Source organism: Triticum dicoccoides, chromosome 6B (assembly GCF_002162155.2).
Source record: "Triticum dicoccoides isolate Atlit2015 ecotype Zavitan chromosome 6B, WEW_v2.0, whole genome shotgun sequence".
In the NCBI taxonomy this organism is placed as follows: domain Eukaryota; kingdom Viridiplantae; phylum Streptophyta; class Magnoliopsida; order Poales; family Poaceae; genus Triticum; species Triticum dicoccoides.
This window is the reverse complement of record NC_041391.1, coordinates 168,093,538-168,237,716: the sequence shown is the minus strand read 5'-3', so window position 1 is coordinate 168,237,716 and position 144,179 is coordinate 168,093,538.

Below are 144,179 nucleotides of genomic sequence, written 5' to 3'. Positions count from 1 at the left end.
GCTTCCTCCATCCATAAGGACTCTAGTGAGGTGTTATTCATCGATAATTGGATCGAGAACCAAAGTGGCCGAACCCCCATGACGAATACTAGTTGGGTGGTCCCTGCGGTCAAAAGTGATCGAACAGGATGACCATGGGTTAAACTTGGGGGCGACAAGCTCTATGGCATAGACGTCCCGTAATGCGCGTTTGTGCTCCCTTTTGGGGATGTGAGTGACATGTATCATGTTCACTGTCTTCACCTCGGGAGAAATTGTTTCTGACCCCAGGTGTTTGGCTAACGGGGCTCATCATCGTCTTCGCTTGGGGACCCTTTTCCCTTATGTTCAGTATTTATCTTACCGGCCTATTTGAAAACCCAACAGTTCCCATTGGTGTGATTTGCAGGCTTATCTGGTGTGCCATGAATCTGGCAGGGCCTCTCGAGAATTTTGTCTAAGCTGGATGGCTCATCCTTGTTGCCTTTGAAAGGTTTCTTCTACTGACCGGACTTAGGACCGCTGAATCCGGCATTGACTGACGTATCGTCTGCATCATCGTTGTTGTTATTTTGATGTTTGTTTTTATTGCGGCGGGGTTTACCGTTGCCGTCCCGTACCTCTGAGGTGCCGGGGTCACCTGAATTGTTGCTTCTATGAGCCTGTCAGTGTAAAAACCGGCAAATCTCGGGTAGGGGGTCCCGAACTATGCGTTTAAGGATCAAAGGTAACAGGAGGCAGGGGACATGATGTTTACCCAGCTTCGGGCCCTCTTAATGGAGGTAATACCCTACTTCCTTCTTGATTGACTTTGATGAGTATAGGGGTTACAAGAGTTGATCTACCACGAGATCGTAATGGCTAAACCCTAGATGTATAGCCTGTATGATTATGATCGCCCCTATGGACTAAACCCTACAGTTTATATAGACACTGGAGGGATCTAGGGTTGTACAAAGTCGGTTACAGAGAAAGGAAGGTGCATGATCCGAGCGCCAAGCTTGCCATCCACACAAAGGATAGTCCCATCCGGACACGGGGGAGGTCCTTCTATCTCGTATCTTCATGGCCCATCAGTCCAGCCCATGCCACATAGGACGGCTCCCCGAGGACCCCATAGTCCAGGACTCCCTCTGTAGCCCCGGAACCGGGCTTCAATGACGATGTATTCGACGCACAGATTGTCTTTGGCATTGCAAGGCAGGTTCCTTCTCCGAATACTCCAACGCAATCCTCCACGCAAAATAGCTCTATCCGGCTTTATTAAACAATCACAACCTTAAGCTGTAAGGGCAAAAATATTTGAAACAAAATAAGTCACGTCCATAGGCGATTTTTCTGGTGAGGCGTTATGTCCTGGCCTTGTTAGCATTCTGAACCGTTTTACAGCCCTATTTCGCATTTTGAGGCACGACCATTGACCCGTCTTGTCAAAGCAGAGATCATGTCCCCTTATCACGGGATTCTCATTAACAAGGGTTTGGGTAATCCAACTGTGTCATTCACATGTCCCCTTGGGAATAGGCGAGATTTAAGGCTCCAGAGGGGACGCTTGATATCCACTGCCTCTATAAGAAGACAAAGATCCTTCTTTTTACCCCATGCCTTCTTCCTCCTGAGCCTATTCGACATTCGAGCTCCAGCGCCCAAGTCTCAACCCTTTCTATCGCCACCAAACACTCCTAGCCATGTCCGGATCTGGAGCACGGGGCAAGTGGATGGCTTCCTCTGTTACAGAGGAGAACATCAAGGAGCTCCGCGAAGCTGGGTATCTGGCCACGGACATAGTCCACCGGCTCCCTGCCGAAAAGTAGATCATTCCCACTCTGGAGCCTAATGAAAGGGTAGTGTCCATCCCCCATTTCCTTCGCGGACTAGGGCTTCCCCTTCATCCTTTCATCTGCGGCCTCATGTTTTACTATGGGTTAGATTTTCATGATCTAGCCCCAAATTCTTTCCTCAACCTTTCGGCGTTTATCATCGTGTGCGAGGCATTCCTTCGCTTCCCTTCCCACTTCAGCATATGACTCAAGGTCTTTAATGTGAAGCCGAAGGTGGTCGAAGGCCAACACGTAGAGTGAGGCGGCGCCATGGTGAGCAAACTTCCCAACGTCACCTGGCCAAAAGGGACCTTTGTGGAATCCGTCAAGGGATGGCAGCAAGGGTGGTTCTATATCATAGAACCCTGCTATACCACATGGGCCGCCGCTCCTGAGTTCAAGTCTGGGCCCCCGATGCGGCTTACATCCTGGATCAATAAGGTTCTAGATCGGGAGTCGCCTAACGAGGTGATGACGCTGGAGAGCCGAGTCAAGGCATGATAAACAAGAACACCAACCTTGCCAACGTGATCAGAGTGATGCTTTTTCGCTGGATTCTTCCTTGTCAACACCGGACTCAATATATGTGGGAATTCGACACGGCTGGTCCTCAGACCCTGCATCGGTTCTTCGGCACGACTGTCGGTGTCAAAACCGGCGGATCTCGGGTAGGGGGTCCCGAACTATGTGTCTAAGGTCGATGGTAACAGGAGGCGGGGGACACGATGTTTACCCAGGTTCGGGCCCTCTCTATGGAGGTAATACCCTACTTCTTGCTTGATTGATCTGGATGAATATGAGTATTACAAGAGTTGATCTACCTCGAGATCATAATGGCTAAAACCCTAGAAGTATAGCCTGTATGATTATAATTGCCTCTACGGACTAAGCCCTCCAGTTTATATAGACACAGGAGGGGAGTAGGGTTGTACAAAGTCGATTATAGAGAAAGGAATCTTCATATCCAGGCGCCAAGCTTGCCTTCCACGCCAAGGAGAGTCCCATCCGGACACGGGAGAGAGTCTTCTATGTTGTATCTTCATAGCCCAATAGTCCAGCCAACCTTACATAGTCCGGCTGTCCGAGGACCCATTAATCCAGGACTCCCTCAGTAGCCCCTGAACCAGGCTTCAATGACGAGGTGTCCGGCGCGCAGATTGTCTTCAGCATTGCAAGGCGGGTTCCTCCTCCGAATACTCCAAAGCACCCTTCAAATAAAGAAAACATGTTTGGCTCTGGAAAACAAGTACCACACACAACCATAGAGAGTATAGTATTTCATGAGTGCAATCCGCTGACAACTTTTTGTAGCGTGACATCACGTCGCCGCCCGGCCATTATTCGAACCATTTTTTAGCCTGCCGCTCTATATTTCGAGATGTGGTTTCATTGGCACGCCTTGTAAAAGCAGATATCGTGTCCCCTTATTGCGGGATTCTCATCAATACGGGCGTGGGGAACCCAACCATGCCGTCCACACGGCCCTTGGGGAACATGCAAGTTTTAAGGCGAGTGGGGAGGTGCTTGATATTCACTGCCTTTAAAAAGAGATAAGGATTTACCCCTTTCACACACGCCTTCTCTCTCTCTCTGTGTGTGTGTGTGTGTGTGTGTCTTCCCCATCCTTGAGCTCCAGCGCCCAAGTTCTAGTCTTTTCCACCCCAAGAAAGCACTCCAACCATATCCAGATCCGGAGCACAGGGCAAGTGGATGGTCTCCTCCGTCAAGGAGAAGGACATTACACCGCTTCAGGAGGCTGGATATTTGGCCAAGGAAATCGCCCACCGCTTCCAGCCAAGGGACAGATCGTCCCCACCCCCGAGCCCCTTAAGAGGGTGGTGTTCATCCCCCACTTCGTTCGCGGGCTGGGATTTCCTCTCCACCCATTCGTTCGCGGACTCATGTTCTACTACGGGCTAGATTTCCATGATCTAGCCCCAAATTCTTTCCTAAACATCTCGGCATTCATTGTCGTGTGCGAGGCTTTCCTCCGCATCCCACGCCACTTCGGATTGTGGTTAAAGATCTTCAATGTGAAGCTGAAGGTGATGAGTGGAAAACACGCAGAGTGCGGAGGCGCCATGGTGAGCAAGATGCCCAACGTCACATGGCCCGAAGGCTCCTTCGTGGAGACTGTCAAAGGGTGGCAGAAATCGCGGTTCTATATCATAGAGCTGCGCGGCACCACCTGGGCCGCGGCTCCCGAATTCCGGTTCAGAGCCCCGATGCGGCTCACCTCCTGGCCAAAGAAGGGCCTGGACTGGTCTTCGTCAGACGAGCTGACAATGCTTCAGACGTGCATCACGAGCATGGTAGACAAGAATATCAAGCTCGTCAATGTGATCCAGGTGATGCTTATTCATCAGATCCTTCCATGCCAACACCGGACGTGCCATTTGTGGGAGTACGATCCGGCCAAGCACCAGACCTTGCTGCAGTTCTTCGGCACTACGCACAATGACATCTAGAAGGTGCTTTTCAAGTCCAGCGAGACATGGCCGGACATTGCTGAGGACCGTGGGCATGACTTGGCCCATCCCGCTAGTCCGGTAAGTTTTTTCATGTTTTCAAGTTGTATCCTTTACTTGCATATTTGAGGAAGACGCCTAAGCCTCCCTACTGATTCTGTCAGGGCAGGACAAAGAAGGCGGAGCGGATTCACTGTCCGACCCCGCTGCCCGAAGACCCATCAATTCCACTTCTGACGAAGATGCTAGTTTTGATGCCCTATCAAGCACCGGAGAAGAAGGCCAAGGGGACCAGAGGTGGCCTCCGTCGCAAGGGTGCTTCAGACGTGACATTCAAAGACACCGAGACTCACTCCTCTGCCGCCGAGGACGAAGAGGAGGAGGAAAGCAACTCTCCCCCTGAGGAGGGAAGGAAGAAGAGGGCAACCTCCATGAATTTGGAGGCAGAGGCTTCCAAGAGGGGGAAGGGTTCTCCGCGTGGGACGTCGACGACAGCCCAGAGCGGCATTCCCAAGACAAGCCCCTAGCCAAATCGTGAGTACTCAAAAACTTGGACACATTCATATATCCAGCCTCTCTACTTCATAGTCTTAACATGTTGAACCATGCATTTGCAGTCCGGCTCGATCCAACCTCGAGCGGTCCTCATCTTCGGGAGATTTGCTGAACCCAGAGGCAATGGACAGTGGGTCCCTTCTAGCGACCTCCTCTCCCAAGGCCACAGATGGCACCGAGGCGTTGTCCCAAAGGATCTCAGGCCAGGGAGAGACTCAGGAGGCCGTCAGGGCGTCGCCGGAGGGTGGAACCTCAGCCACCGGACATGGGGGAGCAAATCCCCATGGAGACTAGCGATGGGGGCCAATCTCAGTTCGGCCCCCAGCCGAATACGGTCCTGGAGACCTCTGCAGCTCTGGAACCCGGCAAACAGCCTCCTTCAAAAGAAGGAGGTGTGCCAATTCCGCCGGTGACCTCTGTCCAGCCAGAGGTGTCGGATACTTTGATGGAAGCGCTGCGAAATGCTTCCATTGTTGAGGAGCACCGTACCCTTATGCGTACGGTGGTTGAGAGTGTTCAGTCCGCGAAGAGCAGACTGACCGAAGCCTGCACAAGCCTTCTAACAGGCTTTGAGGTAAGCAACACAATTTATGTAAAAAGAATGTCACAGTATAGACAGTAACCCCTGAGACACTGTCCGGTGTTCGAAAAGAGAAGATGGACAGAGGATCAAACAAGTTTCATAGGAGACTAACCAGATGAGTCAATGTGAACAAGCAGGCGTCGTTACTGGCTGCGACCTCTCATACTGTTGAGGTTTCCGGACTAGAGCAGAGTCTGGAGCGGGCCGAGGAAGAGCTCGGCCGCGTGAAAAAGCAGCTAGAGGAGAAAGAAGGTATGCAATGACCTTATGTATATTCGGGAAGGATGTATGATTTGTGCTGACTAAAGTGCCATGATATTTATTAGGAGCGACGACCGAGGTGGAGACCCTCAAGAGGGCGTTGGCCGAGGCCGAGGAGAGAGCGACCAAGGAATAAGCCGCCCGTGAAAAGCATGAGGCCAGGGTCAGTGAGGTTCAGCAGGAGCTCTAGGATGCCATGAAGAAATGCGTGTCCTTGGAGCGCAACATTGTGGATCAAGAGTCCAAACTTGCCAAAGCCCGCCAAAGCGCACACGATGCCCGGGTTTAAGCCCAGGGCGCCCTCCAGGATGTCCAGGAGGCTAAAAAAATCACGGCGGGTAAGGCCTTTATTATGCAGAGCAAATATGTGAAGAAAAGGTTCCTCTTACTGATCCGGATTTGGAGTTCTCCAGGGGCGTTTGTGGATCTGCAGCACAACATTTCAGATGCTGCGGAATTCTTCCTGGCCAAAGAGGGGAGCTCCACGGAGAAGCTATTTTGGTCGCAATACCTTGCGCCAGAACATCCGGTGCCCTTTAGCGATCAACTTAAACAGCTGGTCGAACTGCATAGGGTGGACGAACTAGCCATGAAGGATTTAATAATTCGGCTATGGCCCGCCGAAGCCATACCCAGCAGGTACATCGAGCTCGTGAAGCGGCTGGTCAAGGCCTGCCCTCGGCTTGATGCCATCAAGCGGTCAGTCTACATCGAAGGCGCGTGAATGGCCTTCGCCCGAGTCAAGATGCATTGGGTGAAGATGAACGCCGTGAAGCTTGTGACTGAGGGACCGCCTGCGGGCAAGGAGCACCGCATGCCCGAGCTGTATTTTGACAATGTCTTGGAGCGATCCCGCATTGTGGCGGGCAATGTTCAAAAGACGTTATCTTTGAATGAAGTCATTCATATTGTCCCTTCCTGTATTATGAAATAGAGTCGTTATGTAATATAATGCCTATTATTTAAAATTTTGCCTCCTGCGCGGCTGTTTTTATTAAATCTGAGAGTTGGCCAGTAGTCGGCTTCAGCCCCCACGTAGGAAGTATGGGGGTGTTTGGGATGCATCTAAACACTCTTTATCCATAGGTTTGGTCCTTGAAGGAGGTGTTTAGCGCAACGAACCAGGCAATCGGACCATGTGGCTTTATCACCCTCAGTTAGCCATAGGAGTTTGACAATAGAAATTTAGGCGCAGCCCCTAGTATTCGTAAGTCCGAACTTGGGGTATTGTAAACACCTGATCGGATAAAAACCGATCCATCGCATAATGCGGGAAAAATTGCAAAAGATTTGTAACCACTCGAACAGCTGACCGGCTCACGCCGCATCATAATATTCTGTTTTCGACTTTCTCTACTGAGGTGCTCATCCGGATGAACCGGGACACAATCACAGTAGTTCTCCACTTACTACCCTGCCGATATAGCGGAACGTAAGGTAGCAAGCACAGGAGCTGGGCAACCCAACTATTGACCAAAGACATGATTCAGAGCCGATGCGTATAATGTTATTGTTCGGGGTGCCGAACTATACTATAAAAAAGTGTTCGGACTTTGTTGCCGTATTATGGGGCGTAATGAAGCCCCTGGCGAATTAAGGCGTACCAGAGTGTACGGGTGCAATTGATAAGAATATAAAAAAAGCAAAATGAAGTAATAGGCTAGTGCCACAGAAATTGGGCCGCAAACTATTTTCCATTATAATTTGATTAATACGTCAAAGCGTATTTGTACAAGTAGTGCGATAAGCAACATGGCTATTTTAAAATGCCACGACCAAGGGAGAGCTACGTGCGGGTTCTTAAAATAGGCGTAACGATCATTTAAAGAGACCACCTGGAAATTCCCTTATACATCAATGCTTCTTGCCGTCTTGGTGTATCTGTACCTTGATAGATCCGACAATCAGGTCACCAGAAAAGGCCTGGGAAAAGGGAACCTGAAAAGAAAAAAGAAAAAGTGAAAGTATGCTGGTCCAGGGGAGGTTGAGCCGTATTATGGACCACGATCAAGCTGGCGTCCGTCTATGCCCATGGTATTTTGAGTGCATAGTTATGTATGCGCGGTACGAGTGCTGCCGTTTGGTTGGGGCTGGGATGGAGGCCGAATTGCTAGTCGAGCTCTTGATGAGCTGGACTGTCCTGCTGCAGAGTACTTCAGACTCGTTTGACAGTGTCCGGGAGCTTGGCCGCCGAATTAAGGTTCTGCCTGAAAAGGCCGCTCTATGCTTCTGCTGCGAGGGCAGCGGTGTGCTCCTCAGTACGGAGGGAGAGTTCCGTGTTTCCATTTACTGTTATGACACCGCGTGGTCTGGGCATCTTAAGCTTGAGATAAGTGTAGTGTGACACCGCATTGAATCGAGCAAATGTGGTTCGTCCGAGCAGTGTGTGATAGCCACTACGGAAGGGGACGACATCGAAGATCAAATCTTCGCTTCGGAAGTTGTCCAGGGATCCGAAGACCACCTCCAGTGTGATTGAGCCCATACACCGGGCCTCTACAACTAGTATGACACCTTTAAAAGTGGTTTTTGCGGGCTTGATCCTTGAGGGATCAATACCCATTTTGCAAACTGTATCCCGATAGAGCAGGTTTAGGCTGCTGCTGCCGTCCATGAGGACTCACGTAAGGTGGAATCCATCAATGATTGGGTTGAGGACCAATGCGGCTGAACCGCCATGACGGTTACTGGTTGGATGGTCCCTACGATCGAATGTGATCGGGCAGGACGACCATGGGTTGAACTTTGGGGCGACTGGCTCTATCGCGTAGACGTCCCTGAGCACGCGCTTGCGCTCCCTCTTGGGGATATGGGTAGCGTATATCATGTTCACCATTTTAACTTGGGGGGGGGGCGGACTTCTTCTGTCCCCCTGTGTTCGGTAGCCGGGGCTCCTCGTCATCGTCCTTGCTTTGCGACCCCTTCTCCTTGTTCTCGGCATTTAACTTGCTGGCCTGTTTAAAAACCTAACATTCTCTGTTGGTATGACTGGCTCGTTTATCAGAAGTGGCGTGGATTTGACATGGACGATCGAGTATGCGGTCCAAGCTGGAAGAACCCAGATTATTTCTTTTATATGGCTTCTTCCGCTGACCAGACTTAGAGTTGCTGAATCCGGCGTTGACCGCCGTGTCCTCAGTGTTGTCACCGTTGTTTTGACCCTTGTGTCTATTGCGTCGGGGCTTCCCGTTGCTATTTCTGGCTTCAGAAGTGCCAGGTTCGCTTGTAGTGTTATTGCTATGGGCTAGCTAGCTATCCTCGCCCGCGCAGAAGTGGGTCATAAGCGTTGTGAGGGCTGCCATGGACTTCGACTTGTTTTGGCTGAGGTGTCGGGCAAGCCATTCATCACGGATGCTGTGTTTAAAGGCCGCTAGGGCTTTGGCATCTGGACAGTCGACGATCTGTTTCTTTTTAGTTCAGAACCTAGTCCAAAATTTCCTGGCTGACTCTCCGGGCTGTTGCACTATGTGACTTAAGTCGTCGGCATCCGGAGGTCGGACATATGTGCCCTGGAAGTTATCGTGGAAGGCGTCTTCCAAGTCTTCCCAGCTACCAATTGAGTTTTTGGGCAAACTGTTCAACCAGTGCCGAGCAGGTCCCTTGAGTTTTAGCGGGAGGTATTTGATGGCGTGAAGATCATCACGGTGAGCCATATGAATATGGAGGAGAAAATCCTCAATCCATACTGTGGTCTGTTGTCCCATCATATGATTCGATGTTCACGGGTTTAAACCCTTCTGGGAATTCATGTTCCATTACTTCATCAGCGAAGCAAAGGGGGTGTGCGGCGCCTCTATATTGGGTCAAGTCGCGACTTGGCTCGGATGGAGTTCATCTGCGGTTTTCGGCCCGGGCGTGGTTATGTTCATCACGTCCGGCCGGATGGCCATCTCGTGCCCCGAGGCACGTCCCCGTGATCTGTAGATCGATCTGGTCTGACCTGCTCTATTTTCCAGGTCATGCCGTAGGTCATATGTGTATCCCCGAGCTGTTGTGTCTCTATTTTTACGGTGATGTAGTGCGGGCTGGTGTTCGGCTAGAGTTGCCCCTTTGTTCCGGCCGCGTGGTGGTCGGTCAGCCGCATTACACGCTGGTAGTACGGGCTCCAGCGCCTCATCATTGAATTGGGGTAACAACTTGCGTTTCGGGTAACTCTTGGTGGGGCGCTCGAGGCCGTATTCTTCGGCTGCTAGGACATCAGTCCATCTATCGTTGAGCAGATCTTGTTCAGCTTGAAGCTGCTGCTGCTTCTTTTTCAGGCTCCTTGCAGTGGCTTTTAGCTGGCGCTTAAAGCACTCTTGCTCGGGAGGTTCCTCAGGCACGATAAAATCCTTGTTGCCGAGGCTCACCTCGTCCTTGGAGAGCAGAAAGTAGTTACTATCCTCCGAGTCTTCGTTCATGGCCTGTTCATCAGGGCTAACTCGCCCATCTTCCCGTTCGTCCTGTTCGAAGGTTGGCTTAACGGGGTCTTCATTGTCTTCGGCATCATCGAGAGTATTGTTTTTTGTGTGTGCCAGTATTGCTGTCTTTTCTACGGCGTGTCTTAGAGCGGCGCCGCTGACGTTGGTGGTTTGGCTGTATCTCAGGAGGCTTATCCTCAACTGGATCCTTTGCATTGTCGTCGTTGTTCTCTTTGGGTGTATCCACCATGTATATGTCATACGAGGAGGCTGTCCAGCGACCTATAAGCGGTGGTTTTTGTGCCCGCTCCTCTCCGGCATCGTCGTCCATACCGTCGATGTCTTCGGAGTCGTAATCGAGCATGTTGGTTAGGTCTTTGACAATGGCTATGAAGTGGGTGGTGGGTGGGAAGCGGAATTCTCCGTCATCAGCCTTCAATCCATACCAAATATAGTTCAGCTGAGAGTCCCCTGATAAGGAGAGGGCATTTAGTGAGTTTAGCACATCGCCTAAAGGCGAGTGCCGGAAGACGTCTGCGGAACTGAATTCAACGATCGGCGCCCGATCAGGTTTGATGGGCGAGGATGCACGCGGTTTGGAACCTTTGGACGGAGATGAGTCCGAGGTTCGGGTGACACATGCACCGCTCGAGGTTGGATCTGTGTGCGGCTCTAATGCCGCTGTACTGCGGCCTCCGCACGGGGTTAAGCTTCCCGTCCTCAGACGATGCGATCTTCTCCGGATCTAGGGCCAGAGCAGTTACAGGCGCTATCTCCTGGGCACGGTCCGATGACAGATTTAAGTCATGTTCATCGTGGTGGTAGGGAGCGGCTGCCATGGGCTCGAATCCATCAAAGATCAAGTCTCCGTGGATAACGGCAACACAATTCAAGCTTCCAAACCTGACCTGATGGCCAGGGGCGTAGCTGTCGATCTGCTCTAGATGGCCAAGCGAGTTGGCCCACAGTGGGAAGCCGCCGAATACGAAGATCTGTCCGGGGAGGAAAACCTCCCCTGGATTGCATTGTTGTATATGATTGATGGAGCCATCAAACCTTTTGGTGACAACACAGTGAAACTCTCAATGAAAGCACCAATGTCGGTGTCAAAACCAGTAGATCTCGTGTAGGGGGTCCCGAACTGTGCGTCTAAGGTCGATGGTAACAGGAGGCGGGGGACACGATGTTTATCCAGGTTTGGGCCCTCTCTATGGAGGTAATACCCTACTTCCTGCTTGATTGATCTTGATGAATATGAGTATTACAAGAGTTGATCTACCTCGGATCGTAATGTCTAAAACCCTAGAAGTCTAGCCTGTATGATTATGATTGCCTCTACGGACTAAGTCCTCCGGTTTATATAGACACCAGAGGGGACTATGGTTGTACAAAGTCAGTTACAGAGAAAGGAATCTTCATATCCAGAGGCCAAGCTTGCCTTCCACTCCAAGGAGAGTCCCATCCGGACACGGGAGAGAGTCTTCTATCTTTTATCTTCATAGCCCAACAGTCCGGCCCACGTTACATAGTCCGACTATCCGAGCACCCCTTAATCCAGGACTCCCTCAACGATGCACGAAGATACATGGAAGCTGCTCTTCAAGGCTCAAAAGTCATGGCCAGAGACAACCGAAGACCGCAACCTTCACTGCGCACGTTCGACCACTCCCATAAGTTCTATGATAACTTTTATCTGCAAATTCAAGGAGTATATTGAACTTTCTTACTCCCTCAGGGCTGGACAAAGAAGGCAGAGCAGCTCAAATGTCTAGCTCCGCTGCCCGAGAACCAGGCCACCCCCTTGCTGACAAAGATGCTAGTTCCGGTGCCGTATCAGGCGCCGGAGAAAAAGGCCAAGAAGAAGGACAAGGAGGCCAGAAGTGGCCTTTGCCATAAGGGTGCTTCGGACGTCGTGTCCGAAGACACCGAGTCCTCCTCCTCTCATGACGAAGATGTAGAGGAGGAGGAGAGCAACTCTCCCCTTAAGGGGAAAAGAAGAAAAAGGCGGCTTCCACGGATCTAGAGGCGGAAGCGTCCAAGAAGGGGAAACCCTCCCTTTTGGATGACTCAAATGGATGCCGAAGTCATCTCCGAGTGGCACCCCAGGCCTAAGCCCCTGGCCGCATCGTAAGTATCCAAAGACACCATTCATATATCCGATTTCATGCCTTGTAGTTCTAATATATTGATTTTACGCGTTGCAGCCCGGTCCGTGATCTCCCTCAACGATCATCATCAACTGGGAACTCGCTAGGGCCGAAAGCGATGGAGAGTGAATCTCCTTCGCAGGTTTCTCCCCCCACCGCTACGGAAAACACCAAATTGTTGTTCCGAAGAACCTCTCCAGGTCACGGGGAGGTGCAGGAGGCCGTGAAGGTGGCAATGGAGGGTAATATCTCTGTTGCCGAAGAGAGGGGGAAATCAACCCCCATGGAGACCGGCAACGGGGGCCATGCTCAATTCGGCCCCCAACCGAATATTATTCCGGAGACCCATACGACTCCGGAATCGGACCAACATCCTTCTTCGAGGGAAGGGGGTGTGCCATCTCCGCCGTTGTCCTCTATCAATTCGGAGGCGCCGGACAATCTGGTGGAAGCACTTCAAAGTGCTTCCATTGTGGAGGAACACCGTACCCTTATGGGTATGGTGGTTGAAAAGGTTCGGTCCGCTAAGAGCGGATTGAACCAAGCCTATACCAGCCTTCTAACAGGCTTTGAGATATGTGAAGAAATATATTTTTGGTTATTTGCAAAAGGAATACCTGTATATAGATAGTAGCCACTGAGACTCTGTTCGGTGTTTGTGAAGGAAGGCCGAACAGGGGATCGAATAATGCTTTGCAGGAGCTAACATATATGTTAATTTCATGCACATGCTTTGATGCAAGCGACAACCTCGCATGCCGCCGATCTGTCCGAAGTAAAGCGGAAGTTGGAGGAAAAGCAAGGTATGCGATGCCAAAATGTATCTTGAAATGATACGAGTTCCAATTTGTTATCTAACCGAACTTTATGATTATGCTCATAGTTGATACGGTTGAGGTCGAAGCCCTCAAGAGCATGCTGGCCAAGGCCAAGAAGGAGGCGGATGACGAATGAACCGCCCGCCAAAAACATGAAGCGAGGTTGGAGGAAGTCCAACAAGAGCTCACTGATGCTATAAACAAATGTGAGTCCTTGGAGGACAAGGAGTCGGATCGAGAGTTCGAACTTTGTACGGCGCTCCAAAGTGCATAGGAGGCCCGGATGGAAGCCCAAGGCGCCTACCGGGAGATCCGAGAGGCCAAGCAGATCGCGGTGGGTAAGGCCTTTAACATGCAAAGCAAAATTGTGAGGAGAAAATACACCTTAGTGACACACATTTGGAGTTCCCCTGGAGCGTTGGCAGATCTTCCCTGAAGTATTGCTGATGTTGTAGATTTCTTCTAAGCCGAAGAGGGGAGCTCAACAGAGAAGTTGTTCTGGTCGCAGTACCTGGCGCCAGAGCATCTTGTGCCCCTTAGTGATCAGCTGAAAGAGCTGACCGAGCTACATAGGGTGGCCGAACTGGCCATGAAGGATGTCATAGTCCGTCTTTGGCCAACCGAATCCATACCCAGTAGCTACTTTGGGCTTGTGAAGCGGCTAGTCAATGCCTACCCACAGCTTGATACTATAAAGCTGTCAGTCTATATCGAAGGTGCCTGGATGGCCTTTGCCCGTGTGAAGGTGCAGTGGGTGAAGATGAGTGCCACCAGTCTTGCAACCGAGGGACCGCCGCAGGCAAGGAGCATCGTACGCCTGAGCGATACTTCAACGACGTCCGTGAAGGATCCCATATTATAGAGGGCCTGTGTTCGAAGGACATCATGTTTGAATGAATGTATCTGTGCCGCCTAAACTTTGTATAATGAAAACAAGGTGTTGATATCACTTTAGTCTTATTTCATCTGAAACTATTTATCCTTCGTTACGGCCGTTTATTAAATCTGAGAGTTGGCCAGTCGTCGGCTTCAGCCCCTCACGTACATACTACGGGGGTGTTCAGAATAGCAAAAAACACACTTAACCCAACGACTTCGTCCTTGAAGGAGGTGCTGGTGCGAAGAACCACGCAATCAGACTATGCGGCTTTATCACTCTCACTTAGCCATAGGAGTTTGACAATAAGATTGTAGGCGTAGCCCCTGGTATTTTTCGGTGATCCGAACTTAGGTGATGTAAACACCTGACTAGATAGAAACCAGTCCTTCGTGTGACACGGAGAAAATTGCAAGAAATTTATACTAAGTTGCCGAATAGCTGACCAGCTCTTGCCGCATCATGATAGTCCGTTTTCGGCTTTCTCTACTGAGGTGTTTATCCGGCTACCAGAAACACAATCGCAGTAGTTCTCCCATTTACTTCCTTAGCCGAACAATCAGAACGTAAGGTAGTAACCACGGGAGTCGGGCAACCCAACTATTGACCCAAGAAATGATTCGGAGCCGATGCATATAATGCGAGATTCGGGACGCCGAGTTGTACTGTAAAAGTGTTCGGACTTATGGTATATATAAGAAATGTACGCCGCTGAATGGAGCCCCTGGAGATTTATGTCGTGCCAAGGTGTACATGACAATCAGACGGAAGAAAAGAAGGAATACAAATTAGGAAATAAGCTAATACCAAATAGTTTGGGCAAAAAACTGTTTCCATTATAGTCGGATTGATACGTCAAAACCTATTTATACAGATAATGCTATAAGCATCGAGGCTATTTTACATGCCGAGCACAAGGGAAATTGTGTACAAATGCCAAAAATGGGAAGGGGGATCTTTGAAGATCCTTGAGGTACTCTACCGTGCATCTGCGCTACCTTTCGCCTTGGTGAGTGGTCCTTTGAGAGGATCAATGAACAAGTTTCATAATGGGCCGGCAACAAGGGCCCTTCACACCATTAAAAGGTGATGTGGGTTGTAAGGAACCTGAAAAGGAAAAATGAAATGAAGAAAAAGATAGATGGGGGCTAGGTACGGTTGAGCCGAATTGTGGACTTTATCCTTCATGTGCCTCTGTCGTCGCCCATGGTATCTTTAGTGCATTGTTATGTGCATGTGGTACGTATGCCGATGTTCGGTTGGGGCTAAGACAGAGGTTGGATTGCTAATTGAGCTCCTGACAAGCTGGAGTATCATTCTGCGGGGTAGTCCAGACTCGTTTTACAGGGTCCGAGGGCTTGAATGTCGATGTGGAGTTTGGCTTGATAAGGCCTACTTGCACTTCCACTGCGAGCGCCGGATGTGTTCCTCGGTACGGAGGGAGCGATCCATGTTTCCATGGACCGTTATAACACCACGTGGTCCTGTCATTTTGATTTTTAGATAAGCATAGTGCGGGAACACATTGAAGTGGGAGAACGCAGTTCATCCGAGCAGTGCATGATAGCCACTACAGAAAGGGACAATGTCGAAGGTCAAGTCTTCACTTCAGAAGTTGTCTGCGAACCGAAGACGACTTCCAATGTGATTGAGCCCGTGCAGCGGGCCTCAACGCCAGGTATTACTCCTTTAAAGGTAGTTTTGATGGGCTTGATTCTTGATGAGTCAATACCCATTTTCCGGAATATGTCCTGATAGAGCAGGTTAAGATTGCTGCCGCCGTCCATGAGGACTCTCGTGAGGTGGAATCCATCGATAATTGGGTCGTGGACCAATGCGGCTGAACCTCCATGACGGATACTGGTCGGATGGTCCCTACGATCAAAAGTGATCGGGCATGTTGACCATGGGTTGAATTTTGGGGCGACTGGCTCTATCGCATAGAAGTCCCTTAACGTGCGCTTGCACTCCCTTTTGGGGATGTGAGTAGCGTATATCATGTTCACCGTCTTGACTTCGGGGGGAAATTTCTTATGTCCCCCTGTGTTCGATGGGCGAGGCTCCTCATCGTCATCCTCGTCGGGCGACCCTTTCCTCATGTGCTCGGTGTTTAACTTACCGGCCTGTTTAAAGACCCAACAACTTCTGTTGGTATGGTTGGCAGGCTTGTCATGGGTGCCATGAATCTGGCAAGGTCGATCGAGTATTCGGTCCAAGCTAGATGAACCGTCTTTGTTTCTTTTGAATGGCCTCTTCCGCTGACCAGGCTTGGAGCCACTGAATTCGGCGTTGACCGTTGTGTCTTCGGCATTGTCAATGTTGCTCTGACGCTTGTTTTTGTTGCGTCGGGGCCTGCCGTTTCTGTTCCTTGCTTTGGAAGTGCTAGGATCGCTGGTACTATTGCTGCTACGGGCAAGCCAGCTATCTTCGCCTGCCCAAAAGTGGGTCTTGAGTGATGTGAGGGCTGCCATGGACTTCGGCTTTTCTTGGCCGAGGTGTTGGGCAAGCCGTTCGTCGCGGATGCTGTGTTTAAAGGCTGCTAGAGCCTCGGTGTCCGGACAATCAACAATTTGGTTCTTTTTTATTAGGAACTGGGTCCAGAATTTTCTCACTAACTCTCCGGGCTGCTAGACTATGTGACTGAGGTCATCGGCGTCCGGAGGTCGGATATAAGTGCCCTAGAAGTTGTCTCTAAAGGCGTCCTCGAGGTCTTCCTATCTTCCAATAGATTTTTCTGGGAGGCTATTTAACCAGTGCTGAGCTGGTCCCTTAAGTTTGAGAGGGAGGTATTTGATGGCATGTAGATTGTCACCGCGAGCCATGTGAATGTGGAGAAGAAAATCTTCAATCCATATTGCGGGATCTGTTGTGCCGTCGTATGATTTCATGTTCACGGGTTTTAACCCTTCTGGGAACTGGTGCTCCATGACCTCATCAGTGAAGCATAGGGGCTGTGCGGCGCTTCTATATCGGGCAACGTCACGACGAAGTTCAGATGGAGTCCGTATGCGGTTTTCTGTCTGGGTGAAGTTGTGCTTGTTGCGCCAGGCTTGATGGTCGTCTTCTCGTGCTAGGGCACGCCCTTTTGATCCATATATTGATCTGGTCTGATTGGCTCTATTAGCCAGGTCCTGTCGTAGGTCGTAAGTGTATCCTGCAGCTACTGTCTCTATGCCTTTATGGCGGGGTGGTGCAGGCTGGTGTTCGTCTTGAGTTGCCGCTCTGTCCGGCCATGTGGCGGTCGGTCAGCTCCGTCCGAAGCGCTACGCGTGGGCGGTCTGGGCTCTGGGGCCTCCTCGTCGAATTGGGGTAGCAGCTTGCGCTTCGGGTAACTCTTGGTTGGGCGTTCGAGGTCGTATTCCTCGGCTGCCAGGACATCAATCCATCTGTCATTGAGCAGATCCTGATCAGCTTGAAGCTATTGTTGCTTCTTTTTCAGGCTTCTTGTAGTGGCTATTAGCGGGCGCTTAAAGCACTCTTGTTCGAAGGTTTCCTATGGCACGATGAATTCTTCATCGCCGAGGCTCTCGTCCTCTTCGGAGATCGGTACATAATTACTATCCTCTGAGCCCTCGTTCCCGATGGGATCGTCGGGGTTGACTTGCCCATCCCCCCAATCATCATGCTCGGATGTTGGTTCGATAGGGGCTTCTTGGTCTTCGGCGTTATCCGGAGTATTGTTGTCTCCGGTGCCCGTATTGTTGTCTTTTCTGCGATGCGATTTAGAGCGGCGTCGCTGACGATGATGCTTTGGTGGTGCCATGGGAGGATTGTCCTCAACTGGGTCCTTCCCACCTTCACCGTAATCCTCTTTGGGTGTGTCCACCATGTACATGTCATCTGTGGAAGTAGCCGTCCAGCATCCGGTAAGCGGCGGGGTTCTGGCTTTGCTCTTCTCCGGCATCGTCGTCCATGCCGTCGATGTCTTCAGAAGCATAATCGAGCATGTCGGTTAAGTCCGCGATAGTGGCTATGAAGTGGGTGGTGGGTGGGACGCAAAATTCCCCACTCTCCCCTAGTGTGGGCTGGGCGTAGTTCGGCAGCGATCCTTCTATAATGGCGAGAGATTGCAATTAGGTCCAGGGCCTCGTTTAAGAGTGAGGTTTGGACAGGGAAGCGAGTGTCCGTGGAGTAGGGCAGGATAGGAGTTCCCCGGCCGAGCTCGTGTAACACGGACCTCAAGAGTTCAGATCTGGTGCTCGGGGATGGATCTGGCTTTGTGTTGACAAAGGGGGTTTGGTATGACTCCGGTCCTACTAATGGAACAATCCCCTCCATATCTCTGGTGCTGAGCTCCATGGCTGCGGAGAGTCCGGCGGGCTCTGAACTCTCGTCTTCGGAATCGGCGACGTGTTCCAGATCTAAGGCCGAAGCTGCGGTTGAGGACGCGAACCGTTGGAAGATCAAGTCTCCTCGGATATCAGCGACGTAGTTTAGGTTTCCGAAACTGATCTGATGACCAGGGGCGTAGCTGTCGATCTGCTCCTGATGGCCAATCGAATTGGCACGCAGTGCGAAGCCGCCGAATACAAAGATTTGCTCGGTGAGAAAAGTCTTCCTCAGGGCGGTATTGTGGTGGATGATTGGTGGAGCCATCGAGCCTTCTGGTGACGACACGGTGGAACTCTCAATGAAAGCACCAATGTCGGTGTCAAAACCGGCAGATCTTGGGTAGGGGGTCCCGAACTGTGCGTCTAAGGATCGAAGGTAACAGGAGACAGCGGACACGATGTTTACCCTGGTTTGGGCCCTCTTATTGGAGGCAATATCCTACTTCCTGCTTGGTTGACTTTGAGGAGCATAGGGGTTACAAGAGTTGATCTACCACGAGTTCATAATGGCTAAATCCTAGATGTCTAGCCTGTATGATTGTGATCGCCCCTATGGACTAAACCCTCTGGTTTATATAGACACCCGAGGGATCTAGGGTTGTACAGCGTCGGTTACAGAGAAAGGAAGGTGCATGATCCGAATGCCAAGCTTGCCATCCATGCAAAGGAGAGTCCCATCCGGACATGGGGAGGTCCTTCTATCTCGTATCTTCATGGCCCATCAGTCCGACCCATGTCACATAGGCCGGCTCCCCGAGGACCCCATAGTCCAGGACTCCCTCAGAGCCAACCAGCTGTCATCGCCCGCGCAGAAGCGGGTCATGAGTGCCGTTAAGGCTGCCATGGTCTTCGGCTTGTCCTGCCCGAGGTGTTGGGCGAGCCATTCGTCTCGGACACTGTGCTTAAAGGCTGCTAAGGCTTCAGTGTCCGAACAATCTACAATTTGCTTATTTTTAGTTAGGAACCGATTCCAAAGCTTGCGGGCTGATTCGCCTGGCTGCTGGATTGTATGATGCAAGTCATCAGCATCCGGAGGCCGGACATAAGTGCCCTGGAAGTTAGCCCTAAAGACATCTTCCAAGTCTTCCCAGGTTCCAATGGAGTTTTCTGGGAGGCTGTTTGGCCAGTGCCGTGCTGGTCCCTTCAGTTCTAGAGGGAGATATTTGATGGCGTGGAGATCATCTCCATGAGCCATGTGAATATGGAGAAGAAAATCCTCAATCCAGACGGCCGGATCCATCGTACCATCGTACGGTTCGATATTTATGGGTTTAAATCCTTCCGGAAACTAATGTTCCATCACCTCATTAGTGAAGCATAGGGGATGTGCGGCCCCTCTGTATCTCGCAATGTCACGGCGAAGATCGGCTGACCTCTGGGTTCGGTACTGATCCCAAACATAGTAACGGTCATCACGCCGGGCTTTGTGGTCATTATCTCGCGTTGGGTCACGACCCCTTGATCCGTAGATTGATCTGGTCTGACCAGCTTTATTGGCTAGGTCGCGCTGCAAGTCATATGTATATCCCGCGGCTGCAGTCTTCCTGCCTCTTCGGCGAGGGCGAGTAGGTTGGTGTCCAGCTTGATATGCTGCTTTATCCCGTCCACCTGGTGGTTGGTTTGGTTGGTCTGCCTGATTGTATTTCGAGGGTATTGGTTCAAGGTCTTCGTCGTCGAATTGAGGCAGCAGCTTGCGCCTAGGGTAACTTTTGACAGGTCGCTCTTGCCGTATTCCTCAGCGGCCAGGACCTTAGTCCACCTTTCGTTCAGCGTGTCTTGCTCTTCTCTGCGCTGCTGTTGCTTCCTCTTCAAGCTCCAAGCTGTAGCAATAAGCTGTTGTTTGAAGCGTTCTTGGCCGAGGGGTTCCTCTAGGATAATGAAGTGCTCGTCACCAAGGCTGACCTCCTCTTTGGATTCTGGCATATAATTGATGTCCTCCTCATCTTCATTGTCAGCACGTTCGGGACTGTGCTCACCTTCTTCCCGCTCGTCCTGTTCGGATGTGGGCTCGATAAGGTGTTCGGTGTCTTCGGCGCCATCCGGAGTCTTGTTGTCTCCGGTGACGGTATTACTATCCTTCGCCCGACGCGATCGTGAGCCACACCGCTGAAGTCGGCGCTTTGGTGGTTTGTCGACGGGTCTGTCCTCATCTAGGCTTGGGTTCTCCTCGTCGTTCTTCGGAGTGTCCGCCATGTACACATGTTGGTTGAGGTGGCTGTCCAACGCCCCGTGATGGGTGGGACTTGGCTTGGTTCAGCGTCGGCATCGTCGTCCATGTTGTCCATGTCTTCAGATGCATAATCTAGCATGTCGGTTAAGTCCTCGACAGTGGCTATCAAGTGGGTGGTGGGTGGGGCATAAAATTCTCCTCCCTCAGCCCCTAGTCCAAGATAGGTGCAGTTCAGAGGTAAAGCCTACGTGATGGCGAGAGACGGCATCTTACCCAACGCTTCATCTAAGAGCGGGCGTGGGACCGGAAGCCATGGGTCTGCCGCACTGTGTTCAGCATGGAGCGCCTGATCGGACCCGCTAAGCATAGATCTCGGCAGTTCGGAACGGTTTCCCAGAGCCAGGTTTAAGCCTACGTCTGGGTCTTCGGTAGGAAATTTGATAAAGGGAAGAAGTCCGGCGGGGCTTATGCTCCCGTCTTCGGACGATGAGGCCTGCCCCAGATCTAAGGCCGAGGTGGGCATTGACCCCTAGATGGGATCTTATAGGGGATCCGAAGATTCTTCTTGGATGGGACATAGAGTGGCGGCGAAGATCGCAAACCCATCGAAGACAAGATCTCCTCGGATGTCAGCAACGTAATTCATGTTTCCAAACCTGATTTGGTGGCTGGGGGCATAATTGTTGACCTGCTCAAGGTGGCCGATCGAGTTGGCTCGAAGCACAAAGCCACTGAACACAAAAACCTACCCAGGAAGAAAAATCTCCATGGACGCAGCATCACTGTTGACGAAGAGGTGAGCCATTGATCCTTCTGTTGACGATACAACAGAGCTCTCAATGAAAGCACCAATGTTGGTGTCAAAACCGGCAGATCTCAAGTAGGGGGCCCAAGCTGTGTGTTTGAGGATCAATAGTAACAATGGTGAAGGGACACCGTGTTTACCCAGGTTCGAGCCCTCTTAATGGAGGTAAAACCCTACTCCTACTTGATTATATTCGAGGGTATAGTGGTTACAAGAGTTGACCTACCACGAGATAGATTCAGCTAACCCTAGATAGCTAGCCTAGTAATGTTATGATCCCACCTCCGATCTAACCCTCCGGTTTATATAGACACCGTAGGGGTTTAGGGTTTGTATAAAGTCGGTTTTACAAAAAGGAACAATGCATTCGGACACCTATACTTACCATCCACACATGTGAGAGTCCCAACTGGACACGAGAGATGATCTTCTGTCTTCTATCTTGAAGGCCCATCAGTCCGGCCCACATCAGTAGTCTGGACGCCCGAGGACCCCATAATCCATGACTCCCACACATGAACCGCATAAAGCGGATATCCTGGATTCTTCAAGGCGAGAAGGGTTTTCTCAGTCGACAACACATGGTCGTGCAGTCTCCTAAGATCCCCTGATAATCCCTCGAGCGGTTCTGGTGGTATGATCTGTTCGCCCGCGACATGGTACATCGCCACACCTTTGACCTGTACACGGTCTGCAAAATCAGTCGGCTGGTTGCTAGAAGCTTTGCCAGCTTGGGCGGCAGCAGAGCCTTTCTTCGGTGGTCTCTTCCTCTCCTTTTTCTTAGGCTGGCCTTCCAGACCCTTTCTTAACCCCACCAGTGTTGTCAGGCTAAGCACTGTACGACCCTTGGCTAGTTGACACTGCATTGAGGCGTCATCTCGAGGTGAGTCCTGTGAGGATTGCATGAAGAGAGACTTCTTGCAATCAACCCTAGGACATTCCTGCCCGAGCACATCACTCATCTCCTCACCAACATGCTGATAGCCCGAGTCATATGGCTGACTCATCATTTCTACGTCGTTGAAGAGAGACTTCTTGCAATCAACCCTAGGACGTTCCTGCCCGGGCACATCATTCATCTCTTCATCAGCATGCTGATAGCCCGAGTCATATGGCTGACTCATCATTTCTTCGTCATTTTCATAGGCACATGTATTAAGGAATCAAAGATGGTCATTCTCATCCATCTCATCATCCATTCTTTGTTCTACGGGGGCAATTACATCATCCACTATTGGACCCCCTTCCTCACATCGTCTGTCGCTCTCACCTGGCACTACAGATGCTGGTAATTGCGTATGCGAGGTGGTGGTGTTCATACCTACTTGTTGATGTGTGGTTATTTGTGTGCTCTCGGCCGCGTTCGGACGAAGAATATTCTTTGGCCACAGCAACACCCAACCCTTGCAGTCTCCAAGCTGCATCGGGGTCTCGTCCTCCTCTCTCCCATGCCGCACTGGAGGAGGAAAATCCTCGTCCCCTGATTTCACACATGACAAATTAACCCTGAAGTTGCCAACGGGAATTGGCTGGCAGTGGAACATGAGCTCCAAGGGCTTTGTTATCACCGCCTTTCCCACGTCCACCTTCTAGCCTTTGATCACATCGAGTACGGTGCACAGGGTTTCGTTGGCCTGCAAAGACATGTTTGCGGCAAAAAGATCCGAAAGGCAACGAAACGAAAGATTGTAGAACGGTTAAAAAAGAAAAAAATCTCAAAGAAGTTTACTTGTTTTTATATGTAGTTCACGGGCTCAAAGAAACCCATTCTTTTCACCCCCACGGGTCACTTACGTCACAGCAGAAAACATCCCCAGAGCGGTTTGCTTTGCCCTGTCGAGCTATCCAAAAAGATGTGTTACATGAAAAAAAACTAGGAAAACAAAAAAAAGTAATATGGTTCAATATCATTTGTAGCTCACTTTTCGATAGTTTGTGGTTAACTTGCCCTCGTCTTTGTGGTCCACTTTCGTTCGGAAAAAAAAGTATAAAAGAAATCATGAAGTTCAGTTGCCGTCTCATGCAGTGCGGTTTTCAGTTTGAATCAGTGTGTTCTTCTCTCTGATGTAGTACACACGTTGATTTTGGTGTCACGAAAAATAGAGTGTCCGCATTTCGGTAATTTTAAAACTGTTGTCAAACCGTAAAGAATTAGAGAGAGTGTTCAACATGAAAAAGTTGTGTCTCGTCGATATCTTTCCAACGGAGTATCACTTGAATCGTTTCCACAACCGGTCTGTAAAAATTCGTGAAAAAATGGCGCTGCCACTCATCATCTGCCGCAATATTTTCAAAAATAATTCAAAACCGTAAGGAATCTTAAAAACATTTGTACATATGAAAGTTGTGCGTCGTCCGTAGCTTCCCAACAGCGTATCACACGCCTCGTTTCGACAAGCGGCTAAAAAACTGGATCGAAAACAATACCAAAAATTGTAACTTTTTTGAAAAACACAATTCCATGATTTATTAAATTTAAAAGTACACTTAAATCGTAACGAATTAGAGAAAGTAATCTATATGAGAAAGTTGTGCCTTAATGATATCTTTCCAATAGTGTATCATTTGCTTCATTCCGACGAGCGGTTTAAAAAAACGTGAAAAAACGCTCCCTGCCATTCGTCGTGCACCGCACCGTTTTCAAAACTGCTCTTAAACCATGATGAATATCAAAAGAAAATCTACATGGAAAAGTTGCGCCTAATTCATAGCTTTCTGATGGTATATTACACGCATCGTTCCGACAAACGGTTTAAAAACTAGAGCGAAAACAATACCGAAAAAATTGCGCGCAGTTTTCTGCGACGGGAAGTGCACTCGCGTCAGCACTGCAGTGCTCTTGCTTCAACAATGACGTGTACTTTTGTTGAGCATGCAGTTCAGAAGTGCACTTGCTTCAACAATGGCGTGCACTTGCATTGAGCGTGCAGTTCAGAAGTGTTAACAGAATAACTATTCTGCTAATATTAGCAGAATAGACCGGCTGTATATACCGTGAGGGCGTCGAGGACAGCGATAGATGAAGGCCCGCCTAGCATATGGCAGAGACAGTGGGCGGGCTACTATGAGCGGGTGCGGGTGCTGGTGCGGGAGCACGTACGATTGCGAGAGTAGGTGATGGTGCGGTTGTGATGTTCACCGAGTTTCTCCTGACGAAGCTGGGCATGGGAAAATCATGTGCCATCTTGTCTGCATTTTCCTTCGTCCAGTTGATGACAGCCGGAATCAAGTTAGTAGAGAAATCATTTCTGCAGGCAGCTACAGCTGCATCGACTGCCTACTTGAGTAACTCATTTCTGGCCTCAGCTGTTTTTTTCTCTTCCTCAACTGTTTTTTTCTCGAGCGCAACCTGCACCCACTGGTACAACGAGGTGCTATACTAACGGTTTTTAACCCCTTTCCGTGAGTGTGTTCGGAACCGTCGCCAAGTGAGTGTCTGCGATAGTGGGGTCCTTCCCACACGACCCAGAAACCATCAGGGACAGGGAGCCTCGATGCATATACAGTACCCCCTACTTGTTTGTGCTTGCATTGCCATCGCAGTCGGTATTCCGTGGTTCCACGTTTATGATGCGCGACCCATCACAAACATTTCACTATTATAGAACGTGTATGATAAGAAGACAATCACACACATTCTCTTTTCACAAACCATATGCGATAACTAATTAAGAAGCTAATCATCGTACGAGTGTCAGACAGGATTATGAAACGTCGGACCGTCGTAACATTGTCGTACACGACAACTATTGCACACGCTATTCAAGATTATGGAAGTAGACAATCAACACATTTACTTTTCCTCGACTGTGTGCAATTCGATGTAAGAGCGCACAACGCTGTAAAACTGTGTGCGAAGCTTGAATACATCCCTCACGATTCATCCATCGTACCTGCATCAGATAATCGACCTATCGCACACGTTCTTCTATGGCCAAACGTTTGCGATGCGCACAACATCACAAACAGTCCATAATTGCGAAGCGTGTGTGATAAGGTGACTATCGCAAACATTTAATAATGTGCGATGCTGTTGTTAATCGCACACGTTTTTTCTTGGCTAGTCGTGTGTGCAGTAGAGATTGATCGCACACGTAGTGGATCCTAGAAATGTGTCTGATCTCCACATCTATTACAGACGTTTCGCTTTCACAATCCGTGTGCATTGTAATCCCTAATTTAAGAATCACATGTTTTGAATTTGAAAGTAGGCAATCACTAATTTCATATCCAACCATGTTTATTACAAATATAGGTTATACCATGAATGCATAATTCGATGCAGAGGTACATATGCTGAAGAACTATAGAAGCACCAAGTAAAGAATGATGAACCACAATTGTTCTTGAAGGAAATATGCCCTAGAGGCAATAATAAAGTTATTATGTATTTCCAAATAGCATGATAAATGTTTATTATTCATGTATTACCCGGAAACATAATACATGTGTGAATACATAGAAAAACATAGTGCCACTAGTATGCCTCTACTTGACTAGCTCGTGAATCAAAGATGGTTAAGTTTCCTAACCATAGACATGAGTTGTCATTTGATTAATGGGATCACATAATTAGTAGAATGATGTGATTGAGTTGACCCATTCCGTTAGCTTAGCACTTGATCATTTAGTATGTTTCTATTGCTTTTTTCATGACTTATACATGTTCCTATGACTATGAGATTATGTAACTCTCTCTACGGTGGTATATAAAATGTTATCTTGCAGAGCCGGACACGGTCCTTGTGTTCAGAATTTATCTTGGAGTATTCGGAGATGGAACCCGCCTCGCAATGCCGAAGACAATCTACGTGTCGGATTCGTCGTCATTGAAGCCTGGTTCAGGGGCTACTGAGGGAGTCCTCGATAAGGGGGTATCCGGACAGCCAGACTATATACTTTGGCCGGACTATTGGACTATGAAGATACAAGATTGAAGACTTTATCCCGTGTCCGAATGGGACTCTCCTTGGCATGGAAGGCAAGCTTGGCGATTCGGATGTAGATCTCCTTCTCTGTAAACCGACTCTGTGTAACCCTAGCCCTCGCTGGTGTCTATATAAACCAGAGGGTTTAGTCCGTAGGACTCATTATCATCAACAACAATCATACCATATGCTAGCTTCTAGGGTTTAGCCTCTCTGATCTCATGGTAGATCAACTCTTGTAATACGCATATCATCAAGATCAATCAAGCAGGAAGTATGGTATTACCTCCATCGAGAGGGCCCGAACCTGGGTAAACATCATGTCCCCAGCCTCCTGTTACCATCAGCCTTGGACGCACAATTCGGGACCCCCTACTCGAGATCCGCCGGTTTTTACACCGACATTGGTGCTTTCATTGAGAGTTCCTCTATGATCGCTGCAAGGCTAGATGGCTTCTGCAACCTTCAACCACGCTGTCCTGGGTGAGACTCTTCTCCCCGGACAGATCTTCATGTTCGGCGGCTTCGCACTGCAGGCCAATTCACTTGGCCATCTGGAGAAGATTGATAGCTACGCCCCTGGCCGTCAGGTCAGGTTCGGAAACCTAAACTACACCGCCGACATCCGCGGAGACTTGATCTTCAACGGATTTGGGCCCGTGTCAGGAGCGCCGAACAATCACGACGTGCCTGACCTAGATCGGCAGTCGGACAGTATTCGGAACATCGCACCTGCTACAGTTCCGGACTTAGTTCCAGAGCAGGTCGTGCCTTCCAAGGACGGGTGGATGGACCCCGCCCCGGAGGCCGCACACTCCTTGGCGTTGGAGCCGAACGCAGACTCCTCTCCTAAAGGGATCCGTGTCTCCGGACCCCAGGACTCATCTCCGGCTGTGTGTTCCGGACCGCGCGCATCCGTGCCCATTAAATCTAACTGGGCTCTAGTCATGGAGTTCACCGTCGCGGATATCTTTCAGCACTCACCCTTCAGAATCGTGCTAGATTCTTTAAGGTCTCTCTCTATGTCAGGAGACTCCTGGCCGAACTATGTCCGGCTCGAGTGGGAAGCTGGCGACGAAGAATTTCGTTTCCCACCCACCACCCACTTAATAGCCACGGTCGACGACTTGACCGACGTGCTTAACTTCGAATCCGAAGACATCGACGGTATAGAAGACGATGCAGGAGAAACCAAAGAAACCAATGGTGGATACATGGTGGATACTCCCAAAGAAACCAATGCCGATGAGGCAACGGAAGATAACCCCTCGGGGAAGAAAGCAAAACACGGGCGTCATCGGCACCGCTCCAAGCCTCGCCACAACAATATCGGCACTAGAGAAGAAAATCCAGATGGTGCCGAAGAGGAATACGATCCTGATCAACCCACCTTCGAGCAAGCCGAACAGGAACACAGATAGGCTAGCCAAGACAAACAGGAGGCGACAGAGGGATACTTGCGGGACGATAACTATATGCCTCCCTCCGAAGTCGAGGTGAGCCTCGGTAACGACAATTTCGGCGTACCAGAGGATCCAATAAAGCAGGAACGCTTTAAGCGCCGACTTATAACCACCGCAAGAAGCCTGAAAAAGAAACATCAGCAGCCTCAAGCTGATGAAAATCTGCCCCCAGACAGACGGACTAAGGCCCGGGCAGCCGTAGAATACGGACTCAAGCGCTGAACAAAATACTACCTAAAGCGCAGGCTACTACCTCAATTCGAGGAGGCGGCACTAAAAATCAAACGCAGGCCTACACCTCGGCGACAGCACACTGCGGCAAGGGGCTGCGCACAAGACCAACATTACACACCAAACAGCAACATAGCGAGCATCCCGGACGCATCAGTGGACAAAAACAGAGTCTACAAACCTTGGTGCCACAAATACAAGCGTCCCAAGGCAAAAAATGGCGCCCAGGGAACGGCGATCAGCACAGGAGCCCGTAATCCTCAACCCGTGGAGTGGGAGAAGAGACTTCAACATTTTAACCCGGGCCCCTCCAGCTTGAACCGCATACTTGACCTCCCATGTCAAATTCATGGCACTCCAGGAGCAGCAGCCAATCATACCAATAGAGAATGTTGGGTCTTTAAACAAATCGGCAGGCCGGCGTTGGAAGGAGCATGAAGAAGCCCAGATTATCAAATCTAGGGACCGATCACTCAAGGATCAGACCCACCAGCAAAACTCATTTTAGAGTGTCACAAATAGGCGTGAAGGCCACCTTGGCCCCGCCACCCTGGAGATGGTCTTCGGAAGCCAAAAATGACATACCAACTTTTGGTCTTATACCTCTAGGCAGTAGCTATTCAGCACCGCCAGGATACACTGCAATTAAACGCATTATCACCCCAGTCCCATGTGACGACGTCACAATTGTGGTCAAGATCGAGCTTCACCTCGGTGCCGAAGAATATTCGGCTGCTTTATTCACTGAAGCAGCGAGTCACGGTTTTTTCAATCGAACCTAAATTCGACAGCCGAACTCTCGGACACCGATAAGGGAGTCCGAACTACTTCATGATACCCCAACCTAGTCATAGCTCATACAGATCCTTCAGCATAAGCCGGACGGATCACATCCATGGCTCAGCCACTGCTCACACACGCCTCTTAAGCATTATTGGCAGGTTCGCCCTCGCGCACAACTGACCGGCAATTTGGAATCAGCTCGGACGCACACAGGGGGGATGTCCACCCCACCCGAATACAATCCGGATATTCCTCCGGACTCGCGCATAGCCAACCACCGCCCGGCCCCAACAGGTTCTGCCGTCATGCCTCTCTTTTATAACATGCAACGTACTCATACGCATAGACATATTACTTAAATACAACATGTAGAGTCATTTGACGCTTATCTGCTATTTCTCAACGACATTTTTGTCATAATGGCATCCGAATATCGTGTTATGCCTTGGAACACCAGGGGCTTCCTTGCACCCGTACTACGGCGACTAAAGTCCAAACACCTTCTCGGTCGTTCGGCACCCCGAACTTATAGCATTATATGCATCAGCTCTGAATCATGTCTTGGGTCATTGGTTGGGTTTGCCTGGCTCCCATGTTTTGGTACCTTATGTTCCGCAATATCGGCTAAGGTAGCGCTAGGAGAACTACTGCGATTGTGTCCCGGTTCTGCCGGACGAACGCCTTAGTAGAGAAAGCCGAAAACCGACTGTCATGATAAGGCGAGAGCTGGTCAGCTGTTCGAGAGGTTGTAAAATCTTTAAGGATTTATTCCGCATAATGCCATAATAAAATGCAGCGTGCGAAGGATCGGTTCACCGATTAGGCGCTATTAGAGCCCCCAGTGCGGTCTTCCGAACACCAGGGGCTGCGCCTCCCATACTCGAATTCCTATGGCTAAGTGAGAGTAATAAAGCCTTATAGTCTGATTGCCTGGTTCGCTGTGCTGAACACCTCCTTCATGGACCCAAGAATGGGATAAAGAATGCTCAGGTGTATCTCAAACACCCCCATAGTCCCTACATGGGGGCAGAAGCCGACGACTGGCCAACTCTCAAGAACTAACATATTAAACGGCCGCGTAGGAACAAAATTTACACATAACAGACACATACATATAAGTGACTCTGTTTTGCCTTACAAAGGATAGCACAACTACTTTCAGGCAAAAATAATGTCTTTCGTACATTCCTCGGGCACGAGGCGGGCGCCTTTCAGGACGCCATCATAATATAGTTCAGGCTTGCGGTGCTCCTTCCCCTCCGGCGGCCCCTCGGTCATCAGCTTCTCAGCATCAAGCTTCCCCCAGTGCACTTTTGCACGGGCAAATGCCATTTGTTCCCCTTCTATGCAAACTGACCGCTTAATGACGTCTAGCCAAGGGCAGGCCCTCCCAATCCGCTTCACGAGCCAGAAGAAACTACTCGGTATGGGCTCGGCGGGCCACAGCCGGATAACCAAATCCTTCATGGCTAGTTCGGCCACCTGATGCAGCTCGATCAGCTGTTTGAGCTGGTCGACAAACGGCACCGGGTAGTTCGGCGCCAAATACTGCGACCAGAAGAGCTTCTCCACAGTTTCCTTCTTCTCAGCTCGGCAGAATTGGGCAGCATCAGATATGCTGCGCGGCAAATCTGCAAATGCTCCTGAAAAAAATTCGGATTCAATGGGTCACCATGAATCTTCCCTGCGAAAGCGTAAGGCACCTTGAAAAAAAACCCCTTACCAGCCGCAATCTTCCGCGCCTCCTGAATATCCTTCAGCGCGGCCTGGGCTTCCTCCCGAGCCTCATTCGCGGTCCGGAGAGCTTGGGCGAGTTCGGATTCTTTCAATGATAGACTCTGCTCCAAGCTCTCATTGCTCCCTACGGCCTCCTGAAGCTCTTTCTCAGCTTCCACGACCCTCGCGTCGTGTTTCTCACAGAGAGTCCGCTCCGCGACCGCATTCTTTTTGGCCAAGGTAACAGCCTTCTTGAGCGCCTCAATTTCGGCATTCGCCCAGGGAGCGTGCAATATATGTACTTTCAGATAGTCACAACTACTTACTTGTGTCAAAACTTACCAATAGTTTTTTAAAGCATACCTTGTTTATCCTCCAGCTGCTTCTTCACTCGGCCGAGTTCCTCTTCGGCCCGCACCAGACTGTGCTTGAGTCAGGACACTTCCGCAGTATTAGAGGAGGCGGTCACTGTAGACATCTGATTCACAAAATATATATATGTCATTAGCTAAGTCTCCTGTGGACGAGAAGTTGATCCCCTGTCCGGTTCATGTCCTCCGAACAGTGTATCAGGGGCTACTATCTATACTATGACATTCTTCTACACATACCTCCAACCTTTTAAAAGCTGATGCAGGATTCATTCAGTCTGCTCTCGGCGGCCTGAATCTTTTCTATCACCACGCCCATAAGGGCGCGGTGTTCATCAATGATGCACGAACTCTTCAGTGCTGTCGATAGGCCGCCTGACGCCTTTGGTTGGACGGAGGTCGCAGGAGGAGTAGGATCGCCCCCTCCAGTCAAGAGTGGTTGCTTGCCTGATCTCGGAGCCGTCAGGGTCTTCGGGACTGTGTCCGGCTGCGGGCCGGATCCACGATCGCCCCCGTCGTCGATATTCATGGGAACCGCCGCTCCCGCGCGCCCGGCCCCTAAGGTGCGCCCCCCTGGCTTATGTCCTTTTTCGATGACACCTCGGTGTCATAGACAGGCTTTGGGGAAGGGGCCCTAGGAGGGGTCTCACTCTGTAAAGCATCGGAACTCAACGAGTCCTCTGATGAGGCCTGTTGGGCCGGAGACCTCGTCGGACTGTAAAAAGTACGATGCAAATCAAAATACCGCATTCTAGTAATTTCCGGATGCATATGATATGTCCGGATTTCGTGCACTTACGATTTTACCAGGGGCTGGGCCCTGGGATCCCACTCCGGGCTGCTGTCGGTAGCCATGGTGGACGCCCCGGGGACGGATGTTCTTCCCCTTTTAGGCAAATCTTCCTTTAAGGATGAGGAGGCTGCCCTTTTCTTCCTCCTCCTCGTAGGGGACTCGGGCTCTTCTTCCTCCTCTTCCTCATCCTCATCCTCTTCCTCCTCTTCATTCTCTCCGGAGGAAGGAGGGTCGCTGGAATCTTTGGACTTCGTGTCCGAAGCACCCCGACGACGGAGACCGCTCCTGGTCTCCTTGGCCTTTTTGTTGGCCTCTTTCTTCGGCGCCTTGTAAGGCGTCGGGACCAGCATCTTCGTCAGAAGAGGTCCCGTGGGTTCTTCTGGCAGCGGGGCCGGACAATGAATCCGCTCCGCCACCTTCGTCCATTCCTGGGAAAACCGTGGAAATACGCATTAAAAAACATCTCCTTCGAGACATATCAATGACACATGCGAATAGCCGAAATTTGATGACGACTTACCGGTCTGGCGGGGTGGGACAACTGATACCCGCGGTCTGCGGCAGAGTCCGTCCATGGTTTGCCAGACTTAAAGAGCACCTTCCAGATGTCCTTGTGCGTGGAACCGAAAAGCTCCCCCAGGGTCTGGTGCTCGGCCGGGTCATACTCCCACAAATCATAGCCTCTGTGCTGGCAAGGAAGGATCAGGCGGACCAACATCACCTGGACCATGTCAACAAGCCTGATGGCCTTGTCCTCCATACCTTTGGCACGCGCCTGGATCACTGACAGTTCGTCGGACGACGACCAGTTCACGCCCTTCTTGGGCCAGGACGTGAGCCGTAAAGGGGCTCTAGATCGAAACTCAGGAGCAGCGGCCCACTGTTTTGCCGCGTGGCTCAGTAATATAGAACCACTGTTGCTGCCACTCCTTGTACCCGTCGGCCATGTGACCTTGGGCATCCTGCTCACCATGGTGCCTCCGCACTCGGCATGTTCGCCACTCACCACTTTGGGCTTCACGTTGAAGATCTTGAGCGATAGCCCGAAGTGTGGCAAGATACGGAGAAAGGCCTCGCACATGACAATAAATGTCGAGATGTTGAGGAAGGAATTGGGGGATAGATCGTGAAAATCAATCCCGTAGTAATACATGATGCCGCGAACAAAAGGGTGGAGAGGAAACCCGAGCCCGCGGACGAAATGAGGGAGGAAAACAACTCTCTCATGGGGCTCCGGAGTAGGGACAATCTGTCCCGCCGTTGGAAGACGGTGGCCGATTTTCTTGGCCAGATATCCGGTCGCCCGCAGCTTTTTTATATCCTTCTCCTGGATGGAGGAGGCCATCTAGTTGCCTCCTGCTCCAGATCCGGACATTTTCGGAGGACCTTTTTTGGTGGGGAGGATGAATGCTTGGGTGCTAGGGTTCGGGCGAAAGGAAAGGGGCGAGCAGAAGTAGAAGAAGGCGTGGGTAAAAATGAGAGGGATTTTTCCCTTTATAAAGGCGATAAAACTTTACGCCTCCTCGCTTGCCTAATGGAGCCTGCTCGTCCCCACTTACCGTAATTGATGGTGCGGTTGGGTTACCCACGCCCGTATTGAAGAGGGTCCCATGATAAGGGGACACGATCTCTGCTTTGACAAGACGTGCCAAAGAAACTGCCCCGCGATGAGTGCGGAAGCAGTTTGTGGAAAACGGTTCGAATAAAAACTGGATTGTGGTGTGGTGTCACTTTTCGAAGAATTGTCAGCAGATTAGATTCGTGGATTATTATTACTCTCTCTATGGTGGTATATGGAATGTTATCTTGCAGAGCCGGACACGGTCCTTGTGTTTGGAATTTATCTTGGAGTATTCGGAGATGGAACCCGCCTCGCAATGCCAAAGACAATCTACGGCCGGATTCATCGTCATTGAAGCCTGGTTCAGGGGCTACTGAGGGAGTCCTGGATAAGGGGGTATCCGAACAGCCGGACTATATACTTTGGCCGGCCTATTGGACTATGAAGATACAAGATTGAAGACATCGTCCCGTGTCCGTATGGGACTCTCCTTGGCGTGGAAGGCAAGCTTGGCGATTCGGATGTAGATCTCCTTCTATGTAAACCGACTCTGTGTAACCCTAGCCCTCTCCGGTGTCTATATAAACCAGAGGGTTTAGTCCATAGGACTCATTATCATCAACAACAATCATACCATAGGCTAGCTTCTAGGGTTTAGCCTCTCTGATCTCGTGGTAGATCAACTCTTATAATACTCATATCATCAAGATCAATCAAGCAGGAAGTAGGGTATTACCTCCATCGAGAGGGCCTGAACCTGGGTAAACATCGTGTCCCCAGCCTCCTGTTACCATTAGCCTTAGACGCACAGTTTGGGACCCCCTACCCGAGATCCGCCAGTTTTGACACTGACATCCACCTCCTCCTTCCCCCTTCTCCTACTTGGAATAGGAAGGGAGGCAAACCTACTTGGAGTAGGATTGACCCCCTTGGGCGCTCCTCTCCCCTTGGCCGGCCCTCTCCTCCTTCCCCTTTATATACGGAGGAGGTGGGCACCCCATAGAAACAACAATTGATCATTGATCTCTTAGCCGTGTGCGGTGCCCCCCTCCACCATAGTCATCCTCGATAATATTGTAGTGGTGCTTAGGCGAAGCCCTGCATTGGTAGAACATCATCACCGTCACCACGCCGTCGTGCTGACAAAACTCTCCCTCGACACTCGGCTGGATCGGAGTTCGTGGGACGTTATCGAGCTGAACGTGTGCAAGAACTCGGAGGTGCTGTGCTTTCTGTGCTTGATTGGTCGGGTTGTGAAGACGTACGACTACATCAAATGTGTTATGCTAACGCTTCCGCTTTCGGTCTAAGAGGGTACGTGGACAACACTCTCCCCTCTCGTTGCTATGCATCACCATGATCTTGCGTGTGCGTAGGAATTTTTTGAAATTACTACGTTCCCCAACAGTGGCATCCGAGCCAGGTTTTATGCATTGATGTTATATGCACGAGTAGAACACAAGTGAGTTGTGGGTGATACAAGTCATACTGCTTACCAGCGTGTCATACTTTGGTTCGGCGGTATTGTTGGATGAAGCGGCCCGGACCGACATTAGGCCGCTTACGCGAGACTGGTTCTACCGATGTGCTTTGCACATAGGTGGTTGGTGGGTGTCAGTTTCTCCAACTTTTGTTGAACCGAGTGTGGCTATGCCCGGTCCTTGAGAAGGTTAAAACACCACTAACTTGACAAACTATCGTTGTGGTTTTGATGCGTAGGTAAGAACGGTTCTTGCTCAGCTCGTAGCAGCCACGTAAAACTTGCAACAACAAAGTAGAGGACGTCTAACTTGTTTTTGCAGGGCATGTTGTGATGTGATATGGTCAAGACATGATGCTATATTTTATTGTATGAGATGATCATGTTTTGTAACCGAGTTATCGGCAACTGGCAGGAGCCATATGGTTGTCGCTTTATTGTATGCAATGCAATCGCCCTGTAATTGCTTTACTTTATCACTAAGCGGTAGCGATAGTCGTAGAAGCAATAGTTGGCGAGACGACAACGATGCTATGATGGAGATCAAGGTGTCGCGCCGGTGACGATGGTGATCATGATGGTGCTTCGGAGATGGAGATCACAAGCACAAGATGATGATGGCCATATCATATCACTTATATTGATTGTGTGTGATGTTTATCTTTTATGCATCTTATCTTGCTTTGATTGACGGTAGCATTATAAGATGATCTCTCACTAAATTTCAAGATAAAAGTGTTCTCCCTGAGTATGCACCGTTGCCAAAGTTCATCGTGCCCAAACACCACGTGATGATCGGGTGTGATAAGCTCTACGTCCATCTACAACGGGTGCAAGCCAGTTTTGCACACGCAGAATACTCAGGTTAAACTTGACGAGCCTAGCATACGCAGATATGGCCTCGGAACACTGAGACCGAAAGGTCGAGCGTGAATCATATAGTAGATATGATCAACATAGTGATGTTGACCATTGAAAACTACTCCATTTCACGTGATGATCGGTTATGGTTTAGTTGATTTGGATCACGTGATCACTTAGATGATTAGAGGGATGTCTATCTAAGTGGGAGTTCTTAAGTAATATGATTAATTGAACTTAAATTTATCATGAACTTAGTACCTGATAGTATTTTGCTTGTCTATGTTTGTTGTAGATAGATGGCCCGTGCTGTTGTTCCGTTGAATTTTAATGTGTTCCTTGAGAATGCAAAGTTGAAAGATGATGGTAGCAATTGCACGGACTGGGTCTGTAACTTGAGGATTATTCTCATTACTGCACAGAAGAATTACATCCTGGAAGCACCGCTAGGTGCCAAACCTGCTGCAGGAGCAACACCAGATGTTATGAACATCTGGCAGAGCAAAGCTGATGACTACTCGATAGTTCAGTGTGCCATGCGTTACGGCTTAGAACCGGGACTTCCACGATGTTTTGAACGTCATGGAGCATATGAGATGTTCCAGGAGTTGAAGTTAATATTTCAAGAAAATGCCCGGATTGAGAGATATGAAGTCTCCAATAAGTTCTACAGCTGCAAGATGGAGGAGAATAGTTCTGTCAGTGAGCATATACTCAGAATGTCTGGGTATAACAATCACTTGATTCAACTGGGAGTTAATCTTCCGGATGATAGCGTCATTGAGAGAATTCTTCAATCACTGCCACCAAGCTACAAGAGCTTCGTGATGAACTATAATATGCAAGGGATAGATAGGACAATTCCCGAGCTCTTCGCAATGCTAAAGGCTGCAGAGGTAGAAATCAAGTAGGAGCATCAAGTGTTGATGGTCAATAAGACCACCAGTTTCAAGAAAAAGGGCAAAGGAAAAAAGAAGGGGAACTTCATGAAGAACAGCAAACAAGTTGCTGCTCAAGAGAAGAAACCCAAGTCTGGACCTAAGCCTGAGACTGAGTGCTTCTACTGCAAGCAGACTGGTCACTGGAAGCGGAACTGCCCCAAGTATTTGGCGGATAAGAAGGATGGCAAGGTGAACAAAGGTATATATGATATACATGTTATTGATGTGTACCTTACCAGAGCTCGCAATAGCACCTGGGTATTTGATACTGGTTCTGTTGCTAATATTTGCAACTCGAAAGAGGGACTACAGATTAAGCGGACACTGGCTAAGGACGAGGTGAAGATGCGCGTGGGAAATGGTTCCAAAGTCGATGTGATCGCCGTCGGCACGCTACCTCTACATCTACCTTCAAGATTACTTTTAGACCTAAATAATTGTTATTTGGTGCCAGCGTTGAGCATGAACATTATATCTGGATCTTGTTTGATGCAAGACGGTTATTCATTTAAATCTGAGAATAATGGTTGTTCTATTTATATGAGTAATATCTTTTATGGTCATGCACCCTTAAAGAGTGGTCTATTTTTGACGAATCTCGATAGTAGTGATACACATATTCATAATGTTGAAGCCAAAAGATGCAGAGTTGATAATGATAGTGCAACTTATTTGTGGCACTGCCGTTTAGGTCATATTGGTGTAAAGCGCATAAAGAAACTCCATACTGATGGACTGTTGGAATCACTTAATTATGAATCACTTGGTACTTGCGAACCATGCCTCATGGGCAAGATGACTAAAACGCCGTTCTCCAGAACTATGCAGCGAGCAACTGATTTGTTGGAAATCATACATACTGATGTATGTGGTCCAATGAATGTTGAGGCTCGCGGCGGGTGAGGGAGTTCCGGACTAGGGGGTGTCCGGATAGCCGAACTATCATCATCGGCCGGACTCCAAGACTATGAAGATACAAGATTGAAGACTTCGTCCCGTGTCCGGATGGGACTCTCCTTGGCGTGGAAGGCAAGCTTGGCGATACGGATATGTAGATGTCCTACCATTGTAACCGACTCTGTGTAACCCTAGCCCTCTCCGGTGTCTATATAAACCGGATGGCTTTAGTCCATAGGACGAACAACAATCATACCATAGGCTAGCTTCTAGGGTTTAGCCTCCTTGATCTTGTGGTAGATCTACTCTTGTAACCCACATCATCAATATTAATCAAGCAGGACGTAGGGTTTTACCTCCATCAAGAGGGCCCGAACCTGGGTAAAAACATCGTGTCCCTCGTCTCCTGTTACCATCCACCTAGACGCACAGTTCGGGACCCCCTACCCGAGATCCGCCGGTTTTGAGACCGACATTGGTGCTTTCATTGAGAGTTCCTCTGTGTCGTCACCGATAGGCCCGATGGCTTCTTCGATAATCAACGACGATGCAGTCCAGGGTGAGACCTTCCTCCCCGGACAGATCTTCGTATTCGGCGGCCTCGCACTACGGGCCAATTTGCTTGGCCAGCTGGAGCAGATCGAAGGCTACGCCCCTGTCCGTCAGGTCAGATTTGGAAGTTTGAACTTCACGGCTGACATCCACGGGGACTTGATCCTCGACGGATTCGAGCTACAGCCGAGCGTGCCGTACTGTCATGATGGGCATGATTTAGCTCTGCAGCCGGACAGTACCCTGGAGGCCGCACTCGAACCCGCTCCGATCTTCGACTCGGAGCCGGCTGCGCAGACCAAGGATGGACGGCTAGACACCACCTCGGGGGCTGCAACCTCTACGGCGATAGAGCCGAACACCGATCTTGTCCCCCATGAAGCTCGTGACTCCGAGGTGCCGGACTCCTTGCCGGACTCCGGACCTCCCGCGCCCCCTCCAGTCGAATCCGATTGGGCGCCGATCATGGAGTTCACCATGGCGGACATCTTTCAACACTCACCTTTTGGCGACATCTTGAGTTCGCTAAAGTACCTCTCATTATCAGGAGAGGCCTGGCCGGACTGCGGCCAGGACGGTTGGGATGCGGACGACGAAGAAATTCAGAGCCCACCCACCACCCACTTGGTAGCCACTGTTGACGATCTAACCGACATGCTAGATTACGACTCTGAGGACATCGACGGTATGGACGACGATGCCGGAGACGACCAAGAACCAGCGCCCACCGGGCACTGGAAAGCCACCTCTTCATATGACATATACATGGTGGATATCCCAAAGGATGGGAACGGCGAAGGAATAACAGAGGATGACCCCTCCAAGAAACAACCCAAGCGTCGGCGTCAGCGGCGCCGCTCTAAATCCCGCCATAGCAAGAACGAGGATTCCGGCACCGGAGACGATAATATACCGGATAGCGCCAAAGACAACCCACTCCAGCAAGATCCAGCACAGGAGGAGGGGGACGCCAGCCCTCATGAGAGAGCGGCCGAAGAAGAGGTAGAAGACTATATGCCTCCCTCCGGAGACGAGGCAAGCCTCGACGACGACGAATTCGTCGTGCCTGAGGATCCCGTCGAACAGGAGCGTTTCAAACGCAGGCTTATGGCCACGGCAAACAGTCTCAAGAAAAAGCAGCAGCAGCTTAGAGCTGATCAAGATCTGCTAGCCGACAGATGGACCGAAGTCCTCGTGGCCGAAGAGCATGAACTCGAACGCCCCTCCAAAAGCTACCCCAAATGTAAGCTGCTCCCCTGATTAGAGGTGGAGGCATATGATCCCGCTTCACCAGGAGACAATACGGCTGATCGACCACCCCGTGGTCGCGACAGAGAGGCCTCAAGGCCCTTCACTAGACCCGTACCCCGGCATCGCTCGAAAAGCACAAGGCCACAGGGGAACACTCCGGACCTGCGAGACATATTGGAGGATAAGGCAAGACAATCAAGATCGATCTATGGATCACGTGGGCGCCCCACGATACGTGACGATCACCGTCACCCCGGACACAGTAAGTCCGGCCGGGCCGAACACAACAAACAAAGCTCTTTTGAGCTCCGTCGCGATATTTCCCAATACAGAGGCGCCGCACACCCACTGTGCTTCACAGATGAGGTAATGGATCATCAAATCCTAGAAGGGTTTAAACCCATCAATATTGAATCTTATGATGGCACAACAGACCCCACGGTCTGGATCGAGGACTATCTCCTCCACATCCACATGGCCCGCGGAGACGATCTCCACGCCATCAAATATCTCCCACTCAAGCTTAAAGGACCAGCCCGGCACTGGCTTAACAGTTTGCCAGCAGAGTCAGTCGGGAGTTGGGAGGACCTGGAAGCCGCATTCCTCGATAACTTCCAAGGCACGTACGTGCGACCACCAGATGTAGATGACCTAAGCCACATAATTCAGCAGCCAGACGAATCGGCCAGACAATTCTGGACACGGTTCTTAACCAAGAAAAACCAAATCATCGACTGTCCGGATGCCGAGGCCCTCGCGGCCTTCAAGCATAACATCCGCGACGAGTGGCTTGCCCGGCACCTGGGACAGGAAAAGCCAGAATCCATGGCAGCCCTTACATCACTCATGACCCGCTTCTGTGCGGGTGAGGACAGCTGGCTAGCACGCAGCAACAACCTCAACAAAAATTCTGGCAGTCCGGATATCAAGGACCGTAGTGGCAGGTCGCGTTGCTACCAAAACAAACGGCGCATTAACGGCGATAAGAGTGAGGATACGGCAGTCAATGCCGGATTCAGAGGCTCTAAACCTGGTCAATGGAAAAAAGCCATTCAAAAGAACAACTCAGGGTCCGTCCAATTTGGACCGAATTCTCGACCGCTCGTGCCAGATACATGGCACCCCTGAAAAGCCAGCTAACCACACCAATAGGGACTGTTGGGTGTTCAAGCAGGCAGGCAAGTTAATTGCCGAAAACAGTGACAAGGGGCTACCTAGCGACTACGAGGAAGAGACCCGACCACCGAACAATAGAGGACAGAAGGGTTTCCCCCCACAGGTGCGGACGGTGAACATGATATATGCCACACACATACCCAAAAGGGAGCGGAAGCGTGCACTCAGGGATGTATACGCGATGGAGCCAGTTGCCCCGAAGTTCAATCCATGGTCCTCTTGCCCGATCACCTTTGACCGAAGGGACCACCCCACCAGCATTCGCCATGGTGGGTTCGCCGCATTGGTTCTAGACCCAATCATCGATGGATTTCATCTCACCAGAGTCCTGATGGACGGCGGCAGCAGCCTAAACCTGCTTTATCAGGACACGGTGCGCAAAATGGGCATAGACCCCTCAAGGATTAAACCTACCAAAACGACCTTTAAAGGCGTCATACCAGGTGTAGAAGCCAATTGTACAGGCTTAGTTACACTGGAAGTGGTCTTCGGATCCCCGGATAACCTCCGAAGCGAGGAGTTAATCTTTGACATAGTCCCATTCCGCAGCGGCTATCATGCCTTGCTCGGACGTACCGTGTTCGCAAAGTTCAACGGCGGTGCTGCACTACGCATACCTCAAGCTCAAAATGCCAGGCTCTAGAGGAGTCATCACGGTCAACGGAAACACTGAACGCTCCCTCCGAACGGAGGAACATACAGCGGCTCTCACGGCAGAAGTACAAAGCAGCCTTTTAAGGCAATTCTCGAGTCCGGATGCTAAGCGGACGGACACAGCTAAGCGTGCCCGGAGTAACCTACAACACGACCACCTGGCACGTTTCGAGCACGCGTAGCAGGCGGCCCCAGCCCCAGCCCCTGTAAAACATTAAGACAGACCCTTCGCGTACTCCATTACGCTCGGAAGATACCATGGGCATGGGGCAAGGGGCTCGACCACGATAAGCCCAAATTGCGGCTCAACCGCACCAGGGGCTCTTAAGTGCATCATTTCTTTTTCTTTTTCTTTTATTTTTTACCCATAGGACTCCGTTCGTGAGATGCCCTGTCCGGCAGCAGACATGCCGAACCCACGATACAACAGCCAGGGAAGGAGAAAGGCTACAACAAAAATCCAGGTGGTCTCCATTATGAGCATTAAATCTGTTTTATGCATTATTCCGTAGCCTACCCCTGGAGGGGGACATGTTAAACAGTCCCATCCCTTGCTTACCGCACCACTTGTATCGTCCTGCACTTACAGCAGTTTTTATTTGAATAAAGCAATGCAACACATTTTTGCTTCTAATTGCATTTCTTTCTTACACATATGTTCATCTATGACATGTTGCATCCGTACATTTTGGTACGGCTAAATACACCAGGGGCTTATGTTTCCCGCGTTATGGTGTGATAAGTCCGAACACTTTCACAAGTGCGGCACCCCGAACTTATAGCATTATATGCATCGGCTCCAAATCATGTTCTTGGGTCAATAGTTGGGTTTGCCCGGCTCCCATGTTTTGGTACCTTACGTTCCGTTTTATCGGCTAAGGTAGCACTAGGAGAACCACTGCGATTGCGCCCCAGTTGAGCTGGGTTAACGCCTTAGTGGAGAAAGCTAAAACTGACCGTCATGATGAGGCGAGAGTTGGTCGCTGTTCGAGAGGTTCTTTGCGAGTACCTAAAGACTTATGCCACTTCGAGCGAGGAGCCGGATTCTGTCCAGTCAAGGCGTGGATAGCGGCCCAAATTCGGCCTTCCGAAAACTAGGGGCTTCGCCGAAATTTAAAATTATAGAATTCTATGGCTAAGTGAGAGTGTTCAAGCATTATAAGTCTGGTTGCCTTGTTTGTTGTGTTGAGCGCCTCCCTAGATGGACCCAAAAATGGGAACAAGAGCGCTCAAGTTTATCCCGAACACCCCAGCACTCGTGGCATGGGGGCTGAAGCCGATGACTTGCCATCTCTCAGATTTGATAAACAGCCGCACAGAAGGTAATATTTTAAATTAACATGCGTTGCTTAGCGCATATGAACCAAGTTTTCAGCGCACAGGATAACAAAATGCGAGTCTACTCAAATATTACTTCTTTGGAGCACTCACCCGCAATAGTGCGGGCGCCCTTCAGCACACTCCTATAATACATCTCGGGCGTGCGATGCTCCTTGCCCTCTGGTGGGGGGTCCGTCACAAGCTTCTGGGCATCCATCTTGCCCCAGTGCACCTTTGCGCGGGCAAGGGCCCGACGCGCACCCTCGATACAGGCGGAGTGCTTGATAACTTCAACCCACGGCCACGCATCCACCAGCTGCCACACCAGGCCGAAGTAGCTCCCAGGCATAGCCTCCTTAGGCCACAGCCGAACTATGAGGCCCTTCATGGCCTGTTCGGCCGCCTTGTGGAGCTCGACCAGCTGCTTCAGCTGGTCGCTAAGGGGCACCGGATGTCCGGCCTCAGCATACTGAGACCAGAAGACCTTCTCCATTGAGCTCCCCTCCTCGGCCCGGTAGAATGCGGCAGCATCGGACACGCTGTGGGGAAGGTCTGCGAACGCTCCTGGAGAGCTCCGAATTCGGGTAAGCAACAGGTAGTTAACACTCACATGCTTACTTTGCATGAAAAATGCCTTACCCGCTGCTATTTTCTTCACCGCCTCTATCTCCTCGAGGGCCTTGTAGGCTTCGGCCTTATCGGCTTTGGCACTCTCAAGAGCCGTTGCAAGCTCAGACTCTCGAGTCTTCGAGTCACGCTCCAGGCTCTCGTGTTTCTTCACGAGATCCTGGAGCTCTTGCTGTACCTCTGCCACCCGCGCCTCCTGTTTCTCTCGCTCGGTGCGCTCCGCAGCCGCATTGTGTTTGGTCGCGGCCACCGCCTCCTTCTGGGTCGCCACCTCGTTAGTGGCCCCTGCAATACCCCAGTTATCCTTGTCATTTTTCTTGCAACCAAATCCTTTTCTGTAAGGTACAATTTTCATATGGTATTACTCACCTTCGTTTTCCTCGAGCTGCTTCTTGGCATGGCCAAGCTTGTTCTCGGACCGCTCGAGGTTTTCCTTCAAAGTTTTGACCTCCGCAGTCAGTACGGCAGAGGTCAGCAGCACAGCCTGCAATCCCATATTGACATATTTTCATGACTCCTGCGTTTATCTTTCTAAAGATCCTCAGTCCGGCTTTTCTTGCGAACACCGAACCGAGCATCAGGGGCTACTGTCTATGCGGTACCATTTTACATATATTAAAATTCTTACCTCAAAGCCTGTTAGAAGGCTGCTGCAGGCTTCGGTCAGCCCGCTCTTGGCGAGCTGAACCTTTTGAATCACCGCACTCATAACTGTGTGGTGTTCCTCTTCGTTGGAGGCGCCGTTGAGCGCCTCCAGCAAATTATCCGGCACCTCCGGTTGGACGGAGGCAGCCGGCGTCACGGTCTTGCCCTTCTTCCGAAGGGGTCGCCCACCGGACTCCAGAGCCACTATGGGTTCCGGGGCTGAGTCCGGTGCAAAGTCCGGGAGGGTGTCCTGCGACACCTCCGGGGCCCTCTCCTCCTGGTGGGTCCCTTCCTGGGATCCCACCTTGGCATCGTCCGCATCACGGGGGGTGGAGGCAGTCGGAAGAGAATCCATATCCGACGCCCCTAAGGACCCGCTCGACGAAGTGGGAGATCATCCTTAGGCGGACTGCAGGGTTGTATGCGGCATTAGAAAGACATAATGTGGCGGAAAACGAAAACCTTGAAGTTATTCGGGAGTCCGGATACTTAGGATCTCGCCAGAGGCTTGGCCCTTGGAGGCCAGTCCTCGTCGTCGTCACTGGCGTTGGCGGCACAGTCCGGGGGAAGAGTTTTTCCCCTCTTGGACCCTTCGGCCTCCCTTGTTGGGGAGGCCTTCCATTTCTTCCCTCCCCATGCTGGGGGAGAGGCTTTCTTCTTCTCCTCCTCGCCTTGGTGGGAGGAGTCGGCCTCGGATTCATCATCTGATAGCACCTGAAAACGGGAACTCTTCCGAGTCCCCGTGGCCTTCTTCTTGGCCTTCTTCTCCGGCACCGCGTGGGGTGCCGGAGCCAGCAGCCCCGTTAGGCGGGCGTCAGCTGGGTCCTCTGGCAATGGGGCCGGACAGATAGCCTGTGCGGCCTTCTTCAGCCAGTCCTGTCAAAGGAAAGGGAGTTTAGATCCCGCATAGAGTCAAACTATGAATAACAAGCGTCCCGTAAAGGACAATATCACTTACCTCGTCAGCTGGACGCTGCAAGCTGAATCTGCGATCTTCGGTAGCGGATGCGGGAGCCTCGGCGCCCTTGAACAGCACCTTCCAGACCTCTTCGTACGTAGTGTCGAAGAGCCCATTCAAAGTCTGGTGCTGCGCCAGATCGAACTCCCACATATTGAAGCCCCGTCGTTGGCACGGGAGAATCTGGCGGATGAGCATGACCTGGACTACATTGACAAGCTTGAGCTTCTTGTCCACCAGCTTTTGGACGCAGGCTTGGAGTCTGGTCAGCTCCTCGGAATCGCCCCAAATCCGGCCGCTCTCTTTCCAGGAGGTGAGCCGTGTGGGGATGCCGGATCTGAATTCGGGGGCCGCTACCCATTCGGGATCACGCGGCTCGGTGATGTAGAACCACCCCGATTGCCACCCCTTGATGGTTTCCACAAAGGTGCCCTCTAGCCACGTAACGTGGGACATCCTGCCCACCATGGCGCCTCCGCACTCCGCTTGGCTGCCCTTCACAACCTTCGCATTGACACTGAAGGTCTTGAGCCACAAGCCGAAGTGGGGCTGGATGTATAGGAAGGCCTCGCACACAACGATAAACGCCGAGATGTTGAGAATAAAATTTGGGGCCAGATCATGGAAGTCTAGGCCGTAGTAGAACATGAGCCCCCGGACAAAGGGATGAAGTGGGAAGCCCAGTCCGCGCAGGAAATGGGGAAGGAATACTACCCTCTCATGGGGCCTGGGGGTGGGGATGAGCTCTCCCTCGTTGGGGAGCCGATGCGCGATGTCGCTGGACAAGTATCCGGCGCTGCGCAGCTTCTGGATGTGCCCCTCCGTGACGGAGGAGGCCATCCAGTTGCCTCCCGCTCCGGACATATTTGGAGAAGGTTGAGGTGAGATGTGCGGGCTTGGGCGCTAGAGCTCGAGTTCGCAGAGATGGATAAGCCAAGGAGGAAGAAGGCGCAGGTAAAAAGGTTGGATCTTTATCCCCTTATATGGGCGGACAGAAACACGCGTCCCCACCGGCCTGGTAAAACTCGCCTATCCCCCAAGCATCGTGATTGATGGCGCGGTTGGGTTACCCACGTCCGTATTGATGGGAATCCCGGAATAAGGGGAACACGATCTCTGCTTCAACAAGACGTGCCAAGGAAACCGCCTCGCTAAACGCGCTGAGATGGAACAATAAAAACAATTTGAGGGCTTGGTAGTGGTGTGATGTTACGCCACAAAATACGTCAGCAGATTGAACTTGTGTAATATTATTCTCTCTACGGTTGTATGTGGAATTTATTTTGCAGAGCCAGACACTATCCTGGTGTTCACAATCTTCTATAAATTATTCGGAGGAGGAACCCGCCTTGCAATGCCGAAGACAATATGCGCGCCGGACTCGTCGTAATTGAAGCCTGGTTTAGGGGCTACTGAGGGAGTTCCGGACTAGGGGGTGTCCGGATAGCCGAACTATCATCATCGTCCGGACTCCAAGACTATGAAGATACAAGATTGAAGACTTCGTCCCGTGTCCGGATGGGACTTTCCTTGGCGTGGAAGGCAAGCTTGGCGATACGGATATGTAGATCTCCTACCATTGTAACCGACTCTATGTAACCCTAGCCCTCTCCGGTGTCTATATAAACCAGATGGCTTTAGTCCATAGGACGAACAACAATCATACCATAGGCTAGCTTCTAGGGTTTAGCCTCCTTGATCTCGTGGTAGATCTACTCTTGTAACCCACATCATCAATATTAATCAAGCAGGACGTAGGGTTTTACCTCCATCAAGAGGGCCCGAACCTAGGTAAAAACATCGTGTCCCTCGTCTCCTGTTACCATCCGCCTAGACGCATAGTTCGGGACCCCCTACCCGAGATCCACCGGTTTTGACACCGACAGCGGGTATCATTATTTTCTCACCTTCACAGATGTTTTGAGCAGATATGGGTATATCTACTTAATGAAACATAAGTCTGAAACATTTGAAAAGTTCAAAGAATTTCAGAGTGAAGTTGAAAATCATCATAACAAGAAAATAAAGTTTCTACGATCTGATCATGGAGGAGAATATTTGAGTTACGAGTTTGGTTTACATTTGAAGCAATGCGGAATAGTTTTGCAACTCATGCCACCCGGAACACCACAGGGTAATGGTGTGTCCGAATGTCATAATCGTACTTTACTAGATATGGTGCGATCTATGATGTCTCTTACTGATTTACCGCTATCGCTTTGGGGTTATGCTTTAGAGACGACCACATTCACGTTAAATAAGGCACCATCAAAATCTGTTGAGACGACGCTTTATGAACTGTGGTTTGGCAAGAAACCAAAGTTGTCATTTCTTAAAGTTTTGGGGCTGCGATGCTTATGTGAAAAAGCTTCAACCCGATAAGCTCGAACCCAAATTGGAGAAATGTGTCTTCATAGGATACCCAAAGGAAACCGTTGGGTACACCTTCTATCATAGATTCGAAGGCAAGACATTTGTTGCCAAGAATGGATCCTTCATAGAAAAGGAGTTTCTCTCGAAAGAAGTGAGTGGCACGAAAGTAGAACTTGATGAGGTAATTGTACCTATTCCATATTGGAAAATAGTTCATCACAGAAACCGGTTCCTGTGACGACTACACCAATTAGTGAGAAGTTGATGATATTGATCATGAAACTTCAGATCAAGTTACTACCGAACCTGTAGGTCAACCAGAGTAAAATCCGCACCAGAGTGGTACGGTAATTGATACGTCTCCAACATATCTATAATTTTTGATTGTTCCATGCTATTATATTACTTGTTTTGGATGCTTATGGGCTTTATTCTACATATTTTTATCATTTTTGGGACTAACCTACTAACGGAGGCCCAACCCGTATTGCTGATTTTTTGCCTATTTTAGTATTTCGAAGAAAAGGAATATCAAACGGAGTCCAAACGGAATGAAACCTTCGGGAGCTTTATTTTTGGAACAAATCTAATCCGGAGAGCCTGGAGTGCAAGTCAAGAAAGCTCCGAGGGCCCCACGAGATAGGAGGGCATGCCCCCCTGTAGGGCGCGCCCCCTGTCTTGTGGGCCCCTCGGGCGTCGACCGACGTACTTCTTCCTCCTATATATACCTACGGACCCCGAAAACATCCGGGGGCACCACGAAACACAATTTCCACCACCGTAACCTTCTGTATCCGCGAGATCCCGTCTTGGAGCCTTTGTCGGCACTCTGCCGGAGGGGGAATCGACCATGGAGGGCCTCTACATCAACATCCTTGCCCCTCCTATGAGTTGTGAGTAGTTTACCACATACCTACGGGTCCATAGTTATTAGCTAGATGGCTTCTTCTCTCTTTTTGGATCTCAATACAATGATCTTCCCCTCTCTTGTGGAGATCTATTCGATGTAATCTCTTTTTGCGGTGTGTTTGTCAAGATCCGATGAATTGTGAGTTTATATTCAGATTTATTTATGGTTATTAATTGAATCTTCTCTGAATTCTTTTATGTATGATTGAGTTATCTTTGCAAGTCTCTTCGAATTATCGGTTTGGTTTGGCCTACTAGATTGATCTTTCTTGCCATGGGAGAAGTGCTTAGCTTTGGGTTCAATCTTGCAGTGTTCTTACCCAGTGACAGAAAGGGTTGCAAGACACGTATTGTATTGTTGCCATCGAGGATAACAAGATGGGGTTTATATCATATATAAAGCATGAGTTTATCCCTCTACATCATATCATCTTGCTTAATGTGTTACTCCATTCTTATGAACTTAATACTGTAGATGCATGTTGGATAGCGGTCGATGTGTGGAGTAATAGTAGTAGATGCAGGCAGGAGTCGGTCTACTTGTTTTGGATGTGATGCCTATATACATGATCATGCCTAGATAACGTCATAATTATTCGCTTTTCTATCAATTGCTTGACAATAATTTGTTCACCCACCGTAATACTTATGGTCTCGAGAGAAGCCTCTAGTGAAACCTATGGCCCCTGGGTCTATCTCTTATCATATTTGCTTTCAATCTACTTTTATTTGCATCTTTACTTTTCTTGCATCTATATCATAAAATACCAAAAATATATTTATCTTATCATACTATCTCTATTAGATCTCACTTTCGCAAGTGGCCGTGAAGGGATTGACAACCCCTTTATTGCGTTGGTTGTGAGTTCTCAGTTTGTTTGTGTAGGTGAGTGGGACTTTTGAGGAGCCTCCTACTGGATTGATACCTTGGTTCTCAAAAACTGAGGGAAATACTTACGCTACACTTGCTGCATCACCTTCTACTCTTCGGGGAAAACAAACGCTAGCTCAAGTCGTAGCAAGAAGGATTTCTGGCGCCGTTGCTGGGGAGGTCTTCGCTCAAGTCAAGACATACCAAGTACCCATCACAAACTCATCTCCCTCGCATTTACATTATTTGCCATTTGCCTCTCGTTTTCCTCTCCCCCACTTCACCCTTGCCGTTTTATTCGCCCTCTCTTTCCCAATCTCCTCCTCTCTTTTCTTTTGCCTTTTTCTCGTTTGCCTTTTTGCTTGCTCGTGTGTTAGTTCGTTCACCTTGTCACTATGACTAGTCTCTTATCTTCTCCATTATCTCCCGAGAATGAAGTTTTAAATTTTAAGGAAAGGGAGGGAGAAAATCTAAAAGACGCTTGGTATAGAATTTGCAATGCTCAAAATAAATCTACCAGGAAGCAATCTACTTCAGTTCTTCTTCGTATGTAGGTGCTAATCCTTGGTTTAGATATATCCTTGATACCATTACCGGAGGGAATTTCTTGGGTAGCCATACTTTTGATTCTTACAATGCTTTAATAGATTTATTTGGCTCACCACCTCCTTTGATTGATGGAACTATGTTAACTTTGGAGCATGTTATGCAAAGACTTGAAATTATTGAGAATAAAGTTACTACCATTGAATCAATTGAAAATCTTGATAAAAAGATCCACAATCAAATTACCCAATATGGATCTAAGGTAGGAACGACTTTGAAAAATATTAAAGAAAAAGAACCCATAGTTAACGAGAGAATAAATCTAGATTCCATAAGAATCGATAAACTTGAGGGTATCATTACCAACTTGGGAACCGCTTTTTCTTCCATTCAAAACACTCCAAGTTCGTCTACTAAAAAACCTAAGCTTACTTATGTTCCTAAGAGTAAGGATGAATCATCTAGTAAGGAAATTGCGGATCTTAAATCTATAAGTGTTCATCCCAATCTTTTTGCCATCATTAAGGAACCTTTTGCTATAAATGAATTTTTCGATCTTGTGCCTAAGAGTTTGATAATTAATAGAAAGAAAGAAATTTCTAAAAAAGATAGATGCCCCATTGAAGAATTGCCCACCAAAGATGGCACTTGTTAGATCTATCCTTGCTTTTATGCCTAGCTAGGGGCGTTAAACGATAGCGCTAGTTGGGAGGCAACCCAATTTTCTTTATGTTATTTGTTTTTGTTCCTGTTTAGTGTTAAATTTTGTTTCTAATTTCTATTTAGATGTGTTTTTATCTTTTGTTTAGTGTTTGTGCCAAGTAGAACCTATAGGATAAACTATGATGATGGTTGATTTGCTTCTGCTGAAAAACAGAAACTTTGCACTCACGAGAAACAATTCAATAAATCACAGAAAAGAGATTTTGCGTTTATTCTTTTTGCTGCTGATCAATAAACAAATTTTCCAGTACTTCCTATTTTGGTAGGATTTTTAGAGTTCCAGAAGTTTGCATTAGTTATGGATTTCTACAGACTGTTCTGTTTTTGACAGATTCTGTTTTTCATGTGTTGTTTGCTTATTTCAATGCATCTATGGCTAATAAATTAGTTTATAAACCATAAGGAAGTTGGAATAAAGTAGGTTTAACACCAAAATAAATAAAGAATGAGTTCATTGCAGTACCTTATGTGGTGGTTTTGTTTTCTTTCACTAACGGAGCTTATAAGATTTCCTGTTGAGTTTTGTGTTGTGAAGTTTTCAAGTTTTGGGTAAAGATTTTATGGACTATGGAATAAAGAGTGGCAAGAGACTAATCTTTGGGATGATTATGGCACCCCAAGATATTCAAGAATAGCCAAAAGCCTAAGCTTGGGGATGCCCCGGGAAGGCATCCCCTCTTTCGTCTTCGTTCATTGGTAACTTTATTTGGAGCTATATTTTTATTCGCTACATGATATGTGTTTTGCTTGGAGCGTCATGTATTATATTGGTCTTTGCTTGTTAGTTTACCACAATCATCCTTGCTGTATCACACCTTTTTGGAGAAGCCTATTTGATTAGAATTTGCTAGAATACTCTATGTGCTTCACTTATATCTTTTGAGCTTGATAGTTTTTGCTCTAGTGCTTCACTTATATCTTTTAGAGCATGGTGGTGGATTAATTTTATAGCAATTGCTAGTCTCTCATGATTCACTTATACTATTTTGAGAGTCTCTTAGAACAGCATGGTATTTGCTATGGTTTTAATTCGGTCCTAGAATGATGAGCATCCAAGTTGGGTATAATAAAAACTATCATAGAAAGTGAATTGGATGCTATGATCAATTTGATGCTTGATAATTGTTTTGAGATATGGAGGTAGTAATATTAAAGTCATGCTAGTTGGGTGATTATGTATTTAAAGAATGCTTGTGTTGAAGTTTGTGATTCCCGTAGCATGCACGTATGGTGAACCACTTTGTGATGAAGTTGGAGCACAATTTTATTTATTGATTGTCTTCCTTATGAGTGGCAGTCGGGGACGAGCGATGGTCTTTTCCTACCAATCTATCCCCCTAGGAGCATGCGTGTAGTGCTTTGGTTTTTGATGACTTCTAAATTTTTACAACAAGTATATGAGTTCTTTTGATTAATGTTGAGTCCATGGATCATACGCACTCCTTTCACCCCTCCATTATTGCTAGCCTCTCTTGTATCGTAAAACTTTCGCCGGTACCGTACACCCACCAGACTCCTTCCTCAAAACAGCCACCATACCTTTCCATAGCCATTCCGAGATATATTGCCATGCAACTTTCCACCGTTCCGTTCATATGACACACATTACTTTTGTCATATTTCTTTTTGCATGAACATGTAGTTGACATTGTATTTGTGGCAAAGCCACCATTCATAATTGTTTCATACATGTCACTCTTGATTCATTGCATATCCCGGTATACCGCCGGAGGCATTCATATAGAGTCATATTTTGTTCTAAGTATCGAGTTGTAATTGTTGAGTTGTAAAAAAATAAAAGTGTGATGATCATCATTATTAGAGCATTGTCCTTGTAAAGAAAGGATCATGGAGACTATGATTCTCCCATAAGTCGGGATGAGACTCCGGACGAAAAAAAGAGTCCATAAAAAAAGAGAAAAGGCCCAAATAAAAAAATGAGAGAAAAAGAGAGAAGGGACAATGCTACTATCCTTTTACCACACTTGTGCTTCAAAGTAGCACCATGATCTTCATGATAGAGAGTCTCATATGTTGTCACTTCCATTTACTAGTGGGAATTTTTCATTATAGAACTTGGCTTGTATATTCCAATGATGGGCTTCCTCAAAATGCCCTAGGTCTTCGTGAGCAAGCAAGTTGGATGCACCCCACTAGTTTTCTTTTGTTGAGCTTTCATATATTTATAGCTCTAGTGCATCCGTTGCATGGCAATCCCTACTCACTCACATTGATATCTATTAATGGGCATCTCCATAGCCCGTTGATATGCCTAGTTGATGTGAGACTATCTTCTTCTTTTTTTCTTCTCCACAACCACCGTTCTATTCCACATATAGTGCTATGTCCATGGCTCACGCTCATGTATTGCGTGAAAGTTGAAAAAGTTTGAGATTATTAAAGTATGAAACAATTGCTTGGCTCGTCATCGGGGTTGTGCATGATTAAATACTTTGTGTGATGAAGATAGAGCTTAGCCAGATTATATGATTTTGTAGGGATAACTTTATTTTGGCCATGCTATTTTGAGAAGACGTGATTACTTGCTTAGTATGCTTGAAGTATTTCTATTTCTTATATCAATATGAACTTTTATTTTGTATTACTTGGATCTGAACATTCATGCCACAATGAAATAAAATTACATTATGAATTATGCTAGGTAGCATTCCACATCAAAAATTCTCTTTTTATCATTTACCTACTCGAGGACGAGCATGAATTAAGCTTGGGGATGCTTGATACGTCTCCAACGTATCTATAATTTTTTATTGTTCCATGCTATTATATTACCTGTTTTGGATGCTTATGGGCTTTATTCTACATATTTTTATCATTTTTGGGACTAACCTACTAACCGGAGGCCCAACCCGTATTGCTATTTTTTTGCCTATTTCAGTATTTCGAAGAAAAGGAATATCAAATGGAGTCCAAATGGAATGAAACCTTCGGGAGCGTTATTTTTGGAACAAATCTGATCTGGAGAGCCTGGAGTGCAAGTCAAGAAAGCTTCGAGGGTCCCACGAGATAGGAGGGCGCGCCCCCCTGTAGGGCGCGCCCCCCTGTCTCGTGGGCCCCTCGGGCATCCACCGACGTACTTCTTCCTCCTATATATACCTACGGACCCCGAAAACATCCGGAGGCACCACGAAACACAATTTCCACCACCGTAACCTTCTGTATGCGCGAGATCCCATCTTGGAGCTTTCGCCGGCACTCTGCCGGAGGGGGAATCGACCATGGAGGGCCTCTACATCAACATCCTTGCCCCTCCTATGAGTTGTGAGTAGTTTACACAGACCTACGGGTCCATACTTATTAGCTAGATGGCTTCTTCTTTCTTTTTGGATGTCAATACAATGATCTCCCCCTCTCTTGTGGAGATATATTCGATGTAATCTCTTTTTGTGGTGTGGTTGTCAAGATCCGATGAATTGTGAGTTTATGTTCAGATTTATCTATGGTTATTAATTGAATCTTCTCTGAATTCTTTTATGTATGATTGAGTTATCTTTGCAAGTCTCTTCGAATTATCGGTTTGGTTTGGCCTACTAGATTGATCTTTCTTGCCATGGGAGAAGTGCTTAGCTTTGGGTTCAATCTTGCGGTGTTCTTACCCAGTGACAGAAAGGGTTGCAAGACACGTATTGTATTGTTGCCATCCAGGATAACAAGATGGGGTTTATATCATATTGCATGAGTTTATCCCTCTACATCATATCATCTTGCTTAATGCGTTACTCCGTTCTTATGAACTTAATACTCAGATGCATGCTGGATAGCGGTCGATGTGTGGAGTAATAGTAGTAGATGCAAGCAGGAGTCGGTCTACTTGTTTTGGATGTGATGCCTATATACATGATCATGTCTAGATAATGTCATAATTATTCGCTTTTCTATCAATTGCTTGACACTAATTTGTTCACCCACCATAATACTTATGCTCTGGAGAGAAGCCTCTAGTAAAACCTATGGCCCCCGGTTCTATCTCTTATCGTATTTGCTTTCAATCTACTTTTATTTGCATCTTTACTTTTCTTGCATCTATATCATAAAATACCAAAAATATATTTATCTTATCATACTATCTCTATTAGATCTCACTTTCGCAAGTGGCTGTGAAGGGATTGACAACCCCTTTATTGCGTTGGTCGTGAGTTCTCAGTTTGTTTGTGTAGGTGCATGGGACTTTTGAGGAGCCTCCTACTAGATTGATACCTTGGTTCTCAAAAACCGAGGGAAATACTTACGCTACACTTTGCTGCATCACCCTCTCCTCTTCGGGGAAAACCAACGCTAGCTCAAGATGTAGCAATAGTCCAATTCTGGAGGTCATGTTACTTGACCATGGCGAGCCTATGAACTATGAGGAAGCGATGACGAGCCCAGATTCCGCAAAATGGCTTGAGGCCATGAAATCTGAGATGGGATCCATGTATGAGAACAAAGTGTGGACTTTGGTTGACTTGCTCGATGATCAGCAAGCCATCGAGAATAAATGTATCTTCAAGAAAAAGACTGATGCTGCTGGTAATGTTACTGTCTACAAAGCTCGACTTGTTGCAAAAGGTTTTCGACAAGTTCAAGGGGTTGACTACGATGAGACTTTCTCACCCGTAGCGATGCTTAAGTCTGTCCGAATCATGTTAGCAATTGCCACATTTTATGATTATAAAATTTGGCAAATGGACGTCAAAACTGCATTCTTGAATGGATTTCTGGAAGAAGAGTTGTATATGATGCAACCAGAAGGTTTTGTCGATCCAAAGGATGCTAACAAAGTGTGCAAGCTCCAGCGATCCATTTATCGACTGGTGCAAGCCTCTCGGAGTTGGAATAAACGCTTTGATAGTGTGATCAAAGCATATGGTTTTATACAGTCTTTTGGAGAAGCCTGTATTTACAAGAAAGTGAGTGGGAGCTCTGTAGCATTTCTAATATTATATGTGGACGACATATTTTTGATTGGAGATGATATAGAATTTCTGGATAGCATAAAAGGATACTTGAATAGAAGTTTTCAATGAAAGACCTCGGTGAAGCTGGTTACATATTGGGCATCAAGATCTATAGAGATAGATCAAGATGCTTAATTGGACTTTCACAAAGTACATACCTTGATAAAGTTTTGAAAAAGTTCAAAATGGATCAAGCAAAGAAAGGGTTCTTGCCTGTAATACAAGGTGTGAAATTGAGTCAGACTCAATGCCTGACCACTACAGAAGATAGAGAGAAAATGAAAGAAGTTCCCTATGCTTCAGCCATAGGCTCTATCATGTATGCTATGCTGTGTACCAGACTTAATGTGTGCCTTGCTATTAGTTTAGCAGGGAGGTACCAAAGTAATCCAGGAGTGGATCACAGGACAGCGGTCACGAACATCCTGAAATACCTGAAAAGGACTAGGGATATGTTTCTTGTTTGTGGACCTGACAAAGAGCTAGTCGTAAATGGTTACGTCGATGCAAGCTTTGACACTGATCCGGACGATTCTAAATCGCAAACCGGATATGTGTTTATATTGAACGATGGAGTTGTCAGTTGGTGCAGTTCTAAACAAAGTGTCGTGGCGGGATCTACATGTGAAGCGGAGTACATAGCTGCTTCAGAAGCAGAAAATGAAGGAGTCTGGATGAAGGAGTTCATATCCGATGTAGGTGTCATACCTAGTGCATCTGGTCCAATGAAAATCTTTTGTGACAATACTGGTGCAATTGCCTTGGCAAAGGAATCCAGATTTCACAAGAGAACCAAGCACATCAAGAGCCGCTTCAATTCCATCTGGGACCAAGTCCAGGTGGGAGACATAGAGATTTGCAAGATACATACGGATCTGAATGTTGCAGACCCATTGACTAAGCCTCTTCCATGAGCAAAACATGATCAGCACCAAGGCTCCATGGGTGTTAGAATCGTTACTGTGTAATCTAGATTATTGACTCTAGTGCAAGTGGGAGGCTGAAGGAAATATGCCCTAGAGGCAATAATAAAGTTATTATTTATTTCCTCATATCATGATAAATGTTTATTATTCATGCTAGAATTGTATTACCCGGAAACATAATACATGTGTGAATACATAGACAAACATAGTGTCACTAGTATGCCTCTACTTGACTAGCTCGTGAATCAAAGATGGTTAAGTTTCCTAACCATAGACATGAGTTGTCATTTGATTAACGGGATCACATCATTAGCACTTAATCGTTTAGTATGTTGCTATTGCTTTCTTCATGACTTATACATGTTCCTATGACTATGAGATTATGTAACTCCCGCTTACCGGAGGAATACTTTGGGTGCTACCAAACGTCACAACGTAACTGGGTGATTATAAAGGTGCTCTACAGGTGTCTCCAAAGGTACTTGTTGAGTTGATGTATTTCGAGATTAGGATTTGTCACTCTGATTGTCGGAGAGGTATCTTTGGGCCCTCTCGGCAATGCACATCACTATAAGCCTTGCAAGCAATGTAGCTAATGAGTTAGTTACGGGATGATGCATTACGTAACGAGTAAAGGGACTTGCCGGTAACGAGATTGAACTAGGTATTGAGATACCGACGATCGAATCTCGGGCAAGTAACATACGGATGACAAAGGGAACAACGTATGTTGTTATGCATTTTGACCGATAAAGATCTTCGTAGAATATGTAGGAGCCAATATGAGCATCCAGGTTCTGCTATTGGTTATTGACCGGAGATGTGTCTCGGTCATGTCTACATAGTTCTCGAACCCGTAGGGTCCGCATGCTTAAAGTTAAATGACAGTTATATTATAAGTTTATGTGTTTTGATGTACCGAAGGTTGTTCAGAGTCCTGGATGTGATCACAGACATGACGATGAGTCTCGAAATGGTCGAGACATGAAGATTGATATATTGGATGACTATGTTCGGATACTGGAATGGTTCCGGGAGGTTTCGGGCATATACCGGAGTACCGGGGGTTACCGGAACCCCCCCGGGAAGCTATTGGGCCTTATGGGCCTTAGTGGAAAGGAGAGAGGGAGGCTAGGAGGTGGCACGCGGCCCCCCTTGCCTCAATCCGAATTTAGAAAGGGACGGGACGGTGGCCCCCCTTCTCCTTCCTTCTCTCCGCCTCCTCCTTCCCCCTTCTCCTACTTGGAATAGGAAGGGAGGGGGGGCAAACCTACTTGGAGTAGGATTTCCCCCCCTTGGGCGCGCCTCTCCCCTTGGCCGGCCCTCTCCTCCTCCCCACTTTATATACGGAGGAGGGGGCACCCCATAGAAACAACAATTGATCATTGATCTCTTAGCCGTGTGCGGTGCCCCCCTCCACCATAGTCATCCTCGATAATATCGTAGCGATGCTTAGGCGAAGCCCTACGTCGGTAGAACATCATCATCGTCACACGCCGTCGTGCTGACGGAACTCTCCCTCAACACTCGGCTGGATCGGAGTTCGAGGGACGTCATCGAGCTGAACGTGTGGAGGAACTCGGAGGTGTCGTGCTTTTGGTGCTTGATCGGTCGGGCCGTGAAGACGTACGACTACATCAACCACGTTGTGCTAACGCTTCCGCTTTCGGTCTATGAGGGTACGTGTACAACACTCTCCCCTCTCGTTGCTATGCATCACCATGATATTGCGTGTGCGTAGGAATTTTTTTGAAATTACTACATTCCCCAACAGTTCTAAAGACTGTAAAGGGAGAGGCGAAAGACATTCTGGTTGCTGGAGAAGGTGAAGCGGAATGCCCATATTGTGCCCTCCTCCATGCGTAATGCGCGCATGACTCTAGGCCAACCCCTTGTGATGGCTGCCCGTCCATCCTTTGGTGTCTTCATTAGGACTTCTTGATGCTCATTGTAGTCTGGATGAAATACTTTAATCTTGATTGCGTGTCCACCAATCATGTACTTTGCAAAGTAATCTTGAGTGAACTGCTTCGGGAACCACTGCAAACAAAAAAGATTCAGACATTGTTGTCTAACAACTCATTATTGGCAGTAAAAAGAGAAGGCTGCAGAGTTTGTAGTTACCATCCTACAGCTCACTGTTGTGTTGGATAGAGCATAAACAAATAATTTGCTTGCCACCATTTGTGTATTTTTGCTAATAATCCTTATCAGTTTCCTCACATGATGCTTGTTCATGAATATCTCATTGCTCCATATGCAAAAAGGGTTGATGCATGGATCCTTGCCAAGGGCATACGTACCTACAAGCAACAAGTCAATATTAGAAGCTAACAAGTGTCCAGGCCTAGATCTATATGCACTATATTATGGAACGACGGGGGGAGTACAAGTCGAGGGATGAAACTAAGCTCGGCGGAAAATGGTTGTTGTCGGTGTCAAAACCGGCGGATCTCGGGTAGGGGGTCCCGAACTGTGCGTCTAAGGCTAATGGTAACAGGAGGCTGGGGACACGATGTTTACCCAGGTTCGGGCCCTCTCGATGGAGGTAATACCCTACTTCCTGCTTGATTGATCTTGATGATATGAGTATTACAAGAGTTGATCTACCACGAGATCATAGAGGCTACACCCTAGAAGCTAGCCTATGATTATGATTGTTGTTCTTGTCCTACGGACTAAACCCACCGGTTTATATAGACACCGGAGGGGGCTAGGGTTACACAGAGTCGGTTTACATAGAAGGAGATCTAACATCCAAATGCCAAGATTGCCTTCCACGCAAAGGAGAGTCCCATCCGGACACGGGACAAAGTCTTCAATCTTGTATCTTCATAGTCCAATAGTCCGGCCGAAGGATATAGTCCAGCTGTCCGGATACCCCCTAATCCAGGACTCTCTCAGTAGCCCCTGAACCAGGATTCAATGACGATGAGTCCGGCACGCAGATTGTCTTCGGCATTGCAAGGCGGGTTCCATCTCCGAATACTCCAAGGTAAATTTCGAACCCGAAGACCGTGTCCGGCTCTGCAAAATAAATTCCACATACCACCATAGAGAGCATGATACTTTATAAATCTAACCTGCTAACAACTTTTCATAGCGTGTCCTCATGCCGCGGCCCGGTTTAATACGAACCGTTTTTCCCAGCCTGCCACTACACGTATTGCAAGGCAGTTTTAATGGCACGTCTTGTCGAAGCAGAGATCGTGTCCCCCTTATCGCGGGATTCTCATCAATACGAGTGTGGGTAACCCAACTTCGCCTATTGGTATGACTCCTTGTTTTTAGGCAAGTCCCAAATGGTCATGCTGAGGACGCTTGATATTCACCTCCTTTATAGAGGGACCGAGGCCTATCCCTTTCTTCCCAAGCTTGCTCCTCCCCCCACCTCGAGTTCCATTGCCCAAAGCTCGGGCTTAAGCACTTCAGATCTTCAATCATGTTCGGATCCAACCTTCAAGGCCGGTGGATGGCCTCCTCTGTCATAGAGGAGGACATTGTGAAGCTCAGGGAGGCCAGGTATCTGAGCGCCGACATCAAGCAAAGGCTTCCTACCCAATGGCGGGTCATCCCCACTCCCGAACCCAATGAGAGTGTTGTATTTGTTTCCCACTTCCTCCGAGGCTTAGGCTTTAGTCTTTACCCTTTCGTGAGAGGGCTCATGTTCTATTACGGGCTAGATTCTCACGACCTAGCTCCGGATTCCATCCTTCACATCTCGTCGTTCATCGTTGTGTGTGAAGCCTTCCTCCACATCACCCCACACTTCGGCTTATGGCTCAAGACCTTCAATGTAAAGCCGAAGGTGATCGATGGGCGACACGTGGAGTGCAGAGGCGCTATAATAAGAAAAGCGCCGAGGTTCCATGGCCAGAAGGTTCCTTCCTGGAGGTCTCCGATTTGTGGCAACGGAAGTGGTTCTATATCACATCTCCCCGAGGCAAAAAGTGGGCGGCTGCCCCTGCCTTCCGCTCGGGCCCTCTGCCTCAACTAGCGTCGTGGGCCAATGTGGGACTGGACTGGGGACTGCTAATGACGTACCAACATTGCAGAGCCATATTCGGGAGCTTCTTGAGGGGGATATCAGCCTCATCAAAGTAATTCAGGTAATGCTAGTTCGACGGGCCCTGCCGTGCAAACGTCGACCTCTCCGGATGTGGGAGTTCAACCCAGAATGACCGCGAACAATTCAGCACTTCTTCAACATGACGCTCGAAGGGATGTATAGGTTATTATTCGGATCACGCGTAAAGTGTCCGGACACCACCGAGGATGTGGGTTTGAACTGCAATCGTCCAGATACCCAAGTAAGTAACCCTGTGATACGTCTCCAACGTATCTATAATTTTTGATTGCTCCATGCTACTTTATCTACTGTTTTAGGCAATATTGGGCTTTATTATCCACTTTTATATTATTTTTGGGACTAACCTATTAACCGGAGGCCCAACCCAGATTTGATGTTTTATGCCTATTTTAGTGTTTCAAGGAAAACAAATATCAGACGGACTCAAAACGGAACGAAATCAACTGGAGAAGTTATTTTTGGAAGGGAACCCACCTGATGGACTTGGACCCCACGTTAGAAGACACGGGAGGCGCTCACGAGGGTGGGGGCGCGCCCACCCCCCTAGGGCGCACCCCCTGCCTTGTGGGGCCCCCGTAGCTCCACCGATGTACTCCTTTCACCCATATACACCTACGTACCCTAAAACTTCCAGAACAGAAGATAGATCGGGAGTTCCGCCGCCGCAAGCCTCTTTAGCCACCAAAAACCTCTCGGGAGCCCGTTCCGACACCCTGCCGGAGGGGGAACCCATCACCGGTGGCCATCTTCATCATCCCGGCACTATCCATGACGAGGAGGGAGTAGTTCACCCTCGGGGTTGAGGGTATTTACCAGCAGCTATGTGTTTGATCTCTCTCTCTCTCGTGTTCTCTCTCGTGTTCCCTCTATGGCACGAACTTGATGTATCCCGAGCTTTGCTATTGTAGTTGGATCTTATGATGTTTCTCCCCCTCTACTCTCTTGTGATGAATTGAGTTTCCCCTTTGAAGTTATTTTATCGGATTGAGTCTTTTATGAGAACACTTGATGTATGTCTTGCGATCCACTTGATGTATGTTTTGGTGATCAACTTCCGGTTTCGTGACATTGGGAACCTATGCATAGGGGTTGGCACACGTTCTTGACTCTCCGGTAGTAGCTTTGGGGCACTCTTTGTAGTACTTTTATGTTGGTTGGATGAATCTGAGATTGTGTGGCGCATATCGTATAATCATGCCCACGGATACTTGAGGTGACAATGGAGTATCTAGGTGACATTAGGGTTTTGGTTGATTTGTGTCTTAAGGTTTTATTCTAGTATGAACTCTTTTATAGATCGATCTGAAAGAATAACTTTGAGGTGGTTTCGTACCCTACCATAATCTCTATGTTCGTTCTCCGCTATTTGTGGCTTTGGAGTGACTCTTTGTTGCATGTTGAGGGCTTGTTATATGATCTATCTATGTTACTATTGTTGAGAGAACTTGCACTAGTGAAAGTATGAACCCTAGGCCTTGTTTCCTATCATTGCAATACCGTTTACGCTCACTTTTATCGCTCGCTACCTTGCTGTTTTTATTATTTCAGATTACAATTACCTTTATCTACTATCTATTTTGCACTTGTATCACCATCTCTTCGCCGAACTAGTGCACCTATACAATTTACGATTGTATTGGGTGTGTTGGGGACACAAGAGACTCTTTGTTATTTGGTTGCAGGGTTCTTTGAGAGAGACCATCTTCATCCTACGCCTCCTATGAATTGATAAACCTTAGGTCATCCACTTGAGGGAAATTTGCTACTGTCCTACAAACCTGTGCACTTGCAGGCCCAACAACGTCTATAAGAAGAAGGTTGTGTAGTAGACATCAAGCTCTTTTCTGGCGCCGTTGCCGGGGAGGTTAGTGCTTGAAGGTATATCTATAGATCTTGCAGTCGAATCTTTTTGTTTCTTGTTTTATCACTTGTTTAGTTTATAAAAGAAAACTACAAAAAAAATGGAGTTGAGTTTGTCTCATACGCTTCGTCTTTTTAATATCTTTCGTGAGTATGATGGAAGGGAAAATTGTGCTCAAGTGCTAGAAGAAGAATTACATAGAATGCTTGGCATAAAATATGTGAATGATGAGCATGATTGCAATGCTGTTAGTATGAATTCCTTGAATATCCATGATGCTAATGATATGCAAAGCCACAAGCTTGGGGAAGCTATGTTTGATGGGGATGATATTTTTTGTCCCCCAAGCTTTGATGAGCAAATTTACTATGATGAAAGCATGCCTCCTATCTATGATGATTATTGTGATGACACGTATGATTTATAGAATAATGATAACCATGAAACTTGTCATCTTGATCTTAATTTTCAATCATATGATAGTTATTTATAGAAGAAATTTGCTTATGTGGAGAGTAGTAAATTTTCTATGCTTGTAGATCATGAAAAGAACGCTTTAGGTGCTTGTTATATTGTTGAATTCATTCATGATGCTACTGAAAATTATTATGAGAGAGGAACATATGCTTGTAGAAATTGCAATAATATCAAGTTTCCTCCCTATGTGCTAAAATTCTTGAAGCTATGCTTGTGTTACCTTCCTATGCTAGTTGATTATTGTTCCCATAAGTTGTTCGCTCATAAAATCCCTATGCATAGGAAGTGGGTTAGACTTAAATGTGCTAGTCATATTCTTCATGATGCTCCCGTTATGTTTCAGTTCTTATCTTTTATGTGAGCATCATTGTCATCATCATGCCTAGCTAGAAAGGCATTAAAGAAAAGCGATTGTTGGGAGACAACCCAATATTTATCCTTACTGTTTTTGTGTGTACACATGATTATGCTACTGTAGTAATCATGTTTTATAGCTTTTGTTTCAATAAAGTGCCAAGTAGAACCTTTGGGAAGACTTGGGTGAAGTTTATGTGATCTTGTTGTGAAAAACAGAAACTTTAGTGCTCACGAGATTAGCTGCCATTTTTTTACTGGAGAGTGCTTTTAGGTTGATTCTTTTTGCAGATGATTAATAGACAAATTTCTCAGGTTCAGAAATTTATTTCATAATTTTGGGGGTTCCAGAAGTATACGTTTGATACATATTACTACAAACTGTTCTGTTTTTGACAGATTCTGTTTTCATTGTGTTGTTTGCTTATTTTGATGCATCTATGAGTAGTATCGGAGGGTATGAACCTTATAGAAGTTAGAATACAGTAGATATTACACCAATATGAATTTAGAATGAGTTCGTTACAGTACCTAAGTGGTGGTTTTATTTTCTTATACTAACGGAGCTTACGAGTTTTGTGTTGAGTTTTGTGTGGTTGAAGTTTTCAAGTTTTGGGTAAGGATTCGATGGACTATGGAATAAGGAGTGGAAAGAGCCTAAGCTTGGGGATGCCCAAGGCACCCCAAGGTAACATTCAAGGACAACCAAGAGCCTAATCTTGGGGATGCCCCGGAAGACATCCCCTCTTTCGTCTTCGTTCATCGGTAACTTTACTTGGAGCTATATTTTTATTCGCCACATGATATGTGTTTTGCTTGGGGCGTCTTTTTATTTTGTTAGTTTTTGCTTGCTGTTAGTTAGAATAATGTTTTTCATCTTTAGTTTCAATAGAAAAAGTCAAGGATAGCCTTTGCCATGCTTATTTTGCTTGTATACATGTTGCTGTTTGAAAACAGAAAGTTTACCGTTGTTGCAAAAATTCCCTAGAAAAGTCAGAGAATGGTATAACGTTGAATATTTTTGCGCATTAAGATCTGATAAATTTTATTATAGTGGAAATTTTAGTTCATAATTTTTGGAGTCAGGGAAGTATTGATACTCTTGCATTCTTTACAGACTGTACTGTTTTGGCAGATTGCTGTTACGTTTGCATTATTCGCATATGTTTGCTTGTTTAATGATTCTATTTAAGGATAGGAGTATTAAATATGCAGAGGCATTTAGTATGCAATGTTGAATAATAATTATAGTGATTTGTTACAGTAGAAGATGATAAGGTTTTGCATTGGTTTATACTAACCTATCTCACGAGTTCTTGTTGAGTTTGTTGTGAATGAAGCTTTTGATAAAAAGAGAAACCATGATATGAAAGGAATTAGGGAGACACAAAAGATCAAGCTTGGGGATGCCCAAGGCACCCCAAGATAATATTTCAAGAAGTATCAAGCATCTAAGCTTGGGGATGCCCCGGTAGGCATCCCACCTTTCCTCTTCAACAACTATCGGTTAGTATCAGTTGAGCCTAAGTTTTTGCTTCTTCACATGAGTTGTGCTATCCTTGCAATTTAGTTTTATTTAGCTTTGCTTGCTGTTTGAATAAAGTATCAAGATCTGAAATTATTAAATGGGAGAGTCTTCACATAGTTGCATAATTATTCGACTACTCATTGATCTTCACTTATATCTTTCGGAGTAGTTTTTGTTATTGCTCTAGTACTTCAGTTATATCTTTTAGAGCATGGTGGTAGTTTTATTTTGAAGAAATAGATGAACTCTCATGCTTCACTTATATTATTTTGAGAGTCATTAATAGCATGGTAATTTGCTTAAAAATCCTAATATGCTAAGCATAAAAGATTTGTAAGAATTCTTATGAGTGTGTTGAATACTAAGAAAAGTTTGATGCTTGATAATTGTTTTGAGATATGGAGGTAGTGATATTAAAGTCATGCTAGTTGGTTGATTATGAATTTAAAGAATGCTTGTGTTGAAGTTAGCTAGTCCCATAGCATGCATGTATGGTTAAAGTTGTGTAACAAATTTGAAACATGAAGTGTACCTGGCTTGTGCATCCATATGAGTGGCGGTCGGGGATGAGCGATGGTCTTTTCCTACCAATCTATCCCCCTAGGAGCATGCATGTAGTACTTGGTTTTTGATGACTTCTAAATTTTTTCAATAAGTATATGAGTTCTTTTGACTAATGTTGAGTCCATGGATTATAAGCACTTTTACCTTTCCACCATTGCTAGCCTCTTCGGTACCGTGCATTGCCCTTTCTCACCTTGAGAGTTGGTGCAAACTTCGTCGGTGCATCCAAACCCCGTGATACGATACGCTCTATCACACATAAACCTCCCTATATCTTCCTCAAAACAGCCACCATACCAACCTATCATGGCATTTCCATAGCCATTCCGAGATATATTGCCATGCAACTTCCATCATCATATTCATGGCATACATTACTTTTTTCATATTGCCATTGCATGATCATGTAGTTGACATCGTATTTGTGGCAAAGCCACCATGCATTATTTTTCATACATGTCACTCTTGATTCATTGCACCATCCGGGTACACCGCCGGAGGCACTCATATAGAGTCATATCTTATTCTAAGTTTCGAGTTGTAATCCTTATGTTGTAATCAATAGAAGTGTGATGATCATCATTATTAGAGCATTTCCCAAACAAAAAAAAGAGAAAGGCCAAAAAAAGAAAGGCCCAAAAAAAGGGCAATGCTACTATCTCTTTTTCCACACTTGTGCTTCAAAGTAGCACCTTGTTCTTCATGTAGTGAGTCTCATATATTGTGCTTCAAAGTAGCACCATGTTTTTCATATAGCGAGTCTCATAAGTTGTCCTTTTCATACTAGTGGGAATTTTTCATTATAGAAATTGGCTTGTATATTCCTACGATGGGCTTCCTCAAATGCCCTAGGTCTTCATGAGCAAGCAAGTTGGATGCACACCCACTAGTTTTCTTTTGTTGAGCATTCATAGCTCTAGTGCATCCGTTGCATGGCAATCCCTACTCCTCATGTTGACATCAATTGATGGGCATCTCCATAGCTTGTTGATTATCCTCGTCAATGTGAGACTGTCTCCTTTTTGTCTTCTCCACTCAATCCCCATCATCATATTCTATTCCACCCATAGTGCTATATCCATGGCTCACGCTCATATATTGCGTGAAGGTTGAAAAAGTTTGAGATTATTTAAGTATGAAACAATTGCTTGGCTTGTCATCGGGGGTATAGAAGTTGGGAACATCTTTGTGTGATGAAAATGAAGCATAGTCTAACTATATGATTTTGTAGGGATGAACTTTCTTTAGCCATGCTATTTTGAGAAGACATGATTGCTTTGATTAGTATGCTTGAAGTATTATTGTTTTTATGTCAATATGAACTTTTGTCTTGAATCTTTCAGATCTGAATATTCATACCACCATTAAGAAGATTTACATTGAAATTATGCCAAAGTATCACTCCGCATCAAAAATTCTTTTTTATCATTTACCTACTCGAGGACGAGCAGGAATTAAGCTTGGGGATGCTTGATACATCTCCAACGTATCTATAATTATTGATTGCTCCATGCTACTTTATCTACTCTTTTAGGCAATATTGGGCTTTATTATCCACTTATATATTATTTTTGGGACTAACCTATTAACGGAGGCCCAGCTCAGATTTGTTGTTTTATGCCTATTTCAGTGTTTCGAGGAAAAGGAATATCAGACGGAGTCAAAACGGAAAGAAATCAACTGGAGAAGTTATTTTTGGAAGGGAACCCACCTGATGGACTTGGACCCCACGTCAGAAGATACGGGAGGTGCTCGCGAGGGTGGGGGGCGCGCCCAACCCCCTAGGGCACGCCCCCCTGCCTCGTGGGGCCCCCGTAGCTCCACCGACGTACTCCTTTCACCCATATATACCAACGTACCCTAAAACTTCCAGAACAGAAGATAGATTGGGAGTTCCGTCGCTGCAAGCCTCTGTAGCCACCAAAAACCTCTTAGGAGCCCGTTCCGGCACCCTGCCGGAGGGGGAACCCATCACTGGTGGCCATCTTCATCATCCCGGCGCTATCCATGATGAGGAGGGAGTAGTTCACTGAGGGAGTCCTGGATTAGGGGGTGTCCGGATGGCCGGACTATGACCTTTGGCCGGACTCCCGGATTATGAAGATACAAGATTGAAGACTTTGTCCCGTGTCCGGATAGGACTTTCCTTGGCGTGGAAGGCAAGCTTGGCGATATGATATGAAGATCTCCTCCCATTGTAACCGACTCTGTGTAACCCTAGCCCTCTCCGGTGTCTATATAAACCGGAGAGTTTTAGTCCGTAGGACGAACAACAATCATACCATGGGCTAGCTTCTAGGGTTTAGCCTCTCTGATCTCGTGGTAGATCAACTCTTGTACTACCCATATAATCAATATTAATCAAGCAGGAGTAGGGTTTTACCTCCATCGTGAGGGCCCGAACCTGGGTAAAAACATCGTGTCCCTTGTCTCCTGTTACCATCCGCCTAGACGCACAGTTCGGGACCCCCTACCCGAGACCCGCCGGTTTTGACACCGACATTCACCCTCGGGGCTGAGGGTATGTACCAGTAGCTATGTGTTTGATCTCTCTCTCGTGTTCTCTCTCGTGTTCCCTCTATGGTACGATCTTGATGTATCCCGAGCTTTGCTATTGTAGTTGGATCTTATGATGTTTCTCCCCCTCTACTCTCTTGTGATGAATTGAGTTTCCCCTTTGAAGTTATTTTATCGGATTGAGTCTTTTATGAGAACACTTGATGTATGTCTTGCGATCCACTTGATGTATGTTTTGGTGATCAACTTGTGGGTTTCGTGACATTGGGAACCTATGCATAGGGGTTGGCACACGTTCTTGACTCTCTGGTAGTAGCTTTGGGGCACTCTTTGAAGTACTTTTATGTTGGTTGGATGAATCTGAGATTGTGTGACGCATATCGTATAATCATGCCGACAGATACTTGAGATGACAATGGAGTATCTAGGTGACATTAGGGTTTTGGTTGATTTGTGTCTTAAGGTGTTATTCTAGTACGAACTCTTTTATAGATCGATCCGAAAGAATAACTTTGAGGTGGTTTCGTACCCTACCATAATCTCTATGTTCGTTCTCCACTATTAGTGGCTTTGGAGTGACTCTTTGTTGCATGTTGAGGGCTTGTTATATGATCTATGTATGTTATTATTGTTGAGAGAACTTGCACTAGTGAAAGTATGAACCCTAGGCCTTGTTTCCTATCATTGCAATACCGTTTACGCTCACTTTTATCGCTCACTACCTTGCTTTTTTTATTATTTCAGATTACAATTACCTTTATTTACTATCTATTTTGCACTTGTATCACCATCTCTTCGCCGAACTAGTGCACATATACAATTTACCATTGTATTAGGTGTGTTGGGGACACAAGAGACTCTTTGTTATTTGGTTGCAGGGTTGTTTGAGAGAGACCATCTTCATCCTACGCCTCCTACGGATTGATAAACCTTAGGTCATCCACTTGAGGGAAATTTACTACTGTGCTACAAACCTGTGCACTTGCAGGCCCAACAACGTCTACAAGAAGAAGGTTGTGTAGTAGACATCACCCTGCAACCGAACACTCTGTTCATATTTATCACAACATTATTCTGAAAACTATCCGCGGCCAGGATTGGCTCAGCAAGCCGGAGAGGATCAGGTGTCCGGCCCCGCTTCCCGAAGGCTCGCCGAATCCTGCGTTAACCAGGATGCTTAGACGTGCACTGAATCAAGCGCCATCGGGGAAAGATGAAGGGAATAGTACAGAAGCCGAGAACGAGCTTCATACATTGCACATCCAAATTGGGGGGATTAATGTCTCCACAAAGGAGGATAATCGGGGAGGTGAACCTAAGGTTCCCTCCCCCCGCGGGAAGAAAAGGGCCGACTCCGAAGACCTGGAAACAGAGGTGCCTAAACAGGGGATGAAAACTTCGCCAGGGGGCCTTGCCCCAGAGGGCGTCCTCACCGTGCAACGCTCGCAAACGGGCCAGCCCTCCACCGAGCTATAAGTTAGTTAAAAGTATTTTAATAAATATATACCGCTTTTTCCTCCGGGAGCAATAACCAGGATCTATCTCTTGTAGTTCGGCTTGTAGCCCTTCTCAACAGAGTTCGTCTTCGAGAGATCTTCTTCCGGAGATGATGGAGAGTGAAACTCCACCTGCCTCCCCGCCCCATGGAGCCGGCGACCCTGACGTGTCGTCACGGAGGATTCCTGATCCGTCAAGGCCGGAAGTTGACGCTTCGACCACCCGAAGCCCGGAGTGTTCGGCCCCCAAGGAGGGTGATAGGAAGAGTCCGGGACTGTCCGACACTCAGCCGGGCACACTGACAGGTCTTCTGGAGCAAGTTGCTCTCTCAGAGGATCACCGTACTTTAATGGGCACGGTGTTTGGGAAGATTTCATCCGCCAAAAGAGGGTTGAATGAAGCTTTTACGAGCCTGCTCAAAGGCTTTGAGGTACGCAACAAAATACGTAATCTTTCGGTGGTGCCGCACACGCTAGGTGTGCTCCATATAGATAGTAGCCCCTGAGACTCTGGTTGCCAGCCCTAGGTGGCAATCGGAGGATCACACTTCAAAGTAATGATCATACTGTATTATGTGCAAACGGCTAAGGGTCCGGCAGTTGACCGGACTGCTGAATTTGCCGAACTGTGGCGACAACTTGATGTGGCGGATGCCGACATCGCGCTTGTGAACAAGCGGCTTAATGAGTCACAGGGTATGTGTTTTCTTTTGGATTATCAGCAAATATCAAGAGGAGCATGATGCTAGTATCTATAATATGTTGTGGCTGCAGATGGAGCTGCTGCCGTGGAGGCCCTAAAGGAGGAACTTGCCTTAGCCAAGGAACAAGCCAGGATAAGCAATGCGGCTGCCCTAAAGGCGGCTGAGGAGTTAAGAGCCGAACAGGCTGCTCATCGTCGGAGCAAGGATAAAATAGCTGAGATGGCTATGGAGCTGAAAGATGCTGCCAGCCGATATGAGCTCCTTGAAAAGGAGAGCCAAGCGAAAGCGGCTGACCTAAAGAAGGCCTTGGATGCAGCCAAGGAGACACACTCTGAAGTCAGAGCTGTGCGGGAGGAGCTTCGACAAGCCGGAAATATCGTGGCTGGGAGTTCCTATTTGTTGCGAATGAAGTTCGTAGATCCAAAGTACGCTCCTCTGGATTAGTTATGGAGTGTTGCAGACGCGTATGCGGACCTGGCGAAAAGTACTGCTAATGCGACCAAGTTCTTCAAGGATCAGAAAGATCATGGGGTGGAAAGGTTGTTCCGGTCGCAGTTCAGTGCTCCAACGCGTCTGCTGCCGTTGAATGAAAGGATGGCCGCTTGGGCCGAGCTCCATAGGTTGTCCAATCTTGCAATGAGATCTGTCATAGATCATCTGTGGCCGAAGGGACCAAGGCCGGACAGTTATTTTGGTTTAGTGTAACAATTCCTTGGCGCTGTGTCGCTATCGATGCTGTAAAGAAGTCGACATGTATAGAAGGTGCACGGATGGCTCTTGCCCGTGTGAAAACATATTGGGCAGGTATGGAGGCCACCGGTATTGCAACCCAGGGTCCGACAGGAAGCCAGGACCCGGCCGAGCACTATTTTGAGCAAGTCATAGAAGGCGCCCATTTAATAGAGTCTCAGTGCTCGAAGAGTGTCATGTTCGAGTGACAAGTCTTTCGATTGTAAGAATAATGGTGTTTTAATTATAAAGGCTGTGTTTATACTTTTGCCCGAAAATATTGTAGTGCCTCCTGTGCGGTTGTTTATGTATGTATATAACCTGAAAGTTTGCAGTCGTTGGCTTCAGCCCCCATGCTGATAATGCGGGGGTGTTCGTGAAAATGCGCATAATCACACTTGATCCAACGTCTTGGTCCATTAAGGAGGTGATAGCACGTCGAACTAGGCAACTAGACTATATAGTAGTAACACCTTCACTTAGCCATAGGAGTTTGACAGTGGGGCTACTATATAGCCCCTGCTACTTCCGTGTGCATCTGAATACGGTGCGCGTATGTACATGACCGGGAAACGGTCCTTCGTTAATGCGGGCGAATCCCGAAGATTCTGATAAGTCCTCGAGTGGTTGACCAGTCTCTCGCTGTATCATGACAGTCAGTTTTCGGCTTTCTCTACTGAGGTGCTCATCCGGGATAACCAGGGCACAATCACAGTAGTTCTCCTTTGGCCGCCTTAGCCGATAAAACGGAACGTAAGGCAGCAAACCCAGGAGTCGGGCAAACCCAACATTTGACCAAAGACATGATTCGGAGCTGATGCATATAAGACCAAACTCGCGACGCCGAACACTCCTGAAGGTATTCGGACTTTGTAACATATACTGGGTTGAGTAACGTCCTTGATTATGAACCCTGTATTTCCAGGTATGTGCATTAATCTGTCGTGGCAAAATGCCAATAACGCCATTATCCCTTGTGGGTGTATTAAATGCCCATGGGATGTCAAGCAACAAGATACATTAAAGAAGGTTTACACGGGGGCTTAATCTAAAGAGAAACCTTTGAGCGGGGCCCTGCTGCACGTCTGCGCCTTTGTCTCCTTTGTGTCGTATCCTGGAAGGGTGTAGCACGATTGTCATCTATGAGAAAAGGGAAAACTCATGTAAAAGAGTCTAGTGTAATCGTGCGAGAAGTTGGTTATTCTCAATGAACAATGAAAATGCAATATATTGTTATATTAATAAAGTCAAGCTGAACTGTGGGCTTTGTGACATGTTTGCAGCCCCTAGTACCACCTATGGGGGTATATCTATGGACTCCAGCTCAGGTTTATCTGGGCTATTACCACCGGTGGTGCACCGGACTTGTCTAACCGTGTCCGTGGTCTTGACGACCCATCATGTACTCTGGTAGGAGTGGTCGCCTAGTGTTTGGCTGCTAGAGCCGCCACATATTCTTTCTCACGTAAGGAAAGCTCTGTGTTTCCGCTAACTGTAATGACGCCACATGGACCTGGCATCTTGATTTTAAGGTAGGTGTAGTGCGGTACTGCGTTGAAGCGAGCGAAGGCCATTCTTCCGAGCAGTGCGTGATAGCCTCTTCGGAAGGGAGCGATGTCGAAGATTAATTCTTCACTTCTGAAGTTGTCGGGAGAACCGAATGTAACCTCTAATACGAGGGAGCCCGTGCAGCGGGCCTCAAAGCCTAGTATTACTCCTTTAAAGGTAGTGTTACTTTGGCTGATTCTTGACGGGTCTATCCCCATCTTGCGGACAGTGTCCTGATATATCAGATTAAGACTACTGCCACCGTCCATAAGGACTCGAGTGAGATGGTATCCATAAATTATTGGGTCGAAAACCAAGGCAACCGATCCTCCGTGCTGGATACTAGTCGAATGATCCCTGCGATCAAAAGTGATCGGACAGGCCGACCAATGGTTGAATTTGGGGGCGACGGGCTCAACAGCGTATACGTCTCTGAGTGCGCGCTTGCGCCTTTTCCTCGGTATATGAGTCGCGTAGATCATATTCACTGTTTTTACTTCTGCTGGGAATTTTTCCTGTCCCCCAGTGTTCGACTGGCGAGGCTTATCCTCATATTCACTTGGTGTCTTCCTTCCCTTGTGTTAGGCGTTTAGCTTGCCGGCTTGCTTGAAGACCCAGCATTCTCTGTGAGTGTGATTCGCAGGTTTTTCTGGCGTGCCATGGATTTGACATAGTCTGTCCAGGACCTTGTTCAGGCCGAACGGTCCATCTTTGCTGCCTTTAAATGGCTTCTTCCGTTGACCGGGTCGAGAGCCCCTGAATCCGGCGTTGACCGCCGTGTTGTCCGGGCTTTCTTCATTGCTTCGACGCTTGTTTTTATTGCGTCGTGGCTTCTTGTTGCCATCCCTAATTTCGGATGTGCCCGGTTTGCTGGTGCCTCTACGGGCCAACCAGCTGTCCTCGCCCGCGCAGAAGCGGGTCATAAGGCTTGTTAGGGCCGCCATTGTCCTCGGCTTTTCTTGGCCGAGGTGTCTGGCGAGTCATTCGTCCCGGATACTGTGCTTGAAGGCCGTGCGGGCTTCAGCATCGGGACAATCAACAATTTGATTCTTCTTAGTGAGAAATATGTTCCAAAGCTTACGGGCTAACTCTCCGGGTTGTTGTATTATGTGACTTAAATCGTCTGCATCCGGAGGTCGGACATAGGTCCGTTGAAAATTGGCCCTGAAAGCATCCTCAAGTTCCTTCCAACTTCCAATTGAGTTTTCAGGGAGGCTTTTCAACCAATGCCGAGTTGGTCCTTTCAACTTGAGGGGCAGGTATTTAACGGCATGGAGGTCATCTCCACGAGCCATGTGGATATGAAGGATGAAATCATCAATCCAGACCCCAGGGTCTCTCGTTCCGTCGTATGCCTCTATATTCACGGGTTTGAATCCCTGTGGAAATTCGTGAACCAGCACTTCGTCGGTGAAGCACAGGGGGTGCACAGCCCCTCTGTATCTGGACATGTCGTGGCATGTTGTTGATGGTTGTTGTGTTCGGGGTTGATCCCGAACTGGTATTCGATCAGTATGATCATTTTGGTGGCAATGATCTTGCGTCGGAACACCTCCTCTGGAACCATAGAAGGACCTGGTCGCACCAACCTTTTTGTCTAGGAGCTCACGTAAATCGTGTGCGGGCTTGTGTGCAGCATCATTAGCCGCTCTATCGTGGCCACGAGGTGGTCGGTCCGGCTGATTGGCCGTATTATTCTTCGGCAGACTGGGCTCTATGGCCTCGTCGTCGAATTCTGGCAGCATCTTGCGCTTTGGGTAGCTCTTTGTGTGGTGATCATCGCCATATTTTTCATCAGTGTCTAGGACTTTGTTCCATGTGCGGTTGAGCGTATCCTGTGCAGCCTTAAGCCTTTGCTTCTGCGTCTTTAGGCTCCTCGCGGTGGCCATAAGCCTTCGGTGGAGGTTCTCTTGTTCCAAACGTTTTTCCAGAATGATGAATGCATCGTCGTCCGGACTTCCTCTTCTCCGGAGGCAGGTTGATGAGTTGTACCCTCGGGATCGCCGTGATCGGGCGTCTGCTCTGGGCTATGTTTGGCGTGACCTGGCTCATCCTGCTCCATCGCTGGGTCCATATGGTCGTTGTTGCCTTTGGAGTCGGCCGGAGTGTCAATTTTTCTTGTGCAGTTATCGCTATTTTTACTGTGGCTGAACTTACGGTGGCGCCTGCGCCGTTGCTTTGGTTTCTGTCCGAGGGGTTTATCCTCCGTTGCATCCTTTTTGTCGCCGTTGTCCTCCTTGGGTGTGTCCACCATGTATATACCGTATGATGAGGTGGCTATCGAGCACCCCATGGGCGGTGGTTCTATGTCATCTCCCGCATCGACGTCCATAGCATCGATGTCTTCGGAGTCGAAGTCAAGGGAGACGGTTAGGTCATCGACAGTGGCTATTAAGTGGGTGGTGGGTGGGCAGCGAATTTCTTCGTCGTCTGTATCCCACTCGAGCCGGACATAGTTCGGCCAAGAGTCTTCTGACAAAGAGAGAGACCTTAAAGAGTTTAGCACGTCACCAAAGGGCGAGTGCTGAAAGATGTCCGCGGTGGTGAACTCCATGATCGGTGCCCAATCAGATTCGATGGGCACGGGCGTGCGCGGTTCGGACCCTGAGGCCGGAGACGAGTTCGGGGGTTCGGTGACACATATTTCCTTAGAGGTGGAGTCTGTGTTCGGCTCCAACACCGATGAGTGTGCGGCCTCCGTGGCAGGGTCCATCCACCCGTCCTCGGATGGCGCGATCTGCTTTAGATTGAAGTCCGGAGCTGCAACAGGTGCGATATCCCGAATACTGTCTAACGACGGATCTAAGTCGTGCTCGTCTCGACCATTCGGCGCTCCTGACGCGGGCCCAAATCCGTCGAAGATCAAGTCTCCATGGATGTCGGCCATGTAGTTCAAGTTTCCGAACCTGACCTGATGGCGAGGGGCGTAGCTGTTGATCTGCTCCAGATGGCCAAGCAAATTGGCCCGCGTGCGAAGCCGCCGAATACGAGGATCTGTCCGGGGAGAAAAGTCTCACCTTGGACCATGTTGTTGATCATTGAAGGATTCATCAAGCCTTGTCGCGACGACGCAGAGGAACTCTCAATGAAAGCACCAATGTCAGTGTCAAAACCAGCAGATCTCGGGTAGGGGGTCCCGAACTGTGCGTCTAAGGCTAATGGTAACAGGAGGTTGGGGACACGATGTTTTCCCAGGTTTGGGCCCTCTCGATGGAGGTAATACCCTACTTCCTTCTTGATTGATCTTGATGATATGAGTATTACAAGAGTTGATCTACCACGAGATCGTAGAAGCTAAACCCTAGAAGTTAGCCTATGATTATGATTGTTGTTCTTGTCCTACGGACTAAACCCTCCGGTTTATATAGACACCGGAGGGGGCTAGGGTTACACATAGTTGGTTTATAGAGAAGGAGATTTAACATCCGAATCGCCAAGCTTGCCTTCCACGCAAAGGAGAGTCCCATCCGGACACGGGACGAAGTCTTCAATCTTGTATCTTCATAGTCCAACAGTCCGGCCGAAGGATATAGTCCGGCTATCCGGATACCTCCTAATCCAGGACTCCCTCAGTTTCCACTTGTGTTGTTGTCCTGCATAAGTAGTGGAAAGACATGATAAGTATAGCAAGCTTAACATCAAACAAATATAGCAAAGGTAAACAACATCATCTCCAAATGATAGCTTGAATGTGTTGGTTTCAGCATGCTGTTAAAGAAGATATAAAAGGGAAGCCAATGTTACCAACAACAGGCTTAACATCCAACAATATTGCAATTCAAACTGGTATTGTAGAAAATGAATAGAACGTAGGTAATGCTTAAACATTGATACATCTCCAACATATCTATAAATTTGTATTGTTCCATGTTGTTATATTATCATTCTTAGATGTTTTACAATCATTTTATATAATTTTGGGTACTAATCTATTGACATAGTGCCTTGCCAGTTGCCGTTTTTTGCTTATTTTTTACATCGCAGGAAATCAATACCAAACGGAGACCAAACGCAGTTAAAATTTTTGTGGATTTTTTCTGGACCAGAAGACACCTGTTGGGCCAAAGAAGTACCGGAGGGGTGCTCCGAAGGGAGCACAACCCACCAGGGCGCGCCTGGGGGCCCAGGCGCGTCCAGGTCGGTTGTGCCCACCTCGGTGGCCTCCCGCACCACCTCTTTGCTCTATAAATACCACAATATTCCAGAAACCCTAGGGGAGTCGACGGAAATCAATTCCAGCCGCCGCAAGTTCCAGAACCACCAGATCCAATCTAGACACCATCACAGAGGGGTTCATCATGTCCATTGGTGCCTCTCCGATGATGCGTGTGTAGTCCTTTGTAGACCTACAGGTCCGTAGTTAGTAGCTAGATGGCTTCCTCTCTCTCGATTGATTCTCAATACAATGGTCTCTTGGAAATCCATATGATGCAAGTCTTTTTGTAGTGTGTTTGTTGGGATCCGATGAACTTTGAGTTTATGACCAGATCTATGTTTTTATCCATGAAAGTTATTTGAGTATTCTTTGATCTCTTATATGCATGATTGATTATAGCCTCGTATTTCTTCTCCGATATTTGGGTTTTGTTTGTCTAACTTGATCTATTTATCTTGCAATGGGAAGAGGTGCTTTGTGATGGGTTCGATCTTACGATGCTAGATCCCAGTGACAGAAGGGGAAACGACACGTATGTATTGTTGCTATTAAGGATAACAAGATGGGGTCTCACTACAAAAAAAATACACATCCGTGACATTTTGGGCCGAATGATTTTTTTTGTCATACTTATGACACTTCTATGACGATAATTGTCAAACCCAGTATCATCATAGATGTGGTGAGATCCTACTTCTATGACAAAAAATCATGACAGAAAATGGGCTTTTCATCCTGGGCGGGCCGAAGATGCAGTTGCATGACATTCTTTGGGCCGTCCATGATGAAAAAACCATGGTAGAAGCGAGGGCGGGGAAAATATCGGCGAGTTCCCGGTTACGATGGGTGGTCGGGGGCCGAGCGATGCGCGTTTCTCTCGTACACGTACGCGCGTGGTGCAGGCGTTGGGCTCTAACTGAACCCAAGCAAGGCGTTCGCCTAACTAAACCCGAGTGATTGCACTGCAGGCTACGCGTTACTGAACCCGAGCGATTCTTCACTACTACTGCTAACTAAAGGCGATCGATGCTGCCTCTGGATGAACAATGAGCATTCCTGGGGGGTGTTGGGGCTGGATGAACAGGACCCCGTGGAGGGCTGGATGAATAGGACGACCCTGTGGAGGTCTGGTTGAACAGTAGCCATTGGAGGGCTGGATGAATAGTAGCCCATGGAGGGGTGGTTGAACAGGACCCCGTGGAGAGGGCTGGTTGAACAGTAGCCGGTGGAGTAGCGTGTGGTGGAGGCTGGATGAACAGGAGCCCGTGGATTTAAATTCGCAGGTGGAGGCTAGAGGAGGTCGACGGTGGATGAACAGTAGCCCGTGGAGGCTGGAGGAGGTCGAAGGTGGAGATAAACAGTATCCCGTGTAGTCCCATTTTGTGGTACGCCACACTCCTCCCGATGAACAGGACCCCCGTTTCGGCCTAGCGCTCCAACACAAGTATGTTTCCTCTGTTTTGCGGTATGCCACACACTTCCCGATCAACAGGATCCCATTTCGACCATAGGAGGTCCAACAGAAGTCCGTTTCCTCCATTTTGCAGTATGCCAGACCCCTTCTGATGAAATGGCTCGAGTTTCGAACGTGGCCGGTCGAACAGAAGGTCGTTTCCTCCGTTCTGCGGTACGTCAGGCCTCGTTTCCAACGGCTATTCCGTTCGAGCCCTCCCGATGAACATGAGGACGCATTCCGTTCCGACCCAACATGTTGGCTCCCCATGAACATGACGAGGACGTTGTTTCTCCGTTTCGACCCAGCCATGTACACGAGCCCTGGTCGTACGTATGCGCGAGTAGGCGTTCGAGACCCCGCCTGTATGTACGTATGTGGCCGTATTTACTTTCTTGCACCCCAGCCGCTGTACGTATGTGTATATGCTACGTGCGGTCCTCTACTACGACATGTGCGCGCCTCTACATCGACCAGTATGTACATACACGTTCGCGACCAGAATGACAACACTACATACGCTTCGACCAGGTGGGTCCTGACTATCAAGCACTTCCTTGCGTATGAACATGTAGCTGGTGGGTCCCAGCAGTTAGGGGGGCGAATCATATTTTTTGCCCGGATGCACTTCCTTGCGTGCGAAGTTGTAGCTGGTGGGTCCCAGCAGTCAGGGGGCGAATCTTTTTTTTGCCCGGACGCACTTTCTTGCGTGCGAAAATGTAGCTGGTGGGTCCTAGCAGTCAGGGGGGAAACGTTTTTTCGTGAAATGCGGTGGCCCGTCCGGTGTTTCCCCGCTGTAAGGTGGAGGAATCATTATTTTGCGCGTAATAAGGAGGCACTTTCTGGAGGCTGCCATTGACCCAGCTGTTAGCCTCTCCATGTATAGTACTCTTCCGATGGAAGTCGGTCGTTAACCACATTGACCATACCGCGCCGAGAGCACCACGGCGGTGGACGACGGCGATGCCTAGGAAGGGGACGACGCGGAGCCGGGGAAGAAGCGGCAGTGGAAGTTGATACATCTCCGTCGTATCTATAATTTTTGATTGTTCCATGCCAATATTCTTCAACTTTCATATACTTTTGGCAGCTTTTTATACTATTTTTGGGACTAACATATTGATCCAGTGCCCAGTGCGAGTTCCTGTTTGTTGCATGTTTTATGTTTCACAGAAAACCAATATCAAACGGATTCCAAACGGGATAAAAATGGACGGAGAATTATTTTGGAATATTTGGGATTTTCCGGAGGAAGAATCAACACGAAACGGTGTCTGAGGTGGCCACGAGACAGGGGGTGCGTCCACACCCCCTGGGCGCGCCTGTCACTCTCGTGGGCCATCCATAAGTCAGTTGATGCCCTTCTTTTGCCGCAAGAAAGCTAATTTTATGAGAAAAATCTGGGCGAAACATTCACCCCAATCGGAGTTACGGATCTCCGTATATTAAAGAAACAGTGAAGGGGTAGGATCTGAGAACGCAAAAACAGAGAGATAGATCCAATCTCAGAGGTGCTCTCTCCCCTCCCAAGCCATGGGAGCCAAGGACCAGAGGGGAAACCCTTCTCCCATCTAGGGAGGAGGTCAAGGAAGAAGAGGAAGAAGGGGGGCTCTCCCCCCCTTGCTTCCGGTGGCGCCGGAACACCGCCGGGGGCCATCATCATCACCGCGATCTACACCAACACCTCCGTCGTCTTCACCAACATCTCCATCACCTTCCCCCATCCATATTCAGCGGTCCACTCTCCCGCAACCCGATGTACCCTCTACTTGAACATGGTGCTTTATGCTTCATATTATTATCCAATGATGTGTTGCCATCCTATGATGTCTGAGTAGATTTCCGTTGTCCTATCTGTGATTGATGAATTGCTATGATTGGTTTGAGTTGCATGTTTTATTATTGCTGTTGTCCTATGATGCCCTCCGTGTCGCGCAAGTGTGAGGGATTCCTGCTGTAGGGTGTTGCAATGCGTTCATGATTCGCGTATAGTGGGTTGCGTGAGTGACTGAAACACAAACCCGAGTAAGGGGATTGTTGCGTATGGGATAAAGGGGACTTGGTACATTAATGCTATGGTTGGGTTTTACCTTAATGAATCCTTAGTAGTTGCGGATGCTTGCTAGAGTTCCAATCATAAGTGCATATGATCCAAGTAGAGAAAGTATGTTAGCTTATGCCTCTCCCTCAAATAGAATTGCAACAGTGATTACCGGCCTAGTAACATAGTCAATTACTTAGGGACAATTCCACAACTCCAACCACCACTTTTCCAAACTCGCTATATTTACTTTATTACTTCTTTATCTAAACAGCCCCTAGCTTTTATTTACGTGCTCTTTATTATCTTGCAAACCTATCCTATCACACCTACAAAGTACTTCTAGTTTCATACTTGTTCTAGGTAAAGCAAACGTCAAGCATGCGTAGAGTTGTATCGGTGGTCGATAGAACTTGAGGGAATATTTATTCTACCTTTAGATCCTCGTTGGGTTCGACACTCTTATCGAAAACTGTTGCAATCCCCTACACTTGTGGGTTATCAGAAGCCCGCGTGGAGAGGAGTATGAGGGTTCACTGGTTCAGCTGCAGTGTGAGGCTGTCGTCGCCACATAATAACACGGGGTGTGGGTGAGTAGAGGGATGGCCTGGACAGCGGTGGGAGTAGTAGGTGGCGGTGAGGCCTCCACGACATCACAGCCGGCCACGGGAGGCAGGAGCATGCGGCACGACCGGCACTGCTTTGGGCGGCTGGAGCAAGAAGACCAGAGGTTGAAGAAGCACTACAGACGTTGGATGGACATCGTACAGTCACTGCAGCTAGAATCATTTATATTGACTAAGTTGACAAAGCCCTTGGTACGCGTCAACTTAGTAGGCCCACAGGTCAGCCTCCGAAATGGTGTGCCCCTGATGTCAGGGGGAGGAATCATTTTTTGGGCGGCTGAAGCAAGAATATCCGAGATGGAAGAAGAAGCACGACATCCGTTGGATGGACGTCCAACGGCCACAGCTGCTAGAACCGTGTGTTGTTGACAAAGCCTTGCATACGCATCAACTTAGTTTTTTAGGGGACGCGTCAACTTAGAAGGCCCACAAATGTGTGGCAGAGAACATTAGCCCATTTGCGATTTGTAAGCACTACAAAAAAATACACTTCCGTGATGATACGTATTTTTCATAGTAGGTCACGTTTTTTATCATGCATGTATATCCATGACGATTTTATGACAGAATCAAGATAGTCATACATGTGTTGTCGTAGAAGTGTTTCATGACATTACCAAAATTATCATCACGGAAGTGTCCACTTCCATGACGATAAATCGCGCTTCATACAAGTGTTTTCGTCAAGGGTGACCGACACGTGGCATCCACCATAACAGAACGCCGTTAAGCTATCGGGTCCGGTTTTGGATCCAATAACCCGTTAACAGCAGATGGAATTCAATATTGTGCATATGATGTCTAAACTAAGCAATGCAAGACACCATATGCATCATATGAGAAATATAAAAATTGCAACTTAGAGCATACACCTCAGGTGGGATATAGGACTGGTCATCTGTCTCTGAATCCTCCTCTGAGGAGCTCCCTGTAACCATCGATACATATGCTTCAACAAGTACCATTAAATGCTCTGAAGACCTTGTTTTCACACCAGATTTTTCCATAATTGGCTCAAATGGCTGATACACATGAAGAGTAGTTCAATATACACAGATTGTCGACAAATGGAATACGTAATGAAAAAAAAGATGGCATGAGATAATTTACATATATGATGCCTGGCTACATGGCGGTGCATAATTCACATATATGATAACTGGCTGAGAAACATGGCATTGCATAATTCACATATCTGATATAGAAAGCAAACAGGAGGCATTCACACAAAGCATGTCTAATCTAAGCAGATGGCATGGCAATGCAAGACACCATATGCATGATATGAGCAATATAACCCTGCCAAGTTAGAGCATGCACCTTGGGGGGGATATGACTAGTCATCTGTCTCTGAATCCTCTTCTGAGGAGCTATCTGTAACTAGCAAGAATGCATCGACTAGTAGCACTGACTGCTCAGAAGACCTTGTTTTCACTCCAGATTTTCCCATGACCGACTCAAATGGCTGATGCACAGGAAGAGTAGATGAATGTATAAACATTGTTGAAAAATGGAATACATTATGGAAAAAATATGCACGATACAATTCACATATATGATGACTGGCTAAACAGGATGACATTGCATGATTCACATATATGATGTCTGGCTAAAGAAGATGGCATTGCATAATTACCATATACTCCCTCCATTCCTAAATATTTGTCTTTTTAGAGATTTCAAATGGACTACCACATACAGATGTATATAGACATATTTTAGAGTGTAGATTCACTCATTTTGTTCCATATGTAGTCACTTGTTGAAATCTCAAAAAAAACAAATATTTAGGAATGGTGGGAGTATGATATAGAAACCAAACATGTGGCATTCACACAAAGCAAATCTAAACTAAGTTGATGACATATAAGATGTATAATGTAAGCAATGCGAGGCGCCATATGCATGATATGACCAACATCAGCATGCCAGGTTAGAGCAAACACCTCAGGTGGTAAACAGGCATGGTCGGCTCCTTCTGAATCCCCATCTGAACAGTTATCTTCCTCTGGAATACAATCTGGAAATGCAGGAGGGGGGAGGGCACTTCGCCCACCATGGAGCGGCGTCTGCATGACATTATATTCCCACGCAATGGTCTTCTCTTTTTCTCTACATGTTCAGTATGATTGTGTACAATATCTGAAATGCATAATAAAAAAATAGTTAGATTTTGTCAGGTCTAAGGTGTGCATGCAAAAATCAAGAATGATGGTAGCAAACGAGTGGAAGGATCCAAAACTAAAGATAGCAGGTAGATTATAGCTTCAGTTTAAAAAGATAGACAATGGATCATCTATTGTTTGTTGCCCACCCAACATGAACCACATAGAAGACCCCAAATGAACCAGATAGTAGACAGATACTATTCGTTGCTGCCTCGATATGAGACCCATGGGCATTTTAAAACTCAAGTTTGAACGATAAAGTAGCAGGTAATAATAACCGATGTATAATGTAAGCAAACATGAAAGACTACGACTTCTCTTCTAGAACTGTGTAGTCCTCAGGTTCATCTGCTCAGTTGATGATGGTAATGCAGTTGGCATGGCTGGCGGCAACGGGGAGGATGATCTAAGGCGGTGAAAGAAAGTCTGTAGGGGGGATCTCTGCTGCAGCGAACGCTTCTGTCGATGGTGCACCTCAGGTGGGGTGGATGACGGCACGACAGGAGTAGGACATAACACACAAAGTTTTCTTTGACACCTACCTGAAAATAAAGTAAATCTGTAAGGGCTCCTTAGAATTGGAGGATTCTATAAATGCAGGGACAAGAAAAACACAGGAATAGGGTAGGAATGCACGTGCAAAACAGAGCATTTGGAAACATAGGATTTCAGTCAACCTGGGTGTTTGGTTCACATGAATTGGAAGAACCCATGAATGGAGAAACGTGGTCAAATTAAAGTCAAACCACGTGAAAATGAAAAAAATAAGAATGTTATTATGCAAGTAATGCAATTAGTTCTATTCTTAATGCATATTAATTTGAAAAGGACGTCCAAGTGAATATTAAAATTCCTACGTTTTTTCTTCGAAAGAGACACCAAAGGAAAAAATTCCTCTAGTTTTGCTTTTCTCCACTCCTTCTAACTAAATGCACGAATAGTAGTTCCATAGCAAAGGATCCTTGAGGGATCGACATGAATGCAGAGTAACAAAGTGATGCGACGAGTGTACAACCTCTTTGGCATAGCCTTGTGGACCTCAGCATCATTGGGTTGGACGTGGAGGATGGTGATGCTGGTGTGACTGTCGGAGGCGGGGAAGAAGATCCGAGGCCTCTGGAAACGGCGCCGAGGGTACTGCTCCGCGGTGATGGACGGTTCCGTGATTGGAGTAGCTCCGGTGAGGTGTACGGCGGCGAGGCTGAAGCAGGACAAGACAGACAATGTTATTCTGAAGTGGGACTCTAATATCATCTGCAATAGATGATGTAAAATACATCACCAAATAGTAATAGATGTAAAATGCATCAGCCGCGCCATAGCCACTCCGACAGATGCTGTAAGTACTGTTCACTCTGAACTTAACTGAATAAACTGAACTTTACAGTCGAAACTGAATTTTACTGTCAAAACTGATTGAACTAGTAGTAGAGCATTGCAATAGATGTTTAGGGTGTTCGAGCACTAGTTGTAGAGAAGAAGTGATCTAAATCCGTAGAAGCTTGAGTAGGGAACACACTAGCAGAGAGCAAGTCGTGCAGTAGCATCGCGAGCGAGTGCTAAAGCAGCAACTCCTGTAGCTGTCGGAGGTCGTGCAGCAGCAGCAGCGCGAGCGAGAGCAAGAGCAGAGCAGCATCATGAACGAAAGCAAGAGCAGTGCAGCAGCATGACCAATAGCAAGAACACAGCCGCAGCACGAGCGAGAGCCAGAGATGCTGCAGCTAGTGTCGGTGTGGAAGTCGCCACCGAGGAAGCAACGACATGGGGGAGAGACGTCTTGGATGATGTGGCAGGCGATGGCGCCGTCGATGGACACCCGCCATGGCTGCTCGGTATCGAGCACCGGCAGCCCCGTGAGATCAAATAACAGATAAAATGCAGCGGTGAGTGCAGAACCTCCTTGGTGGCGCCGAGTTAGCCTCGGCTTCATCGGAGGAATAGGTGAGGGTGCTGCGGTTCCGATGGGGCAGGTCAAGACGGCACTATGGGGATTGACGTGGCGCGATAGACAAACATCGGGGCAGCTCCTTGGAGGTGGAGGACGGGGAGCTGGTCCCGTGGGACGATGAGATCGACGATGGATCCCTCGTGTAGTGGATGAGGGACGCGAGTTGTTGCGGTGGACGAGTAGTCGGGGAAGAGTCTCCGGCTGGACGGCGGTCGGGAGGCCGACGGAGGAGCCTGGGGTTTTGCGGGTTTTGGCGGCCTCAGTGTACGAATGGGGGGTTGATGTCTACTACACAACCTTCTTCTTGTATATGTTGTTGGGCCTGCAAGTGCACAGGTTTGTAGGACAGTAGCAAATTTCCCTCAAGTGGATGACCTAAGGTTTATCAATCCGTAGGAGGCGTAGGATGAAGATGGTCTCTCTCAAATAACCCTGCAACCAAATAGCAAAGAGTCTCTTGTGTCCCCAACACACCCAATACAATGGTAAATTGTATAGGTGCACTAGTTCGGCGAAGAGATGAAGATACAAGTGCAAAATAGATGGTAGATAAAGGTATTTGTAATATGAAATAATAAAAACAGAAAGGTAGCGAGCGATAAAAGTGAGCGTAAACGGAATTGCAATGATAGGAAACAAGGTCTAGGGTTCATACTTTCACTAGTGCGAGTTCTCTCAACAATAATAACATACATAGATCATATAACAAGCCCTCAACATGCAACAAAGAGTCACTCCAAAGCCACTAATAGCGGAGAACAAACGTAGAGATTATGGTAGGGTATGAAACCACCTCAAAGTTATTATTTCGAATCGATCTATAAAAGAGTTCGTACTAGAATAACACCTTAAGACACAAATCAACCAAAACCCTAATGTCACCTAGATACTCCATTGTCACCTCAAGTATCCATGGGCATGATTATACGATATGCATCACACAATCTCAGATTCATCCAACCAACATAAAAGTACTTCAAAGAGTGCCCCAAAGTTTCTACCGGAGAGTCAAGAATGTGTGCCAACCCCTATGCATAGGTTCCCAACGTCACGAAACCCGCAAGTTGATCACCAAGGCATACATCAAGTGGATCGCAAGACATACATCAAGTGTTCTCATAAAAGACTCAATCCGATAAAATAACTTCAAAGGGGAAACTCAATTCATCACAAGAGAGTAGAGGGGGAGAAACATCATAAGATCCAACTACAATAGCAAAGCTCGGGATACATCAAGATCGTGCCATAGAGGGAACATGAGAGAGAACACGAGAGAGAGAGAGAGATCAAACACATAGCTACTGGTACATACCCTCAACCCCGAGGGTGAACTACTCCCTCCTCGCAATGGATAGCACCGGGATGATGAAGATGGCCACTGGTGAAGGATCCCCCCTCCGACAGGGTGCCGGGAAGGGCTCCCGAGAGGTTTTTGGTGGCTACAGAGGCTTGCGGCGGCGGAACTCCTGATCTATCTTCTGTTCAGGAAGTTTTAGGGTACATAGGTATATATGGGTGAAAGGGGTACATCGGTTGAGCTTCAGGGGCCCCACGAGGTAGGGGGCGCGCCCTAGGGGGGTGGGCGTGCCCCCCACCCTCGTGAGCACCTCCCGTATCTTCTGACGTGGGGTTCAAGTCCATCAGGTGGGTTCCCTTCCAAAAATAACTTCTCCAGTTGATTTCGTTCCGTTTTGACTCCGTCTGATATTCCTTTTTCCTCAAAAAACTGAAATAGGCATAAAACAGCAAATCTGGGCTGGGCCTCCGGTTAATAGGTTAGTCCCAAAAATAATATAAAAGTGGATAATAAAGCCCAATATTGCCTCAAATAGTAGATAATATAGCATGGAGCAATCAAAAATTATAGATACGTTGGAGACGTATCAAGCATCCCCAAGCTTAATTCATGCTCGTCCTCGAGTAGGTAAATGATAAAAAGGAATTTTTGATGCGGAGTGCTACTTTGGCATAATTTCAATGTAAATCTTCTTAATTGTGGTATGAACATTCAAATCCGAATGAATACAAAATAAAAGTTCATGTTGATAAAAGAAATAGTAATACTTCTAGCATACTAACTAAGCAATTATGTCTTCTCAAAATAACATTGCCAAAGAAAGTTATCCCTACAAAATCATATAGTCTGGCTATGCTCCATCTTCCCCACACAAAATATTTAAATCATGCACAACCCCGATGACAAGCCAAGCAATTGTTTCATACTTTAATAATCTCAAACTCTTTCAACTTTCACCCAATACATGAGCGTGAGCCATGGACATAGCACTATATGTGGAATAGAATGGTGGTTGTGGAGAAGACAAAAGGAGGGAAGATAGTCTCACATCAACTAGGCATATCAACGGGCTATGGAGATGCCCATCAATAGATATCAATGTGAGTGAGTAGGGATTGCCATGCAACGGATGCACTAGAGCTATAAGTATATGAAAGCTCAACAAAAAGAAACTAAGTGGGTGTGCATCCAACTCGCTTGCTCACGAAGACCTAGGGCATTTTGAGGAAGCCCATCATTGGAATATACAAGCCAAGTTCTATAATGAAAGATTCCCACTAGTATATGAAAGTGATAAAACAAGAGACTCTCTATTATGAAGATCATGGTGCTACTTTGAAGCACAAGTGTGGTAAAATGATAGTAACATTGTCCCTTCTCTCTTTTTCTCTCATTTTTTTTTGTCTGGGCCTTTTCTCTTTTTTTATGGCCTCTTTTTTTCTCTTTTTTTTATTTTTCGTCCAGAGTCTCATGCCGACTTATGGGGGAATCATAGTCTCCATCATCCTTTCCTCACTGGGACAATGCTCTGATAATGATGATCATCACACTTTTATTTTTCTTACAACTCAACAATTACAACTCGATACTTAGAACAAAATATGACTCTATATGAATGCCTCAGGCGGTGCACCGGGATATGCAATGAATCAAGAGTGACATGTATGAAAGAATTATGAACGGTGGCTTTGCCACAAATACGATGTCAACTACATGATATGCAAAGCAATATGACAAAAGTAATGTGTGTCATATGAACGGAATGGTGGAAAGTTGCATGGCAATATATCTCGGAATGGCTATGGTAATGCCATAATAGGTAGGTATGGTGGCTGTTTTGAGGAAGGTATATGGTGGGTGTATGGTACCGGCGAAAGTTGCGCGCCACAAGAGAGGCTAGCAATAATGGAAGGGTGAAAGGGTGCATATAATCCATGGACTCAACATTAATCAAAAGAACTCATGCACTTGTTGCAAAAATTTAGAAGTCATCAAAAACCAAAGCACTACGCGCATGCTCCTAGGGGGATAGATTGGTAGGAAAAGACCATCGCTCATCCCCGACCGCCACTCATAAGGAAGACAATCAATAAATAAAATTGTGCTCCAACTTCATCACAAAACGGTTCACCATACATGCATGCTACGGGAATCACAAACTTCAACACAAGCATTCTTTAAATTCACAACTACTCAACTAGCATAACTCTAATATCACCATCTCCATATCTCAAAACAATTATCAAGCATCAAACTTATCTTAGTATTCAACGCAATCAAAAGAAAGTTTCACATATCTTGAATACCAAGTATATTAATATTAAGCAAATTACCATGCTATTAATGACTCTCAAAATAATCTAAGTGAAGCATGAGAGATCAATGATTTCTTTAAAACAAATCCACCACCGTGCTCTAAAAGATCTAAGTGAAGTACTAGAGCAATAACAAAAACTACTCCGAAAGATATAAGTGAAGATCAATGAGTAGTCGAATAATTGTGCAACTATGTGAAGATTCTCTAACATTAAAGAATTTCAGATCTTGATACTTTATTCAAACAGCAAGCAAAGCTAAATAAAACTACATTGCAAGGATAGCAAAACTCATGTGAAGAAGCAAAAACTTAGGCTCAACCGATACTAACCGATAGTTGTAGAAGAAGAAAGGTGGGATGCCTACCGGGGCATCCCCAAGCTTAGATGCTTGAGACTTCTTGAAATATTATCTTGGGGTGCCTTGGGCATCCCCAAGCTTGAACTTTTTTGTCTCCTTAATTCCTCTCATATCATGGTTTCTCTTCTTTTTATCAAAAGCTTCATTCACAACAAACTCAACAAGAACTCGTGAGATAGGTTAGTATAAACCAATGCAAAACCTTATCATTTTCTACTGTAACAAATCACTAACATTATTACTCAACATTGCATACTAAATGCCTATGCATATTTAATACTACTATCATTAAATAGAATCATTAAACAAGCAAACATATGTAAACAATGCAAACATAACAGCAATCTGCCAAAACAGTACAGTCTGTAAAGAATGCAAGAGTATCAATACTTTCCTAACTCCAAAAATTATGAACTAAAATTCCCACTGTAATAAATTTATCAGAGCTCAATATGCAAAAAGATTCAACGTTATACCATTCTCTGACTTTTCTAGGGAATTTTTGCAACAGCGGTAAACTTTCTGTTTTCAAACAGCAACATGTATACAAGCAAAATAAGCATGGCAAAGGCTATCCTTGACTTTTTTATTGAAAATAAAGATGCAAAACATTATTCTAACTAACAGAAAGCAAAAACTAACAAAATAAAATGACACTCCAAGCAAAACACGTATCATGTGATGAATAAAAATATAGCTCCAAGTAAAGTTACCGATGAACGAAGACGAAGGAGGGGATGCCTTCCGGGGCATCCCCAAGCTTAGGCTCTTGGTTGTCCTTGAATAATACCTTGGGGTGCCTTGGGAATCCCCAAGCTTAGGCTCTTGCCACTCCTTATTACATAGTCCATCGAATCTTTACCCAAAACGTGAAAAGTACAGCCACACAAAACTCAAAACAAAACTCGTAAGCTCCGTTAGTATAAGAAAATAAATCACCACTTAGGTACTGTAATTAACTCATTATAAATTCATATTGGTGTAAAACCTGCAGTATTCTAACTTCTCTATGGTTCATACCCTCCGATACTACTCATAGATGCATCAAAATAAGCAAACAACACAATGAAAACAGAGTCTGTCAAAAACAGAACAGTCTGTAGTAATCTGTATAAAACGTATACTTCTGGAACCCCAAAAATTATGAAATAAATTTCTTGACCTGAGTAATGTGTCTATTAATCATTTTCAAAAATAATAAACCTAAAAGCACTCTCCAGTAAAAAATGGCAGCTAATCTCGTGAGCGCTAAAGTTTCTGTTTTTCACAGCAAGATCACATAAACTTCACCCAAGTCTTCCCAAAGGTTCTACTTGGCACTTTATTGAAACAAAAGCTATAAAACATGATTACTACAGTAGAATAATCATGTGGACACACAAAAACAGTAAGGGTAAATATTGGGTTGTCTCCCAACAAGCGCTTTTCTTTAATGCCTTTTTAGCTAGGCATGATGATGGCAATGATGCTCACATAAAAGATAAGAACTGAAACATAACGGGAGCATCATGAAGAATATGACTAGCACATTTAAGTCTAACCCACTTCCTATGCATAGGGATTTTGTGAGGAAACAACTTATGGGAACAATAATCAACTAGCATAGGAAGGTAACACAAGCATAGCTTCAAGAATTTAAGCACATAGGGAGGAAACTTGATATTATTGCAATTTCTACAAGCATATGTTCCTCTCTCATAATAATTTTCAGTAGCATCATGAATGAATTCAACAATATAACCAGCACCTAAAGCGTTCTTTTCAAGATCTACAAGCATAGACAATTTACTACTCTCCACATAAGCAAATTTCTTCTCATGAATAGTAGTGGGAGCAAATTCAACAAAATAACTATCATATGATTGAAAATTAAGATCAAGATGAAAAGTTTCATGGTTATCATTATTATTTAAAGCATATGTGTCATCACAATAATCATCATAGATAGCAGGCATGCTTTCATCATAGTAAATTTGCTCATCCAATCTTGGGGGACAAAAAATATCATCTCCATCAAACATAGCTTCCCCAAGCTTGTGGCTTTGCATATCATTAGCATCATGGATATTCAAGGAATTCATACTAACAACATTGCAATCATGCTCATCATTCACATATTTTATGCCAAGCATTCTATGTAATTCTTCTTCTAGCACTTGAGCACAATTTTCCCTTCCATCATACTCACGAAAGATATTAAAAAGACGAAGCATATGAGACAAACTCAACTCCATTTTTTGTAGTTTTCTTTTATAAACTAAACTAGTGATAACACAAGAAACAAAAAGATTCAATTGCAAGATCTAAAGATATACCTTCAAGCGCTAACCTCCCCGGCAACGGCGCCAGAAAAGAGCTTAGTTGATGGGGTGTGAGTGAGTGCCCTTTACCTAGCCTCCCCGGCAACGGCGCCAGAAAAGAGCTTGATGTCTACTACACAACCTTCTTCTTGTAGACGTTGTTGGGCCTGTAAGTGCACAGGTTTGTAGGACAGTAGCAAATTTCCCTCAAGTGGATGACCTAAGGTTTATCAATTCGTAGGAGGCGTAGGATAAAGATGGTCTCTCTCAAACAACCCTACAACCAAATAAAAAAGAGTCTCTTGTGTCCCCAACACACCCAATACAATGGTAAATTGTATAGGTGCACTAGTTCGGAGAAGAGATGAAGATACAAGTGCAAAATAGTTGGTAGATAAAGGTATTTGTAATCTGAAATAATAAAAACAGCAAGGTAGCAAGCGATAAAAGTGAGTGTAAACGGTATTGCAATGATAGGAAACAAGGCCTAGGGTTCATACTTTCACTAGTGCAAGTTCTCTCAACAATAATAACATACATAGATCATATAACAAGCCCTCAACATGCAACAAAGAGTCACTCCAAAGCCACTAATAGCGGAGAACAAACGTAGAGATTATGGTAGGGTACGAAACCACCTCAAAGTTATTCTTTCGGATCGATCTATAAAAGAGTTCGTACTAGAATAACACCTTAAGACACAAATCAACCAAAACCCTAATGTCACCTAGATACTCCATTGTCACCTCAAGTATCCGTGGGCATGATTATACGATATGCATCACACAATCTCAGATTCGTCCAACCAACATAAAAGTACTTCAAAGAGTGCCCCAAAGTTTCTACCGGAGAGTCAAGAACGTGTGCCAACCCCTATGCATAGGTTCCCAATGTCACGAAACCCACAAGTTGATCACCAAGACATACATCAAGTGGATCGCAAGACATACATCAAGTGTTCTCATAAAAGACTCAATCCGATAAAATAACTTCAAAGGGGAAACTCAATTCATCACAAGAGAGTAGAGGGGGAGAAACATCATAAGATCGAACTACAATAGCAAAGCTCGGGATACATCAAGATCGTGCCATAGAGAGAACACGAGAGGGAACACGAGAGAGAGAGCTCAAACACATATCTACTGGTACATACCCTCAGCCCCGAGGGTGAACTACTCCCTCCTTGTCATGGATAGCGCCGGGATGATGAAGATGGCCACCGGTGAAGGATCCCCCCTCCGACAGGGTGCCGGGAAGGGCTCCCGAGAGGTTTTTGGTGGCTACAGAGGCTTGCGGCGGCGGAACTCCCGATCTATCTTCTGTTCTGGAAGTTTTAGGGTACGTAGGTATATATGGGTGAAAGGGGTACATCGATGGAGTTTCGGGGGCCCCACGAGGCAGGGGGCGCGCCCTAGGGGGGTGGGCGCGCCCCCCACCCTTGTGAGCACCTCCCGTATCTTCTGACGTGGGGTCCAAAGTCCATCAGGTGGGTTCCCTTCCAAAAATAACTTCTCCAGTTGATTTCGTTCCGTCTTGACTCCGTCTGATATTCCTTTTCCTCGAAACACTGAAATAGGCATAAAACAGCAAATCTGGGCTGGGCCTCCGGTTAATAGGTTAGTCCCAAAAATATTATAAAAGTGGATAATAAAGCCCAATATTGCCTAAAACAGTAGATAATATAGGATGGAGCAATCAAAAATTGTGGATATGTTGGAGACGTATCAGGGGCGAAGGGGAAGGGAGGGGGAAGCCAAGCTTAAGGACGCGCTTGTCCGAAATGTAGGGTAAGTTACCAGCGTACCCCCACCAGTTTTGACACCGTGACGTGGAGCTTCATTTCCGGCTGAGGGGTAGAAGGGGGATTTCGTGTGTCTGGGCTGCGGGACCGATTTCAGATAAGGAGGGAGTTTTCGCGCGCGTCGAAATTTCGGGATAACAAGGCGCGGCACGGGTTGAAGAGGTGGGAGTTTCAAAGCAAGTGAGACAAAAGATACTCGAGCTTGAAAAATTCGGGATAACAAGGTGCGGATTCCTTGTTCGGCATAACAAACTTAACGTGTAAAAAAACAATTCATATAAGACACAAGAGAGTCATGTCCCCTTTTACTATATTGCTATAGATGCCATTGGAAAAACTACAAGAAAAATGTAAAAAAAATCGAGAGAACAAGATTACCCTGTACAGTACCAAATCGATTCGCACTTCCATCAACAACAACAAAAAACAAATCAATTCCCACCAAAAGAAAGAGTAATGTCCCTTTTTATATGATTACAAATGCCAAGATCTTGAATTTTAATTTTTGAATCCACGTTATGTTGAATTCAAATGTATCGTTAGGTGACCTTGCGGTTTATAATTGATGTAGTCGTACATTTTGATCTTCCATCATATATGAACATTTTACTCCACCGTGTGAACATATATATTGTCGTCTACCATATGGACTAAATTTGAATCAATTTTCCTTATTTGAATACGATTGTTGTCAAGTTATACAATAATTTAAATATTATCTTGATAACAAAAAACATGCATATAGCAGTAATCATATTTCACTATGCACTACATGTACCATACGATCTCCAATTCAAATATTTGTATCCATTTTATGTTGAATTCAAATCATAGTACATTGGTCTAGGTATCGAGATGTTCGGGATAATCTAAACCCTGTTTTCATATGTATAATTTTTGGCTGAATTAGGACAAGTTTTGGTATAAGCTTCTCGCAAAACCAGAGATTCTCTCAACAAGCCTCATGGTTCCGAGAGGGAACGTGTCACCTTTGTGTGCGAAACGATATACGTTGCCTCCCCCCTCATTTTCTTTATAGAGGCAACATAGAACTATATGAGTGCCCTGTTAAATTTTGGAATTATTTCGGGTTCGTTTTGCCTTTTTATACATTAATTGAGGTTTTAGACTTTTAATGTGCATAATCCAAATTTGAACTGCAGGCACATGCTCCGGTGCACCAAAGTTGGTTGAAAAATCACATGTGTGTCCTTGGTTGAGTTTCTAGGTCCCATGGAAGAAATGAGAATAAAATTCAAACATCTGGGTGTCGTGACTTGGCCAAGAACATCGAGAAACTTAGATTTTAAATTCATGTAAATCCAAAACTCGCCTGGAAATCATGAAACTTGGTATGGTGTCATGCCATGGCACTAACATGTTGTGGTAAAAAATTGGGCCGATTTGGAACAAGTTTCGGTATAAGCTTCTTACAAAACGAAGCTTCTCTCAAGAAAGCTCGTGCTTCTAAGAGGGAACATGCCACCTTTGAGTGTGAAACGATATACGCTGCCCCCCCCCTTGAGTTTCTTTACAAAGCCAACATAGAACTACATGAGTGCCCTGTTAAATTTTGAAATTATTCCGGGTTCGTTTGTCATTTTTTATACATTCATTGAGTTTCTGGTCATTTAATGTGCATAAGTCAAATTTGAACTACAAGCACATGCTCTCGTGCACCAAAGTTGGTTGAAAAATCACATCTATGTCCTCGGGTGAATTTCTAGGTCCCATGCAAGAAATGAGAATAAAATTCAAACATCTGGGCATCGCGGCTCGGCCGAGAACATTGAGAAACTTGGTTTTAAAATTCTTGTAAATCCAAAACACGTCTGAAAATCATGAAACTTGGCATGGTGTCATGTCATGGTACTACCATGTTGTGGTAAAAAATTGGCCGAATAGGAACAAATTTTGGTATAAGCTTCTTGCAAACCGACGCTTCTCTCAAGAAGGCTCGTGGTTCTGAGAGGGAACATGCCACCTTTGAGTGCGAAACGATACACGCTGCCCCCTTGAGTTTATTTACAAAGGCAACATAGAACTATATGAGTGCCCTATTAAATTCTGGAATTATTCCGGGTTCGTTTGGCCTTTTTTATACATTAATTGAGTTTCTGGTCATTTAATGTGCATAATTCAATTTTGAACTACAAGCACATGCTCACGTGCACCAAAGTTGGTTGAAAAATCACATCTGTGTCCTCGGGTGAATTTCTAGGTCCCATGCAAGAAATGGGAATAAAATTCAAACAGCTGGCATCGTGGCTCGGTCGAGAACATTGAGAAACTTGGTTTTAAAATCATGAAACTTGGCATGGTGTCATGTCATGGTAGTACCATGTTGTGGTAAAAAATTGTCCGAATAGGAACAAATTTTGGTATAAGCTTCTTGCAAATCGGAGCTTCTCTCAAGAAGGCTCGTGGTTCTGAGAGGGAACATGTCACCTTTGTGTGCACAATTCAAATTTGAAATACAAGCACATGCTCCAGTGCACCAAAGTTGGTTGACAAATCACATGTGTGTCCTCGGGTAAATTTCTAGGTTCCATGCAAGAAATGGGAATGCAATTCAAAATTCTGGGAGTCGTGGCTGGGCTGGAAACACTGAGAAACTTAGTTTTTTAATTCCTGTAAATCCAAAACACACATGAAAATAATGCAACTTGGCTTGGTGCCACGACATGGCACCAACATGCTGTGGTAATTTTGTAGTCCGATTTGCGAAGGGGCACACATTAACAATTAATAAAGTCATTTTGGAACAAGTGCTGTCACATTACAATCGGAAACACAAGTATTATTGAAATCGTGGGCATTCTATTTACTACCATTTACGTGCCGCCACACGTCCCATTTTTTTATTAGCTAGGAGGCGATGTGCAGGGTAGCTATTTGAGTACGAGAGGCGTGCGATCAGACCCCTACATGTTCTTATCGGGAGGAGAGCCCTTTGACCTCCATCTGTCGTCCACCTCTCTCCCAAGGTCTCCATTAATGGTGCCCGAGCCTCTGTTTAATGGCATGGCTATGTCTCACTCGACTGAGATTTAAGAGAGAAAAAAGAAAGTCTGAAAGCACGGATCTGGATGTAAGATCCGACAGACCTATATAGCATCTAGTGTGAATTATAGCAAGACTGGTGAATATATAAGGACGACGACAGTGGATAATAATTGTCTTACAAAATTAGGAAAATAACTAAAAAAGACACATGCGGCTACGCCCGAAATACACAAGGGTAAAAGAAGAAGGAAGACAAGGATCTGGCTCGCTGATCTCTACTTTCTTGATGTGTTGCTTCAGGCCGCGGGAACTAGTCTCTGCGGCGAGCGGCAATGAGCTCTTTCGTGTCCTCAAGACGCTGCTTGAGAGCATCCACGGATTCCTCCACCAGCCTTTGGCACTCGATGCGGAGTATGTCATTCTCGTCCATAAGTTTCTTGACGATGACGCCAGTCCTCTTCAACAAGGCACTGGTATCCTCCTGCTGGTCTGCACTTCAGACGATCTTCGCCCTCAGCAGGTCGAGCTCGGCCCGGAGCCTCTCATTGCCCTCCCTTAGTTGTCGGATGACGCCGGTAGCCTGTTCAAATGAGGCTTTCATGTTGTCCTGCAACCTCGTCCAGTCAGAGATCTGATCCATCTGGCTATGGACGATCGCATGCATGCACCGTAAGAGTCCTCGCCTGCCCGCGAGACATTTTCCCAGGCCGCCGCGGTGCGGCAGGACATCTCTGCTGCATTCGCGGCGCGGCGGGACATCTCTGCTGCTTCCGCGGCGCGGCCAGACCAGTTTGTTGCATCGATGGCACTTCGGGACCTTCGTGCTGCTTCGACGGTGTGGTAGGACCTCTGTGCTGCTACTTCCGCGTGGCGGTACATGTCGGCTGCTTTCGCAATGAGGCGGGACATCTCTCGTGCTTTCGCTTCCATGCTCGCCTCTCCCTGGTGGTAATCTCTCGACCCAGAACTCACGCTGGCCATGGTAGATGGAAGGGAAGGAAGCTGAATGACTTGTTTGTTTTTGTGGATGAGGAGTTGAGGAAGAATGTGCAGTCATCTTGGCATAGTAGTAGTATTTATAACCGAGTACTAATACACTCCTAAGTGGGAAACCATTTAGGTTGTGATCGGTGTGAACAGGTTTGCAATTCAATATAGCGTGGTAGTAGTAGTAATTTGGAATGTGACAAGACGCAAGCTCAAAATTTATTGACAGTTCTAGTTTCGAAGTGCAGCACTATTCACGGATGGCGTAACGTGGGCACATGTTCTCGGCCATGGTGTAGCATATGCCATGGTAGTTCTTTTTCTACTGCTGTGTACGTGCAATAACTGGCACCGTCGTATACATATCTTACGGTTAATGGGGCGTTCGACAGGAATAGCCGCGTGGCGAGCTATAGGATAGTCTTTTTTTCACATGCATTAAACCTATCTCTCGGGACTTCTCGCACGCACCATCGTGCCACCCACATACACTTGTACTCTGAGTTTAGTATGTTATACAGGAAGAGAAGAGGTGCACGCACGCACTCATCCTCTCACACATGCATCTGTTTTTTCTTGAAAAGGAGGATGATGACCCCTGGCCTCTGCATCTGGGAGGTCACGCACGCATCTATAGCTACGAGTTGTAGTGTTCTCAACCATCCGATTGGCTCTATCATAGGATTCACGTTGCTCCTTGGCCTTGAGATTGAGAAGTTTAAAATGCGGAGGCTAAGCTGGAGGCGCGAGGTTTTGGTTAATGTGCGGGCCGCACACGACACCAACACAACACGAGCTTCGTCTGCCTGGTGTGCAGTCCGGTGAGTTGTCCAACACAACCAGGCCCTGCTTGGTATCTGCGCCTTGACTTATGCGCAAAGAAATTAGAGTCGGAGGGAGTACTACTAGTAGTAGTACTACTTTGATGTGTCGCGTCAACTCGCACAAGTATGAAACACTTCGTGAGCAAACAAGCATATACTCCCTCTGTTCCAAAATACTCCCTCCGTCCGAAAATACTTGTCATCAAAATGGACAAAAAGGGATGTATCTAGAACTAAAATATATCTAGACACATCCCCATTTATTCATTTTGATGACAAGTCTTTCCGGACGGAGGAGTACTACTCTATTTGACTTCCATTTGGCCAAAAATGGATGTACCTATATACTAAAACATGTCTAGATACATCTATATTTTGACTAATGGAAGGCATGTATTGTGGAACGGAGGGAGTGCTTGTCATCAAAATGGATAAAAAGGGACGTATCTAGAACTAAAATACATCTACAAATATCTCCTTTTATCCATTTTGATGACAAGTAGTACTTCTTACCCAAAGGAACTTTATATCCAACAGACACAAAATATCCATTCAACTGTTGGAAATTATTGATCTCATGTCGAAGTAATTGCTGCACCGCCACCAAAACCCACCATTTCTTAAGCTAAAGTAGACCAAGCTAATCCCTATATTAGCATATTACTAAGATAAACAGAAGGCACTGTAGAAACATTTAGGCATGAGCTTGTCAATCTGAATGTGGAGGGACACCAGCTTAGCCCCGGCCAGCAGCTTGGGAGGAACTGTGAAGAAGGTCAGCTCCTGCACGGCGACATCGCCAGGATCCTTGCTGCTTGTCACCTCCATTTACACCTTGACGGCGTCGGTCGTGCCTTTGGGCTCCCCCGGCGGGCCGTTCGCCCACAGCTTGGCCACGTAGTGCGGTAGTGGGGACGCCCCCGCTCTGATGCAGACGACCGACACGGCGATAGGCATGTTGAAGTCGAGCATGCCGCCTACCAAGAAAAACCCGCGGTTGTCCTCCTCCGCGAACAGCAAGAGTCGTGGCTCCGGCAGTTGCACTTGCAGCTGGAGCACCTTGCCGTACTGGATCCTGTACACGGGCATGGGATGCACGGTGTTGATGTGGTGGTAGAGCGCTGGCGGCGGGCCTTCGTAGCCACAGACAGGCACAGGGCATTTGCAGGGCGCGAGCGGACACACGCTCTGGTGATCGGTGAGCTTGTGGTACGTGACGCAGAGCCCACAACCTTCGTGCGGGCACTCCACCCTCACAGATGAAAGGATGGCGTCCACCGCCGTGTTCCGCACGTCGAAGCCACCACCGCACTCGCACTTCTGCCACTGCCGCTGGTTCCTGGGGCGCTCGATGCGGCAGTCCACGCAGGCCAGGTGCCCTCCCTTGCACTGCAGAAATCAACCGAACATCACATCAATCAAGAAACCTGCACCTTGCTCGATCAGCCAAACGGACGAGGTGTATTCGAACCTCATACACTTGAGGCATCAAGGGGCGGAGGCACAAGGGGCAGTGGAGCACGGTGAGGTCCATTGAGACCTTAGAGAGCTCCATCGTTCGGTCCTACTCCGTCTGCATGATCTCGCGTTCCTCATGCATAACCATCTCTCGCTTTAGGCCCGGGGCATTACAAAGCTTTACCATCACATATTTATACTACTTCAAGGTGCATTAAATCAACACATGCAAGTATCAAAAGGTGAGTCACAGTATGCATGCATGCATTGTAATTAATGCATTGGTAAACGCAAATTATTGAAATATATCAAGTGCAGTGCTTTGATGTGTCGCATCAACTCGTACATCAACGAGAAGTTTGATTATCCTCTCCCTCACGACTTAACTGTACCTACCTTTGGCTGTATGACAGGTTGGCCACCCACCTGTCGGGCCCACCTGTCATACACGCAAAGGCAGGAGCGTCCCTCCCTCGCCCATGAGCGTGGTGGCTGGCAAGACTAGGAGAAGCTTTCGCTACACGCTCTCCCTTCCGCACGCGGTGGACATGCAGCAGTTCAATCAGTGTTAGATGGCCAGAAGCGTATTGTAGTACTCCTCCAGTGCAGTAGTACTCCATCATTGTTCGACTTCCCGAAGAGGCGAAGAGCCAAGCGCAGCCCGAACACTCGTGTGGCAGTTTCATGTGTAGAGTAGTCTAGGATAGCATGTACCGTGCATGTAAAGCTAAAAATCGTTGGGGTCGGCTCCATGCTATGTGGACATCTCGAAGTTTAAAAAAATGGTCTTCTGGCCCTACCTGTCATCCTGGTGGTTGTAGTTTGTACGCTCATCTGGTCAAGACAGGAATATATATTTTAATTTGTGGTGGGTAATGTTAGAGGTTGCAGCAAATATATTGTACACCGCAGGTCTTTCAGCCAAGTTTAGAGGCAAGCATGTGGGGCCAGTGCTATGATGTGTCGTGTCAACTCATACAACGAGGAGAAGCTTGATTTTACTACTACACGCCTTCTCCCTCGCCCATGCGCGCGGTTGCTCGCAAACGAGGACATGCTTTTGCTTATAGTACTACAACAAGCTATCCCTCCTGCTCGCGGTGGACGGACATGCAGCAGTGGATTCAACACTGTAGAAGCAATAGTAGTAACATCATTGTTCGTGTTCTCGAAGAGGCGAAGAGCCAAGCGCAACCCGAACATGGCAGTTGCGAACAATGGAGCACACATATAGCCAGGCTCTTGCATGAGACAAAATTGCAATGTGAGCCCACTATTGTACTAGTACATACTACTACTTGCTAGTATAGCCCTGTAAACCAGAAAGGAGTATTTGCCTTTCTAGAGATTTCAACAAGTGACTAGACTACACTAAGACGGAGTACATATGGAGCAAAATATTGAGTATACTGACTAGTCTCTTTTTGACACGCATTTATGTTTTTTTGACATAGTATAGACGCAAGCGCTCATATACACGCACATACACTCACCCCTATGAACGTACACACGCACACCCTACCCCTATGAGCACCTTCGAAAGACTGAGCCGGCACTATCATCTTGAAATTTACAAAGTCGCCAAAGTCGCCATAGGCACCTCGCAGTCGCCTCCATAGGTGCTTGAATGCCAAGGAGGGAGAGGGTAGCAGTTCACGAGACGTTGAACGGTCAATGATGCATCCTCAATTACACACAGAGGGAATTAATTGGAGAAGTAGAATAGAGCCAGCACGATATGAATGCAACAGAGTTTGGACTGTCATATAAAGGCGCCCCACCACTCAAATCCATCTACTCCTAAGTCTCTGCGCAACACTGCTCACCCCAATCCAAGACCAAGTGACCATAAGCCACAAGCACCTAAGGAGGCGATGGATGCGAGTGGCAGTCGGCTATGCCAAATCATCCAAGGCGCCGGCCTGCGGCCCCGCACCATGCGGCGTTTCCAGACGGTGCTGGTGACCGTCGGCATCATAGCCCTCAGCGACACCGGCTTCGCCTCTTGCATGGACGACATGATGGTCAACTCCATCCGCAAGTTCACTATCGTCAAGAAGCGCGCGGACGACCTTGCCGTACTTCTCTAGCCCGCGTGCCCATGCTCCTCATTGCCTGCCACCCTCAACGGCCTCCATGGTGACGAACTCTTTCAAGCCCTAGTGGCCCTGCAAGTGCCGGAGGTCGCGACAAAGAATGTGCACCTCAAGGCTGCGCTCGCCGCGCAGCGCCTCGCCATGCAAGAAACCGTCGACCTGCACGTCCACATCTACGAGGAAATCGTCTACATAAGCCACAACAAGGAAAGCGAGGACAGAAAGACGTTGGCCTTCTCCCAGTGGCTGGAATCTTTGGACGCCATTGTTCAGAAGCACGTCGACCTGGCCACGAAAGCCGCTGCTACTTAGGTGTCGTTCGGTGGGTCGGCGCCCTGAGTCAAGGAGGTGGACGTTGTCGATGGATTCATCTCTTCTTCTTGCCTCCTGTAACCAGCACTGCATCACCTCATGGCCTTAATGTTTTATTAGTATAGTACTCCCTCCATTCCCAAATATATGTCTTTCTAAAGATTCCAGCAAGTGACTGCAACATACGGAGGAAAATGAGTGAATCTACACTCTAAACTATGTCTACATACATCTGTATGTTGTATTCCATTTGAAATAGTATCTAAAAAGGCTTCTATTTGGGAACGGAGGGAGTATATGGCATTTTTATTCCAGTCGTAATGTTTTCACTGTGAGGTGGGGCCGCAGTTGGCAAACCCACCCTGCCCACCGGGCGTCGGCCGAGTTTAGAATTAGAAGAGAGAAACAAGGGAGGACAACTAGCTGTAGCATGGACGCTGTTGTCAGATGGGATTCGTGTTGATAGAATAGGAGTACTGAGCACTCGTACCTCTTTTTTAGGGAAAAATAGTCGTATGTCTAGTACCACTAGCTGGGTGCGTGCGATCTATAGTTGTCATCACTTTAGGTCTCCTTTTCGAACCGCAGCTACGCTTTACAGTACATATTTTTTTCACGCATTTATCCTCCTATATGTACTCCTAGGCTATTTCCACGTGCTCCCATTCGCCGACATGTGGGACATACATCATCTGGGTCGTAGTGCATGCACGACTCAAAGCATATGCTAGGGTACTTTACATTTCAGACCTCACGAATTACATGCAAACCCCCCGCAGAAGGATAATTAAATAAATGAATTACTACATGAAACCAAATTATTTTCATAGAAACCGAAGCACGTTCATTAAATTTTGGACATAACACGTTTATAAAAAATGACCAGACCCAAACCAATCTAAGGGCCTCTTTGATATTTCCTGCAAAAAAAGGCCTCTTTGATTTGCAGGATACTGAAAACACGGGAATGGAGAAAGTATGATGGCGATGCACCGAGACGAGGAGAACTCTAACTCAGTTAGAGGTTAGAGTTAGATTCTAACCTTGAACTAACCCTGAACTAACTCTAAACCAAAGAGGTGTATGGATGGCAGGGTTAGATTGACAATAAATGCTCTTTCTCAATCATTTGACTACTTTCGACCCTATTTCCTACCGGATTTGGTGTGGACGGCTCTTGTGTGGCCTCCTCCCGCTCACAATTGACTTAAACGAACCATATTTACAAATCAAGCATGCAAAACGTGATAATTTTTACTTTGTCCATACAAATGAGATATCCCACTTAAACATACAAGTCGTCAATCAAGCTTCACAAAAAAACACTCCATGAAACAAAGCATGAGCTAACTCATCACAGAAGTCATTCACGATAGGGAGGGAGCCCGGAGCCCCTCACGCACCGAGGGAGGAGCTCGTCATCGTCGCTCTGGAGGAAGGCTCTGTAGAGCCCAAGCCCCGGGAACCCCTCTAATGCTGGCCCTTGCGAGTTGAGGTCGACACCGACATGGGTAGCAGGGCTGCTTGCCGCCGTCTGGGAACTTAATCTTTGGGCCTCTAGAAATAATGCAAGCCCGAAACTAAAATACCTACAAAGGTGAGCTGAATCTTTGGGCCTCTAGAAATAATGCAAGCCTAAAACTGAAATACCTAGAAAGGTGAACTGAATCTTTGGGCCTCTAGAAATAATGCAAGCCTGAAACTAAAATACCTAGAAAGGTGAACTGAATCTTTGGGCCTCTAGAAAGATTTATTACCTCCTCAAGCAGCATCAAACAATACCATGCGTGCACCACAAATCTATACCAAGTTTGATCAGGATCTACTTTTCCAAATCAGAATTAGCTCTATAGCCAGCAAGATCAATGATATGGTTGTGAGACAGAGAAGGAACAAACAAACTCACCACTCTCACGACCTCTGTCATGGAATTGTCACGTCAGATGTCCTTAGTGTGAGGACTTAGTCGCGAGGCCAACGCATCTATGTGGTAGCTTGAGAGGGGTTGAGCGGAATCGAGAGACGCAACACAAGACAGGGATTTAGACAGCTTCGGGCCCCGGGAAACATCATCCGGTAACAACCCTACATGCTCTTTGAGGCTAGGTTTCATTATCATCACGAGGGATTCGCCGTAAACCGGCTCTCCTCTAATTGTGTCTAGCCCTAGATTATTGATTATTGTCTGTCCCCCTTTGGGGAGCCCTGCCTCTCCTTATATATGTTGAAGGGGCGGGTTACATGTGGAGTCCTATTAGGATTAGGACTAGTCTATCTCTAATACAAACCGGATACAAGTCCGGGTCTTCCTTGTAAGACAAATATTTCTTTCCTCATGAACCGGCCCACAATGGTTGAACTGGCCTTCATGAACCGCCAGACAGGCCGCCGGGTCTTGTTGCTCCTCTGGCCCGCCTGCCGGATTACCAATGAACTGTAAACCGTCTGGTCTGCGCAGGTCACCGGTGAATCGCCAAGTCCGGCCGGATTATCCTTCTGGCCGGTTTACACCGCGGGGTATATCCCCGACATTAGCCCCCAGTTTAATTTGGATTCATCCATGTTAAACTGATCTGCAACAAGAACAAATTTGTCGGGTTGTTCTCCGGTTTAAATATACTTGTAAGCCGGCACTTGATCATCCTTAAATCCTTGTCATTTCTTCCTTCCAAGTTAATAACCATCTCCATAATCAATTTGCTTGCAGAAGATATTTGTAAATAAAGAATCCATTTGAATCGGCCTTCAATGCTTTGACTTGACAAAAATATTAGTCTCTGAAATATTCAACTGATATCCAGCCGGCTTGAAGATGTAAAACTTGCCGGTTTATGATTACCACCATTGTCTGGTTATAAAAAACTGATAATTCCGGGTCATGATTGTTGCCAACACCGGTTGATGACGCCGGGTTACAGTCACAGGGTCATAATGATTGGTGACGCCGGGTTAATCCAGCTTGCTCAAAACAGAGAATTTTGAAAATAGTTCTTCGATAATAATATAATACCTGTAGCCCCCAAGTGCCGGGTTGTCATGCTTGCAGCAACCTGGGACTTGCAATTGTCTTATACTCATAAAAACTTCAACCAGTGTAGCCCCCAAGAACCGGGTCATTATGCAATAATGAGCAGGGACTTTGTAGGTATAATCATGTAGATTTGAGCAATGATGTGTAGCCCCCAAGGGCCGGCTCAGTAAGATAATATTGAGCTGGGACTTTAATATATACTTCAATGAAAATAACATCATATGATGTAACCCTCATCATGGGACTTGAATCCACGTCCACAAGGTTAAGAGCCTTGTGCTTTACCAACTGAGCAGTGGACTCTTCAATATAATGAATAAAAAGCTTTGTACCTTCAACTGTTGACAGGAGCAATTGGTAGCCCCCAAGGGCCGACTCATTATAATGTGATGAGTCGGGTCTTCAATAATATGAGCAGAAAATTACTTTGCATTAGCCCCCAAGTGTCATGGTGCATGCTTGCAGCGACATGAGACTTGCATGTAATCTCAATTTGAATAATGTAGCCCCCAAGTGCCGGATTGTCAGCCTGCAGCAACTCGGGACTATTCCTTCAATTGTAAAATAAATTATATCCATTGATAATATGATAGCCATTGTGCTAAAGCGACTTTGAAAACCTCAATAATACCGGTTACTAATAACCATAAAAATCCAGCCATGTTGGCTATTCAAGATAATATAATCCGGCATGAAAAATTCATCCAATATCATAATGAAAATTCAGCCAAATTTGGCTATTTGAATAATATAACCCAATCATTTATAAGCGCATGATTCCAATGGCGCAATCCAAATATATACTGGTGACATATAGTCCAAAGCCAGGCCGGTTTAATAAACTCCGGATAATTTCCAATCATATATTGGCGACTTATCGTCTTAAAGCCAGGCCGGTTTAATAAACACCGGATAATTTATCATCATGCTTTATTCGACCTATCTCTGCATACAACAAGTTTAAAGTGCCCTGGCGGTTTACCGCCGGACGGGTCATAATGCCCAACATATAACTTGGGTTTATAACCAAGGTTGCACTTAAGAATAATCAAATATGAAATATACCATACCTGTGATATTGAATCACATTGCTGGTTTTACCAACTTTTTGTAATAAGAGTGATAACCCCAATCTGGAGTAATGATAACTCCTTTCATAATATGCCGGTTGATGATAAACCGTACCGGGTTGTGATAAATACCGATTTAACCATATATAATACTGGCGACTCGTAGTCAAACCAGACCAGGCTGATAGTCTCCGGATTATAACTTGATCCTGTATTGACAACTTATAATTGAAAGTCAAGCCGGGTTGATAAACACCGGTTTACTCCATAATAAGGTGGTAACAGAAAATCAAACCGGGCAGATGGCCTCCAGATTAAGACTTGACCGTGTTTCGTCAATTTGTAATTGATAGTTGAACCAGAAAAAATATGCTTGTTGACATAAGAGAAATCCAACAAAAGCAAAGAAACGAACAAAACATGAAAACAACATGGAAGCAAAAGTAATGATAAAAACCATTTGCAAAAATATGCTATACTGAGCTGTTCAGATGGTATTACCATGGTCGGACAGGATCAAGGCCCCCAATAGGAGTGACAATGATTCAAGTCAGCCAGGTCCCCAAATGACTCGTGGCATATATGCCAGATCAAGAGGCGTGGCAATGGTTCGGGCCCGACCATGCCCCCAAGTGATTTTGTGGCCTTAGGCCGACCAAGAGGCGTGACTGGTTCAGACTTGACCAAGTCCCCAAATGATCTGGTGGCTGTCGCCTATCAAAGGGTGTTCGTTGGTTCGGACACGACCAAGGCCCCCAGTGATATATAAAAAACAAATGTCAAGGGGTAAACCGGAGGCCGCTTTAAACAGAACCACTCCGTGTAACCTCGCATTATAAGAAAGACAGAGACCCCGCTTTATGAAGCAGAAGCCCCCATGTGATCAATAATATGTTAGGCCAATAAGGCAGGATACCCATGTTTGAACCGCGCATCATGGCAGCAGGTCCTCTTCGGTAATTTTTAACCTTTTTGCAAGAGATAAATTCTTCTTGAACCAGGATCTTGAACCGGATAATGAGAGCTTCAAAGCTTTGTGGGAGAACAGACGTCCCTTAAACAGGATTGCAAACCGAAATCTTCATTTTCAGCCGGGAATTTTCTGACGGCCTTTCAACTCGAACTTGCGAGAAATTAATTCCTTTTTGAACCGGACATTGTTAAACCGGATTTGAGAGCTTCAAAGCTTCGTGCGAGACAAATTCCCCTTGAACCGGATTGTAAACCGGAATCCTTTCTGATGATCCGGAACTTCTTCATTGAGCCGGGATTTTGTAACTGTCATATACTTTCTAAGCCGGAAATTTTCTGACGGCCTTCAAATAATAGTAGCCTCCGGGACCGGGTTATCTTTCCCTCCATCGTCCCGGGGTTCTTAAATTTGCTGAAACTGGCAAGATTTGCTGAATCATGTCATTGTAGCCCCCGAGTCTCAAAGGTGACTCGAGGAGTTGGCTTGAGACTCTCCATATGTGACCGTGATGTAAACCGGCATAAATTGTATATCATTGGTGTTGATAACACGATGTGAATCCACAGAGGGTTGAGGTGACTGCGGCGGGTTGTAATTGATCACGTATGAGCCGTGTCAGCAACTCGGCCAATTGTTCCTTCCAACTAGTGATTTGAAGTTAACCAAACTGTAGTGGTGGCAACTTGTGCGCCCAATAAACAGCTCATGCAAACAGGTGCGGCCCGGTATATCGACGTAGACCAGGCCACGAGAGACGGACAGCAGGGACGACCGCATCATCAGTGGTGGCTCCGACAGATGAGTCGGCCGCGGCATTGTAAACCGGAGTGGACAGGCGAGTTGTCCGTGGCGCTTGTAAGTCGGTGCGGACGCGAGAAACGGCCACGGCGTTGTAAACCGATGCGGGAGTCCGTTAAGTAACAACAATCACCGGTGCCGAATGATGTTGGCTCGTCTCCATCTCCATGGTATAACAACCCCTTTGTCATCAATAATTATCCTGCGTAAAAATATTGCAAGACCAAGTAATTGTTCTCAAACAATTTAATATGTACTAATAAAATAGATGGAATAGATAGCACCTGATATATTTGGACAACCGATGTAAAACGTCCACGAGAATTTGATCAGGATGTCTTGTTGACCGTCTCTAATGCACATCAGTGTAACCTGACACATGTGGATTGTATTGCTGCCACCCCTTCTGATCAGTGTAGGAGACTGGTAATCGGAGTCGCTTTGTTCGGACGCAGCGATTTAATGACAAAAATCTCGCCTGTACATTAATCCGTCCCAATGCACATTAGTCCTTCCTCTGGTTGATCCTTCAATTACTAAAATTGCTATCTGTCAGTCCAGCTTAGATCCTTCATCACGTGATCCCCCTTTTTTTATTATTCCTCCTTAGTCTCACATGGAAGTGGATGCCACGTCTCCTTCCGGTACTCCTGCGTGTACTGTTTCAAGGATTGGTAGTACTTCGGCAGAATGACCTGACTGATTGACAAATCGCTTTCCCTGGTGTGTCACAAATATTCAGGAGACTTGACGACGCCCGGGGCGGAACCAAACCGCAGCGGCGGCTTGCAGGCAAAGGTCATTCGATGGCCGGGCGGCTCGCAGCAGCAGAAACCACTCGACGCGGGGCGGCTCGACGCAAGACGCGCCCGCAGCGGCGAGGCGGCAAACTGGAAGCAGAGGCTGGTTTGGAGTCGAAGACACAGATATTTTAAGGCCATGGAGGCGAGGGCGACTCGGAGCGGAAGCTGTGGAGACGGGCTTCACAGCAGTGGTCCATGGGCGACTCAGGAGGCCGTGGTGCTTCACAGCAGCGGTCGAAGTGGGCCTGCGGCGGCGGAGGTAGGCCGTGGTGTCAAGGAGGGCGACGGCTCAGAAGCTGCCGGGGTAGCTGGTGACTTAACAGTGGCTGGTGACTCAGCTATGCAAGGCCGGCTTGGTCTGAAGGTAGCTGGCGGAGGCGAAGCCGTTCGGTGGCGGCTCAGGCACGGTGGCAGCCAGCATGGAGACGGCGGTGACTCAGCCGAGGTAGAGCAAGGCCGGCCGCAATGGTGATTCAGAGACGGAGGTGTTGAATTAATCCGGAGCGCGGCGATTCAGGGACAGCGGCGATTCACTGATTCCCTCTTCTTTTTTATCGTAGCGCGGCGATTCAGGGACAACGGCGATTCACTGATTCCCTCTTCTTTTTTATCGTTGCGCGGCGATTCGCTCGCGGAAGAAAACGGTTTAGAGACTCCTCGGCGGCAGGCGGATCGCAGTTGGACACTGGACAGAGGCGGCAGCAGTAGCTCGACGTAGGAGATGGCAAGGTGAATCCAGGGCGGTTTAGCGCGGCTTGAGATTCTCCAGTAGAGAACGGAGCGAAGCGGCCTGCTATGACTCGGAACACGGAGACTTGAGGTTGCTTGGTCCAAAGTAAAGCAGCAGAGCACGGCCGTGTTCATCTGGTTTACAAAGTTGACCGCAGCGAAGGCGGTTCACAGCAACGCGAGGCGCGACGGCTCAGAGGCCAGGGCGCAAGTCAACCGCGGCAAAGGACCGGCTCTAGCCGCAGACCAAAGGCACTGTCCAGCCATCGTCAAATCCTCCGAGTCGTAGCACTGTCGCTCTTTGATTTATTCCTCCCAGTATGTCTAAACTTATAGGGACAATCATGGCGGCGAGTCGGTGGTGAAGATGACTCAGCGGCGGCAGCTCGGGGCCGCGAGAGCGGCTGAAGCAGGGCAGAACCAGCGTTAAAAATGGGGCGACCCGGCGCAGCAGGTTGGTGAGTCGCGTCCGGGTTAACAACTTGAGGATTCACGACCCGCTCAAAGAAACAGAGGGATATGAAGCGCACGTGACCCGGCGAATCCGAGGCGGAGACGGTACAGGGAGACCAAAACGCCAGGGTCACCACGGGCGGAAGACTGCTCAAGTTGAAGCGACCGGGGACCGACGAAGGCGGCTCAGCCGCGGGGTCGCAGGCAACATCGTTGGCCGACGGCTGGGTTTTAGAGTTAGCGACTCGGAAGAGGCCGGCGGTTTTTCCACCCTGATCCGTGTATGTTGATGTATGACACCTTGTACTATTTATTGGTTTGATGGATATAGTAGCAGCATGATCCTGACATGGCCTCGGGACTTGATCCATCGTAATAAACAACTGATATTTTGGCTGTAGCAAAAAATACTCTGTTGATCTCGGCGATTTGCGCCTCGTATCGACTGATTTCGGCGAGACTCCGACATGTCACTTTGATTGCTCGTCGATGACGTTATCCTCTGCGCCGGCCTTTTTTCATCTGGCACCTCGTGAACTTCTTGATCCCTGAAGAAATCCCTCCAAGAACTCAACACCATCGTGCGCGGGCCCCACGGTGGGCGCCAACTGTCGTGGAATTGTCACGTCAGATGTCCTTAGTGTGAGGACTTAGTCGCGAGGCCAACGCATCTATGTGGTAGCTTGAGAGGGGTTGAGCGGAATCGAGAGACGCAACACAAGACAGGGATTTAGACAGCTTCGGGCCCCGGGAAACATCATCCGGTAACAACCCTACATGCTGTTTGAGGCTAGGTTTCATTATCATCACGAGGGATTCGCCGTAAACCGGCTCTCCTCTAATTGTGTCTAGCCCTAGATTATTGATTATTGTCTGTCCCTCTTTGGGGAGCCCTGCCTCTCCTTATATATGTTGAAGGGGCGGGTTACATGTGGAGTCCTATTAGGATTAGGACTAGTCTATCTCTAATACAAACCGAATACAAGTCCGGGTCTTCCTTGTAAGACAAATATTCCTTTCCTCATGAACCGGCCCACAATGGTTGAACCGGCCTTCATGAACCGCCAGACAGGCCGTCGGGTCTTGTTGCTCCTCTGGCCCGCCTGCCAGATTACCAATGAACTGTAAACCGTCTGGTCTGCGTAGGTCACCGGTGAATCGCCAAGTCCGGCCGGATTATCCTTCCGGCCGGTTTACATCGCGGGGTATATCCCCGACAACCTCCCTGGTAGATGCGCCGCCGCCGCACATGACAGAGGGATAAAAACGACCGGTGAAGGGGGAGCGGGGCGACCTTCAAAGGCCGGAGGGAGAAGGCGGCTGGAGTAGGGCGGTGGAGGCCGGAAGGAGAGGGCGAGCGACTCTTGGGAGGGCGGCCCTATGGGGAACAAAGAGGAGTCGTGCGAGAGGGGGGGAGCGATCTGGTGCGGGCAGTTGAGATTTTTTTAGTTCTCTTTAGTGGGCCCAAGGATAACCAACCCAATTAGAACCTCTCCACCAGGCTAGTTTTTTAGCTAGTTTAGAACAAACTAGCTCCCCCTCCTGTTTCGATAATTTGAGGCTATTTCAACCCAAACTAGCTCTAACTCAGGGATCCAAACAAATAGGAGTAGTACTGTACATGCTACAGTGTGGATCATAAACATTATTTTTTATGGCCATATCACCACATTGTTTTCTACTGTTGGTTCATCGGGCTACCGTGGTTTGCACTGTTGGTTCACTGGGCTGCCGTGGTTCGCACTCCTCTGACCTGAGTAGTAGTAGTAGTATATACCGCATTATTCTTTGTTCCATCTTACTATTACTACATACTTCACCGACATGTGGGAGAGCCAGCATCCGGGTCGATGTGTCATGCACGAGATTAGAGTGTGGAACGGAAGGGGGGCATCACCCCGGTCGTAGCGCCAGTAATTCATGCCTACAGTGAGTAGCCATATCACAAGTCTTTCCAGCAGTAACGCGCTGTCAAATCGCACAAGCCGACCTTTCCAGCAGTAAGTTTGAGAATCCGCCACTCGCTCACCCTCCTCGCCTCTCTGTCAAATCGCCTACCTGAAAACTGCCGCGCGTACTGCCCGGGAAAAGCCCCGCCCTCAACTTTTAACTACGTGAAAATAGTTCAAGCTTGTTCGTACTATATAAATACTTATTGTATGTTTATTCACCTGTGGGGTTGTTCAATGAATGGAGGGCCGGGAGCACTACTAGTAGTAAGTAGGAGTCGTACAGTAGTCACCTTAAATACAGAGTTTCTTTTCTTTAATGCCACGTACACAAATTGAAACGCTTGTTGTGGAGAGAAAAAGATAATCACTCCACTATATATGTATGCACGAGCCTAAGCGCTTGCTTTACTAGGGTTGCTCTCTTCATTCTATCATCCTCTCCAGATCTAAACAAGACAGCAGTAGCAACATTTTCTCTCTGCTCACCGCTGGTCACAGATCCGACCGGATCCCTTCGGTCGGTGTGTGTAGAGGACTAAAAGGTGCATCGTTCAAGCGGTGATCGCCGCCGAGCGAGGAAACCCACAGCTGCCGGCGGGGTCCGATCCTCTGCCCGTGCCATTCTCTCCAACACATTGTCGGCTTGGGAGGTCCTCCAACCCTTCTTCTTCCCTGCCGTATTGTGTGCAGATCGGACTTGCCGCCGCTGACATCCCGACGAACCTCAGGTACAAGTTCTTCGAAAGCAGCCTTGCTCTACTACCCCAGCTCCCAACGTGTCTGCATGTGCATCTTTTTCTACTTCCATCAGCTCTTCCAAATCCACCTAAATTTTTAGTATTATTAGAGGTAAAGCTACTTCATGCATTCGGATCTAGGACTTGGTTCAAACAATAAATAAATGGGGGGAAATCGTAGCATGAATCTAGCACTTGATTCAAAGAGGAAATGACAGGGGGGGAAGTAGTAGAGACCGGGTACCCGGTCTCTTGGTTGAAAAGGGAAATAATGGGAAAACTTAGTACAAACTGGATAAGGAACAAATCTACTATTGGTTGAAAAATGGATAGAAAGTGGTGGCTGGTGGACAAGTCAACAGAGTATCTCCAGGATTAGATTTGCTGCCCTCACATAGTAAAAGGTCTCCAGGATTAGATTTGCTGCCCTCACATAGTAAAAGGTCTCCAGGATTAGATTTTTTGTCCTCACATAGTAAAAGGTCTCCAGGATTAGATTTGCTGCCCTCACAGAGCATGAACAAACTCGGCATCACCACTTTATGCCTCTTTGTAGGTACATTGTGTTGATGCGTCCACTGTCGCATGTCCTTATACCAACCTTTTGTTGTTGTTAATGTAAGGGCGCATATAAACTGAAGCAATCACAGTGTTACCTTAAGGACATGTCTAACCAGTGTTATTGTTAATCTAATGCCTCCAGTTATATGATGCAATTAAACTGTGTTAACAAATGGTACTCCTGCTGTTTTCCCAAGTATGATAAGTAAGTTGCTTCTTTATGCTGTTGAGTGACCTGGTGTCCCCATGGTCCCATGCCCTTAAACCAACTCGTTAGCTGCTGTTGATTTACTGTATCTGGTAAACAAGCAATGCCACCATTAAAGTAATCCCATATTTGACGAATGTCATAGTTCATCGTAATGCTTCCGATAACATGAAGCATTGCTAACGTTTTAAAATTTCTACTGTCCTTGCGTGATTGCCATGAACATAATTAATATGCTTCTTTTCATTTCGTGTATGTTTCGTATATTCTTATTGACCAGCAACTGTCTACTTTCTATCTTTTTGTGCAGATAGGGATATCCATTTCACCTGTTGCTATTGTGACCTTTTGGTGAGCTGCACAAAACACTTTCTTTTGGGATGAGTGTCTTGTGCAGTTCAACTAAAATATCACGTGGGCAACATCTCTCAATTTTGGTGGAACTGCACAAAATGGTGATTCGAGTTTGCAAAGTCTCCATCGAATTCTGTTGGTAATCTCATACAATATTTTATTAGGTTTTGCAAGATGAGTCGTCACTGTCACCACAATGACACTTTATTTTGGTGGAAATGCACAAAAGGATAAGCAAATTATAGTTGCACCTTACATGAGCAGTACAGCCAACCTCAATGTTGCTGAATTTTAGTGCAACTACTAAAGAAAAACCTGCTAGCTCATGAGAGCAAGTACTTCTTGCTAGGTGAATGATGCAATCTTTGCTTCATTTTAGGTGAACTGCAGAAAAATGCCCATGAATTGAATCATGGAGCTGGAGCTTGACCTCATCCGAGTGGAGTTGCAGGTTCACCAGATCGAGTCGTGGCGGCATAGGAACCCTCACACCAGTCAGTACTGTCCTTTATCAACATGATTGTGCATTGTCATGTTGTGCCAAAGTTGTATTTTTTAAATAAAGCTATTCTGTCGCAATCTTTTCTCGTTTTGGAAATAAAATTTGCTTCAACTAGTGCCACTGTTATAGTAATTTCAAGGGGTGCATCAAAGATTGATGCATCAGGAACATAGATAGAATTGGTGGCCAAAAGAAAAGGCTAATGTTTGTACAACCATCTCGACGGCTGCTAGAGTCCTAAATCCATGCTCTTTCTTATCTGTGCAAACAAGAATACTCAACTACAGATGTTGTGATGGTCAAGAGCATTCGCCAAGTTCTTGGGTTGAATGATACGGCTAGCCAAGATGGATTTAATCCTGAAATTCACTTTATTAAAAGGCTCTGATGGGTTGGTTCTGAATCTTGCAAGCTGGGAATCAATGAGATGTGTAGGCATCTTTGTTGTAATTATTATTTGAATCTTATTTGTTGGTTCTGAATCTTGGAAGCTGGGAATCAATGAGATGTGTAGGCATCTTTGTTGTACTTATCATTTGAATCTTATTTGTTGGTTCTGAATCTTGCAAGCTGGGAAACACGGCATGATCATGCAGAGGACAGCAACCATAATAAACCGTTCAAACTTGGTAGTATTTTCTGTGTGAAAGTGCGGCAAATGTGCTGATCATGTGTGTCCTTAGAATAACAATTCTAACTATTGTGCATGTTGATCTTGTGGTGCTGATAGAACAAGCCAATGCATTGCTTGTTTTAAGAATACATTTTAATTAAAGCTAATTAAATTTAAGTAAAGTGACCACTAACACTTGTTATTACAGTACCAATACAGACCCACTCATGAACCGACGTGTGTGTGGCAGGAATAGGTTTCTTAATGGAGGCGTTTGAATGCGCCAAGGGTGCATATTCTGTCGGGTGTGCAGCGGGCGAAGGAGGGGTAGTAACTATTGTCGCCTATACACACTCAGTTTACTGTTGAATCCAGTTCCCCAAAAGCTGAAAAACAAATTGTTGTTGCCGCCTACTCACTCGTTCACTTGAAGAGACTCCAATGGCGATCTGAGGGGTGAGCCTGCTGGATATGGACTTCGGCAAAGAGTTCACCTTTGATTTCTCCGTTTAGTCCCATGGTGGCACCAAGTTTAATGTGATGTACACCAACGATCCGGACTCGGTGAAGCTCTGCTTCGCTGAGTTCAAGCAGTACCTACAGGATGAGAAAGCACAAGGTCGCAGGACTAGACCTTGTGCCCATCCATTCGTCTCCTGACAGGGACCAGCGGATCGCGGTCGCCCAGGTATGCATGCGAGACGAGGTTCTCGTCTACCACTGCTGTAGGGCCATCAGAGGTTCTGGAGCATTCACCCATTTCATCGGCAGCGCCAACTGCACCTTCGCTACGGTGGAGAGAAGGAAGAATGTGACGATTCGGCCATGTGGTGCAGCAAGCTTGTGGACATCCAGAAGCAATACAAGATCATCTGCAACGGGCAGGAGAAGGACTCCGTGGTTGACCTCGCCGAGACCATCATCAACCCCTGCTACACCAACATGAAAGAAGACAACGATACCAAGGAGCTCCACCGGCCACCCTGCATCCGAACAAGTCAACCCTCGTACTCCCTTCCGCCTGCGTCCTCCCCCGCTCCGGTTCGTTCGGTCCACGATCTCGATGTCGTCCTCCACCTTGGTGCTATCGTCGTGGCACCGCAGTCTGTTGTTCCCAAGATGGTCAGCAAAACAAGAGGAATTGGGAGACAACTGTTCATCGAGAGGCTGACAGTCGCAGGCCCACCAGGTCCATGGCCTAGGTTTTGTTGTTTAACATGGGCAGCCCACGACATGTTTCAACATTTTTTGGATCAAGCGGCCTCTGGGCCTCCCAACCTAGCTTGTCTATAACATCAGCAGCCCAAGTTATGTTTGTTTTTTCAAGACGACGCACAACTCAGTTCTTTTTTCTATAAGAATGCAAAACTGAACCTATGTTTTCCCTTCAATAATAATAATATATAGATATATATCTTATTTTATTACATATATATAGAAACAACATAAGGTTCCATTAAACCTGTCATTCGTCCAACCATTTTATAGACCTTCCCACTTCCTTTATTTTTGTTTTCATTAATCCTATATCTGAATTTTCTTCCTCTATCTTTTTTAATGTAAACTAAGTTTTCTCTCAGTACTTTTCCCTAGAACCAACTCAACTGTCCCACGTCCAGCCTAAAAAATATTAATACCCCACGTCCTATTAACTCATCAAATTAAAATGATATTTTATTTCATAAATTGAAAGTTCTTACAAAATAATAATAATAACTGTTTATATATAACTTGGCAAGTTAACTCCTACATTTGCGTACATAAGCTTGCAAAGATTTTACTGAGCAATACAGTAATAGACGTGCAATCATGTGTTTATGTTTTTATAGCATTTCTCCGTCCAGCCCAACATGATATTTTCACCCAGCCCAGCAAGTCGCGGATGCATAGATGCTACATCATTGTGTCACCCATCCCACCAAATGGACTAAAAAAACAAATGGACTGGCTGACATGTGGGCCAGTAGGTCGAAGCCTAAGCAAGGCGTTGGATTTACATCCAACGGCCGACATTCTTCTTCAATCTCTCGTCTTCTTCTCCAGCACTGCCGGGACCGCTTGCTCCAGCCTCCAGCGTCCAGCGGCATTGTTTTGTGCGCCTTGGAGCGAAACACTACCACGCCGACGGCCAGGCCATCCCTCCACTCCGCACCTCCTGTTATTCTCTGCCGAGTGTAGGCCCAACCCACGCCTGAACCAGTCAAGTTTCCAACTCCTCTCCGTATGCGACTCCACTGCCGCATCTTCCCTATCTCCGGGTTGTTCCAGTCTGGGGCCTCGTCGTCGTCCACCGCCTGGCTGCGCTCGGTGCGATGCAGTCAACAAACGAGAGTCATTGGAAGAGGAGTGTACGTGAGAGCCTGACGGCTGGGACCCACGAGGTCAATGGTCGCATGCAAGGAAAGTTCCTCCTTATTAAGCTGTTTCCTTCCCCTGACAACTGGGACCCACCAGTTGTATCTTCGCACAGAAGGAAGTGCCTCCTTGTTATGCGAAAAAAACTATTCCTCCCGATGACAGCTGGGACCCGGCAGATTTGGTGGCTGACTTGTGGGCCTACCAAGCAGATGTGTACGTAGGGCTTTGTCAACTTAATCAACAAATGATTCTAGTAGCTGGACCGTTGGATGTTAATCCAATAGCCGTGCTTCTTCTTCAACCTCTGTTCTTGCTCTTGTCTCCCGTGGGTGGCAGTGTTGCCGCGCACCCGAACCATTCAAGTTCCCACTCCTCTCCATCTGCGATTCCACTGCCGCGTCTTCCCCATCTCCGGGTCGTTACAGTCTAGGGCCTCTCCATCGTCCACCGGCCTTGGTGCGCTCGGCATGGTGTGGTCAACGTGGTCAACAAACGAGAGTCATCGGAAACCTCACACCGCAGCCGAACTAGTGAACCCTCGTACTCCACTCCGCGCGGGCTTCCACTATCGTGTATTCCCTGGCTCCGCATCGTCCCCTTCCTAGGCCTCGCGGTCGTCGACCGCCGTGGTTCTCTCGGCGCGGCATGGTCAATGTGGTCAACGACCGACTTCCATTGGAAGAGTACTATACGTGGAGAGGCTGACAGCTAAGTCCATGGCAGCCGCAAGGAAGTTCCTGCTTATTACGTAGAAAATAATTATTCTTCCACCTGACAGCAGGGACCCACCGTACGGGCCACCATATTTCGCGAAAAAAACCTTCCCCCCTGACTGCTGGGACCGACCGAACGAGCCACCATATTTTGCAAAAAAAAATGTTCCCCCCGCTGTCAGCTCGGACCCACCAGAAGTGCCTCCTTATTACGCACAAAAAATGAAAACTCCCCCTGCTAGCTGGAACCCACCTTGGTGGGAGGCTGACTTGTGGGCCTACTAAGTTGACAGGGACGGAGGGCTTTGTCTACTTAGTCAATATGAATGATTCTAGCCCTAGTGACCGTACGATGTCCATCCAACGGCCGTAGTGCTACTTCAACCTCTGGTCTTCTTGCTCCAGCCGCCCAAAGCAGCGTCGGTCGTGCCACATGCTCCTGCCTCCCGTGGCCGGCTCTGTTGTCGCAGAGGACTCACCGCCCCCTACTATTCCCACCGCTGGCTAGGCCCTGCAGCGACGACAGCCTCACACGCAGCCGAACTTGTGAACCCTCGTACTCCTCTCAGCGCGGGCTTCCACTGCCGCGTCTTCCCCGGCTCCACGTCGTCCCCTTCCTAGGCCTCGCCATCGTCCACCGCCCTGGTGCTCTCGGCGCGGCGTGGTCAACATGGTCAAGGAAGGACTTCCATCGAAAGAGTACTGTACATGGAGAGGCTGACAGCTGTGTCCATGGTGGCTGCAAGGAAGTGCAAAATAATTATTCCTCCACCTAACAGCAGGGACCCACCGGACGGGCCACCGTATTTTGCAAAAAAACATTTCCCCCTAACTGCTGGGACCCACCAGCTACATCTTCTCATGCAAGGAAGTGCGTTCGGGCAAAAAAAATGATTCGCCCCACTGACTGCTGGGACCCACCATCTACATCTTTGCACGCAAGGAAGTGCCTGAGAGTCGGGACCCACCTGGTCGAAGCGTACATAGCGTCGTCATTCTGGTCGCGAACGTGTATGTACATACTGGTCAATGTAGAGGCGCGCACATGTCGTAGTAGAGGCGCGCACGTAGCATGTACACGTACGTACAGCGGTCAGTGTGCAAGAAAGAAAATACGGCCATGTACGTACATACGGGCGGGGTCTCGAACGCCTACTCGCGCATATGTACGGCCAGGCTCCTGTACATGGCTAGGTCAAAACGGAGAAACTACGTCATTGTCGTGTTCATGGGGAGGCAACGGAATGCGTCATGTTCATCGGGAGGCAACGGAATGCGTCGTGTCCATCGGGAGGCAACGGAACGCGTGGGAGCCAACCGGCTTGGACGGAATAGCCAATGGAAACGAGGCCTGGCGTACCGCAGAACGGAGGAAACGGCCTTGTGTTTGACCGGCCACGTTCGAAACAGGATCCTGTTCATCGGGAGGGGTCTAGCATACCGCAAAACGGAAGAAACGGACTTGTGTTGGACCTCCTACGGTCGAAACGGGGTCCTGTTGATCGGGAGGGGTGTGGCGTACCGCAAAACGGAGGAAACGGACTTGTGTTGGAGCGCTACGGTCGAAACGGGGGTCCTGTTCATCGGGAGGGTGTGGCGTACCACAAAACGGGACTCCACGGGATACTGTTTATCTCCACTTTCGACCTCCTCCAGCCTCCACGGGCTACTACTCATCCACCGTCGACTTCCTCCAGCCTCCACCTGTGACTGTTCATCCATGGGCTCCTATTGATCCAGCCTCCACCGCATGCTACTCCACCGGCTACTATTCAACCACCCCTCTCCACGGGCTCCTGTTCAACCACCCCTCCACGGGCTACTGTTCATCCACCCCTCCACCGTCTACTGTTCATCCAGCCCTCCATGGGGTCATCCTGTTCATCCAGCCCTCCGCGGGGTCCTATTCATCCAGCCCCAACCGGCTCGATCAATTGGGGTCCTGTTTCTCTAGAGGCTACACTTGTCATCCAAACCCCCCAGCAACGCTCACTGTTCATCCAGAGGTAGCATCGATCGGCTTCAGTTAGCAGCAGTAGCGAAGGAATCGCTCGATCAAGTTGAGTTAACAGCCATAGATCGATCGCTCGGGTTCAGTAACGCGTAGCCTGCAGTGCAATTGCTCGGGTTCAGTTAGAGCCCAACGCCTTGCTCGAGTTCAGTTAGAGCCCAACGCCTTGCACACACGCGCGTACGTGTACGAGAGAAACGCGCATCGCTCGGCCCCCGACCACCCACCGTAATCGGGAACTCGCCGAAATTTTCCTCGCCCTCGCTTCTACCATGGTTTTTTCCGTCATGGACGGCCCAAAGGATGTCATGCAGCTGCGTCTCCGACCCGCCCGGGATGAAAAGCCCATTTTCTGTCATGATTTTTTGTCATAGAAGTAGGAGCCCACCACATCTATGATGATACCGGGTTTTGTCCAATTATCGTCATAGAAGTGTCATAAGTATGACAGAAAAGAATTTCGTTCGGCCCAAAATGTCACGGATGTGTCTTTTTTTTGTAGTGAAGAATGTACAGCCCATTTTTTAATTCTATTGGAATTTACTATAGCCCATTTACATTTTGTTAAAAGTACAACCCATTTTCTAGCTAGGACAACGATTAATAATTTCAACCAACCACTCAAAACAGAATTCAAAAAAATCCCACATATTGATGGGATCCGAAATATTTTTATCTGAAATTTCTAGTCAGATTAAATATAATTTCAAAATAAAGTTGTATTACATTAAAATCCAACAAAAAATTGCGCGTGCAACAAGTAATGAAATTAAAATTTTCAAATTCTAAAAATAATATATTTTTAAACTAATTACGCGTTTGGTGCATTTTTTATAGTTACTGCCCAGTTATTATAATTACATCCCATTTATTATTTCTTAAAGTCCATTTTCTTGTTAAGCCTAATGCATACCTCCTACGAAAGTTTGCAGCCCAGCAGGGCAGAGAATAACAAGTTCACCCGGATATTATGTACAATTGTCGGCCGAGTTGCATTGCTAATGTTGAAAAAAAGGCCTGTGTAGTACAGTACAACCTAACATGGCTACTCAGCCCACATTCAGCGACGCCGGAAAGGCCCAAATAAGGCTTCTGTACAAATTTTTGAAGTCAGTGAGCTCAATTAATAACTTAAGGAAACAAGTTAGATTATAGTGGAACCTAATTAAAAGCTATCACGAGCAAAGAAATAATTCAACGGGTCCCACTTTTGCGTGTGTGTGTGAGAGAGAGAGAGAGAGCGAGAGAGAGAGAGACCCATCGGTCGATGCTCGTAAATACATCTTTCATCCATATGCATTGCTGATGCTCGGTAAAAACTTATATAGTTGACACAACCATATAGAACATCATAGCACACTGAACTTGCATACAAAAATTTCACGCAGACGGCACAATCAGGATGGAAGCAGTGGATTGCTACGAGTAGGGCTATGTTGAAACCAACGAACTCATACATAACGGTTCATCGTCTTTATCAATGACGGGGAAATATCTTGAATGTTGTGCAAAGAAAATAGACAGACAACACAATAAGTTCTGCTAGCACATTAAGTTGACGTACAACCCTTTCTAAAAAAAGTCCAGGTACAAAATTAGAACAGGTCACAATCAAATGCACTGGCACATTAGTGCTTCACACCCATAGCTCAGATTTAACTAGTATCTGACAAGATTCAGTTGTTACCTCAAATTAGAGCACATCCAGGCAGCCAGCCCTGCCTCTTCTCCCAAAGAAGCAGTGTCCTCCGCCACGCGATGGAGTAGGCCATGTGCTATCCATTGTTCCGAGCAACATGGGGAAAGTCTGACATTGACTCCTGTAATGGACGTCATCAATGGACCCTGGCACCAGCGGCGGCGGCAGGACTTCAATTGATGGATTGACCACTTCTTCGACATGCACGAACACTCGATACAGGTATGTCCCTAACGTGGTCCGCGGCGGCCTTGGTGGCGACGAATAGTACAACCGCGGTTCCTGCACTGGTATCTCAACACTAATCACCTTCGGTATGGTGGACGGCTTATTCATCCATGCCATAACCGTCAGAGCCCAGATGTCTGGAGGAACAAACATACTTACGAGCTCACCTCCAAAGTCGTCGATAAGCTCATTCATGGACTCGCTATTCCAAGCACGTCGAGGCATGTCGTGGAAGGTAAGCTTTGTTAAAAACTCAAGCTCAGAGGGCACTGAGCCCCATCTTGGGTGCCACCGATCAAAGCTCACCAGCACGCCATCGCAAAACAAATGCCGGGAAGATTCGAACACACGACTGCAGTCGAAAGTTGTCCGGAACCTGACGAAGAAATCAGCCGGTGGCGGACAGACTTTGACAAGCAAGTCACTTATTTGGATGTCGTGCGCAATGCCAAGAGCTTTGACAAGGTCGTCTGGCAAGACGAGAGGCCGGTCGCCGTTGATGGTTACCATCAGCACTTTGCCGGCAAACTGGTCGTCAAGCGCCGCGATGCCACTGTTGAGCGACGGCATGCAGCGACCGAAGGCAGGACGGACCTCAGGATCACCGGCTCGGAGATCCGCATTGACCGGTGACATGATAGTGCGCTTGAGTACAGGGAGTACAGGAGGGGGTTTTGGGGGAACTGGAGTAGGAATCGAGATTCTAGAGGTGGGGGAGGGGCGGGAGATTGGGGATGAAAAGGTAGCATGGATTTCAGACACGCGCCAATATGCTCTCGGTGTGCAAGCACACGAAAACACCGGTGGCGCCCACATGTCGGCCTAAGAGTCCTTATTCTTTCTTTTTTGGAGAGCCTGTCCTTTTTTGAGGATCTTTTGAGAGCCCGGCCTGAGAGTCATAATTGACCTGTTTGGCATTGCGTTACTACTCGGCCCATATTCAACGACACCTCACTGGCCCAAACAAGTGTACATCATCGAAAAGACACTAAGCTCAAATTATATAATTTTAAAAAAAGGAGATATACTCTGAACACTGGAGAATGGTGATGTCCTCATTTAGCCCACCAGTAGTTCTGAGACAATAAAGAGTTCAAAACAACGATATATACAACATTCAAACACTTACTAGTGACTACTACTGACATAAACAGAAAGACATGATAGTTCATAAGAAGTCTTGCTACACCACCAAAACGCACCCATCTGCAACGCTCAGACTCTCGTGATCCAGACGAGAATGACATTCTAAACAGAGGCAACTATTACATAGTAAGAGTGACATAGACGAGGATGACCAAATGACAAGGAATATGCATAACAAAAGAAAGAACTACCCGTCCAGAACAAGCAGCAAAGACAACAAAGTCATTCGAAGAGATGATCCAACACCATCATAATTTGCAGCCCCGCTTCAGCGACCAGTGATCCAGAGACACCAGTACTCCACCCTTTCGATGCAATAGCCCAATTACCTATCAACCTGAAGGCTTGAACCACATCAATGCCTATCGTAATTGAGACATCCAAGGATCAAAGTTAAGTTGGATGCCTTTGTCATTCTCACCTTCTTTTGGCTACAGGCTGTATCATTGAAATCAGGGGAGTTGCTCCCGAACTCGTAGGGCTCACCGTTTAGACACAGTTTTCCATAGCAAACAGAGCCTCACTGCCATCAAGGTCCTTGCCAACGGTGATATCCTGATTAATCGGATAATTGAGTCCGAGAAACAAAGAGTGTGAACCATGGCTGTTTACCCGCCTCCAACTAAAAAATCCCGAAGGCCCCAACAAGCTGGTATCCTGCTCATAGACGTAACAGCCACTGTCTAGATAGTCATGTATTTCACGGTGCTTGTATACAGTGGGGTTTTTGCAATATAACTTTTCCGGCTCATGTGTCCGAATGATCAATAGTCTTTTGACGTTGTCTGATCGAGCGAGGAACCAGTTGTGCTTCCCTGTTTTTGGCAAAGGTGGTGTGATTACAAAGGGCGGTAACTGTAGGGACACTGCATCATATCAAAAAGGACAGGCAATGTTAATGTAAGATCAGCATTGTTCAGAGTATGAGTAGGATAATGCAGGAAACAGCATTGATATGTCCCTGTTGGAACTGGGAGGAAAATTCAGGGAAATGTATACTGGGTTCGAAAATATAGAAGTGCCATGCATGGTTATACTCATGTTATCTCGCAATCGATTCTTCACAGGAAACTACCATGTCATGCATGTTATGTAATCATGTTCTGTCCTCACCAACAAATTCTTCAAGGTAACTAACAGACCATGCATTGTTATATACTCGTGTTCTGTGGGCAATTTTTTTGTGAGGATATTATTCTAGCCATTGATTGCTGAAGGGCGAATATAGGTATGTACACATGGTAAGCATTACAGGATTTGACTACTTCCAAATACAGAGTTCTCTATATGCACATTTACTTCCCTAATGTATGGTTAGATGAAACCAATAGTGTGGTGCATGTTTCTACATCATGAAAATGAGGAAACTAACATGGCCATTGATACACACTCATATTTAGTAGTAGTATATAGATTACTGTAAAATAAGGAGAATATCCATATATTCCTAACCGTTTGATTATTCAGGGGTACAAATTGGCTGTAATGACATGGTCACAATCGCATGAATTAACTCATTCCAAATATAGCTGATTTATGGCATCTCTAATACATTGCCATAGTTCTACTCAAATTCTGCTCAAACAGGGATATGCCAATCATCACAAAAAGTTCAAACAGTGTCATGGCGTCATCATTAACATGAGACGGGAACAACTTACACGCGCCGTCCCAGCAATACGTGGTGCCATCTGCATTGTCGATTTTGTAGATGATGCCATTGTGTTCAATAGCATCACAGAAGTGTGTATCAGCTTTGACGATGATCCACTGCAAACTGAGTTGTCTCCAGCTAAAGAAGGCACCAGCGTAAAGATAGGCGAGTCTGCAGTCGAACAAGGCAATTAGCTTGAAGTCTGCGTAATTCGCATGTCGTGTGGGCACTTGGCAGATTACAATCTTCCTCAAAACAAGGTCCGTCCAACTGATATGGTAATCTAGATGACTTGGACCGCGATGATAAAACTCTATATAATCCAACGGAGGAAGGATAATCTCATGGGAGGTCTGGAAGTTCATGAGCACCAACCTTTTACCGTATTCTCTGAAGGCAGCAATCCAGTGGGAGTTCATGTCGACCCAGTACATACATGCCAAGAAGTTTTGGGCGATGGTGATTGGATCGAAGTCGAGGGAAATGATGTACGACGACCTACTACATACCTGCAAAGAAGTTTCGGCTAATGGAGATCGGGCTGAAGTCGAGGGACATCATGTACGCCTCTATATCATGGTAATCCAATCTCACAAGTCCAGATAGCAGCAAGCAGGGTGTCTTGAAAAGCTTAGGCCTCGCTTTGATGATGGCCGTGTGCATGTCCCTCGAGCATGCTGCCAGCCGTAGGGCGCTCAACATATCCATACACGAACAACAGAGGTCGAGGATGTCACTGGAGAGATTGCTCCAATCGCGGATCATATGGATGTTGCGCCGTTCATGTTCGGCCATGGTGGAGTTTGGAAAGTGGGGGGTTTTGGGGGCTTTATTTACGGGCGAGAAGGCTGTCGGTGCCGGAGCGGCTAGCGATGGAATAGTGGTACTGGGGGAGGCGAGCGAGACGACGGTACATGGGGGCACAGTGATATGGAGATAGAGATGGAGATGGAGATGGAGTGGTGCTATGGGAGGGGAGAGGGAGATGAGGCGAGGCATGCTAATGTGTTGTACAACGGCAGTGACAGACTGCACAGTGCATAGGGTGAGGCTAACTTTGATAACCCGAACATGCCGCCTAGACTAGTGTCAGGCGCAGGGTGTTGTCACTTCACTGTGAGGACCGGATTAATAGTATTTTGACCATCAAGTATACCACAGTTGTAGTACTACTACTACTAGTAGTAGGAACATGAGTACTCCAGTACTGTATAGCGGAAATAGGTCTCACGTGCTAGTGTGCCTGTTCACTTCATCCTCCAGGTATCATCCATATTGCGAGAAGAACCAAATTCTCGTGCATGCGGAAGCGCAAAGATGGGCCTTTTCTTTTTAGATGAGGATAACCGTGTATTCCTTAACCAGAGAATGTTGTGTCTCCCATGACGCGCCAATATCCATCTGAACCAGCTACGACACATTTTTTTATCTGTTTGCATAGGTCCCACCTATTAGGAAGGATGGGCACGTACACGAACAGGTATGACTCCTCAGTCTACCCGCATGGCCTTTTCATTTAGTATACCTAGCCGTCTAATCAACTACCTGCATGCCACTTCTCCCATTTACTTCTCCATCGGGAACCGATTTTCCTTGGCTTATTCACCTCCCCTTCGTCTTCATTTGCATCCAAACCCCACTGTGTTCACATTGTTTTAACCTCTTCAGATACTCCTGGAGTAATTCTGAAGCCCCTTTAAATAATCATCTACTTCAGTTGGACTAGCCATCTAATCCTAATTCTCCAAACCATAGCCCTCCGTTCCAGCGGTTCCAAATGGCGAAAGAGATCAAGATGCAGGTTTTTGGCGTCCAACATGTCCTCGTCGAAGGCTCGTTGAGCATAATTGCCACCGTCACCGTCCACCCAAGGGTTGTTCGGAAGTGGATCAACAATGTATCCAACTCCCTTGAAAAGGTAGAGATGACGGTCATCGGTCTCGATGCAGAGTACAGAGAGCGTGCCACTGGGAAGATCCAACGCGCCGCCGTCCTGCAGCTGTTCCTCGAAGATGATGTTTTGGTGTACCACATCATACACGCATCCTCCATACCAGGTGAGCTACACGATTTATTGTCTCGGGAGGACATATACTTCTGTGGGACAACCATCTAAGGGGACAAACAGAAGCTGGAGCCGTACAACCTTGATTTGAAAAGCATCGCTGACCTACAAACCAGAATCAAAATTCATGTAGAAGATTGTGATAAACAGACACCATCCCTATTCGGCGTAGCAAATTTTGTGCTCGGTACATATCTTTAGAAGGGTGATGAGATGCTGGCATTAAGGTCGTCTGGATGGGAGAATTATCCCTTGACGTATGAGCAGATAAAATATGCTGCCCTCGATGCCCGTGTGAGTTTCGAGATAGCTGCAAGGTCCAAAGAGTTGTTGCGAAGCCGTCTCCCACAGAAAATGTGAACAATAAGAAGAAGAAAAGGCAGCACTAGCAGTAGGGCATTATGGATGGAGAAGTATTTCCTCTCTTGTAAAAAAAATTATCCCTCTCGGTGTATATTGATATAGATGGACTATTTCGATGGTGTCCATGTCTTTGGAACAAGTAGTAGCGGGGGTCCGCTTGACTATAAGGAACTATTTATCCGCCTAGCTTTCTCTACTACTCCTTCCAGTGATCGGTGTGCAATGCATGTGTCCGTAGACATGACAGCTTGTCCATGGAAGTTCAACTACGGCGACCATCACGTTTCATCCACTACCACTCACAATTCCCACGACGCCGCTCCAACCCACGGCACCACGTCCCCCGATGTGCGCCTCACCCCTCTCGGCCGCACCGCCCCTCTGCCTTTTTGTGCATGACATGTGGGCCACCTTAAATGCGGTGAGCATCAAGTTTCTACCACAACCACACACGATTCCCACAACGCCTCTCGAACCCATGACACCACACGTCCCCTGACCTGCGGCTCACCCCTCTTGGCCCCACCTCCCCTCTGCCTTCAGGAGCATTACATGTGGACCAGCCACCTATCGGGTCCACATGTTATTGACTCAAAGGAAGGTGTAGTAAGGTGCTGAAGCTCAGTCCCGAGGGCCCTGAGAGGGAAATGTAACTCATGCACCAGGCCTTGTGGTGCTACCACTACACAAACTCATGCCAAAATCGAGATTTGTTTCTTTACTATACATGCACGCAACGATTTAATGGACATTGTAATCTCAACATGTGATGGGGAGCTCTAAATATGAATTTGAAACTTATAAAACAAAAAGATTCAAAACAAATAAACTGGGAGAGAGGGAGTATATCGTAGGATGTGTCCCATACGAAACAAGTCCCCTGGTCTGTCACCGCGAAGATGTGGTTAGAAAGGAGCACAACGTCTTCGTACTCGTACGACAACAAATCGGCCGCAGACAGCACAGTCCACCTTTGACCACCATGTGCAAGGTTCGTGCTATCTTCTTCAATCTCACCGTGGTTCCATCATACCAATTCATGTGTTGGACCATTGCATGGCTGATCCCAATGTTGGACAAAGGTTCTACGGGAACGGTGTCACCGTTGTAAATGTTGTGCAAATTGAGGTTGGTACCCTCCCGTACATATGCAGGCCAATCTCCACTCGCACCGAGCCTAACTTGTGAAAAAGTTGGCAGGGGGAGAATTAGGAAATGGACATGGAAGTAATCTTTAGAATGCATTTATCATGTGATCAAACTCATCTTACCTGCTCATCGGAGGAAATCCGAGTGCCCCTCAATGTCGGTATCTCAAGGGGCATCAACTTGCAACTATGGCCACGCCGCGCTGGACAGACCCCCAAGGAAACATCCTCGTGTGTTCCATGGAACATCGAGATGCATTTGTATGAGTAGTTTATCTTGTGAGAGAAAAGGATGAACGAGGAAAGGCCTCTAGAGATAGAGATAGAGACTACTACTACCAATGTGCTGGCCCGTGTGTTGCAATGGATCCAAAGTAGTAGAATAATACTTGTTCACGTGCTTGAAATATAAACACTCTAGTTTTGATATACAAGTGTCAGCAGACATGACAGCTTGTCCATGGAAGTTGAACCATGGCGACCATCACGTTTCTTGTTTCTACCACTGCCACACCCACACGTGATTCCCACGAAGCTGCTCGAACCCACGGCACGACGTCCCCCGACATGGACATGGATCCTCTGACGTGGCTATCATTGCCTAACCCTACCTTTCCTTCGCTGACAGGTGGGACCCACGCTTGGGGGTCCCACATGTCAGTGACAAAATGGTAGGATTGTTCACATCAGGGGATCCTCATCCCCTCGACGTGCGCCTCATCCCTCTCGGCCCCACCGCTCCTCTACCTTTAATTGTGTGCATGACATGCGGCCAGCTGAACTGTGGCGACCATCAACTTTCTACCACAGCCACACCCGATTGGACGCGGTTTGCCTGCTCCGCTGCAGTGCTCCAATCCGTACTCCCGCATCATTGAATTTTCATCCAGCGGCTATGACACATTTCGTCCCGGGCATCAATCCTCAGCTGGAGTACTTCTATACTACAGGTAGTACCCACCAGTGTGGCCATCTACACCTTGTAACGCCCCGACGCCCAGCTGTGGCACCCTCGCCATGGCCACGCCACCACCGGCCGGTTCATCTCGAATGAATGATTCACGAACCACGCCACTACCATGAGAGTGACATGTGGGCCAGCCGCATTTAAGGTCTGCATGTCATTGACTCATATGTCGGTGCACTAAGCCACTAAAGTTTGGTCCCGTGGGCCCCGAGAGGGAAATGTAACTCCTGCGGCAGTCCTTGTGGTGCTCCCGCGGTATGAGCTCATGCCAAACCCAGAATTTTTTCTTACTACTACCAACTAGTAAGGTACACGTGCATTGCACGCCTGAGATTCTGGTGGTTTATGCATTATGCTTAAGGCCTGTTTGGTTTGCAGCCTAAGGTTGCCACACCTAAGCTTAGGCACGGCACAATCTCTTAGGCATGTGTTTGGTTCATTGCCACACTTGTGGCTTGCCACACTTTTCTAGCTACATGGTTGATACGTCTCGAACGTATCTATAATTTTTTATTGTTCCATGCTATTATATTACCTGTTTTGGATGTTTATGGGCTTTACTTTACACTTTTATATCATTTTTGGTACTAACCTACTAACCGGAGGCCCAGCCCGTATTGTTGTTGTTTTGCCTATTTCAGTATTTCGAAGAAAAGGAATATCAAACGGAGTCCAAATGGAATGAAACCTTCGGGAGCATTATTTTTGGAACGGATGTGATCCAGGAGACTTGGAGTTGAAGTCAAGAAAGCTTCAAGGTGGCCACGAAGGTGGGGGCGCCCCCCCCCCTACTAGGCGCGCCCCCTGTCTCGTGGGCCCCTCGAGCATCCCCCGACTGACTTCTTTCACCTATATAAGTCCATATACCCTAAAAACATCATAGACAACAATAAATCTGGAGTTCCGCCGCCGCAAGCCTCTGTAGCCACCAAAAACCTCTCGGGAGCCCGTTCTGGCACCCTGTCAGAGGGGGAACCCATCACCGGTGGCCATCTTCATCATCCTGGCGCTCTCCATGACGAGGAGGGAGTAGTTCACCCTCGGGGCTGAGGGTATGTACTAGTAGCTATGTGTTTGATCTCTCTCTCTCGTGTTCTCTCTATGGCACGATCTTGATGTATCACGAGCTTTGCTATTATAGTTGGATCTTATGATGTTTCTCCCCCCTCTACTCTCTTGTGATGAATTGAGTTTTCCCTTTGAAGTTATCTTGTCGGATTGAGTCTTTAAGGATTTGAGAACACTTGATGTATGTCTTGTCGTGCTTATCTATGGTGGCAATGGGATATCATGTGATCCACTTGATATATGTTTTGGTGATCAACTTGTGGGTTCCGCCCATTAACCTATGCATAGGGGTTGGCACACATTTTCTTCTTGACTCTCCGGTAGAAACTTTGGGGCACTCTTCGAAGTACTTTGTGTTGGTTGAATAGATGAATCCGAGATTGTGTGATGCATATCGTATAATCATACCCACGGATACTTGAGGTGAGAATGGAGTATCTAGGTGACATTAGGGTTTTGGTTGATTTGTGTTTTAAGGTGTTATTCTAGTACGAACTCTATGATAGATTGAACGGAAAGAATAGCTTCACGTTATTTTACTACGGACTCTTGAATAGATAGAATAGAAAGGATAACTTTGAGGTGGTTTCGTACCCTACCATAATCTCTTTGTTTGTTCTCCACTATTAGTGTCTTTGGAGTGACTCTTTGTTGCATGTTAAGGGATAGTTATGTGATCCAATTATGTTATTATTGTTGAGAGAACTTGCACTAGTGAAAGTATGAACCTTAGGCCTTGTTTCCTAGCATTGCAATACCGTTTACGCTCACTTTTATCATTAGTTACCTTGCTGTTTTTACAATTTCAGATTACAAATACCCATATCTACTATCCATATTGCACTTGTATCACCATCTCTTAGCCGAACTAGTGCACCTATACAATTTACCATTGTATTGGGTGTGTTGGGGACACAAGAGACTCTTTGTTATTTGGTTGCAGGGTTGTTTGAGATAGACCATCTTCATCCTACGCTTCCCACGGATTGATAAACCTTAGGTCAACCACTTGAGGGAAATTTGCTACTGTCCTACAAACCTCTGCACTTGGAGGCCCAACAACGTCTACAAGAAGAAGGTTGTGTAGTAGACATCAACCTCTTTTCTGGCGCCGTTGCCGGGGAGGTGAGTGCTTGAAGGTATATCTTTAGATCTTGCAATCGAATCTTTTTGTTTCTTGTGTTATCACTAGTTTATTCTATAAAAGAAAACTACAAAAAATGGAATTATGTTTGTCTCGTACGCTTCATCTTTTTAATATGTTTCGTGAGTATGATGAAAAGGAAAATTGTGCTCAAGTGCTAGAAGAAGAAGTCTATAAAATGTTTGATACTAAATCTTTGAATGATGAGCATGTTTGCAATGTTGTTAGTATGAACTCTTTGAATATCCATAGTACTAATGATGGTTGCACTAGTTATGATGAAAATGTCTCCTATAAACGTGTTGATTTTTGTTGAGTGAATTGGGTATGCAAGTACACACCAAATAGGGAAAATAGATATTGCAAGAGGAATAAGCATTTAGAAACTAAATTGTTGCAAGAAAGGCTAGATAAGAATGCTGAAAATTCACATTTCCTTTGCCGTACTTGTGAACTTTGCAATGAACGTGGTCATTTACATCTCCGATGCAAATTATTTCATGATTGAATAGTGTCCAAAAATTGTGATGATTTGATTTCCCTTGCACAATATAATGAACTTAGTTTGATTTTGGGTTATGAATAAATGAAACGTTTAACTAAGAATCTTCCAGAATTTGTCCTTGAGAAACTCTTTGATTTTGATCTAGAGAAGATTTACATGTATTGTGCGGTGAATTGCATTGCGAATCCTTATATTGCCAATTACCTAAAGAAAAGAAAACAAATATAACATGAAGAGAATACTAATGAAAGGGAAGAGACTTCCCATTATCCTCCTATTATTTCTTATGATGAATCAGGTATCGAGGAGGAGCCTTCTATTCAACCAATCTCATAAATAAGGAGCTCAAAGAAGAGGGTTGAACCCACACATGATGTGAGGAAGAAAAAGAAAAAAAGGAAAAGCAAAGGTAAAAAGGTATCCCTTCCAAATGATGTTTCTCCTACTACTCATTGTGATGATGATAATTTCTATACTATTGGTGCTATCCATACTATTAATGATGAGAGTGATTATGCTTATGATATGAAAAGGCCCAAGCTTGGGGAACCTATGTTTGATGAGGATGAAATATTTGAGAATATATTTGCTGAAATTAATGTTTGTCCCAATCTTGGGGATGCTACGTTTAATGAAGATGATATTTTTAGCCTCCCAAGTTTTGATATGCAAAGTTGTTATGATGATAGCATGCCTCTTACTTATGATTATATTGATGAAAGTGGGTTTGGAAGAGTTTCAACTTTAGGAAGTAATGATCCCACTATTTTGGAGGATGTTGAATCTTATTGTGATGAATATGAAAGTGGATTTGGAAGAGTGTCAACTTTATTTAGTGATGATTCCACTATCTTGGAAGAGGTTTCAATCGATTAAGATGAGAACAAAGTTGCTACTTATGATGATTATTGTGATAAAACTTATGCTATAAAGAGTAGTGATGATTATATTTATAAAACTTGTCATGATTATGATTACCCTTTTTCTGAACATTACTCTTTTAATGTGGAAACAATTTATAGTATTCAAGTCTCTTATGATACTCCCACCATTCCGAATGAGAAGAATTTTGCTTATGTCGAGAGTAGTAAATTTTATATGCTTGTAGATCATGAAAAGAATGTTGTAGGTGATGCTTATATTGTTGAATTCATTCATGATTCTACTGAAAATTATTATGAGGGAGTAACATATGCTTGTAGGAATTGCAATAATATCAAGTTTCATCTCTATGTGTTGAAAATTTTGAAGCTATGCTTTATTTACCTTCCTATGCTAATTGATTATTCTTCCCATAAGTTGTTTGCTTACAAAATCCCTATGCATAGGAAGTGGGTTAGACTTAAATGTGCTAGTCATATTCTTCATGATGCTCTCTTTATGTTTCAATTCTTATCTTTTATATGAGCATCATTGAAATCATCATGCCTAGCTAGGGGCGTTAAACGTTGGCGCTTGTTGGGAGGCAACCCAATGTTATTCTTGTTTCTTGCTTTTTGCTCCTGTTTAGTAATAAATAATTCATATAGCCTCTGGTTAGATGTGGTTTTATGTTTTAATTAGTGTTTGTTCCAAGTAGAACCTTTGGGAAGACTTGGGTGAAGTCCTTATGATCTTGCTGTAAAAAACAGAAACTTTAGCGCTCACGAGATTAGCTGCCATTATTTACTGGAGAGTGCTTTTAGGTTGATTCTTTTGCAGATGATGAATAGACAATTTCCTTAGGTCCACAAATTTATTTCATAATTTTTGGAGTTACAGAAGTATTCGAATGATACATGTTACTACAGACTGTTCTGTTTTTGACAGATTATGTTTTCATTGTGTTGTTTGATTATTTTGATGAATCTATGAGTAGTATCGGAGGGTATGAACCATAGAGAAGTTGCAATACAGTAGATATTACACCAATATGAATTTAGAATGAGTTCACAACAGTACCTAAGTGGAGGTTTTATTTTCTTATACTAACGGAGTTTACGAGTTTTGTTTTGAGTTTGTGTTGTGAAGTTTTCATGTTTGGGGTAAAGATTTGATGGACTATGGAATAAGGAGTGGCAAGAGCCTAAGCTTGGGGATGCCCAAGGCACCCCAAGGTAATATTCAAGGACAACCAAGAGCCTAAGCTTGGGCATGCCCCGGATGGCATCCCCTCTTTTGTCTTCGTTCATCAGTAACTTTACTTGGAGCTATATTTTTATTTGCCACATGATATGTGTTTTGCTTGGAGCGTATTGTATGATATTAGTCTTTGCTTTTTAGTTTACCACAATCATCCTTTCTGTACACACGTTTTGGGAGAAGCCCACTTGATTAGAATTTATTAGAATACTCTATGTGCTTCACTTATATCTTTTGAGCTAGATAGTTTTTGCTCTAGTGCTTCACTTATATTCTTTAGAGCACGACGGTGGCTTAATTTTGAAGAAATTTTTGATCTCTCATGCTTAACTTATATTATTTTGAGAGTCTTTTAGAACAGCATGGTATTTGCTATGGTTATAAATTTGGTCCTAGAATGATGAGCATCCAAGTTGGGTATAATAAAAACTATCATAGAAAGTGCATTAAACACTAGGATCAATTTGATGCTTGATAATTGTTTTGAGATATAAAGGTAGTAATGTTAAGAGTCATGCTAGTGGGTAATTATGAAATTGAGAAATACTTGTGTTGAAGTTGGCAAGTCTCGTAGCATGCATGTATGGTAAAAGTTGTGTGACAAATTTGTTACATGAGGTACTCTTTTGATTGTCTTCCTTATGAGTGGCAGTCGGGGACGAGCGATGGTCTTTTCCTACCAATCTATCCCTCTAGGAGCATGTGTAGTAGTACTTTGCTTTGAGGGCTAAGTAAACTTTTGCAATAAGTATATGAGTTCTTTATGACTAATGTGAGTCCATGGATATACGCACACTCATCCTTCCACTTTGCTAGCCTCTATTATGCCGCGGAAATTTTGCCGATATCATGCACCCATTATTTACCTCCCTCAAAACAGCAACCATACCTACCTATTATGGCATTTCCATAGACTTTCCAAGATATATTGACATGCAACTTTCCACCGTTCCGTTATTATGTCACGCTCCATCATTGTCATATTGCTCTTTGCATGATCATGTAGTTGACATCGTATTTGTGGCAAGGCCACCCTCATAATTTTCATACATGTCACTCTTGATTCATTGCATATCCCGGTACACCGCCGGAGGCATTCATATAGAGTCATATATTTTTTAAGTATTGAGTTGTAATTATCGAGTTGTAAATTAATAAAAGTGTGATGATCTTCATTATTAGAGCATTGTCCCAAGTGAGGAAAGGATGATGAAGACTATGATTCCCCCACAAGTCGGGATGAGACTTCGGACTTTATAAAAACAAAAGAGGCCAAAGAAGCCCATAAAAAAGAGGCCAAAGAAGCCCACCAAATAAAAAAATAAAAAAAATGGAATGAGAGAAAAAGAGAGAAGGGACAATTGGTACTATCTCTTTTCCACACTTGTGCTTCAAAATAGCACCATGATCTTCACGATAGAGAGTCTCTTATGTTGTCACTTTCATATACTAGTGGGAATTTTTCATTATAGAACTTGGCTTGTATATTCCAATGATGGGCTTCCTCAAAATGCCCTAGGTCTTTGTGAGCAAGCAAGTTGGATGCACACCCACTTAGTTTCTTTTGTTGAGCTTTCATACATTTATAGCTCTAGTGCATCCGTTGCATGGCAATCCCTACTCACTCACATTGATATCTATTAATGGGCATCTCCATAGCCCGTTGATACGCCTAGTTGATGTGAGACTATCTTCTCCCTTTTTGTTTTCACAACCACCACCATATACCACCATAGTGCTATGTCCATGGCTTACGCTCATGTATTGCGTAAGAGTTAAAAAAAAGCTAAAGCGCGTTAAAAAGTATGAACCAATTGCTTGGCTCGTCATCGGGGTTGTGCATGATGGGAGTATTTTGTGTAATGAAAATGAAGCATGGCCTAACTATATGATTTTGTAGGGATAAGCTTTCTTTGGCTATGCTATTTTGATAGGACATGATTATTTGTTAGTATGCTTTGAGTATTATTATTTTTATGTTTTATAAGCTTTTATCTTGAATCATTTGGAACTGAACAATCATGCCACAATAAAGAAAATTAGATTGAGAATTATGCTAGGTAGCATTCCACATCAAAAATTCTGTTTTTATCATTTACCTACTCAAGGACAAGCAGGAATTAAGCTTGGGGATGCTTGATACGTCTCCAACGTATCTATAATTTTAGATTGTTCCATGCTATTATATCACCTATTTTTGGATGTTTATGGGCTTTACTTTACACTTTTATATCATTTTTGGGACTAACCTACTAACCGGAGGCCCAGCCCGTATTGCTGTTTTTTTGCCTATTTCAGTATTTCTAAGAAAAGGAATATCAAACAGAGTCCAAACGGAATGAAACCTTCGGGAGCGTTATTTTTGGAACGGATCTGATCCAGGAGACTTGGAGTTGAAGTCAAGGAAGCTTCAAGGTGGCCACAAGGGTGGGGGGCGCCCCCCCACCTACTGGGGGCGCCCCCTTGTCTCGTGGGCCCCTCGAGCATCCCCCGACCAACTTCTTTCACCTATATAAGTCCATATACCCTAAAAACATCAGAGACAACAATAGATCTGGAGTTCCGCCGCCGCAAGCCTCTGTAGCCACCAAAAACCTCTCGGGACCCCGGTCCGGCACCGTGCCGGAGGGGGAACCCATCACCGGTGGCCATCTTCATTATCCTGGTGCTCTCCATGACGAGGAGGGAGTAGTTCACCCTCGGGGCTGAGGGTATGTACCAGTAGCTATATGTTTGATCTCTCTCTCTCTCTCGTGTTCTCTCTATGGCACGATCTTAATGTATCGCAAGCTTTGCTATTATAGTTGGATCTTATGATGTTTCTCCCCCCTATACTCTCTTGTGATGAATTGAGTTTTCCCTTTGAAGTTATCTTGTCGGATTGAGTCTTTAAGGATTTGAGAACACTTGATGTATGTCTTGTCGTGCTTATCTGTGGTGGCAATCTGATATCACATGATCCACTTGATGTATGTTTTGGTGATCAACTTGCGGGTTCCACCCATGAACCTATGCATAGGGGTTGGCACACGTTTTCGTCTTGACTCTCCGGTAGGAACTTTGGGGCACTCTTTGAAGTACTTTGTGTTGGTTGAATAGATGAATCTGAGATTGTGTGATGCATATCCTATAATCATACCCACGGATACTTGAGGTGACAATGGAGTATCTAGGTGACATTAGGGTTTTGGTTGATTTGTGTTTTAAGGTGTTATTCTAGTACGAACTCTATGATAGATTGAACGGAAAGAATAGCTTCATGTTATTTTACTACGGACTCTTGAATAGATAGAATAGAAAGGATAACTTTGAGGTGGTTTCGTACCCTACCATAATCTCTACGTTTCTTCTCTGCTATTAGTGTCTTTGGAGTGATTCTTTGTTGCATGTTGAGGGATAGTTATGTGATCCAATTATGTTATTATTGTTGAGAGAACTTGCACTAGTGAAAGTATGAACCTTAGGCCTTGTTTCCTAGCATTGCAATACCGTTTACGCTCACTTTTATCATTAGTTACCTTGCTGTTTTTATAATTTTAGATTACAAATACCCATATCTACTATCCATATTGCACTTGTATCACCATCTCTTCGCCGAACTAGTGCACCTATACAATTTACCATTGTATTGGGTGTGTTGGGGACACAAGAGACTCTTTGTTATTTGGTTGCAGGGTTGTTTGAGAGTGACCATCTTCATCCTATGCCTCCCACGGATTGATAAACCTTAGGTCATCCACTTGAGGGAAATTTGCTACTGTCCTACAAACCTCTGCACTTGGAGGCCCAACAACGTCTACAAGAAGAAGGTTGCGTAGTAGACATCAATGGTCCACATGTCATAGACTCAACTTCTTGCCAAATCTTGCCATACTTGTGGCCATTATGTTAGCCACACTTTTTGTGGCAGACACACTTTGCCTAAGCTTAGTTGTGGCAAAGGTAGTCATGAACCAAATAGACCCTAAGGGGTTGTTTGGTTCCTAGCCACACCTTGCCACACTTTGCCACACCTAACCTTAGGCAAGTTTGACCAAGTTAGGTAGGTGTTTGGTTCTAGCCACACCTAAGGCAAGGATTTTTTTTATGAGCAGTGAGCCCCACGTGTCATAGACACAAAAGGTGTGGCAAGATTCCCTTAGGCAAGCCAAAGTGTGGCTAACAATTTGAGCACCTCAACTAAGGCAAGTGTGGCAAAAATCATGTGGCAATATATGGCAAAGATAGTCACAATCCAAACAACCCCTAAGTTCAACCATGGAGTCTTCTAGATTCTACATGTGGCAGAATCTGGTGTAATGTAGATGATATCCAACGGTCAGTAGTGCTCGGATTTGCCATCTTTGTACCGTCAGATTGGCTTCATCCAACGACCAACTTTCAAAGTTATTCACATACTATATAGGGGTATAGATGTTTGGTTTGCAGCCTAAGGTTGCCACGCCTAAGCTTAGTTGTGCCAAAATATCTTAGGCATGTGTTTGATTCACTGCTACACTTGTGGCTTGCCACACTTTTCTAGCTACATGGTCCACATGTCATAGACTCAACTTCTTGCCAAATCTTGCCACACTTGTGGTGGCCATTTTGTTAGCCACATTTTTGTGGCAGACACACTTTGCCTAAGCTTAGTTGTGGCAAAGTTAGTCATGAACCAAACAGACTCAACCATGGAGTCTTCTAAATTCTACATGTGGCAGAATCTGGTGGAATGTAGATGATATCCAACGGCCAGTAGTGCTCGGATTTGCCATCTTTGTACCGTCGGATTGGCTTCATCCGACGACCAACTTTCAAAGTTATTCACACACTATATAGGGGGTATAGATATAGATGTGCCGGCCCATTGCAATGGATCCAAAGTATATCTATTTAGTGGGGTGCACTCTAAACACATTATCTATTTATTTTTCTCTAACCTTTCGTAGCCATGCAACTAAGCCACATAAACTTCATGAGTGCCCCCCACATCATATTATTCATACTACGTTGACCCCAAAAAATATAAATCACCCAAAACAAGATCTTCCCATTTTTTGTTCCTACGATGATGTGTCGTGCACGTACTTACTAGTTGTATAGTGGTAGTACTAGTTGTATAGTGGTAGTACTAGTTGTATAGTACAAACTTGGTACTAGTAGGAGTAGTAGTACAGAATGCTCCTACTCTATCAACGAGCCCCATCTGACACCAAATTTCTTGGCTTCCGTGCTACAGCTAGATCTTCCCCTCGTTTCTGTTTTCCAACCCGGCGGCGGGCAGGGTGCGGTTTGCCAATAGTCGGTTTGCTCAACGGCGGTCCCACATGAAAGTGAAAATGCTAGGCAACACGCCTTCCCTAAGCTATGTGTCGTGCGAGACGGGACGGATCCAAAGTAGTAGAATAGTAGTACTTGTTCACAAACTTGAAGTAAATCACTCTTATTTTGATATACTCCTAATATATTACTTTTCACTCAAAATATATTTCTCAGGCTGTTTTGATGAGGTGAGGGAGGGTTGTGGTTGCTTTCAAGATAATAAGGGGTTTTCTGCAAATTGGAGCAGAGAAGTGGGTTATTGTTGCAAAAATGCCACAACTTACCGCACAGCCATTAGATGCAGATCTAATGGTCAGAAACGACGGATGGCAGACACACCACCATCACCAACTGAGTCTTTTATAGGAGTAGGAGTAGAGAAACATGTATAAATTGTAACATTTGGTTCTACTCCTTGGCACGATCGATAGGTAGAAATAACGATTGGAAACGCTAGGGCGGGGCTATTTTCGCCAGATAAGCAGGGTACATAGTAACTAGGTTGGTGCATCGTCAGTTTGGTCACACGCGGTCCGACATGTTCTAGTGTTTCTAGGAATATGCATGCATGTTGCACGAAGTTGGTGGAAAGGTAAGCACAACTTATAAATTGACGGATGGAGTACTAGCTATAGTGATGCATATAATTAAGCAAAGGGATCGCACATGTCGATATTGACTGGAACGAGAATGCAACAACACAATAAGAACTAAGGCCATGATGATGCGATCGTAGTGGTGGTTACAGAAGGCAAGAAGAAAGATGCATCCATCAACGTACGACCTCCTCCTCCTCAACTTAGTGTGCCGGGCCACCAACCGGTGGCTAAGGAGCGGTAGATTTTGTGGCGAGGTCGAGGTACTTCTCAGCAAAGGCCAACACCTTAGCGTCCTCACTGGCCTTGTAGATACCAATGTACACGATTTGCTCGTACACGTGGATGTGTAGGTTGACGAATTCTTGCAGGGCGAGGCGCCTTGTGGCGAGCGTGACCTCCAGGTGGACATTCTTCGTGGTGTCCGCGGGCAGTCGCAGGGCCACCAGTGCTTGAATGAGGTTCCAGACATGGAGGCCGATTAGGGTGGCAGGCAATGAGGAGCTCGTGTGCAGGCTGGAGGAGTACAACGATGTCGTTCGCGAGCTTCTTGAGGATGGTGAACTTGTTGGTGGTGGCAACGATCATCTGGTCCAACTTAGAGTCGTAGTTGGCGTCGACGGCGGCCGTCCACCAGCCGATCTCCAACACCGTCTGGAGACGATCCTCGGCGCCATGCCGCAAGCCAGCATCATGGACCATCTAGCACAGCCGCTGGCCGCTCGTGCGCATCGCCACCATGGGTCTGGAGTGAGCTCTTTTGCGCTTAGTGTAGGTCCTTAGGAAAATGCTTAGGTGCGTATGATGTGGTAGATGCATTGGAATGGAGGGGCGCCTTTATACGAGGGCAAACTGCATTGCATTCTCATCATGCAGCCTCTTTTCCCAGTCCTCCTCTCATTACTTCCCTCATGCACTAATTGAAGGAGGATGCATTGGCCGTTCAACATTTCGGGAACCGCTACTCCCTCCCTCATCTGCATTAAAGCCGTATCGGGAACTGTGCTTCCTGCTGTCGAATTGAATAGTACTACGTCGCCCACTGCATGCCCGGCTGAACACGCCTCCTCGCCTCCATCAAACCCCTCTGTTAAACCCGCATGCAAACCGTGGAACCTACTCCGGCCACACGTCCGTTTATGAGCGGGCTGAAATTAAACGCAACACCGGCCGAGCTCCTCCCATCCGCCCTCAGTTTAAACAAGGCCAGACGCCGGCCAAACTCCTACCGTCCGCCCTCTATTTACACGAGGCCAGACAGACAACGGGCAAGAATCGCACCCCTCCACCTCTCTCCCATCTCCTCCTTCACCATTTTCTCCACTCTTCTGATGGTTTCCGAGGAGCCGTTCTCCGGCATATTACCCGGCTGGGTGGCCCGCCGAGCCGTCCGGATACGGGCGAGGACGCTTGGTGCTTCACCAACCTCGCTTCGCCCGACGGAGCCAGTTGCCGCCCCAAGCAGGTGCGTGGTTCAGCAACTCGTCGCTCCAGTTCAGCTCGATGAGGAGTGGCGAGTTGCTCCACGCTGGCATGGCAGCGAGCACGCCAGTACGGGCATCATCGCTGCCGCGTCGTACTGTGCCACCAGTGTCTGCGGTGGCCACACCTCCCGTGTCTGTGGGCGCGCCTCCCGTGCCTGCGGCAGCGCCATGCAGGCAGAGACAGAAGCCGGGTGCATGGAGAGTGACGAGTCGGTGGCTAGCTTCTCCGTGTCCTCCGCCATCATCGAGGAGAAGTAGAACACGGGAGGCCGCCGCCACTTGGGTCCCATGAAGGCCACCACCGAGGCGACGACTGCGCATTCAGGTGGTTTCTTTGCTACTTCGTCTCTTCCGAGAACCTTCATCAACCCCGCAAGTGTCTGCCGGACATGAGGAAGACAAAGGGATCCGTGGGCGGCCATTTAGATTATGTACTCCCTCTCCAGCTGGCGGGATATATTTGTTCTAAGAATGGATAAATTGATGTATCTATAACTAAAATAAGTCTAGATATATCCATTTCTAGGGCAAGTATTTCCGGACGTAGGGAGTACTAATTATACCAAGAGAGCCGGATTGGCACCGCTTAGTTCATGTAAATGAAATGAAATCCATCATGTTTATACGAAGATCCAGCTTTTTTATACGAAATCCCTCATGCTTATATGAAATCAGTTTGTGTTTGCACGAATTTCATCTGGTTGGTTAGAGTTGTGAAAATGTATGCCGCTGGCGTTTTATGTCGTCCTCCGCGGAAGGAAGCGGGAGGAAATTTGCCGGCTGCCGTTGGAGATGCTCTTATGCTGGAAATAATAGAGTGACATCCAATCCATTTGAGTTAATTGCGTGTATGATTGTCCCTCTATAAAAAGTTAATTGCATGTACAGTGTACACGTGACTTGCAGGGTGGCTACAACTTCGTATAGAAAGTTAAAAAGAAACAGCTGCATCCTTAATCTTGTATTCTAAGTACTCTGTGGGTTCCACTGTCAGTACAGTAGAGAAAGAAGTATATATTAAATAAGTAATATATAATATAAAAATCTAAAGTTAAAGACAGAATTCGAACTCATGTCATCGCGTTGCGAGCATCCGGCGCTAACCAGTCCAACACATTTTTGTTGTAGACCATGCTGGAGATATATCTCCATGTCTACTCTTATACTCCATCTGTTCCTAAATATTTGTCTTTTTCAGATTTCAAATGGACTACCACATATGGATGTGTATGTAGACATATTTTAGAGTGTAGATTCACTCATTTTGCTCCATATGTAGTCACTTGTTGAAATCTCTAAAAAGACAAATATTTAGCAATGGAGGGAGTACAAAACAGAGTTGGTGATGATGGTGTGCATACCATCCTGCAATATAGGCCGTCGGATTATATCTAACGGATATGAAGGAAACTATGGCAATTTTGCAAAAATACCCACACCCCTCTCCACGTTCGCAAATAAGGTCTTCCCTCGTTCATCCTTTTCTCTCACAAGATAAACTACTCATACAAATGAATCTTGATGTTCCGTGCAACGCACAGGCATCTAGCTAGTTTCTTTTAAAATAGTTACTGCGATAATTGGGTTGAAGTGATATATTTTATGTCTGTCCCGAATGATTTCAGATTCACTAGTAGTAACAAAGAAAAGGTTGCCTTGTTAATTAACAGAAAACAGGGTGAAAACTATTTGATGAGGCCGGTAAAAACGAGGCACACTGGGTTCAGCATCATCGTCACTACATTTGTGCGCTCGCGAGAAGTCTACATATCGAGGGGGCTACTGAGCGAGGCATAGAGACACAATGTTTGAGAGAGAAACCAATTGACAGATTATGATCATATCGAGTTGTCAACCTTCTGCTGTCATTATTGGGGTGGGGGGAGGGGGAGGGAGAGAAAGACGTATCAAGAGTATGCGCGGTAGGCACAGAGGCACAACTAGCGAGTGTGTGTGTATGTGTGTGTGTTTGAAAGAAGAGTAGATATATTACTATCAAGATCGAGGTGCCACCCTACTCCTTCAGTGTCGGGTAGTGTGTGTGTGTGTGTGTGTGTTTGAGAGAGAAGCTAGTCGATAGATTAGTATCAAGATCGAGGTGTCACCCTACTCCTTCGGTGTTGGGAAGTGTGCATGTTTGGGTGTGTGGGTGTGGGGGGGGGCAGTGACACTTACATATCTCTACTCTTATAAAAAAACAAAGTTGGTGATGATGGTGTTCCTGCCATCCTGCAATATAGTCCATCCGATTTATATCCGACGGATAGGAAGGAAACTATGGCATTTTTGCAAAAAGATACCCACACCCCTCTCCACATTTTCAAATAAGGCATTCCCTCATTCATCCTTTTCTCCCACAAGATAAACTACTCATACAAATGCATCTTGATGTTCCGTGCAATGCATGGGCATCTTGCTAGTAGGGAGAAGGAGTTTGTGTGACACATATCTAGCTATATTAAGGGATAGGTAGATAGCATGTGTGTGAGGCATACTTAAAGCATCACGAAGATAAACAAACAGTGTGCATGCAAGTGTCGAAAAAAATGAAGCGAGAAACAATGTGTACGTGCACACGCACGCGCGTATGTGTTTGTGTGTTTGTGTGTGTGTGTGTGTGTGTGTGTATGTGTGTGTGTGTGTGTGAGAGAGAGAGAGAGAGAGTAAAATCTCAAAACAAAAGGTGCTCTGCTGGAATCCCATTGTATGTATTCATATGGTTCTGGAACTCGAGTTAACCTTAGGCATATGTGTGAGAGACATAATTATACTTTGAGACATTAGTGGTTGTGGGTGGGAGGAATTAAAGTGGTGGGCGTGTTCGACGGAGAGAGTGTGTGTGTGTTTCTGTGTGAGAGACTTGTAGGATGGGGTAGAAAGAAGAATTCTAACCTTGACGGAGGGAGAGAAATACACAAAGTGCGCGTGTGTGATTCCGATGCCCACAGGGAAATTATGAGATATGTATGCATGTGATAGAGATTGCACAATTCATTCACGTATCACTATCTAGCGATCGTGGGCGTGCATCGCTTGAACATAAATCAATATCTACTTCGTATCGTGGCCAAAGGTACAATATCGATTCAACGCTATAAAGATTGGACACTCACATATCACATTTTTTATTTAAATAAACCTTGTTAGTTGTGCATGCCAAAGTTACAGTGATGTTTCTTCAAACAACCAATGTAGCTATCATGTACATGCACCATTGTTACTCTTGCATTCAAATTCATTAGTCTTGGATGATTTAAGGTTCTATTATGAAGTAATATATGTAATATTCATATATGAATTCAATGGGTACGCAATTTATGAAATGGAGCTATGTAATCATATGAGGTAACACTTTTAAGTACCGGACTACAATATCCATTTCTTTTTGTGCGCCTCTACACTAACACATCAATGCATTATGTTTAAAGTAAATAACCAATGGCACTAAATTATCTATTTACACGAGAAATACATAGGCTGAGCGTTTGATCCCTTTTTTTGTGAACGCGCCTCTACACCCGTACGATTGGCCGCGTCCGTGTGAACGTCCAAGTTATCGGCGCATCATCCCGAGTTATTGTCTTTTTTTCTAGGGTGGACTTCACACCAGTTATTAACTGTTGACACGTGCCCCGTGTACACAGTCTCGCATGACATTCCCGCTAGCACGGTCCAAAATTATTTGAAACTGGATACGAACGATCCCGCGGGCGGCAAAATCTCCTGCCTCCTTCTAAAATTTCCGCCACCTAGTCTTTAGCATGCAAAATTCCCCTTTTGTCCTTGGTGCACGGAGGCCAACAGTTACAATACCGCCTTCATCTACATAATAGGTCGGGGCTGCTTTGGTAACTTCCGGTTCCCCCCACTACACGGCACCCCCATTTCCTCTCCCCCTCCCGCAAAAACCACTAACTCCACAACACTAGAGCATCTTACATCATGTCATCCGTACTTCATCGGCCTTTCTCCCCTCCCCTCTCGAAACCCTAGACTGCTCATCCACCGGCGTACCAGAGCCCATTCACTGCTAGCGGCGTCCACCTCGTAGGATCTTCTTCTGCGGCCGCATCTAGCCC